At 44.2% G+C, this 103,223-nt stretch overlaps 3 protein-coding genes across 3 annotated transcripts; 1 reads left to right on the top strand and 2 right to left on the bottom strand.

The window, feature by feature from the left end:
* Positions 1–13,156: 13,156 nt before the first annotated feature.
* CDHR1 (cadherin related family member 1) lies at positions 13,157–62,622 on the top strand. The gene is made up of 17 exons (XM_075717995.1): positions 13,157–13,289; positions 14,053–14,148; positions 22,931–23,076; positions 23,932–23,982; positions 25,308–25,397; positions 25,889–25,975; positions 27,694–27,810; positions 29,484–29,627; positions 32,600–32,678; positions 35,567–35,667; positions 37,421–37,624; positions 40,527–40,679; positions 46,113–46,277; positions 48,411–48,478; positions 51,077–51,305; positions 52,244–52,498; positions 61,960–62,622. Exons 1-17 carry the CDS (start codon positions 13,229–13,231, stop codon positions 62,509–62,511), a joined length of 2,598 nt encoding a protein of 865 aa, XP_075574110.1. The 5' UTR covers positions 13,157–13,228; the 3' UTR covers positions 62,512–62,622.
* A 4,371-nt stretch (positions 62,623–66,993) lies between these two features.
* LRIT2 (leucine rich repeat, Ig-like and transmembrane domains 2) lies at positions 66,994–70,558 on the bottom strand. Its single transcript, XM_075717952.1, has 3 exons — positions 70,449–70,558; positions 69,275–70,056; positions 66,994–67,805 (listed from the first exon to the last, which is right to left on the bottom strand). Exons 1-3 carry the CDS (start codon positions 70,556–70,558, stop codon positions 66,994–66,996), a joined length of 1,704 nt encoding a protein of 567 aa, XP_075574067.1.
* Positions 70,559–78,761: 8,203 nt separating this feature from the next.
* LRIT1 (leucine rich repeat, Ig-like and transmembrane domains 1) lies at positions 78,762–89,294 on the bottom strand. The gene is made up of 4 exons (XM_009479439.2): positions 89,173–89,294; positions 86,131–86,597; positions 82,215–82,520; positions 78,762–79,747 (listed from the first exon to the last, which is right to left on the bottom strand). The coding sequence occupies exons 1-4, from the start codon at positions 89,292–89,294 to the stop codon at positions 78,762–78,764; spliced, it is 1,881 nt and encodes a 626-aa protein (XP_009477714.2).
* Positions 89,295–103,223: the final 13,929 nt, after the last annotated feature.

The following is a 103,223-nucleotide window of genomic DNA, read 5'->3' on the forward strand; positions in this document are numbered from 1 at the left end:
TGTTGCCTGATTCTGTTTTGTCCAACGTTGCTAACTGCCCCCTCATGAATAGCTTTCGCAAAGTATTGTCAGATGGTGAATGCAGATTGGGTTCGTATATACTTTTTTTTACTGAATTTTGTTCTGAGAAGAATTTGTCCAAAGCTTAGCAATGACTTTCTGCTCTTGTAGGTTGAAGGTGAGGAGAAAACCCCCTTACACATCAGTCTTTTTTTGCCTCAGATCAACCAGTTCTTACTAGATGCGAGCAGTTGTTTTCATCGCAGCTAACTTCTCTGCAGGACTCATCAAGTATTTTTTTTAATTGCTGCTGGGGAGCAAAGGGAGCTCCCTAGTCCTTCATTAAATGACATGAGCAAGGGAGTTGATTCCAACCTATGTATGTCTGTGGGTCCCAGTAGCCCTTCAGTATTATAAGACTTATGGCAGCCATTGGATGACCTACATTGTTTTTGAACGCATAACTGTCTCATCATGCTTTGTCTTTCAAATGTAGAGCAGGGCTATCAGCACAGAAGGAATTCCCCAAAGTTACTTGTTTTCAATGTCTCAATGATGGGAGTCTCTGCTAGGAAACTTCAGTGTCTGGATATGGATTTGTCCAAGTTGTCATTCAACCTTTGAGACAACATTTGTTTACATGTTTCAGATGCACTGACTGAATATCTTCAGGTGGGGGGGATTTAATGCCACATTTTCAGGTTGATGCTCCACAAGGGAGTGGCTAAGGCCAGAGATTTGCTGTAGCACCTTACGTTCACAATGCCATCTGGTCAGCCTCTGCATTATCAGAGAAATCGGGTCACTATGTGCCTATGAGAGATCCTAAATTGAACATGACTTTTCTGTCTTCTGCAGCCTGATACAATCACAAAAATCTCTGTAGTCACAAGAAGCTGTCATACCAAGACTAGTTTCTGTCAGAGACTCAAACTGCATCCAGGATGCTAGTTCAAGAACTGGTTAGTCCCAGCTGGCAGTACAGCAGAGGTGTTCACGGGTGATGATTTAAACCTTATATAGGAGGCGTGCAAGCCCAAGCATTCAAAAGTTCAGTGCACAACAGAAATGCCTGTTCAATGGATGGTTGTGATTAACTGCCCACTAGGCACTTGCACAATCTCTTAACTATATTAACGTGCACATGCATTTGTGATACGTGTAGTGCAGTCAAAGCAACTAATGTATCCTGGCTAATAGGATCTCCAAGTCCAAAATCTAAACAGCAGCAGGGTTTCCCTCACCTGACAGGCAAGATGGCATTTAGAACTCAGGTCAGTGAAGAACAGTGGTTTTCTGCTGGGTTCTGTGATGTTGTTTGGTCATCAGCACCGATCCCAACCTCGGGGGGGAAAAAAAAGACGTGTTCCTGAGGCACCATTCAGTTAGTCTGTAGCTAATGCAGCTTGCCTGGTCTCTGAAAATCAAATCTCTGTAGCAGGCTCTTAAAATCGGCTCCCAAAACCAAAGTGCACTGGAAAACGCTGTCTTTGCTAGGTGGGTTCTCAAGAGAAAACTTCCTGTTTGCATTGTTGCAGAGCCCTGTGTCACAGTCGGTGCCAGCTGTGCGGCGTGTTCACTGAGCAATGCTAAAACCTATTTGCATCCCAGAATTTTCCCCAAGAGATCGATATGCCTGGGAAGAAAGATGTTTTCATACAAAAAAAGTGTGAAGAAGTCCATCTGTTTAGATAGTACAAATGCTATCAGAGAAACAGTGAGATGGTTGAAAACAAGATTTTGAATGAGATGAGATAATGCAGCAGTGTCTGCAAGTCCCTCTTTAAAGCGTTCTTTTCGACTCACTGGCTTTCCGGTTGTTAACTTTTCATTACTTGGGGAAACAATAAATGATGGCAATTGTCACTGGGCTCTTATCTTGAAGTTGTTTGAATGTACCAAGGTTAAACAATTCAGCATTATCCTTTGATTTAGTTAAATATATACCAATACTGCTACTTTCTTCTGCAAAAATCTTCAGATGAGTGGTTGATGAAAAGAGATATTAAAAAAAAGTCTGAGCTGAAGTTATGTCTAGCAAAGCACTATGTGTGTGGTTGACCTTAACCTCAAAAACTCCACCTTTGATGATCTTTGAAAGGAACTCCCCTCGATTTCCACCAATTTAAGTGAAGACTCCACAGTTTCGAAAACAGATCCTTAAGTCTAGAAGTGAAGTCAACCTGCTCTTCTTCATTTTATTATAAAATATGTTTTGTACCTTTTCCTGTCTATTGAACAAAACTTCTCTCTGCTTCCTTCCCCAACTTTCTTCCATGCTTTTTTCTGTTCCTAGACATGATATTACAGTTTTTGATGCCAAGTCTAGAAAAGTCATCTTTTGTCTCTTGGCGTGATGGTTCCTCACCCATTCTTTGTCTGTGTGGGATCTTATCTCAAAGAAATTCTTCTGCTGTCTGAATTTTCTCAAATTTTTCTCCTTGTGCTGAACTACTTTACTTTAACCCCGTAAGTTTCTGTCCCTGAGACTGACTGGAGTGCACATGGTCAAAAAGATGGGGTATAAAATGGTGGTGCATCGCATTTGTTGTTTCCAGGCATTATTTTTGTACCAAAGACAGTTTCAGTTACAGGATTTGAGCATCTCTGTTTCAAGGCACCATATAATCATCTTAAAGCCACCATTTGAATAAGGATTTTTCTGTCACTTAATTTGTATTTCAGCCTTCACTACAATAAGTTTGGATCATGTAATCTCAGTTACTAGATGTGGAAGTCTGTTCCCAGATGTTTTATTGATTCGTCAAATTAACATCAATTGTTGAGATTCTTGCTATATAGTTCTATTGATTTATTTTTTTGACGGATTGTTGTAAAAAATTCAAACAAGCACAGTACTTTGAGATAAAGTACTTGAAGGCGTGGGAGGAGACGGTAAGAGTACAGTGCTCATAGGTAGAGCTAGTAGGCATGAAGAGCCAACTTCTGGGCTTTAGCCAGGTTAAACTACTTGTTTTGAGAACCAGCATACATACAGGACTATTGACTCTAGAAATCTCTCCAGGCAAAGGTTAGATAGCTGCTGGAAAGCATATATGGGAATAAAGTGATAGTCCCACATGTTTTTGAGGCCGTGCTGGTGTGGTCTAGAGCTGATCCCTAGCGAGGGCTTTAGTTCACCTGCAGTCTTCGCATTAATGCCATTCCTGTACTGAACAGCTGAGTTTGGTTATATGTGGCAGTGAAAGAAGCATGTTTAATTTTCATACATCCCCTGGTTCAACAAGTCATATTACTGCCTTGTAAGCAGGGCATCTATACAGTGATATCCACGGCATGCATGCCAGCCAGAAGATTTATGGGGAGAACACAAGCATTTCCTTGCTCTACCTTGACAAGTCTTGTTATTTTTCTCAGCCACACCGAGTAAACTATAAAAATCTTGATTCATTCGTTATTCACACCACAACTCTGAGTTATATGTACAATTTTTACAGGCAAAACAATGAACAATACTAGTTCTTCCATAAATAACTTGGACTGTCTGCTGCTAAATGGCATCCTTTGCACAGATCTGTGTCATGCTTCATGGCACCACATCCATCAGAGATCATGCTGCTGAAGTGAATGTAGGCTATCTAAATATACCTGGATATTCTAGGACTATTTGTTCTTTTTCTATCCCTGTCCAAAAAAAAAAAAACGAGGAGAGTGATATGTAGCTTTCAAAGTAGCAAGGTTACTGAATTATAAATGCATTTTGCAGGAGTCTTTAAAAGCCTCTAAGCTAGTAAAATGGCTTAGCCGGAACTTTAATTACTTAGCAGCTGTGGCAAGTGTTCTCCTTTCCCCAGTTACCTGCAGCGCCTTGTTTGCAAACACTATAAAACACTCTTTGGCAGACTACAACCAGAAGGACCCGTATCTGAGATGAAGCACTGGGAGAATTACTTCTTTTTCCCAGGAATTCCCCACACCTTCTCTGCTGCCACCCACAGTGAATGACAGTAACTCCTGATAAATCATGCAGGCAAGTGCTCTGAGATTTTTGTTTTGCACACTAGCATTTTTTCTGAGGGAAAGCAAGCACTGTCTCTTTACCTATCCGGAAAAAAATCCACCACAGTTTGTTGGGAAGCACTTTGACATCTGTTTGAAAGTCACTGTGGAAATGCTAAAATTGCTAGATGTTTGGTGTCTGCTCTCCCTCTTTTCCTCCCATTGTCATTTCTTAATTCCTTTCGAGATCAGGACGGCTGTAGTTCCCTCGTGACAGCGTTGTATAAAACTGTAGCGTGGCATTAAATGTATCATGGTATTGCAAAATTAACAGGGCTGTCTGGCAACACAGAATGGTGTTACTCAGTTTTTAAGACCACTTTGTCCTAAGGAGCCCTGGGTACTTCCTGTTCCTAGGCCATTACCTTGGCGTGTTTGCCCTGCTACCTGCGTAATTTTTGCTGGTTCCTGATGCAGTACAGTGAGACATTTCTCACAGTTTGTGCCTAGCAGAAATGCTATCAGAAGTCCAGTAAACAGGGGCCCACAGAGAATGAAAATTGGTTTTATTTAGATATATGTGTGATGTTTGGCATTTAAAATACTCCCCCAGCAAGAGAAGATTCTGGTCGCAGTCAACTATATCAGGCCATTTAAGGAGTTAGGGACAGGAAAATCTGACGTTATTTTGTGCCTTATGAAATACTGACCATACATACCTCCAAAACTTGGTCTTGGTCTGTGCATGCTTAAACAGTTAAGTGAGTATTTCCTCCTCCAAGGTGTGTCTTGTAACCTCAAGACAACACTTCACTAGCAGGTACTGGAACAAGACTTCTGACTTCCTTCTAGCTTTTCATAGCAGTGGGAGTAAACACGGGTAAATGTTTTTACTGCAGGTAGACTTCCAGCTTTGGTTAATTTTTTTTTTTAAAAAGCTCTCGCCCTCAGATTTGGTCATGATTATAAAGTGCGTTTTCACAGGTATGAGATAGCGTATCGACATGAGTGTGTACCTGCTCTCTTAGAAAGCCTTGCTATCCATTTGGAAAACATGAGAAGTTTCTTGCTATATTTATTGCTCTGTATGTCAAGTGTATATATGACACAAGAAAATAACCTGAAAGAAATTTAAAACCTAGCATGAGGATGTTACATATATCTAGAGATCTGAGTATGTATCCCATGTTCAGCAATGGGACTGCTCCAAAACAGCTGGGGGCAGAAGAATTATGATTATTCAGGGACGTATTTTCTTTCTGTTAATTTATTCAGTAATCCTTCATCAGTGTCTGACAGTATGAAGCTTTCTTGGCTTATGGAGAGCTGGGCACAGTGCTGATAAGAGAGCCATGGGTGCCTGGGCTGGGAGCAGCGTGGCTGTGGAAGGGAAGCTGGTGCGACACCTCTGCAGCTCCTCATGCGCTGCTGCCGTCACTGTCGGAGGTTTCTGCATAATCGTGCTTGACCAGGTGCATCCAGGCTGTGAATCAGAGGGGAAATGGGGGACGTGCTTGCCAAGAAAAGAAAGGTGCATCCCGAAGGATGACGGAGACTAGCTTTGCTCTGGCTCAAGTATGAGATCAAGCTGTGAAGTGGGAGGGTATGTGCAGAGTGAAACATGTGTGATACCAACAGGAGGCTACAGAGCTGGGAGAAGGTTTGTGATCTTGATTTCTCTGGCTTTCCTGCTTATTCCCAATGAAATTACCCCCTTCTCTCTTTCTTCCTCTGCTTCCATTGCAACAAAGAGCATACCCGCTCCTCACAAATGGCTGGAGTAGGGGGTTCTGCCAGTGAGAGTCAGTACAGCAGCATGGAAAACAGAGTTTTTCTCCCTGGAAAGGGCTGGAGGATATCCATGTTTGTGTTCCCTCTGAAATTTTCAGTTTCTCTGTGGAAAAATATTAAGCACAATATTTATGCAAAGAATGAAAATATTTCAAATCGGAATATGGTTTTACTGCAATATGAACATCTTCCAAAGAAAGAAGATGAAAATGTTTAAGGTCAAAAACTGATTTCTGTATTAGAAAAACTGATGATGAATGGAAATGTTTTACTGATCCTAATAATTAAGATACTTTGACAAAGCCCAAGACAAAAGTTGCTAATTTTAAGGTGTGAGTCTTAATTTATAAGCTCTCCAATTTATTTATAGGCACAAGGGAGCAAAAGCAGATCACATACAGTCTAAAAGTGTATGCAATTCTTAAAAACGACAAATAAGCTGAACCAAAAAAATTGCCTTCCAATACTGAGAAATAACCAAGTACCAGAAAACGTAGGTCTTGAAAGGAAACTAAGCCTTCTGGTTACATGGGTTTTGCCAAGATTTTCTGCATCAAGGAGGAAGATAATGTGCTACACCTTGCCTGAAGAAACTGCAGTTTGTGTGCAAGCAAGCTTTAATTATTTGTTTGCTGAAACTTTGTCCCAGAATTTCAAAAGCAGCCTGCCATGTTAGGTGCTTCCGTTCTTGTTAGCCAATTTAGGACACTCCAAGGAGGTTCAAGTTGACATAATGCTTGTGGTCACATGCTTGTAGTCACCGCTCTAAATCTTGGTTTCCCTTTCCATGAATGAGGAAAGTTTTTCTTCTTCTGTTTTGTGGGGAGTATCTTCCTGAATCAGTTGAGTTACCAGTTTTCTTCATGGTATGTGTTTTATCAGACTAGAGATAAGGAAGGAATTTTTTACGATGAGGGTGGTGAAGCACTGGCACAGGTTGCCCAGAGAGGCAGTGGAGGCCCCATCCCTGGCAACATTCAAGGTCAGGTTGGACGGGGCTCTGAGCACCCTGATCTGGTTAAAGCTGTCCCTGCTCCCTGCAGGGGGGTTGGGCTGGATGATCTCTAAAGGTCCCTTCCAACCCAAACCATTCTGTGATTCTATCCAGGGTTTTGCCATTCTCCTGCATACTGCTGAGGTTTAGCATAGATGCTCAGTGGAGTTGCAATATAAAAAAGGGTGTGTAGACAGCTGAGCTACAACTCATGTTCTTTAAACTCCTCAAACCAAACAGTACGGTATTTCTTTCAGCTTTCTATTACTGAGCTGAGAGAGATTTATAAATTTGACCAAGATCGTTAATGATCACATCACTATCTTTTGATGACTTTAATGTGAATTTAATGATCTTGGGCTGATTATTTATAGACTCTCTGTGGTAGAGATGAAAACTGAACTTAGACCCCTGTGAGTCAGAACTGTAACAATGAGATCATTTTCCTTTCAGATCTGAATGTGTGAAACTCATTCAATTAAAAACAAGAGAATAACACAGTGAGAGGGAGAAAGAGATGTTTATTGGCTTGCATTTGAATCTTGCAGGACTATAAAAAAATGCAAGTCATTTTAACAAATTTGCATATCCCAAGTGATGGGAGTGGGCTGTGGAAAGATGCATAAACTCTTATATAGGAGGTGGCATATTTGTTCTGGCAGTGGGGAGGATCAGAGTTTGGCGATCATGGCCAAGGGCTCAAGCATGCGTCTCTGATTAGATTTAACCACCAAAAACACAGGACTGTTTCTCTCTTGCTGTTCTTACTGTGCAATGGTATTGTGAGTCTGCTTCCCTCTTATAGCTGGTAGCTCAAAACACAGAGGGACTTGAGGCTCTTTGCTGCTGCCATCAGACTGGCTCAGGTTCACGTGGATCCCCCAGCACTTCCCATAGTTTCCCAGCAGCCAGACACAAGCTATGGTGCTGTGCTAGGAAAGTGCAAAGGATAGGTCATGTAAAATTCCTCGCTGCCAAAAACAGTCATCTGAAGTGGTCATCAACAGTTGTTCCTGGATTTTCACCACCATTTGTACTCTGTAGTAATGGAAGTTATTGGAGACTGATGATGTGCCCCAGTATAAATCATCTCTCAGTCCTTTGGGGGGAGGTTTTGAGGGGGAGGAATGATGTGGTTTAGGCAGGAGAGAGTGTTCTGCTTGTTTTGTTTTGTTTTCTTTGTGGTAGGAACTGCACATTTAACTTTGTCTCAACACTGCTTATACTGACTCAGCTCTGCTGAAACAAAGAGCGATATGACCCCCCAGGTCCCAGCCAGAGAGCAAACATCCAAGCAGCTAGGGCGTTTGTTACATTTACTTTACTTAAGCACATCCTGCTGCTGTTAAGATGTTTAGAGAACAGGTTGGACAACTATTGCTCGCCCCATGCTGTGGGACCTGCTACTGAACTGACCCTTTGGTGTGCAAGGAACAGCCCGGCTGTGGTTACAGCTGTGTCAAAGCAGTGGTGTTAGGGCGTCTCTCTTACCTGTGGAGTATATCGCAGGCCCACCCTGCTCCCCTTTCTTTGCTTTCAAAGCTAAATAAGAACTTCCCTATCATATTTGAAGATGTGAGAATAAGGAGAGTTTTGAGAAGGGTCTTGAAAACGGCTGAGGCTCCACTTCTCTCCCTCGTGGCTATTGCATCGAGCAATTTTGAGCGAATTGCTCTTTGCAGAATGCCTCCAGGTATTGATGGTAACTCCCACAGCCCCTCTTAGCATGTGATTTAGGGAAGGCCAGAGTGTAATTTGAGCTCTTTCTGTACATGCTGAGGTTTATATAAAGTGTGTAGCGCTTTTCATGTTGAATTTATTTACACACACAAATGCACACACAAAAAATGCTGAATATTCCTCTTCAAGGTAACGCTTAATGTCATATGCACCCAGAACTGGAGGACGAGCATAAGAAAAAGAGTAGCTTGAGCTGTTATTATATGAATGTGAACTTGATTACTTATCAATACTGTCCAGAGTCTAGAACAGAGGGGTTTTTAACTCAGGTGGAAGCAGGTATAAAATCTGAAGAATGTACATAGTTGATATAAAGCAAAGCAGGACAGTGGAAGATAATTTAATCTCTGTTATTTATTTAATTTTATTTTTCTCTCTGTTTTTAAATTGCAAATGCATGTAAGCATCTGAAAACTGATTGAAATGCAACTCATGAAAACCTCACATTTATATGCCAAGCAGGCATTTCCCCAGGTAGGCAGCTCTAATGTGATTGCCCTGAGGTGGAAAGGCCACCCACAACGTAGAAAGAGTAATTTATCTCGCTGCCAGCTCAGTCTTTGCCCTCTCTGCTCAGACCGCCAGCCCGGGTGGCGGTGAGTGCCGGCTGGGATGCTAGTGAGGGAACAGGGGCACTTGCTCATTGCCGGCCCCCTCCCACCCTCAGCAGAGGAGACCCCGAGCCCGCATTGGTATTGCTGTGTGGTGTGAGGGGCTGTGCTCTCGTGGCATTTCATGTGCTGTTTTAGCATTAGTCAGCATCTGTTGCCAGTTCTAGTCTGGCCTACGTTTTAGGTTGGGCTTTGGGACTGGGCTCAAGAACAGCTGTCTTGGTGGGGCCCGCGATTCCCATATTTGGGGGTGTGGAAACAGAAAAAGGGCAGCTCTCAGTACTGGTGGAAGCACATTTCTTGTCAGACGTACTTGGTTAAGGAAGACAGCTAGTCTCAGGCTTCAATTGGGGGCTAGGGCTAAGAAAAGTAAATATGTTGTAGCCCAGGTTTTTCCAAGATTCTCGAAGGCTCAGAGAGATAAGAGGGCAGGAGCTGGCAGGGGTTTGTGTGTGGTTATTTTTGTGTCTGGCCCCTGTGCCCTGGAAGGTTCTGGTTTCGGTTTGGGGTATGGCTTTGTGCGGGGGAAGAGGAGGCTCCATGGCTCAGGGCTTCCTGGGGGGCTGCACAGTGCACAAACTAGCAGTCACGGCCGTGCTGCACCGGGACCAGTACACCCAAGCTGCGGTCAGAAGGGGTGAAGTCTGCAAAAATATTCATTGCATTATTGTAGCATCCTTCAACATTTCAACTTTTATTTTATAAAAATTCAGGTTGCCTAACAAACTCTAGTAGATATTGCTAACCAGTGACCCAAACCCAGAATTTTTGTTCTGAAAATATTGGATCTTTCAAGATTTGTTTTCATACTGAACAGTAAACAAGCAGAACACCCTGGGAAACGCATTGGTTCAGATCAGATGGGTATATTTCATTATTCTTTTGTGTTTCTTGGTACTTGATATGCTAAAAATAGATGAAATAGGAAGTTTCTTCTACACAAAGAAAGGGATCCTTCCATTCCGTAAAACTGTTGGGACAGAATATATTGCGCTCCTGAAACCCCCTCCTGCCCCTTTTCTTCCTAAGGAGAAAATTCATCAAAATCAGCCTGGATCCATGAACTGTATTAGCTTTGATCAAGGCATATTTTCTGACAGAAAAAAATACTCTGTCAGAGTGTTGCTGTGTTAGGTATGTATCTGAGTGTGCATAGATGCATATTAGGTTTTCAAACTCTAAGGGGATTAAGGGCTCAAACTCATTGAAATTCAGGAGGAGTGAGACATTTTGCTTCCTTGGAGATGCAGGCCCTAGAGATTTAGATCCCCAGGGGATGCAACCAGGGGAACAGACAGCTATTAACTTTGACAAGAGCTCTCCATCACTTTTTCTAGGAAAATAGTCTGCAGAAAAAAAGTGTGGTGTTAGTTCCAGATTGAGGAGGCAGGTGAGGACATTTAGGTGCTATTTATGTTTCCTTTTGGGCACCATGCAGGTGCATTTCTGTGATTTTGTCAGTGGTTTAATATTACTGTTGACACTGGTGGCGTGGCTAAATCTGTAACAGGGATTACATCTATATCCATCTTCTATATGTGTATCCCCTCCCACACAATTTTCAGCTTCAGATCCTCATATTGTGAATTTAAATGCACTAAAAATACATTTGTTTTTCTTAGTTGCCTGCTGCAGGTTCCCCTGAGCTTTACAGGCCACTGCTGAAGTCACATGTTGGTTCGACACGGAGCCTTTGCAAACCCTGCTCTACAAGAAGAGTTATACGGAGTCACACCAAAGGTCTGGTCTTGTGGTTAGAAAAGATCAAGATGACAAAGAGCCTTCCTCTGGTTTAACTTCCGAGCTTCTGGCAGGTGGTAATTTAGTGCCTTACTGAGCCAGGCTTTGCACCAGTATCATCACATTTGCTAGTCACTAATGAACCTCATCTTCATTAGTTTGTTTAAACCATTTTGGAGCCTTTTCAGGCTTTTGCTCTCTGTAGCATTCTCTGGCAAGTTCCATGATGGATGGCGAGTTTTGTTAATATTGTGCACAAGAGTTTTACTTCTGCCCTTCTGGGAGCCTTGCAGTGGATTTGTTCTGCAGGCAGAGCTGTCCTCCCAGCAGCACCATGGCTCCAGGAGAATCTGAAGGTGCAGAAATGCCCTGTCTGCAGCACGGGAGCATCGCAGGGTTGTGTCTGCAGCACGGGAGCATCGCAGGGTTGTGTCTGCAGCACGGGAGCATCGCAGGGTTGTGTCTACAGCACGGGAGCATCGCAGGGTTGTGTCTGCAGCAGAGACTTCTCTCCCACGGCCGCCTCCGTCGTTCGTTCACCCTTCAGTTTCAGCAGCTGGTGGGTAACGGATGCTGTAAATATGCAGCAGGATCTAACTGCCAGCTCCCTCTGTAGGAAAAATACATAGCAACTGTATATACATAGCCTGGCCCTCCCCTATGCGTGTGATGAAAGCTAGCCCGGGAGCGCTGCCCACCTTGAGCTCTGCGCCCCGCAGGCAGGTGCCGCGAAGGGAGACTCTAGGGTTATTTCTAGGGAACACTTATCTCTTCCAAAACCTTAGCAAAGAATGATAAAGCACACGGATGAATTAAGGAGCCAAAAATCTCCACCATTGCCCAGTCTGACGCCGCTCCCTGGCCCTGCACTTGCTTTCTGCGTCTCGGGCCTGTTCTCGAGGGAGCAGCGCTTGCCTGCCCGCAGCCCAGCCGGGCGCCGCGGGACGCGCAGCATCCCAGCGCATTCCATGGGACCCAGGCACGCAGCGTGGCCAAGAGGCACTGCTGCAGCAGGAATGGCCTCCAGCCCTGAGAAGGCCCCGAGGGGTTGGCAGCACCATCGGGTCCTCCTGCAGCGAGCTCTGCAACAGCAGCAGCTCTGCTGGAGCCCCCATCATCATCTCACCTGCCCCCATCATCATCTCACCTGCCCCCATCATCATCTCACCTGCCCCCATCATCATCTCACCTGCCCCCATCATCATCTCACCTGCCCCATCTCACCTGCCCCCATCATCATCTCACCTGCCCCATCATCATCTCACCTGCACCCACCTCACCTGCACCCATGCGGCGTGCCACCAGCACCAGCGTTGAGGGGCTCCGCCAGGAAGAAAGAGTAGCTTCTGTCACATTTCAAAGCATTGCAGTGGAGAACTCTTCGACTGATTGATTTCTTAGACATGTCTTTAATGCAGGCTGTTAATTAAAAAACAGAAAACTCCATTAACACATCCTTAAAGGGCAAGTGCTTTGCCTCAGGTCAAGTTTAAACAGCTAAGACACTATGTAAACATCTCCTAGATTGGAAGCTAAGTATTACCACTGATGAACTTGAACAGCTTCCCAGAGTAGCTGGTTATTTAACCCTATAATTTATTGGATGATAAATATTTTAAATTAATGCAAACACCTTTTATGTGCAGAAAACCAAAACAAGCAATGAAAAAAAAGCTACTTTGTTAACTTTTTCCATGTGTTGGTGGTTGAATGCATTTTTTAGTACGTTGGTTAAAAACTACCTGCTGAATGTAAAAGATGCTTTCAGAAATTCATACAGTTGAAGAATTAAATGATCAGGCCAGGTCATGAAAAGAACATTTTGACTTCCGCATTTTTAGGATGCAATTTTGTGTACTTTTTGCTATCATAAATGTGATTGTTTCCTTTAAAACAGTAACAGTCATGTTTACTGTTTGTTGCTAATGTTAGATTTTCTTCCTTTGTAGTTTCTCAAGATTACCAAAGCTAAAATAAACTTCTTTTAGCTCTCAAAAATAGAGGACTGGCTTAGAGAATTAAAGATAGAATTCAGAAAGAAAACAGCTTTCTACTTTAGCTTCTTTCTGACGTGTGTGTTTGGACAGCACAAATACAGTACTAACAGCAGAGCCTATGGCAGTTACATTGATTCCTCCAAATCTTGTCTCAGAAATGAGTCCCACAGCTCCCTGCAAAGTAATTGGTCTAATTAGGTGGTAGGAAGGAGCTTCTTTAAATTCCTCAGAAATTAAGACGTGTCATCCGCTTAACATCTTAGCATCTGTTACTGCCTCTTGCTCATTTCTCCACTACGTCAGTCCGAAGGATACTTTCCTGGAACTTTCAGAGAGGAAAAAAAAAAAACCCAAGACCTTGAAACAGAGAAGAAATTGGCCCTTTCTTCAGTGGGATGAAGCATGTAAGGCATTTCACCCCCTCCTTATTTCTCAGTTTGGTGCACGTTTGCCTGGGTGAGTACAATAATCACTTTGTTAAGTAAAAATATAGGAGGATACAAGTATAACCTTAAATCCTGTAGTAATTGTTACAGATGTGGTAATGTTGTCCTGAAATATTTTCCTTGGCAACTGATCCCTGAGCAAATGTTACCCTCTGTGTTTATATATTTTGAGTTTTGTTTCAAATGGGCTATTTTGAATCTCTAACAGTCAGTCAGTAGAATGACAACTAATTTGCTGTTTCTTGTTTTTTTTTAACTTTGTTTGCTGTTGTCTGGCAGCAAGTAAGTAACTATTTAATTATGGCTTAATTGCTCATGCAGTAGGCATAATTTTAAGGCAGAATGTGCTTAGAATACTGGGTAAGGCACTGAGGCACTGGGAAAGTTTCAGATTTGCATGTGTAGGGTAGGGGAGAGGTGTACAGGCATTGCAAGCTGAAAAGGTTGATTTTGCAATGAAGCTGTCTGGAACTGATTGAGATTTTTTTAGAGAGATCCTGCTACTTGATTTGTTTTGTTGTTTGGGGGTTTTTTTCATATACTCTCTTTCTCCATTTGTTGCCTTGTGAATACTGGCACAGTGGCATGTAGAAGTAATTTTATTAAAAATATCTGTACAGATAAGTTCTGAAAGTCCACTGCAGCAACTGGGTGTGTTACGCACTCATAGTATTCCCAAAACAGCTCATGTTTACTGAGAGTCAGGTAACAAAGCCAAGTAACTGCCACCTACAAAATGCTTTTCTTTGGCTTCTGTTTTGTTTTAATTGCAGTTCAGGCAAATTATGCTCCCTATTTCTTTGATAATGGAGCCAGAAGCACAAACGGGAACATGGCACTTCTCAGCCTTTCGGAGGACACACCTGTTGGTCAGTATTAAAATTAGTACATTTAAATCGTGAAACTGGAGCTGCTTGCTGTTTTGATTAGCAACATATATTTTGTTGTAGGTTGTTGTTATATACTGTGGTCTTACATGGTTTTCTCTCAAGATTTTAATTGGCCTCGATTTAAAATGACATGTTTGAATTGTAGCTGTAATTAAGAACATGAATTTTAGCTACTCTTTTCTTGGTCCACCAATCTATTCACAGCATCAGAGCACAGACCTTCGGGTTCAGAAATAAATTCATGGTGCTGAGGGACTTCTTACCAATTCTGTAAATGCTTATGAGAAGAAAGCCTAGTTGCTAGTAATTTTATCAGCCTTGGTAAAAGCATGCTGTACATTGAAAAGTGACAGAGGCATGATTTTCTTTAAACAGTTATCACATTTTTCATGTTTACGGTACAAATGGTAGAAAATGTTTCTACTTGGAGTGAAAATTGCTTTGTCTAAATAACTGATGTTTTTTAAAAAGGTTTAGTTTTGGTTTACTGAAAATTCAAAAATTGATACATCTTTCAGCTTTCAGCATTTTGAGGTCTATTCATGCTTCTTTTAACTGTAGTTGCATTAAGAAAAAATAAATAAGAACAAAAAGGTGATTTATAATCAATAATTTCCATGGGGGAAGAATAATTTCCTAACATTTAAGAAAATTTATGTCAAATATATTACAGCAATGAACACTACCTTTTCTTCAAACGTTGCACTGAGGTTTTGTTTAGGATTTGCTCCTGTTTGTCTGCAGCTTTTACAGGCTAAATCAGAAAAGCATTTAGCTGTTGCATATTAAGCACCAGAGGAGCCATTTATTAGCTGCCTCGTGCATAGAGGAGAGAGATGGCTGTGTGGAGAGGTGCACCCAAAACCCTCCCCTCCCGGGGCTTAGGCAGCTGCGGGGGGCGAGGGTGAGGGAAGGATCCAGAGGGCACAGCCTCCTCTGGAAGACCGACGCTGCCACCTTTGCCTTCCTAAATGTGGCCAGGGTCACTCGCTGCTTTGGGAAGCAGCTGCCTGGGGTTTGCTCGAAGTCTCCATTTCTGGCCCAGCGGAGTTAGTGCCAGCCAAGATCCACGCCGGGCATGCTAGGGGGTGGGGAGAGGGTGATTGGGAAGCAGTGACTTCTCCCTTGCCTGCTCAACCAGAGAAGAGGAGGGGGAGAAGGCAGCACGTAGGGTAGAAGTGAGACATCCAGCCGATGAACCGCAAAAGAGCTTCCTTATGATGCAGCAGGGATTTGGTATAAGCTCAGTCAAGCTTAAGTGGAAACCTCAGCTGAAGGCCAACAGTAATGTACTGGCACTTGCAAAAGCCAGAGGCAGACCAAGGAGCTGCGATTTTTGCTGTACCGCTGCCCGGATTCACACAGAAACCACACTTGCTCATCCCTGGCAATCTGGACAGCTCTGCTGATTGCTGGAGTGAGATTAGCCAGTGGAATCGCTTGTCTAATAGTGTAGATAAGGCTTGTAATGCCAGATAACCACAAAACGGGACCCCGACTCGGTTTGTTTGGGGTGGCGTTTGCCAGCTCCGCCGCTCGAGCTGCAGGCTCTACAACTCACTGGCTTGCCGTCGGACTCCCGTCCCCGGGTGCGGTGCCAGCTCGCCGGCACTGACAGAGCATCGGCCTCTCCCTGCCGCCGCTGCCGGCCTCCAGCCACCTGCGTGGGGATGGGGAGCTAACGATGGCGCAGAGCCACAACGCGGTCAAAAACATCCTTCCTATCAGGACGGCAGCGCCTCACAGTCTCTCAGGTGACAGCACTCCCTGCAGCAGCAAAGTGCGGCAGCAATTTTCCAGCGCTGGGACCCAAAGCATCTGATCTGGGGCAATAAAGGAGAGCGTGCGTGCTGCGACAGCAAAACAGCAGTGTGGGGGACCGGAGCCTCAGTGTTCTCGTGACTAGCCTGAGTAAGAATAGTGACAAATATGTGATAGGCTTTTGCAAGTGCTTTTGTAACATTAGCAACCAGACTAGGTACGTAGAGGTCCCTGCAGAGTTTATGCTGTGGTTGCAGCAGTGACAAAGCTCAAGCTGCTCCGTCTTTAGTGCTGCTGGCCTCATCCAGAATGTGTTTACATGTGTTTACATTGGCTGGCTTGTGCTTCTAGTTTGCTGTATAAATGTACTTTAAAAGACAAGAGAAGCAGCTTCTGGCTTAAAGCTCCACAGGTGCCACAGAAAGCATTTCTCTGAGGTGAAAGGTTAGGAGGTGTTGATTTTAGGCTGTTGCAAAGGGTGTAGAGAAACCCTGGGGAAAGGGAGGTAAGAGCTGACTTTTGAGAAGTCCAAATGTGGTAGCTTTGCCACGCAGCTGCCGGTGCTTCTTTGGGCTAATTCCCAGAACACCTTGACTGGACTGCAGGGTCCTCTCTTCTGAAAGCACTTTGGGAAGTTCCCCTGGGACATGGCTGCTTGGGGTTTGCTCAATGCAAGCTGCTGCTGCTACCCACCACCCACAGCAGCACAGCCACTCCTCGGGGATGATTTGGCAGGGGGGCTCCCAGAGGAGGACACAAACAACACCGGCACTTCAGTGCTTCGGTGCCAGGCGTGTGTTCAGCTTTGCACAGGGCGAGAAGACCAGTGTTCGCATCAGACCACAGTCAGAGCTTCATGCCAGAGCTCAATGAGGGCTCACAGACTGCCCGTGCTAAATGGCTGCCAGGCTGGCCCTTTTCTGTGGCCCCAGGGAGGGCTCTCACACCTCAGAGGCGGCTATTACTCTTCATCCCTCTGCCCCGATCTCCTCCAGAAGAAGGAATCTGGTCTCCCATATCTGTGTGCAGTCCCGAGCGTCCACGCTCCAGCAGTCATCTTTCAGTTTGAGCAGGATGATCAGTGACAAAGCAGGGGAATTAAAACTTCCGTATGTTTTATTCTGGATGGCTTCACTCAGGCTTAGGTGCTGCAAAAATGGGCAGGTTGCCATTAGGTCTTCCCTCTGCTTACATAAAATTTGGAGTCATAGGCAGGATGCTTTTCTTGGCAGCAGCCAGTCTCTGATCAGAGCAGTGCCATGGACAGCAGCTTTAGTAAGCCTCCAGGAATTTTACAGCCTTTGGCCCCGCTGAGATTACAAGCAGTTGGCAAAGCGGCGTGTTAGCTATATTCCCAGGCGTCTATAGGCAAGGGACGTGCAACATTTTGGAGCGCCGAAAGGCGATGGATTCTCTATGTGATTGTAGAAAGAGAAATTGCAGTGCTGCAGCTGCGTGAACCCATCAGATTCAAGAAAATCGCATTATCATGCTCATATCATCCTTAACTTGACCTTCTTTTCCCTTGTGCAATTGGGCTTACTTACAGATAGTTGTGATCCACCAAGTTGCATACATTGTGCCATAAGCTACCATAAAAACAGCAAATGCTATTTCTGCGTGAAAGCTTGAAAGCGTCTGCAGATTCCCAGATCCCATTTATTGCTGCAGAGCATGAGACCCCACAAGGTAAGAAGGGCCAGAACAGCAGCCCCTTCCAGCGCCAGATTTAAGAAGAATGGGAAAAGTTATAAACTGAAAGAGCAGTTGCAGTTCGTGTGGCTGTGTGGCAGGGCAGGTGGGTGATTAGCTCTTTGCAGAGTTGCCAGTGTACATACAAAATGTATGTGTGATCCTAATCAAGGTCTTAAGGCATGTGTGGGATGCTATTTCAGGTTGTTTGTTTCATCTTACCTCATTAATCCCTGTAAGCCCTCACAGTGGGGACAGAGTGGGACTGAGAACAGCTGCAGAGCAAGGGATTGAAGCATACTCAGGAGGCCTGATTTCATTACTCTCTCAAAGCCTAAGCATCATCGGTGCTCTGGAGATCTTTGCATGCCTCTCATCCTTGCATGTTTCCTTTCTGTTTTTCCCCATGCCCCCAAGTATGCGCTCCCCCCCATTAAAAGCTATTTGCAGTGGCAGTTGTTCTCTGATCAAAGCTACAGCTGCCAGCTACCTGCTGCTGGCCACCTGACCACTGCAGGTCCCTCCATCCTCCAAGCTCCTCCCGGTGTTCCTGCATGCTCCTGGTCTCGTTTCTCCCCATCATTCACAGCTGGCTGTGGAAAGCCCTCTTGTCCTCTCTGCTATCCATTGTTCCTCTCTGTTTCTGTCACCCTGCTGCTCCCCAGACTGGTAATACTCCCTGCTAATGTGCTTTCCAGTCTGTCCTTCAGTGCTCAGCAATCCCACCCTGGCATTCTGCTGTCTCTCTGTCTGTGTTTCTGTATTTCCTTGCGGGTTCAGCTACTATGTCTGTGCTGGATGAATTTTTTCTGCCCATAATTTATTTCCATCCCTCCTTGTCACAAAAAAATACCCGAGTGAAAGAATTAATGTGCTTCTCTTTTGAATTATAATTTCTTTCTGACTAGAAAAGGCGCAGACATGGACAGTTTAGCCCAAGCTGTGTCTTGGAATCTAGAGACCCACCAAGACCTCACATTCAGACGACTCCAGAAAGGCTAAATCGGTTGAACGTGCAAAAATATGTAACCTTTTGCAGAAACTAAAATATCCCCCTCTAGGAAAGCTAGGAGCTACCAGAACAAAACTCTTAAACACAGCCTGCCTTCCACATCACTGCTGCAGCAGAGCTAACGCCGTGCAAAATGGAGCCCCCCCGCAAAGCAGAGCACTGCACTGGGATGCACTGAGGACTGCAGGTGTTACAGCCTTCGCTTTTGGTTTTATGCTTCTAGCAGAAACTGCAGATGCATCAGAAAATTGCCCTCGGATAGCTTCTGCTTGGAGCTGGTTGCTGTGGGTGCCGTGGGGATGCATTGCTGCTGTCCGTGGGGTGACGTTTCGGGCCCCATGCTGAGGGCTTGCCGACGAGCCCTGCTCTCCCCGCCGCAGGGGCTTGCAGCTGCAGGGGCCGTTTCAGCTGCTGCTGTAGCAGCCATGGCTTTTGGGCTGCCGATCCTAGCCGTGTCCCCGCTTTGCCAGCCGCCGCGGTGTGCCGGGGTGCAGCAAAGGAGCAGGGGTCGCCCGGGCGTCCTCAGGAGGGAGCAGTGGCTGGCAGTGAACAGGAAAGGAGCCATTTTTGAGGTAGTCTTGGCGTATGGTCCGTGCCCTTCAGGGCCCGAGCTCCCCTGCGCTTGCCGTGTAAAACAGCTGTCTGTAGGCTGCGTGTTGACTGTCCATCACCTTTCCTGGTGGGGAAACAGGCCTTTGGCTGAGACAGGTGGAGAGCCGGCTGCGTAACCCCGCGCGAGGCGGTGCTTGCTGTGACACTGGGAACGGAGGTGCCCTGTCCTGGGAGCGTGGCCATGGATGTCCCTCTCGGCATCGTGTTAACAGATGTCAGCTGTGGTGGCAAAGGACAGCGGCGGGACTGAACGCAAGTCCAAAATGCGCTTGGCTTGTTTAACTTGGCGGGGAGGGGATTTGGTCGCTGAGTGTCGTGCAGCAGAGAGGGAGAGCACATCTTCAGTGAGAGGGCAAAACCAGCCCCAGAGCACATGGACAGAGGCTGGCTGTGAATAAATTTAAGTCAGAAATGAAGTGAAATGGAGCAATGGCATCATGGGACGGCCATTCAGCCTGAGTGTCAGGAGCAAAGAGCAAATGACTTTTCAGATGGAATAGGACAAGGGCGTGAAAGCCTGGCGTGGCTCCTGGGAAGCAGCCGTAGCAGGGAGCAGCGTGCAGCTCCCCGGGACTTCCCCGTCCCAGCCTGCTGCGCCAACCCCTGGGGACTGGGAGCATCCAGCTCTTCCGACCGGCGCTCTTACACGGCATTTGCCATATCCCCAGGTAAAGACTCTTCTGTTCCCTTATCTTTCTGACAGGGAGAGGCTGTTTACCTGGTACTCACTGATAAGATTTTAGCTGTTTTTTTCATTTATTTCCTTTTTAGGTAGTGGAGGCAGCACACTGAGAGATTTTTAATTGGCATTGACACTGTGCTGAGAAGTGTTCCCAGGGTGTTAATGATATGGAGAGTATTGTACAGTGAAATTGCAATTCAGACAAAATTAGGAATTATAATGAGCTAGAAAAGAAATTTTGATCCACAATCCAATTTAAAAGGCACACAAGTGTCCCGTATTATGAAAAATGAAGCATCAGCTTTTGCTAGGAAGCAAACAGTCCAGTGTAAAGATCAATGATGTCCTTCATTATTTTCTCAGAAACCTCAGTAACCTCAGTCTGTACCAATGTCAATGTTTCTTGTCACATTTAGCCGCAAGAAAATTCCTGTTTTCCTTATAAGAAAGCTCCTAGAAAATGTAGGAGAGAAAATTGTGAGATTGGAAGAACAAGCCCAGGTTCAAACGTATTCACCTGAACTTTCACAGCCTATTCTTCTGCAGCACGTGCCCTGCGATCCCTGGGGAGTGGTTTGCCGTTCGTGTGCTACCAGCGTTGGTAGTTCAGGGCAGCCCCAGTCACGCACTAGACCGTGTGCCTGGTTGTTGCCCGCAGGCTCTGAGAGACCCCAGACGCGGGTTGTGGTGCCCATCCTGTTCCTCCACTGCACAGGCAGCGCTGCTCCGCAGCTGCTGCAGACGTCCACACCTGCTAGAAACAGGCAGGATAGCCAGTGGTATATGAAGTGGAAGGGACAGGAAAAGCAAAGAAGAAGGGCAGAAAAGCAACTAAGAAGTAAAAACTTCTAATGACCGAAAAAGGCTGAAGAAAAGCACTGTATTGATAATGATGCCAGTGAAGTGCTGACAACTGACACCTGAATTCTCCATTTGGCCCTAGCTGTGATATTAAGACAAAGCTTTTGAAAAACAAGAATATATGCAGTCAGTGCTGGTGCTGCAGAACCTTCAACAGTCTTGAAATTTCTGTCTCTTATGGAGACAGCTATAGCAGGAGGCAGATGTCCTTTCAAGGACACTGTTTTATATCAGCCCCAGTTTATTCCTCTCCTTGCAACTGTACTTATACATTTCAGTTGTTACAATCAGAGAAGTGTCTCATCATACCGCTCATTGTCTTTCCCTAATAATTTGGGGGATCTCACTTACAGATGTGGTGTTATTTTCCACTCTATTTTGCAGGAAAAGCCCAAGAAAAATGTGGAAAGTGTTTTGTAGTTTTGTGAACCTGTTTTGCAAATCTTGACTGACTGTTGGTCGGCCGAACCAGCTCGTAGCAGGGTCTGTTGTTTGTGCTCCTGTGGGCCTATTGGTTTTTGCAATGTGAACACTTTTCTGTACAAAGTTGCCCAAATATTGCTCTGGTAATTATCATAAGAGAGTACACTCATAAGTGAGCACAGATCCCACATGGCTTGGCATAATCTCTTGCTATGCAAAGAAGACAGCCGTGTTTTCTGAGTATCACCGCTGATGCCTCGACGTTGCATGTTCATTAAGCCCACTGGTCTGTTTGCTTCACATTTGGCATGCCAAGGAATAAGCAGATGAGGAGCGGAAGGTTGCACTGCAAAGCTGAGGAAACATTCAAGAAGCTGACCTGTCAGTGCTGTGAGCAGGACCTCAACCAAAGCTCTAAACAGAAGCTTATGGATCTGGTCAGTGAAAAACTCCACTGCCACTGCAGAGAGGATATGAGAAAAAGATTACAACTTTTGAGTACAGAATTAAAAATCTCTCAGACTCAGGGCCAGAGTAGTTTAAAACTGGAGTCTCCTGGGTTCCCTTTAACAGTGTTCTTCCTTAACTTCATGCTAACTTTCTTACCAGGGATTCTTCCATCATATCTTTGTGTCCCATGCACAAGCAAAACTCACTACTAACCAAAGGAGTCACTTGGCTACCATATTTCCAGTGCAGAGAACTTTGTTAGATGTAAAGCAGAGTTTTTGTTCCAAACCTCTTCAACTTGGATATCTCGGGTACAAACTTGGATATCTTGGGTACAAAACAACAACAGTGTTTTATATTTCAAGCTCAGTTAACTGATATTTGTAAAGTGCTTGAAGTTATTTGAAGATATTAATGCACAGCAGAATGACAGACGTGTAAGTTTAAAAAAATAATACTAATAAATCCTGACCATGTTTTGAAAACGTGGGTGTTATAACTCCCCCAGGAAGTATCACTTCTGATAAACAAAGTCAGTTTACTGGAAAAACTGGCACCAACTTCTCAAATGTTTAAAAATAGAAATAACAATCTCTTTCCCCAGCTTGTGAAAGAAATACATTGATGACTTTAGAGAATTTATTCATTGGTGTGAGTGTGAGTGGGTGTGTTAAGTAGAGAATTTAATGAGAGGGAGCTAATGAGGGGGAGTGAAGTAGGAAAGAAGACTTCTGCATCTATTAGTTCTGCAAGTGGAAAAGTCTGCAAATGTCCTTGCATCTCCTGAGCTCCAGGGCCTGGGTCCAGTCCTGTGGGAATGCTGCCTTCAGCTACCAGATCCTCTGCCTGCTAGTTAGCAATTTTGTTGTTCCCGTAGAGCAGAGGTGTGTGAGGGCCTTTTGGTACTGCTGAGATTGTCACCCAGTCGTAGAACAGCATCGCTTCTGACTCTTGGGCTGAGAGTTAGTCAAGAGCTCGTCATCTATGTAAACACTAGGATGTGAACAGTATTGATCTAGGTGTGGTTCCACAGGAAAGGGCCTGAAGCGAGAGAAACCAGCACTGATAAACTCAGTTTAACCAGGAGCCTAAAAAGTGGCAATCAGGGCTATTGAACGGTCTACTTATCCGTAGTTCCTAGTAAGTGGGTTTGATTCACAAAAGCTTTGCCTGCCGCATGGGAGCTAAGTTTCTAAAGGAGCAGACCAGTGAAATATTCACTGATTGAAGTAACCACAGGGAAATGCTGTTGAATGCCAATTTTTCAGGTACCCATGTGTACACTCTGAATGGAACTGATCCAGAAGGAGATCCCGTGACATACGGCCTGGCCTATGAAGCTGGATCAAGACGCTACTTTTCTGTTGACAAGAACCTTGGAAATGTTACGCTGATTGAGGAGCTTGACAGAGAGGTACAATGAAATGGCACCATTCCATGTGTTCATGGAATTTCCTTCAGTTTAATTAGATCTGTGGCTTTGAGGAACAATGACAACTTATTTGCCCCTGAAACATGTAATATACGTTGCTATTCTGAGACATTGTACTTCACCCATCATGTTGTTGTCCAGTTGACTTGTGCTACTGATGCTGCTATCAAATGTTTCGGCAGCTGCCTGTCCAGCTTTTGCCAAAAGAGAAGTTTACTCTTTATTCCTATCTTTCCCCACCTGCACCCCATCAAGAGCTTAGGGGCAGTTGCAGTCCTCTAATCCTCAGACAGGGGACTCTCCTGTCATTAGGAGGGAGCAGAGATTTGTGTAAGCAGTGTTCCAGGACACTCCTCTAGTTACATCATAGCCCTTTAGCACACGTGTAACCATATGGGTTAAAGATGATCCCAGCAACAGCGACCTAAAGGCAGCCTTATTCTGGGAACACAGGCATTGAACCCTTCAATTCTCCTTTGCAGGGAAGGGTACGCACTACTTAGTAAACCCTTCAAAATACTGTATACTGAGATGGAAGGATTTTGAACCAAATATGCCTTTTTAGGGAGTGTTTCTTGAAAAAGATGACGGATTTTCATGAGCGCTTTACAGGACAACAGGGATTCCCAGACCAACCATCTCTTGACAGTAGCCACACAAGGTCCAAGGAGCCCCGCAGCTGGAGCTTCTGAGGGGTCTTCCTAGCCTCTGCTGTAATTGCTTTGTGGTAGTGGTTGTTACTTTCATCTGCCTGCTGAGGCACATTTAAATCTGTGGTCCCTCTTCCAATCAGGGCAAGCACCATCTCGCTAACAAAGGAATTTTCTTGGTTTACAGAAGGAAGATGAGATTGAAGTTATTGTCAGTATTTCAGATGGCCTGAGTACAGTAAGTATTTAATTACGCTGTAGCTTGTCAAACTGTCTGTCCCCTCATACCTCCTCCTGTTAAATTACCTTACAGGGACTATCTCATTTTATCAGAAAACATAATCTCATTAGAATCTTACCTACTGTTTCAAGAGCCACTGAACTCCCAGTAACTCAAGTCTCACTCCAGCTCATTGCTCAGCTATTTGAGGATAATTACAGTGTAGTGTGAGCTGAAAGACTGCAGAATTACAGCAGCTTCCTGTGAAGTTTCACTGCCAGCTCAGTAGGATTCATACCTAAGAAAGGTCTGGAGGCTTTTTGGAGAAGTGTGTGACATTATAGGAACTAGTGTTGGACACCCAAGAGCTGACTGTCCCTCCACCCCCACAATGTTTCTCTAGCATGAGATTAAGAAGATTTGCTTAGGCTAAGGTGGTGGGGGTTTTCTTGTCTGCTGCTGAATAAAGCTTTGATCACATCTAATCATTAAGGACGTATCGGAGGCAGTGCACAAGCATCCAATGCTAGTTCAACAAATTTCCTTGGCATTTTCAGTTTACGGATGGATGCTGTCACAGCCAGGATATTAGTCTGCCAATAAGAGGACCCGGGCTTCTTCACGAGAGGTGCCACAAAAGTGGGACCCTCTTACTATCCACAGGACTGGGTAACTCCAGAGCTCTTCCTCCTCTCAAACAAATTAATTGAGATTACTACAGTGCATGTTTGGGAGGTGTCACCATCCTACAGGCACAGCTGCCCTGGCAACCTCTGTAAATAGGAAATAATAGGATCACATCCGCCTGTCCACTTGCAAACAACTGGGAGGTTTTGTTGGTCAAATATGTTTGCTTCTGTATTTTTAGAAAGAGAACACCCATTTTGTTCAAGATGGATTGTTACATATTAGCAGTGTGTATTTGTATATCCAAATTATGCATGCTATTAACCTACTATCATGATATCAAATGAGGCATTAATGAATGGTCTTGGTTGTCAGGTACCAATTTTTTACAGTCTTTCATGTATTCTCATAAAATACATAATGATATCTTGAATGCCATAAAGAAGAAGAAAGACTTTTGAAAATCGGCCCCATCTGTAATTTATAAAGTACTCTGAGACTCCTTACTTGGTTTGGAGATATCTGGGTGATGTCCACAAAGCAAATTCTTCTGGATTATGGGATTTTCTTTTGTGTGCTCGGTTTTGGTAGTGCAAAGATATTCTATTGCAACATACTTTTTCATTGTTCCTTTGACTACACCTCAGTAGGCAAATGAGTAGGTACATGTTGAAAATCAGCTTGAGTCATAATATTTTCTTCGTATTCTACTCCAGGTTTCTGAAAAAGTCAGGATCCTTGTAATGGATGCTAATGATGAGAGCCCGGAGTTCATCAACACACCTTATATAGTCCAAGTCCCAGAGGTTGGTGAAGTTTCTTTGCATATTGGAAGTATATTTCATTAGGATGTAAAGAGAAGCTAGTATGTTTTCAGTAAAATAACATGATGTGCAGGACTAACTTGCATTCTTTTGTTTTAGGGTTTGGGTAGATATTAAATATTCACTGCAAACTTAGGGAATAAGTCTGCAGGTACTTAAGGTGTGCTATTTTGTGGGTAAGCTCCAAGATGTGAGTCATTGGGGGTTTTTAGTGGGAATAGGATGCACTCTGTCTTAGCTGAGATTTCCTGTCATTTTTATTCCAAAAAGTTTTTCTTCATTCTTGTTCTTCTCCAGTTTCCTCCATTTTTAATCTCTTCCCTCTTCTTTCTGCTCTTTTGTTCCTTCAATGCATTTATATTCTTTCTACCATCACTCTCTTTTTCTGCCTCCTTGCATGCTCATTTTTCATTTCTTCTAACTCACCTGGTTTTCCACTTCCGTGTGACTCTAGTAACTCTTTCTGGTCACAGAACGCTCCCTCTGGCAGCAGTATCTTTAAGATTGAGGCAGTGGACAAAGACACGGGTTCTGGAGGAAGTATCACCTACTTCTTGCCGGTAAGTTATTACCTGTACATTCAAAAATCATCTTTCATTTACCGAGATCTCAGAAATCAGATTAAAAAATATTTTGAGGGTTGAGCCCACTACTAGTGTCCATAAGACCAATTTTGCACCATGCACAAGAAAACAGGCATTGACAAACCCGATACTGTCTGCTTGCGAGCAGCCAAGTGCAGTCCAGCAGGCAGAAGGAGGAGCTGAGTTGCCACTGTCACTCCTATGCTTGCCAGCAGGACTCCTCACGGCAGGGCTCTTACTGGCCCTTTCTTTGGAGTGACAGGGAGAGCAAGTCGTAACTTGTAATCTTGTATGCATACGGGATTTCTAAAGCATGAAATAGCTGTCTTTAGAAAGCAAAAGGCACTGGAAACCCAACTGTGGACTTTGGTGTAGCAGGCTGGTACATAATTGAGACCTGGATCACAGCGTGAAATATGAGGTACTGAGTCTTCTCACTGACAAAGCCATGCCTGCTTGAAACCAGCCTTTCAGGTATCGCCCACTGGTGAAAAACAGAAAGGGCTCCGTATTTAAAGCTGAATTTCTGTATTACAGTTCTTCTGCAGGCCAAAAGGACAACTTTTTGCATTATATCCTTCAAATTCCTTCTTCCTACAAGCGGCTTTGTCCAGATAATGAACTGCAGATAAACTGCAGTTTCTCTTACTCAAGAGGCAACAGAAAAAAAAAAAAGGAAACCAATTTGTTGTAGTATTTACTTTGGATATAAAAATATGAAAACAAGTTGGAAGATATTTACATAGCACTAAAGCTAATCCTGTTAAGAGCTTGGGCATACTGTGAAAGAACACCTTGAGTGCCTTGTTGAAATTTAGTTTTAATTTCACCAATTATGATCCATTTAAAATACAGTATGTGAAGGATTCAGTTTTGCACAGGGCTTTTTCCAGTAAGTGGATAGACTATGAAGCCAAGGAACAGCAATTTCAAACATCTATGTCTAGTTGATATACTTGTGTGGCGAAAAAGGTTACCAAATATGTGTATTTGTTGAAAAAATGTTGCCATGTCTTTTGGCACAATCTCTGGGAATTCTCAAGTTGCACAGAAAAAAACCTCTCCAAAAGTCTGCTGTGGGCAGGTAGTGACGTCTACTGAAAAGGATTATCCGACAGTGACCATTGTGTATGGATACCCAAATGGAAGTGTGTTTTTAGATATCTCCAGTCCAGAAGAATGAAGGGAGACAGTTTTTAGGCCTTTTTGGAAATCAGATGTCTTTTAGGTTTTATTCGTACATCGTAAAAATCACCAAAGCACCACTCTGTTGACAATAATCTATGCATGCAAACTTCCTGCATTTTTAAGCCAGTAGAACTTTGAAACACTAAGGGATAACACCTTTTTACTTCTTCCTTTTCCCCTCATCTTTTTTCTGTTAAGCCTCCCTACCTCTTTCCTTGCGATGAACTGTGTTAACCAAAGTTTAAGATTTCACAATGAAATGCTAAAAGATTAAAAAAATCCACATTGCAGGTAACTGATTTATTCTGAATAACGAGAGACTCATGGTTGGTTCATGAATTGTTCATAAACACACAGAGGTGAAATTCATCAAATACTTTACTCACCCAAACCGTATCATTATTCTAGTCTTTTCGCCTAGCAGATGAAATAAAAGATGAATCCCTACGGCAATCTCATTTCCATACCTGTAATCTCTCGCTGTTTCTTCTTTCCTTTTCTTCCAGAACATCCATGCTAATAAGTTTACAATAGACCGTCACAGTGGTGTCCTGCGCATCAAAACAGGGGTCACCCTGGACTATGAGAAATCAAGAACACATTTTGTCGTCGTTGTAGCCAAGGTATAAAGCTTTTATCTGAAACTAGAGGAGGTGGGGGGTTGCATTTGAGCAGGACTGATTAGTTCGAATACAAGTGCGACTTAAAGGGTTTCTGAAACATGAAGCATAACATTGAAGCAGCAGAGCTACTCCCTCGGTAACATCTGGAGGTGGAGGGGTGGGTAGCATGGAAAAGTGAGGGAGGAAAGGTGACGGGTGTCTGCTGCTGAACAACACCTGGAGGCGTTCGGCAGTGGGTTTCCCACATTTCACTCAGGTCCAGTGCCAGGAAAGTGAGCCCCACTGCAAAGTCAGCTGTGCATTTTGAGAGTCACCTAGAAGCGAAGGGTTGGTGTATGCAGCCCCGGCTTCCAGAAGCATCAGCCTTTGGGCAAATGCAGGTGCCCAGGGCTCCCTCGTGCTGCCCAGGGCATGGCCCTACCGCAACAAGGGCAAAGCCCTGGCAGGCAGGCTGTGCGAGTCGCTGTCGTTAGCCACAGTAAGATGCAGGGCACAGCCTGTGCAGCACAAGTGACAGACTTCTTTTCTGGAAATATCTGTGGATGTTTCTTTCTTTCACTTCTCTGCTGCCTTGTGGCAGGAGCTTATTCAAATCCTGCAAATATTGCTGCACAGCCCTTCTTGACACTGTCATTCTCAGCAGTGCTGCGCCTGTGGCACGGCTGAGGATTCATAACAGGCATTAAAAGTTTATGGATTCTGAAGTAAAGTCTCTCAGGGCCCTGTGGGGACTGTCACATAGACAGACTCACATGGGTGGAAAGAGGATGATTTTGCTGCTACTGACGGTGACTTTGAGTCTCTCATGTTTTATGAAAAACATATGGATCTTTTCATGTATTTATTTAGTCAGGGTTCGTTTGGGGAGAAGTAACAAAATTTGGCTTAAATGCTGTTTTGGGGGCAGTAAGGAGGAAAAAAATGAGCATATCTTTTCCAAAAAATTGAATGTTTAGAATTGGTACAGCAGACATGCTGAACAATTCACACTCTTATACACCAGCATGACTACTGACCTCCAGCTGGTGCTCTGAGACTGAGGGCGTTAAAAGCTTCTGAAATTGCAAGTCCTTTCTAATTGGCTCTGCTGTATCAGTAGGACAGAGTTGATTGTAGTCAAGTCCCCAGAGACTGTTTATACACTGTGGCTATTTAACAGTTTTTTGGCTGCGCAGCTCTTCCATGCTTTCACTTTATCACGTAAGAGTCCCTAGGAGACTTTGATCATGTGCACTGTTTAATTTCCCCCTAGAAATGCACTACCTTGCTACCGCGCATTGTCTTGTGTTTATGACAAGACTATACGTGGGATGAAAGTTTGTAGACCTTAGCCGCTAACTTTTTGCATCAGTTTCTAGCATTCTTTTTTCCTGAAAAAAACTTGAATTCCCTGTCCCCTGTGTTGTTGATAAAAGATTGTGTATGACTGCATATATTGGCACAACCACTTTTAATATAAGAAATACACACTGCCAGCTGTCTTCCTAATCAGAGAGGGAGCAAGACAAATGGAAAAGAGAAGGGAATAGGGCAGCAGAGATTAATCTGTGTGTTGGGAGAAAGAAGGCATTCCTGGGACTGTGCTTCTGAAGGCTTATGAGCTGCTTGCAATGCCATAAGTGGATTTGCAGACATGTTTCAGCAGAGGGATCTGATGATGACTTCTCTTCTAGGATGGTGGTGGGAAGCTCAGGGGAGACAACAAAGTGTTTTCAGCCACAACAACAGTTACTGTCAATGTGGAGGATGTTCAGGACACTCCTCCCATGTTCATCGGTACTCCCTACTATGGATATGTCTACGAGGATACACTCGCCGTAAGTGCTGGTTTTCACCTGTAGGAGAACAAGCCCGATCTTTCGCATCTCAGTTAAGATAGCCCTATGGTTTCTAGCACAGGCTTTATCGAAAACTAGGACCTAAACTCTGATTTGACTCTTAGGTGAAACGAGCTGACCAAATCTCAGACTTGATATTATTTACAAATTGGAAAATTGTTATTATTGCAAATTTGTCATGCAAGGCTTCCTGTTGCTGTTGTCAAAGTCAAAAAGGATTCTGCCCATTTATGTTGGTCTAAGCCCAGACAGTGACTGAGAGCTCTTCCATAGCTGAGACCTGCAGAGGCACTTGGCTGAAGGCTTAAGCTGGTTGCCAGTTACCTCACCTGAACACACCATGCCAGAAGCCTTTGTGTGTGTGTGCTGTGTGGTCTCAAAGTGCTTTTGTCTTCTGGCTGATCAGTCTGGTACCAGCAGCTGGTTGTGCAAGGTAGGAGAATTTATGCTGAAATGCTCTAGACTCTTGGTGCTGTCCCATGGACATCACCTGGGGTGAAGCAATCCTGACATCCCCAAAATGCAGGATACTTTCTGCTCAGTGATGGCTAGATAGGTAGAATGGGCCAGGAAGTCCTCCCAGGCCTAAAACCCATCAGATTATCAAGCAAGCAGGGACATACTTAGAAGAACCACTTACAAGTGGGGACACTGCATTTGTCTGCATGTTTCTGCTGCTGAAGATACCACTTCGTATCTATCACAGACACAGAATCCAAGGAGTACACTGAGCTCCTGGCTGTGCCATCATCTCAGAAATGCCTAATGGCAGATTTGCTTAAAAAGGAGTATACAGCTTAGCAAATTAGTTTATTATATTCACCATGATGCTTTCAGCCACATATTATTCTTGAAGCTGCAAACTAATGAATTTTCTCTATATCTAAGCAGTGGCATGATACTGTGTATGGATCAGCTTTCTCCCTGATACATAAGATGTAATTAAAATTTTCTTCATACATAGGACAATAAATGGTATCTACTCATGAAATTACCCAACATTAGACTATTGATCTCTTTGGCAGTGTGATTGCACACTGTTCACCTGATCTTCCCTTGACTTTCAGGAAAGATCGTGTCTTTACTTCTGTCCAGGACTCCAATGTACACTGCAGCCCTTGCCTGACTGTATATTGCAGTTATGTGCATAGGCTGTTACATTTCAGCAGGGCAGAGAAGTAATCCTTGTGTACTTTGCAGATGTTTGGAAAGAATGATATTATGCGTATTGATTTATTCTGCATAGTTACGTATAGATCTTGAAATAACTATCAGGTGCACACAGGAGTTAGTGCTTACCATGGAAATGAGCGTCAATAAATGTTAATTGCATCCAGCCTGAGCTCATAACTTACACCATTATGATATTATAATGATGGAAGCACTAATCGGTCCTTCCCAGTATGGGTTTTGCTATTAAAATGAACTCCACAGAAAGAGACGCACTAGCTGATTTTAGTGTTGTTTATAAGTTTGGTGTTAATTTTTTAAACTTGCTTCTTTTCTCCTTGGAGGAGTTGTCAGGATTTACAAGTACTCTGTCACCTTCAAAGGGACTGCACTGCTTTTTGCCCAGTAGGCAGATTTTATTGCAGCTTCCAGCACAAATGATAATAAATACAGTTCTGTATTTCTAGTTGCTCTAACAGAAACTTGCTCTTGTTTCAAAAAGTCACTCAAGGGTTGTCATGAAAATGTTCCTTGTTGCCATTTGTGATTAACTGACAGTTACTTCCATGTTCGCTGTTTTTGCAGCCCCAAACAGTAACACTTTAGTTCAGAGGCTTAAATTGCACAGCTTATTGCCACTTGGATGAGCATTTTAATGCTGACAGTCATCATCCCTCTGAGTTGATAGGAGTAGTCACATGAGCAAATGGTCTCCAGTACACAAATTCTGTACGTACGGCCCACAGCCATGTTACTTGTGCAAAAAGAGGCAGTGAAGGTTTAAGGACAGTTAAATCACCATAATTTTCAGCAAAATTTTACACCGTAAATGTTCTTTTGGCCAAGTTGTTTTGTGATCCCCTTTTTGCTTTTGCTGCCTGTCTGAACTTGATTAGGTAGGACCAAAATGACCTGATGACTCCTCAGCAGCTGCCTGTGTCTCAGCACGCTGTGTGGCCATGGGGCACGCGGCGTTACCGGGAGCCTACACAGCAGCTACCAGAGGGCATCTTGGTAGTGACCCAAACTAAAGCTCGCGTCTCAGATTGGTTACTCCAAATCCTCTGTCCCAGTCTGTGGCTCACGGTAGGTGTTCCTGGGCACAGCTTCCGATCGCTCCTGCGGCCGGCCAGCTGCTGGGCTGAGGGACCCGTGGCCACACAGGGTCTGCAGCTGTTTCACATCCGTGCTGTCGGCACTGCAGCCCCTGGGGAGCAGCGCAGTGCTCCTGCTGGTCCTCTGGTGCTCACCCAAAGCTGAGTTGGAAAAAAGGACAAGAGGGCAGGGCGCTGGGCAAACTGGCACTGGTCTCTTGGCAGGTGCATGGCATGCCCCGAGACTGAAGCAAGCCCTGAAGCCCATGCACCAAGGCAGGTTGCTCTGCCTTCAGTGCAGGCAGTGGCATGGTGCTGGCAGCAGAGGGAGTGTCCATAGGGACATAGGGAGCGAGCAGCAGAGGGGGTGTCCCCACTTTGCATGGAGGTACAGTGCACGGGCTGCAACATACCTGGGAACAACAACTTTTGATGTAGGAACAACATGGGGTTGGTCCAAGGAGTAGCATCCAGCTCCTGCTCTGCAAAGCCAAGCACTGATTTTTTTCTGGCTGGGAGTCACTGGCCGTTGCTGTGCTCCCCATACAGCAGAGGCAAAAGTACCCACCCTTCCCCCCACGCCTCACTGCAGCAAGACTTAGGGAAGTTCAGTTTATTAATACACAGTTGCAATTTCACTGCTTTTTGATCTGAGGACACAGACTGTGATTTCCCATTTCTCCCCAGGGCTCTGAGGTCCTTACTGTTGTTGCTCTTGATGGAGACAGAGGAAAGCCTAACAGTATTCATTACTGCATCGTGAACGGTGAGTAGATTTGTCTTGTATGAAATCTGAAGGGCGGTCGAAACTAGATCTGACATTAAATTAGAATGGGGTACGCTAGACTTTAATAAAGCTGAGACAAACTCTCATGAAATAATGTCAGGTACCTCGAACAACTCCAGGGCCCTCTCTACCAGAGAACAGCCAAGATACGATTCACTGAGTTTTAGTATCTGCTTCACAGAACTACACTCAGAGTTGTTAATGTTGCTGATTTGTTAGGCATCCGCAGCCTGCTTGTTATTTCAGAAAGCATAAAGGGAGATGCATTCATTGCTACTGAGCATGTCTGTCATTTAATCTGGGAGGCGAAAGAATGCATTGCAAGGCCCAGCTGGGATATTTTTATTAATATTACGATTAAAGTGGCTAAACGGTCAAACCTCTGGCGTCTTGGAAGAAATTATATTTACCAGTGAAGAGATACTGGCTGTACACTGCACTGGAAGAAAATAGATGTTATTAGAAGATTAATGCTTTTCATCAGCTATTCTGAGGGTGTCTGTCACACATCTTTTAATAGCATAAATCTGAGACTTAGCTGAATTGATGATTCATTAGCTGGTGAAGTCAATGACTTAGCTCAACTAAACTCCAAGCTACAAATTTAGTTTTGTTTGGTTCTCTCTTCCTTCAAAACAAGACTTCCATGACAACTGGGCACCCCAACTCCCAGGCGATCCCCAAATTTTGTAAGAGAAATCTGAGGTGTAGTTGTAGAGCTATGCAGTAAGTTCTTCATTGTGTTACGTGATCTAAACGGTAAGGTGTAGAGAGAACAGAGGGTTGCAATTGAGGTTTTGCTGTGATGTGGCATGGGACCCATGCTGAGGTTCCTTCTCCTCAATGCAAGGGAATAGATAGAAGAGGGTAAAAGGAAGGTAGAAACATCGAGAAAAAAAGGTTCCAGCAGGGAATAGAAAATGAGAAAAGGTAAAAAAGGTGGAGAATGAGGAGTAAAAACAAGTAAGTGGGATGAAAATATGCTAGACAAGGGAGAAGTTCGGTGAGGAGAATAAGCGAAGGCAGATGAACCAGGGAAAACACCAAAGGGAAACAGGATTAATGAGGAAAGATATTAGATTTCCAAAGAAAATAGAGGAGGACCAAAAAGGTGCTATGGGATAAAAACGGTAAATGATTAGGAAAGAGTGGAAAATGAGGATGGAAGGGGATGACAGGTAGGTAGCATAAAATATGACTTAATGGAAAGGCTTTCCTGATGCACATTAACACGGGATTTTGTTAGCATGAAATGGAAAAGAGAGAAAGGGAATATGCTTTTAGTACATAGAAAGTTTAAGAAATAGATAGAGAATGACAGATTACAGCAGGTTTCTGCCCCTGCACCTCAGACCCTGGCATTACTCGTGACAAGCCATTATTCCAATACCTGCAGGCTGAGTTGTCAAGGGGCAAGAAAATACTAACAGCAAATAGGAAATTATTTATTCTTTATAAGAATTTTTTATCCAGGGAGTGTGGGATAATTTTAGAAAATACTCCAATCCTCTGAACATGCTGTGCAAAGGAGTACACATAATGCTACGCAGTCTGAGTTGCCGATTTCCCTGTGATAACTAGAAAACAACATGAAGTATGGTGGCTTGAAACCACTATTGACTTAAGCTTCTTCTCAGCCAGGATGTACTTTCCAGGCCAATGTATCTTAATAATTGACCACTGTACGAGTCGATATCTGTTCAATGCTGTGCCTAGTGTGCTTTAATGAAGTTGCAGTTATTGCAGGTATTAGCAAAATGGGACACTATCAGATAGTTTGAAAATCAGCAGTGGAATTGAGTTAGAGAAAAAGAAAAATGTCTGGGCTTTCAGGTCATCATCCTTTATTTCTGAAGGCTTGATCTCCTTCATTGTAAGGGTTTTCCTCTCTTTTCCTTTCAATGGCAGGCTCTGCCGCAAAGCGTAGATTGTGGCCAATGCCGTACGTGAGGTAGCATGCAGGGGTGCCCATAGCCCCTTGGCAGAGTAGGGCAGGGCCCCCTGAGCCGCCGGCTGGTCCCCTACCCAGGCACCAGCCTGCTTTTGGGCGTGACGGCGAGATGTGATGAGATGCCACTGCCTCTCTGCAAGCTGGCATTTGCTTCAGCACAAATTCACCAGGTTCCAAGGGATCACAGCCCTGTAACTGATCTTCTGCTCAGATCAATAGAAGTTAGGCCAGGGGTGGCAAAGTCAACCTGCAGCCCTGTCCTGCCTTGTGTCAGACTCTGCCTCAATGGAAAAAGCCTGGGTTCTACCCCAGATCCTCCAAACTCCCTTTTTGTTCAGGACAGCCTTGCAAGAGGCTGAGAGTTTTTTAATGACTGAATGTCTAAGGCAAGAAGATGCTTCTCCAGAGGTGCTGTCTGCAGAAAGAGTGTATTTCTTTCAGGCAGATTGTCAGACTTCTCACCTCAGCTGATAGTAGCGAGAGAAATGTTCTTGTTTCTGAGACTTAATTATGCATTTGCTAATTAAAATAAGGAATGTCTATTTTTGTCTAAACCAGCATATAAAGTAGACAGCATAATAGAAATGAATACCAAATTTGCATGCCTGGTTGCTGAGGCTTGAAGGGAACCTGACCAGGGTGGGAAGAGGAAAGTGAGGGCAGCTGCCCACAGGGGCAGAGCTTCACTGAGCCATTCCTAGGGGAGGAAGCCCTTTCTGGCCCTCCTCTGTGTTTTCATCTCACTGTGACCAGGCATAGAAATGCTTCATTTTTGACAAGAGGCTTCAGATCTACTCATAGATATGGGTACACATATGGACAAAGATATGCTTAATGAAGTGTATTGTTGATTGCTCATGCTTGCTCAGAAAAAGGAAGTGTGGCATGTAACCAGAGCATCTTGGCTTTACTGCAGGAAGCGAAGGTTCATTCGAAATCAGCAACACAACTGGAGCCATTTCTGTTATAAAAAGCCCAAATCAGCTCAAGAAAGAAGTGTATGAACTAAAAGTTCAGGTATGTTCTGTGGCCACTTGAAGACTGTTGGTCTCAAATGGGCAGTGAGTAGGCATGACTGTGTAAAATAGCTCAATTTATAGCTGATTTACCTGTTTTAGAAACTACCTCCTATATTTGAGCAGTGACAGATAGTATAAAAGAGAAAAAACTGCTTTTGTTCCTTGGGATATTTAGTGTCTCAAATTACTTCTTTCAAATGAAGTCATCTTGTCCTGATTTCATCTCTGAGTCTAGAGAATCCTTTGCAATATGTAGATAAGTGTTCTCGGTGTTTTCAGATTTTATTGCTAAACTGGGAATTAATGTCTTGTAACCTTCATGTGATGAGATAGGTAACTGTCAAATCTATGATTAGTAATAGGACTGGGGTAGATCATGCAATGTCATATCAGTATCCACTCCTGAAGCATTGATCAGCCACATACAAATACATGCTAACACCTTGGTGAGCTAACACCTTGGTGAGCTAACATCAGTGTGACAGGCTGCATTATTTTAAGCAGTTTCTAAAGACCAGGAGTATAAAAATGTAGAGTTAAATTGTGAGGGCTAAATCAGTTCTCTTCAAACAAATGCATATTACAACCACGAGAGTTGGTCATGGCAAGAACAATATTGTCTAAAGGTGGCTTTGAGGCCTTGCACACTGCCAGAACCAGTGTAGCATCCCCAAGGGCCCTTGCTTGCTAGGGGGCTCAAGCAGCTTGCTGAACCTGGGAGGTCACAGAGTTCCCGTTGTCCGAGTTAAACTCAGGCACCATTTCTTCCTCCAGTCTCTCTGGTTTACTGCAGTTTGCTCATGTTTCCCAGATACAGGATTAGTTAAGCCCTTGCAAGCTTTTCTGATCTCCTAGTTGTACCTGTGGTGACCCAGAGCTCGTGCAGGCTACAAAATCTGCCTGAGCAACCGAAAGGGTGTTGTGCTACCCAGCGCAGGCAGTGACAGGCGCCTCAGTTAGCAGACTAGCATCTTCAGAGAAATTCAGCAGTCTAGTGCCTTTGGTTTTGAGCCCTTTGAGCAAAAAAGCATGTTAGAGATAGCTGGTTTGTTACAAAAACACCAGCCAGAGTTTGTGTCCAGACAGAAGAGACATCTTAGGTTCAATCCAGTGAATCAGGCTGCATGTTGGAATTGTTGAAACTCAGAGTTGATCTTTCAGTTCAGAAAAATTACAACTAGGTTTGCTTGTCTGTCCTACTTAAATTAAGCTCATCTAGACAGCAAAGCAGAATTGTAAATCAGAGACTAAATCTCAAAAAAAAACCCAAAAAGTGTCCTTTTTCTTGTTCAAATATTTGCCTAAATATCACAAGTAGCTTTTCTTGCACAGTTTTTGAGGCTGCAGTCCTTGCATGCAATATGAAAATCAACTACCTGTGGTACCACAGCAAATTTAAAGATTGTCTTCTTTTTCTCTTCTGTCAACACTTTACGCAGGCAATTATCTTGCCTCTCTTAGCTTATCTGTCTTTAGAAAACTGTTTTCACCTAGGGTAAGGTGCTAAGCTTACAAAATTAGGAGGAGAATTTTTTCACTGGGGCTTTATTGGGACTGGTTTCTTATCATAATTTTCTAATCACCATAAGCTTCAGTGTGAAATGGACTGAGATTTCTAGAGAAATATAAGGCTGAGAATCTTTGTACAAGTTAGTGTGTTAGGGTCATTTGTAGATGCAGAGCAATACCTGAACATGGAACTGAAGAAAGAGAGTATACCCTCATTCTTCTCTCTCTCCTGCCTGCTGCAGGCATCAGAAGTCAGTCAGGAAGGTGACATCTCAGTGTACGCTTTTGCCACGGTGACTATACGGGTGGTTGACCTCAACAACCATCCACCAACGTTCTATGGAGAAAATGGTCCCCAGAACAGATTTGAACTGACCATGTATGAGCATCCCCCAGAGGGCGAAATCTTGAGGGGACTGAAGATTACAGTCAATGATTCAGATCAGGTAAGTGGGAACTATGTGGACTTTCTGTTTTCCTGCCCTATTTTCCCAAAGACTAGAAAGAGCTGTCAGGCAGGGAAATGTCATTTTAGGAACTCAACTATTTCACCTGCATTCTGCAAAAGCCTAGGGCAGACAAAGTAGTTGTAAGGTCCGTTTGGACCCAGAAGTATACTTAGTCTGTCATATACTGTTATGTCGACGAGAAGGGTGGTCCTAAAGCTGCAGCCCATTTCTTGTAGCAACTAAAGTTGAACAGTCCTTATGAACTTCCCCTAACTGCTGGTTACATTCAGTTGTTGTCAGTGTAATGTCCGAGAATGTACTCCCTTTGGAGATTTACTTAAAGCTTCCAATCGCTTTAGTAACCTCAAGTGTAATTGCTGTCTGTATCTTCTCAGGCCCTGCTGGAAACAATATAGTCCATATCCTTACATTGATTTTATTACAATATATTGTCCTTCTGGCCCTCATGTTACAGCCAGAGTCTGCAGTGCATGCTTTGACAAATCATTCCCCCTGGAGTGATATTTTTAGGTAATCTTAAAAATTATGCCAGAGCCAAACTAACTGTAAACGGATAAAGGAAAAGGAAAGACGACTCCATCCATCTCAGCCTGCTATCTAACTGACCTGTGATGCCCGTAGATACTATGGTGATGGTTGCTATAGGGATCCCTAAGCTAAATACTGTATGAATGGCATCCATCTGAGTTAGCCTGAGGTTAGGTAGTGACAAGAGAAAAGCTTAATGCATCTGAGAACTGTATTACTATTGGAAAGAGTGCTCTTATATAACTGTGCTCAGTATTGTGCTGTTTTGACTGTATTGTACTCTATCAAACCCACTAGCCTCTTCCCCCTCCCTCCTGCTGCTCTGCAGCAAGCAGATAAATGACTGCTTTCAAAGCAGTGCTACGTCTATCCTGCTGTTGTCACAGGGGATGTTGCTGCAGAAGGAAAGAAACAAAACCCATCTCTTCTGTTTAGAGACAAAATACATACGTATCATATGTAGGCTGACAAAATATTCAGGCTGCAAGTTAGGTTATAAAATAAGCAGAAAACATTGCTAAATACACTGTAGAGATTTCTCAAGAAGCTTCCTAGTACAGTGTAAGACATCACTCTAGGGGGCTTGGGTGGCTTTTCTTTTAAGGCATAGAATGCAATGTCTTCCACACAAGAGGACTATGTAGAGAAGAAAATTAAACATATGTCTGTTTCTGTCACAGCTATTAGTGACTCTTCCTTTGGGGGAGAGGATGGTGCAGGTGAGGAGGAGGAAGCTGTGGGCAAGGTGTTTTTAGGCCTACAGTTTCATGGATATACCATCTTTACTTGCAGGAACATTATGCAGAACTTCTCCCCTGGCCCTCTTCATCTGACAGACACAGCTCAGGGCTCAGTGCTGCTGTTCCTTCCGTCATTCCTGTGTCCCATGGCTGTCTGCTTGGAGACGTGCAGCAGCATGGCTTGCTCTGAGCAGATCTGGGTTCAGTGGATGTCACTGTCAGAAATCACTCAGCCATTGGAGGCAGGCAGTTGACTCCCTATCAATGCCACCGTCCCTCCAGTCCTGTACAGTCCCAAGTGCAGAGGACTTTTTATGGTCAGACGGTCCACTTTCCCCATCAGCACTATTTTCCGTAGTCCAGCAGCTCTGGCTTTGTGTGTTTGGCTTTACTACCCAGCAAAAGACAGCCTCTTGTCATCGCTGTAGCTGTGGGGGTTTGTATGACCAAACAACGCAGACCACTGAGTTTGGATCCAAGATCATTCTAGTTCCCTTGGGGAACTACTGCTGAATACTTTTCCTCTTGACATGAGGTAGGGCTGCAGCAAGAACTGCTCATAACAAGTCCTCCAGGGATACAGCTGGAAGTAGAGTTATCCTGTATGAAACGTATTATTAGAAATTCTTCATCTCAAGATTCATGCCAGGGGGAGAGCATGGCACCAGCCAGGCAGTGAATCTGGCTGGTTGTCACAGTGTTTGTTTGGGAAACTGATCAACTCAGAGAGTTGGTTAAATGGGCTCAGCTCATTTTCACACCTCCCTGGTAAGGCAGAAATATGAGAATCCCCATTTCATCTTTTTTCTTCCATGCTCCAGTTTGATTTAAAAGAATTGGTCTGTCTATCTGGCTCACTCTTCCCAGCTTGCACATGTGGTGGTAATCTTCTAGAGATTGCTGCTTCCCATGTCCTCTCTGGCTAGAATTTTTATCTGTATTATGGGATTTGGCTTTTCACTTCACCTGGAGCTGTCAAATGTGTGTCGTATTTCATCCTGCACAAGTGGAGCTCCTCTCTCCTCCCAAGTGCATCAACTTCCAGAAGGTTTAGTGGCTGTAACTCTGGGCTAGTCTAACCCTGTCAGTGCAAACCATGGAGTACCACCTCTGTTTGGAAATGACATATCTCTGTGGCCCTGCATCAACATCCCAGGCTGTGAGCTCTTAGGACACAGGCTGGGTTTTTGAGGGGTCTGTTGTCCTGACTTGGGCAGTTCAGTTGTGTTTCCTTGGCAGGAACCAGAAGGAGGCAGGACTTGCCTGCCGATGTGCACGTGGTGTCATCTCTGTCACCTGCACTAGCTCACAGTGCGTGGCGCGAAGCCCAAGTCCCTCTCTTAGCCAATCCTCCTGCAGGGTTTTTCCATTGTGACTGAAAGAATAACCAAGCTTGTCAGTCTATTTTGAAGAAAAGCTGTGTCTGACCAGGGCTGGAGGGATTACATACTAAGCTTCTTAGCAGTCTCTTGCCCGGGGGATGGAGAGCAGAGGGCTCTAAGCAGTAAGACTCATTCTCATTTTATATAGTGTGAAGAAACAGAGCTAATCAAGGCTGTAAGAAATTCATCGCTCACTGAAAACAATGCTGTATCTGCTTTCATTCACAGGGAGCCAATGCTAAATTCAACCTCCGTCTTGTTGGACCTGGTGGTGTCTTCCGAGTGGTTCCCCAAACTGTCCTGAATGAGGCTCAGGTTACAATAATAGTGGAAAATTCTGCTGCTATTGACTATGAAAAATTCAAGGTGTTGACCTTCAAGGTACTTCTGCTTTCTGCCTGTGTATATGTTATGTGTACGATGGCTTATGTGTCTGATGGGATTTAGCTTCTTAATCCACCTGGAGCTGTCTGATGCGTTGTCAGTGACATTATATTCCATGTAAGGGAAACTTATTTCTGCCCCTGGTTCATCAATTTCCAAAGGTTTAATGGATGCATCTGTAGACTAATTTAGTCCAGTCAGTGCAAAATGTTGAGTATTATCTCTCGGTGGAAACTGCACATGTTGGTGGCTCAGAGTCATTCTAGACTGAACCCTAAAGGTGTTATTTCTGCTCTTACAATGATAAATTCACAGGATGAAATCGTAATTTCTCTGGAGTCAGAACTTTACCTTCTTAGTCCTAAGTAATTTGGTTCATGATCATGCTTTTGAATGTTGGCAGGCTGAAGACCCCAGCTGACTGGAAGATAACTTCCCAAAATTGCTTACTGCCTTTGTCAGAGTGTATCTGTCTGTATGGCCTTTTGCAGACTGATCTAAGGCTATCTCACCCGTGCTCCAAGCCAGCTATACAAGAACCAGCTTTCATCCAAAAGCTGGACCCTTGCATTATCACTTTCCCTGTTGGATGCACTGGCTCATCAATAAGATAATTAAGTAGTGTTGTTTTGTGTCAACTGCCTCTGAATATGAGTATAGGTGGTTCGGTTCTGACTGCAAAGAATGGTCAATCTGTCTATCAACAGATAGACAATCCCTGTAATCATTAAAAAAAAAATGCCAAAACTAGCTGATTATTAACATATGCTAGTTTTGATTTTGTACAGAAAGTGGCATTTTTAGCACAGTCCAGAAGCCAGCTTCCTGGATTTTATTCTCACCCTTGCTATATGGTTTGCTTTGTGTCCTTAGCAAGTCATTTCCCTGCAGCATGCTTCATGTCTCCTCTTGTAATGTTCCTTAGTCATTTTGAGCTTCATAGGTTATAGATGCTACAAAAATATGAGGCACCATTACTGTATTAAAATGGAAGATTCTGAAAGGGCTATAAAGTGCTACCGAAACTAATTATAATAAGCTCACATTTATTCAGGTTAAACTACCAAAAGACCAGTAAAGAAGTTACACATGGCCTCCTCATGAATACTAATAGAAATCAAAGTAGTTAATGTGATTGCCATGAACACTGAAAGAATTAATTACCAGGAAAAAGGATATATATTTTTTTTAGCTTAAGCATTTCTTCTTTTTTTTTTTTTTTTTTGATAAAATTATTTCTACTGGAGAAGGACCATAAGGCTTTGCTATAAATGCAGAGCTTTTGTCTAGATTCCAAGTGAAGAAGGTGCAGCTGTATGATATGGTAGTAATATATGGCAGCAAATACTTTATAAAGATGTCATTGCTGTCTCTGTTTCCCTGAAAAGTTCAAATTGCTTCCTACCCAGTTTTAGTTGCCAGTGTAGTCATTCTGGTTAGAATTTTGGATGAAATAAATTCTTTATTTCTATTAGCATGTATCCCACAGCAGCTTTGAGAAGCTATTTTCAAGGGGTTTTCTTTTTCTGTAAACAGTGATCCCTCTCCTCTGGTTTGTTACTGAACAGTAAAATGCCAGAGAGAAATTAAAACTAATTTGACTGCGAGGTGCACTGAAAAACTACCTGAAGAAAAGGCTACTAGAGACAATCTATCTTCCATTTAAGGCTTGCTCTTAAATGCAGTTGGTAGTCAGGACCTCCTTCATTTTCAGCCGTCCAAGAGCTAGAGCGGGTTTCCCAAGGTAGGGCAGCTGTGGTAATTCATACGTGACCAGCCTGGCCTCTTAGATCTCAAGTCCCTCTGCCACAAGGGCCAGATGTTGCTGTCCCACCTTGTCATGGGCTGACATGCTTCGGGGGCCAAACCTCCTGCCTCCACCTCCTTCAGCTTAGAGTACATCCCGCCTTGACAGGAGCCCGGACCTGCCCCTCGCATTCTGCAGACACTCACATCTCCTGCAGAATGGGACCGCATGAGGCTGCAATTACCTTCAGTTGCCAAAATCAAACTCTATTTTAAAAATTTACTTGCACTTTTAAGATTGTGTCTCAGTTTGCTCTTCTGGCACTTGTATTAATTGTTGATAGGTAGTCCTGTGAAGTAATAGTTTTTATGCTATTTTTTTTCTCTCTCTCTGCATAAAACAAACAATACAGCTCTGCATAAGACATTGCAGGAAAGTAAGCTGGCAAAAATCATTCCCTGAAGGAAGATGTTGTCAGCATGTTGACATAGCTGGACTACAGCTGCTAAAAGGAGAGGGAATAAAAAATTAATGTAGAAAACAAAGTAAAAATACTAAGCCCTCGTAAGGCATTCTAAGATGGGCTGATTCCAGCAGCAAAGATTATTTCACTGCAGATATTATAATTTAGTTATAGCTCCACATGCACGATAAGCAATAAGACTTTATCTCTGTGCTGCTTTAGGAGCTGAGATTGCTCATGAGCAGGTTTTTGCTGATGTTTGTATGACTGTCCCTTCAAAAATTTCTTTTGCTGTACCACCATCCAAGACTCCCAAAAGACAAAAGTTAGCACAGAGACACAGTGACCAAACTCCCCTTTCAGAGCAGATGTGTCCTATAGTAATTATAAGCAATCCTTCGAGATTCATTTCTTCAAGGACCCTTTCACTGTTTATTTCCAACCATGATACGTGTTCACACAGTAGGAACAGCTCCAGGAGATGCTACTGAGATAGCCTTTTCCCTGTCTACTTGAACTGCTCCCCCACCCTCCCCAAACCCTCTCACCTCTGGGTGACGCAAACTTCTCCGAACCTAGCAAAGCGGGGACTTGAACACAGCGTGTGCCCCGCAGCCGGTCAGCGGTGCCACCGCTGGTGTGCGTGCCGTGCCGTGCCGCGCCGCCTGCCCCACGGGGAGCTGGGGCACGGCGGGAGAGAGGCCGAGCGCCCGGCAAGCGGCACGGGGAGGACGAGCTCCCGCAGCCCCCGTTGCAGCGAGGCGCTGCACCAGCGGAGCAGGAGATGCTGTGGCAGCCCTGCTCCACCTTCCAAAGCTCAAAGCTCGCTTAGGCGTTCACCCTCTTTGAGGGAGCTCCTGGGACATATGTCTACTGGGCATTAAAACCCATGCAGCTAGATTTTTCAGCTGAGCCTCCCATATCTCAGTTAAATGTCTGCTCACTAGTCTACTAGTGGTGTGCTGCCCTCAGTAGGTTTCTAGAGCCCTCCTGCTTTGTGTTAACTAGGTCTCTGCCTAAGCATGAACACCAAATCGTTGACCATTGGTCATTGTGTTAGTCATTTGGGTCCAGCCCCTACAGAGCCCAGGACTGATGTCCTAGTGCAGATTCTGTGTGATGCAGCCACTCGTCAGGGACCGGACGCCTGGGCCGGAGGCTGGGAAGGGCTCGGTGTCTCTCAGTACCGGTTGCTGCGTCATGAATATGGTTTTTTTACACAGGTTTGGTTTAGCAGCAATTTATGGTTTAGCAGCAATTTAGGATTTATTAATATTTTTGAGACAGATCACAAAATTAGGTTATGTAATTCTTAACAGCACTTAAGCATCAGCCAATTTAACAGAGCGATTCAATGGAATTTGTTACAATCAAAACAGTGACTTAGTTAAAGGTTTGAGAATGGCGAGGGTCACCCGAAACTTACAGCAGGCTTGCACACAAAGACAGACAGACAGTTCTGAATCAAATTGCACACATACACACCTGGGATTAAAGTTTCCCTTTTCGTGAGTTTCATGAATTACTCGCTTTCATGTGTTGGCATTCATCAATGGACAGTCGGTGAACCTCATGAAATCAGGCCTTTGAGTCCTCATAAAATTGTCGACGGACGATCCTTCAATCCTCGCGAAATCTACCCTGAGGGGCGTCCCAGCTCACGGGGAGATCCTGGGTCACAGAGCCCGCTGCGGTCCCCGAGAGTTCGAAAGGTCTCCCTTTTGGATCGCTGTTTATAGGATCTGGAGATGATTGGCTTTGGTCAGTACTTACATTCTGGCCACAGTTCGTGCTGGGTCATTGTGGCATGCAGTTCAGGCAGCAGACGGCCCAGCTGTGGACACGAGTGCCTGACAGCCAAGTCACTGCGCTTATGACCAAGGTAACAGCACGGTGGGGCTGATGCTGAGATCTCAGAGTAGCCCGGGGCTGGGGGGGGCTGCACCCCTACATGCTGAAACTGCTCTTTCTTGCTCAGTCACGCACCACTGGAGCAACAGGCTTGCTGCTCTGCCAACTCAGGCTTCCTACTGACCTTCCCCTAATCTACTGAGGAGCAAACAGAGGCACAGTAGAAACACTGCTGCTATTTTGTATTAGAGTAAGAATAAGAGAGAAAACATTCAGTGCGAAGTAGCTGAAGTCCTGTGGAAGAGTGCTTGTGTGAGGCTTTGGAGGTGACTGACCAAATACGTGTTGAGGTCTGTTCCCAAGTGGTGGTCTGAGAGCTCCCTGCTGCCTACTGAGAACTGCCACGCGCCAGACACCTGGGTTGTCCTCTTCCTTCTCTGTGGTGGCTGCTCTTCCCCGCATCAATTAGCTGTGCATTGAGGGGCAACGTGAGAAACCAACTTGCTAACCCAGCAGTGCCGTCCCTCAGCTGAGGGATGAGGTAGGCAAGCACTAGTGTTGAGCTCTGCTGACAGCCAGCCAGAATATCCATGCTGCTGGCTTCTCCCCATCCCTGGTCTTGCTGCATGTGGTTGCCTGCCCTTTCAGCTGAGCAGAGTTACGAGAATGTGTTATGCCAGAGCTCTCTGTTCCTCCTCAGAGATGGTGAGGCAAATCAGAAGTCACGGTGGGTATATGATAAAGTCTTAATCAGCATGAGGCAGTGAGGGTAGAGTCCCAAGAAGCCTGGTGGTAGGAGTTCTCACAAACTTTGTGAAATCGGATTCTGCTGTACATGCCTGATCCCTGACCATCCTGCATTTGGGGTGGGGGTACTACTACTTCCAAACATCCTAGGGCATTGGTTCTCTTTTTACCCTGTTTGGTGCAGTTTATTGCCCTGACTTCGTTCCTGATGATGAATTTATGCTTCCTCTGCAAAGGATTATGATTCAATTTACATGATTATTCAAATTTTTTCAGTGCTTATGTTTCCCTAAGTTCTAGGAGCTGCCCAGGAATGGGTGTTTGCTTGCTTCTGTTACGGCTTTTCAAGCTGTGTTGGTTAGTTATGACCAATCACATCTGTCACATGAAGTCTGATATACATACACAGGTGAAAGTGCTCTTTCCACAGCTTGATTGCCCATTGCAAGCACGCACAAACAAGCCTAAGCTGCACACTGACCTAGCTCATCATCTCCCTGGTTTTGAGCTATGTGGTCCAACTAGGCTAAAATGCACCAATGTGCCATGGGTAGTGGAAGGAAGCTCCTTTAAAAAGTAGTTATAGTTGCTTTGCAGTAATTTCCTTGTTTTCTCTTCTTAGCTTCTTGCAATAGAGGTGGACACACCAGAGAAATTCAGCTCAACAGCTGATGTAGTGATACGCTTGCTGGATACCAATGACAATGTCCCAAAGTTCTCCTCCGACTACTACATTGCCAGGATCCCCGAGAACTCCCCGGGTGGCTCAAACGTAGTTGCTGTTACAGTAAGTTTCATTCTTTTCTTATGCTCTCTTTTTGAGGTGTCTGTGGAGACAGTTCAAGTACCTTAAAAATATTGGACAGAGGCAAGTAGCAAATCTTACTCTCCATTCAGCTTCTGGACTGAACTCCAGAATTGCTTTCCAGAATCAACAAAAAATACCCACCTCTGAAAAAATAAAGATTTAGGCAAACATTTTTCAGAACAACAGATTTACTTTGGTTTTTAATTAAAGGCCATCTACTTTTAAGACAAATCACATGGTCTGTGAGTACTATGAAAGTCCCAGTCAAATCAGTGTCCAGCAGGAAGATTCAGTTATGACTAAGTGGAATTGGATTTACTGGATTTACTTGCTTAAGTCTGAGTAAAAAGAAAACAAGATGGCTGCTTAGTAGGTATTTGTCTCCTCCTCCTGGGAGGAATATGGCTGCTAAATGCATAATTAGACAGTTAATGAAGCACAAAGATACATTAAAATGCTTAGAGCTGGGAAAGAAAGATCCCTATGTAAGTATCTTCTCACAGTGAGAAAAACATGCCTATAGATTTTCCAGTATCTCACATTTTCATAAAAGAAAGTCAGGGTATTACATGGGCCCTATGTGCTGGAGAAGCATTTCCAGCCGCTGGTGTGAGTTGTATCTCTTCAATGCAGCTTCTAGGACTGTAAACAGATCTCAGATCTCATGCCGCAAAGCCCAGAAAGCTCCTGGCCATGTGGGGCTCAGTGGGTGATGCAAGTCACCTTGCAGAGGCCTCACGGGTAAGGATGACGGTGGCAGGTTGCCAGAGATCTCCAGCACAGGCTGGCTGCAAGTAAGAAAGAAAATAATAAAGTGCTGAAGGCAAATTTTAGGGATGGAAGAATGGAAGAAGTGGAACATAAACAATACAGAAAAGTTTATTACAGGAAACTAATAGGAAAGCTGTAGAAAACAGAGACTCTCAAACATCACTATCTTTGCAGCAAGAGGAATAAAAAATTCTAGGAGGTGGACAGCAAAGAAAGAAATTTTTAAAAAGTTTGCAAAAGCAACAAAACTAACCATTCTGAGCCAAGGTGCACAGGACAGCGTAGCTGAAGAGTCCATGTAAAATTTACTGTCACATGCTGTCAACTCAGTACTTGACCCAGATTCACAAATATACTTGACAAGCTGAGATACTCCAAGTACTCAGGATGGCAATTCTGGCAGAAGTCCCAGGTGTGCCAATGTTTTAGGAAAAGTTAGGCAGTCCTAAAGTAGACTGCGGTCAAAATTATGGGGTGAGAGGATCTGACAAGCTCATGTCACAGAACGAAAAAACACCTATCAGTAGGGCTGCAGGTGTGTTATGGTAACCATGCAGGAATCAAAGACATTGTTCCAATTTTCAAATATTTAAACAGGAAGATGAATGAACCAGCCACTGCTGCCATGAATTTTGATGGCCAGATACAATGGTATAACACCTTCTCAGAGCTATCAGAGAAGCAGGAGCTTATGGAAATAGCTGTTACCAAATCAATAGCTTTCCTAATCCTGAGCTGAGAAAGGAAGCCAACAAAAGTCTGGAACAAAGATATCATCTGATGTAGTATCTGCATTACTAAAAGTCACACAGGCACAAGAGTGATTAAAATACAAACAAAGCTGAAACATTGTGTATAGATCGAAACATTTGTTATGCATTACTTTAAATTGAATCAATTAAACAAGCAGAGGCTTAAAAAATAAAGTAAATAATTTTTTCTAGGGAATATGCATTAATATTTAACTGATAATTAGGAAGGCTTGAGAGTGGGCAGTTTGTTGGTGTCATTGAGATTAGCTTCATCTCTGTTAAAGGAAGGATGCATTAAATGTCAATGGATGGAGCCATCTAGCGGCTTCCTCCCTGCAGAGCCTCTGGGCACCAGCCTGCCCAGGAGACGTGCTGCATCTCAGCAGCTTCCCTGGGACAGCCAGGGACATTTCCTTGTGCTAGATTTTGCAGTTTTCTAGGTGCGCATTTGTTTATGTGATTTCACCCTAAAAATGTGATGGCAAAAAGAGGGGAAGGCATTTGGGGTTTTGCATGGCCTGTTGTTAAAAGAAAAATGAAACATTTCTTTTTGCAATTTAGTAAAGGATGACTCTCTTATTTTCTTAAGGCTACAGATCCAGATTCAGGGCTTTGGGGAGAAGTCAAGTACTCTATCTATGGAACAGGAGCAGATCTGTAAGTAAAAAAAAAAAAGAAAACTACATAACCTCTACAGAGGTTTAAAAGAATTTAAAAAAAAAGAACATGCTCATGCTTGACCTGCTCATTTCCAAGGACATTTATGCCATGTTCTTTGTGAGTTCTGTGGAAACAACAACAGAAAAACTAGTGTGATCACTGAACATCTGCTTCATGAACCCATGGAATTTTACCCACAAGCCCCCAAAGAGACATAAGGCAGCTAAAGTACCAATACACAGGATCTGTTCAATCACCATTTGAAGAACACTTGTAAGAGAAAGAGGAGGTTTTGGTCTAGTTGTTGTGAAAAGTCAGTTCTGGAGGAAATTGCTCTTTCCCCTTCCTTTTCCATATAGCTGTACAAATGGTTCAGTTTCAACTCTTGTCAAAATAAATCAAAGACGACAGACCTTCAAGAATATAAACTTCAGCTGTGGCAGCCAGCTGCATTGGGTGTTCAAAGTATTTTATATATTTAAACCTAGTAGTCCTGTATCAGGAAAGAAGGGAATCTGATGCTTACTTGATTTTGTAATGATGCCTAGCTCCCTCTCCCTGTCTCTGGGGACAGTGCTGGGGTCCGAACATCCTGAAACACGGTTTTCTCCCATGCTGCTTCCATCCCAGCTGTTGCCCTGGCCTGCTGGTTGGGGCTCCCAGCCATGGCTAGCGTCACTGGCCATCACAGATATTGCTGCTGGAACCTGCAGCTCCTGCTGGACATGGTGGGGCTGAACGGCAGAATATTGGAAATGAATGAGCTTTTCAGGCACTCATCCTCAGAATCCGTTTTTCTCTGTACATTATCCACCCAGAGTTAAAGCTGAGCACTTCTTGTTAAGGTCAAAGCCATTTAGGAGGCACAATCAAAGTCCAAAATCCAAGATATTAAGAGTGAACCTCTTCTATAGCCAGAAGGATACACATATGGGAGCATTTCCAGGATGGATTATTTTGAGCTCTTCACTAAATCCTTAAGCTAGCTGCAAACTGCATAGAAGCAAGGAGGCAAAGGTCATGTCATGCAGGCAGACCTCTTAGGTTTAAAATGTAGCAGCTGGTGCAAAGAAGCTTGTGAAAGTTGTTGACAAAGGATTTAGAAAAAACTGTAAGTGCAACTTTATTCTGATTGGCGTTAAGGGGATGTTCAGACTCACTGTTCTTATGCTGTTGAATGAGGAAATTAAAATGTGCAGACTTTTTTTCTTTTTAAGTATGATTTTTTTTTTTTTTTTTTTTTCCTTGTGGCAGAATGGCATGGCTCCACAAGGCTGGATTGATTTCCTAGCTCTGGGACCTCCAGATCTGCTGGACACACAGTTTGAGGCAGATTTGAGAGTTTCAATTACAGGCATGATTTTTTCTGTCTCAGGGGTTACATCAGTGGATATGCAGTGGCATTGACAGAAAAATGAGTTGCACTGGAGTAAGAGGGCTACTGTTAACAGTTGAAGATAAAACCATTATGCTGGTAATTCTACATCCAAGCTGCCAGTGGGAGTGGGGTGCACTGCTGTAATCTCTTCACATCTCAATGCTTCTGTTCTTCCACTAAAATGGGGGTGATGAGTGTCCTCTCTGCATGGTTAGGCTGGGTTGGGTGCTAAAGAGACACTCGGCACAGGCACTGTCTCCTATCAAGAGTTTGCACAGCTCTTTCCACCTCCAGGTCTTGGCTTTCATCAAGACTTGTATTTGTATTTAACAGGGTAATGAAAACAATTGAAGATTCTGGATTATTAAGTGCCCCTTTTATAATCACTCTCAATTGCGCTCACAGTTGGAATACAGAAAATATTTTGTTATCCTGTATGTTAATTAAAGGGTATATAAAACCTTTCATATGTTAAAAAAACTACTGCTTGGAGCCTACACTGGCAGTCCATTTTAAACAGACACTGGGTGGTATCTTCTCTATAAATCCAAGCTTTTGGCTGACACTTTTGACAGTGTCTCAGTAATTACAAATGTGTAGAATTGAACTTGCTACAGATAAATCTGAACACCCACTCCATCCCAGTGCCAGTCTGTGGAAAAGTGATTATTTTTGGAGGAGATAATTTGCCCTACACTTCGAGGGATTTTGAGAGCAGCCATTTTTCTTACCCATTCTGAGAAGCGAAGAGCTTAAATATGATATGCAGCATGCTTCCCTTAGCTATTGAGGTGATATCAATCAATCTTAATTTATGCAGGACATGATCTAATACATTGTACTTATAAACTGGGGGGAAAAAAAAAAAAAAGTCAGTTCCTTAATGTTTCAACGCAAAGAAACCACTCTGGGAGAAGGCCATTACACTGAGCATTTATTGAGGACAAAGGCTTTAACAGAAAATGCAGCTAAAATGGCTAATGCACAATAGATAGAAAAACACCAGACACTGATAGTTCTCTAGTTTTCAAGCCTAAAGGAACTAGCCAAAAATAGGTAGAGTAAATGATTTGGAAACATCAGCCAGACAGGATTTAGGTGAAGAGTACCAATCTTTAGGCACAGCATTTCAGTGTTTAGAGCCCACCTTTGCCCAGGCTGTAAGCATGCATTAAGTGACCAAAAAACCCAAAAGTCTCTCCATGCTTCTTTTCCAGGTTCCTAATCCACCCATCAACAGGTATAATTTACACCCAGCCCTGGGCTGTACTAGATGCTGAAGTGAACTCAAAGTACAATTTTTATGTGAAGGCAGAGGATGCAGATGGGAAATACAGCTTGGCTGAAGTGTTCATCACTGTGCTAGATGTCAATGACCACTCTCCAGAGTTCAATGAAAACATCCAGGAAAAGACGATGATCATTGGGTCACCGGTGAAGATAGAGGTGAGAGACGACACAGTATGTCACAAAGCAGAGTGCTTTGGAAAAGCCCCTGCTCTACTGTTTATTGCTCAGGGATCATGATGAATGCTGGAAAGCTGGCTTTTCCTGGGGCTTTATTTTGCACATCCATTTGTATGTAACAAATGGATTAAAGCATGGAATGATAGTATTTACAGACTGCTGAAAAGAAGAAATAAATTCTATAGGCAAAAGATAAAGTTCTGTTACAGTATTTGAACCATCAGCTGGTGGAGGATCCTGGATTATACAGTGATCATAAAAAGACCAAATAAGATGAGTGAATGAAAGTACAGGGTTTTGAATACTTAACCTTCCTGCCACGCCTTTGTGCTCAACCACACAACTTCTTTCCCTTCGCTTTGCAGAATTGTATTCATTGATCCAGTGTGGAACAGGAGGTTAAAAAATGCAATAACAATTCACAGGCAAAGGAGCAGAACGTCCTATGTTACACATATCTGAATGCATATAGTAAAGCCTGATTACACAACACCTAATGTTAGTAGAATAAATACCACAGGACAAAAATTAAGGCAGCTATAGTTTATAGTATGGAGCTAATCCCATTGTTCTCTATTCAGTTCACATTTGTCCCTCATGCTGTGTGAGAAACTCCACAGCAGTGGACCATTTGCATTCTCCAGATAGGCTACAGTTCAGTTTTTCCTCTGATTTTATTTAATCTCAAATAGAAATCGCTTATACAAAAAGAAGTCTAGTCCTGCTGTTTTTCACTAGAAAATGTAGCATAGCTGATACCAGAAAAGGGGAAATTGTTTCCAAGATGAAACAAAAACAGCCCAGTCATCTCCCAGCGTGGATATTATCGAAAGTGAATGCTCAGAAACTTTCAGAGTTTTGTCTTCAGGCAAAGATACAAACAATAACATCTTCGTTCTTTACACTTCCCCTACCAGGCTATAGATCAAGATGCAGAAGAACCCAACAACATTGTAGATTATTCCATCATGCAAGCAGATCCAGCCAACGTGTTTGATATAGACCAAAGCACTGGGGAAATCAAGCTGAAATCCTATATCCGTTCCCTGGACATCATCCACAACATCACAAAGAACAAAGACTGCATATGGTCAGTGGTGGTGCAGGCCAAAGACCGAGGCTCCCCGTCCTTCAGTACCACGGCAGTTCTGAAGATTGATATTACAGAGGAGGTAAGCAAACATTTTAGAAAAATCCTTACATCAGATGATCCTTGAGAGGCACTAAAGAGTAGTCACTGCTTGCTCCATTTCTGAGACTTCTTTAAAGATGCTTCAGGAGTTGAAATCAACAGCCAAAAAGCTGCCAGCTATTGCTTCTCCTTTCTTGCTAGCTCTGTTTTGTAGAGTGTTTCTAGAGCCTTGTGGTGAAGCTGGATGCTACAGCCACAAAGGTAAAAGACATTTTGATCAGAGAAATTGCAAAGGTACAAAGGTAGGAGCATAATGTGGTTGGGAGATGAGCTTCTTGTATCTGATTGTTAAGAGATAGATACAAATTAAGGACTGTAGACTCCTGAGAGTAAAGGTAAATCCTGACTGCTAAATTTCTGACTTTTTGTTTTTATTCAGGAGAAGAAAATAATCTTTTTCCCCTACAAAAAGTGAGTGGAAAGTAGCTGGGACCACAATGAAATATATCAGACCAGTTTTGCAAGTCAACATAAGTGACATAGGAAAAGTGAGGGAAATTTTATAGAAATTCTTTAAAGTACATAGAATTTTGGATGTGAGTTTAACAATTGCAGTACTATTAGCAGACGAAACAAGAAAACTCTGAAAGATAACACATGTAGATTGAGAATTTCCTGTTAGTCCAACTTTTACATCAACCAAAGAACAAGCAGCGATTTATGGTGAACAGCACATGCTTGCGTGATTCTTATTTATTGTAACTGCCTTGCCATGCCTTTAAGTAGGTACCAGCAGGGAGGAAATGGGCTTTAAAGTAGATGAGAAACACATCATTAGCCTGACAGTCTCTGGACCACACACACTGGGCAAAGATGCAAACCTCTTCCTACAGACAGCAGCTGGCCTTCTCTTGGTTTGGTCAAAATGCACCCACTGCTCTTTTATCTATTACAGTCTGACTCCATTTTCTCTCTGTCGTGGTTTAGCCCCAGCCAGCACTAAGCACCACGCAGCCGCTCGCTCACTCCCCCTGCCCCGATGGGATGGGGGAGAGAATCGGAGGAGTAAGAGTGAGAAACACTCCTGGGTTGAGATAAGAACAGCTTAATAATTGAAATAAAGTGAAATAGTAATGATAATAGTAACAATAATAATAATAATAATAATAATAATAATAATAATAATAATAATATACAAAGCAAGTGATGCACAATGCAATTGCTCACCACCCGCCGACTGATGCCCAGCCAGTTCCCGAGCAGCGATCGCTGCTCCACGGCCAACCCCCCCCAGTTTCTATACTGAGCACGATGTCATATGGTATGGAATAGCCCTTTGGGCAGTTTGGGTCAGCTGGCCTGGCTGTGCCCCCTCCCAGCTTCTTGTGCACCTGGCAGAGCATGGGAAGCTGAAAAGTCCTTGACTAGCATAAGCAGTACTTAGCAACAACTAAAACATCAGCGTGTTATCAACATTCTTCTCCTACTAAATCCAAAACAGAGCACTATGCCAGCTACTAGGAAGAAAATTAACTCTATCCCAGCTGAAACCAGGACACTCTCTCTCCTCTTATTCCACTGATACTCCTTATCAGGTGCATTTATATGATACTTCTTGTATACAGTTCGGAGCCCGCTGGAAGTTGAAAGGCCTGCAGAGAGCACTTGTGCTCATCGGCCAGGTAAACTTGGCCACCAGCAGCCCAGGAGTAACTCCGGTCTCTGTTGTCAGCGCCTGCCCCACCGGGACGGCCGGAGGGCCCAGGTCTGCCCTAGCAGAGGGGGTGCCTGGCGTGGGGCCACGCGCTGGGGCTGGCCGGCCCCGCCGCAGGCTCCGTGAAGGCTGCGGGGCCGCGCCGGGGCTCGGCGTGGGCAGGGCGTGCTGCTTCCAGGCTCTGCCACGCTGGGGCCTGCGCCTGCTGGGCCGCTGCGGCAAGGCTACAGATTTAGCCATTCTTGCTGATATAAAGGAAATAAACTGCTTAACACTGTGATTTCCCATGGAAACCCTAAGTTTCGGTGGGTTTTATACAACAGATAAGAATCGCCACCCGCAGCCAACAGCGGGAGACCCGCCCTCCCTGCCTCGCTTCCCGGCTCCTCGCACCTCTCAGGAGTGCGTGGCACCCGCTGGCCTCAGGCGCTGTCCCCGCTGCCGGCCCCCAGCACAGAATCACAGAATGCTCTGGGTTGGAAGGGACCTTTAGAGCTCACCCAGCCCAACCCCCCTGCAGGGAGCAGGGACAGCTTTAACCAGATCAGGGTGCTCAGAGCCCCGTCCAACCTGACCTGGAATGTTGCCAGGGATGGGGCCTCCACTGCCTCTCTGGGCAACCTGTTCCAGTGCCTCACCACCCTCATTGTAAAAAATTTCTTCCTTATATCCAGTCTAAATCTGCCCTCCTTTAGTTTAAATCCGTTATTCCTTGTCCTGTCACAACAGGCCTTATTAAAAAGATTCTCCTCATCTTTCCTGTAGGCCCCCTTTAAGCACTGAAAGGCCGCACTAAGGTCTCCTCGCAGCCTTCTCTTCTCCAGGCTGAACAACCCCAGCTCTCTCAGCCTGGCCTCGCAGGAGAGGTGTTCCAGCCCTCGGATCATTTTGGTGGCCTCCTCTGGACCTGTTCCAACAGGTCTGTGTCCTTCTTGTGCTGAGGGCCCCAGAGCTGGACGCAGGGCTCCAGGTGGGGTCTCACCAGAGCGGAGCAGAGGGGCAGTATCACCTCCCTCGACCCGCTGGCCACGCTGCTTTTGGTGCAGCCCAGGATATGGTTGGCTTTCTGGGCTGCCAGCGCACATTGCCGGGTCACATCCAGCTTTTCACCCACCAGTACCCCCAAGTCCTTCTCCGCAGGGCTGCTCTCAGTCCCTTCATCCCCCAACCTGTACTGATATTGGGGGTTGCCCCGTCCCAGGTGCAGGACCTTGCACTTGGCCTTGTTGAACCTCATGAGGTTCACACAGGCCCACCTCTCCAGCTTGTCCAGGTCCCTCTGGACATCATCTAGCCTCCAGCTTGCCCTCCCCTCCCGGATGAGCTGGTAACCGCCCTGTTAGGGTGCAGGGCTAAGGTACAGGGCTGAGAGGTGTCGAGGGAAGGGAGGGTGCCCCACACCTCCTCTGCTGCGGGAGAAGATGTGTCCCTGAACGAACTGATGAAGGACATCTGGAAGGAAAGCAAGAGCAGCTGATGCTTTAGGATAAAGAATTTCCTGGATTTCCTTCTAGTGCTTGAAGCAACATCAGCACCTGATGAAAGAAGGCGTCTCATACAAAGTCCCCACTCTGCTTTCCTTTCTCCCCCTCCAGGGGTACAGACTTGGCACAAAGTGAGGGAGTGCCTCTCCCGATAAAATCTGAGGGGGGCCTGTGAAGACATTGATCCCTCTCAGACAAGTTTTATCTTCTTCCCATGCTCTTCTTGATGCCAAGTCCCAACACATAGCCTGAGATAGCAACAGCATTTTCTTTCTTCACTTGAGTAGGTCTCTTCAGCAGGATCTGCACTACTAATCTGATGTCGCATCCTCCATAAGCTTTTGTACATTTCTCCTTTACTTCTTCCATTGCTTGCAATGATTTGGGTTGGGGTTTTTTTAGCCAAGAGCATCACATCTCCTTGCAAAAACCCCTCTCAAATTTCAGCTTGCGTGTGAGTGAGATGCAGTGCCAGTGTGCAAAGCCCTTGGTCACTCCCTATGTCCCAGAGACAGCACAGTCACTGCTAACACTTTGTGAAGAAAACAGCCTCTTGGTGTAGGGACATTGCGTACACACACACTCACACACATGCACACACTCTCAGAGACTGTTAACAAATGTACATTTCAGCCCTCAGTGCTCCAGCTGTACAAAGTCTCTTTTAGTTAGCTGTTTGGTGGGCGTTTATGTATTACTGATTTTGGATAAGGAGGGTATTTTTGAATGCATCCTCTAGTGGTTTCCTGCAGTGTTAATCACACCAAGTAATTAAACAGGCATATTTTCTGATTAACATTTACCATTGCAATTAGCGCAAGGCTGTGCCCTTCAAGATAGATGCCTTGTGGCTAAGTTCAGCAGTATTGCACATCAAAAGGACCTTTAGCTCCTGGAATAATAGTGTTAAAAGATTCCACAGGCCTTTTAATTTAACTGAGTCTGGTTTTATGGAAATTGGTATTGAGTGGCATCTGTTAATCTCCTATCCTTTCTCAGCAGAATAAGAAACATATGCTGAAAAAAGCCACTCTTTTTTTCACCTTTATGTCTCACTCAAAAATCTATTCCTGCTGCCCGAGATTTTCACGGAAAGCTGATTCCCGCTCCTGATCCTGAAGGCTGGCCTCATAGGGGTGATCCCTCAGCCTCTTCATGACTCCACTGAGGTTCTGCAAATATGTGGCAGCGTTTATTTACACCTCTTCATGGACTGAGGCTTAAGTCCACATTTAGACAGGATAATCTGTGGTTCTTAATAGCTTTGGCCACTCATTTAGACTTTTAAATATAGCTGTTGAGTCTCAGGTTTAGATTCTCCTAACTGAAAGGTTCAACAAATACCTTCTGTGAATTAATGTGGATATCTCCTCCTCTCTCATACTAACTCTGCAATCATGGGAACTGTGGTTGCTGATGGCACTAAACATCCTTTGCCACATTTGCAGAGCAGTTAGCCTTTTCCTTCCACCGTTACATGGACCTTGAAAAAAATTGTTCAGAGAAGGTTGGTTTGATTTGAGAAGTCTTGTCCCATGCTCGTGTTTGTATTGCAAAGTGATGTAAATGCAGCCTTCATATACGGTGATAGTGCTGCTCTTTGGGATAAGCACTGGAGGGGGCAGCTTGTGTTCTACCTCGGATCAGGAGTTACTTCTGAAGCAAGTCTCCTGATCATCTCCACATACTGTGGGATGGCTCATGTCTCAGATAGCTCCAAGCACACAAAGTGGACTTCTTTCAGATGAAAATGTGTTTGGGGAGCACACCTAGTGTGCTTTGGCACTAGCAGGCAGTCCATCCCTGCAACCAGGCTAGAGCAATGTGAAGCAAAACCCCAGAAATGCTGAATATGTGGAAGTGGGCGCCTCAGAACCAGCTGGTTCATTGTACAGAACCACTTGCTCAAGTCAACACAGCCTGAGTTGTCTATAATCTGCAATATCTTGAGCTCTTAACAGCTTCACCTCCTTAGACTGCTAAATATAGCTGGTGAGCCTTAGCTGGTCTCGTGGTTGAACAGCTCAACCACACACTCCTGTTGGGTCCAACTTCTGGATACGCCGCCCACTTGTCCTGCTCACTGCAACCCATGCACTATGAAAGCCTCTTGAGAAGCTGCCAGGAGGTGTGGATGTCTGCACATTGCAAACTGTTGTGGCAGGAGAGAGAAAAACAAAGGAAATAAGTCACCATTTCAGTAGCAAAGAGAGACATGGGCATCCTCTTTGGAAAACTCAGGTTTTTGAGGAGGAAGCCACTGTGGAGGAAGGATAGCAAGAATAAGACCCACGGGCTGCAGAGGGGTGTCTTCCGCAGCCTGCCCTTCCGGTACGCAGCCTGAAAGCATTTATCGACACTGAAACTGCACAGTGCTGGGTCTTATGAAACTGGCTTCAAAGGCACGTGTCAATGTTAGAGCCTCTCAAGAGCTGGCGAGTCCCAGTGACTGCTGGACACCAGCACCCTGCGGGACTTGGGCTGAGGAGCTTCTCTGCCGGCGACAGTCAGTCACAAGGGTTCTGCAAGGGACTATTTGTGCCTATTAAATAAAAAAAATAGGTGATGACATCTTTTAATTCAAACAGTTGCTTTAATCTTTTTAATTGTATTCTTGTCCCAGGATTGGACTTCTCCTTTTTCGAAGCTGATACAAACAGCTTAGCTACTTCCAAGCTTCTGCCATGGTTCTGTAACCCTCTTAATTGTCCCCAACCCGTTGCTGGGCCAGTGCTCATTATAACTGTGAAGTCACAGCAAAAAAAACCAGCAGAGCATTATCTTTTGTGAGCAGTGGTATTTTAACTCCTTTAATGGCTATTAAGAAAGGGAGGTTTTCTTCCAGGTTTTGGCCCACAGAGATATGAGACTGCTTCTCATTCCAGCTTTCATTTCATTGTGTATCTTCTTTTTTTTAATGTGTACAAGAAAAATCAGTACTCTTCAAAATGCAGCGTGCCTCTTAGGAAAAAGCAACAGCTAAATAAATTACAAAGTGGAACTATTTGTTGACCCAGTTCTGAGGCACTGTTGGTAATCAATACAATGACTTGAAGGTGTTTTGAATGTGCAGGGTAGGGCTCAGAGCCAAAACGCTTAAACTTAGGTGTCCAAATGCTCCCAGACTTTCACTGCCAGAGGGTGCTTGTCACGAATGCAGGTTTGCGAGTCCTGCTGATTATGTCAATTTATTATGAATGAGTGACTTTACACAGTTTGATTTAGTAGCAGTTAGAATTTACTCGTAGCAAATCACCGAATTTGATTATAATGTTTTTGATAACTCGCTACACAAAAGTGGCGGCCTGGAATTCCTGAGATCGTAAAGCCGTTGAAGAGAAAGAGGAATGGCGGGGGGATGCACCACCACAGCGCTCTGACCTCTCTCAGACCTGGTCTGTGTGTTAACTGACTGGGCCACAGTGATGACAGACAAGATTGCAAAGCTTTTTTTGACAAATGCACTTACATAAGCCTCTCTACAGGCTGGCTAGGATGATGCTGTTCCAGGCTTGTTTTGCAAGTTATTCCTACTATTTATCCTGTGAGTGTCATGGCCATGACAAACAGAAATTCTCTCACTGTATGCTTCCAAAATGCCTAATGTTTTTACGCAGACGTGACAGAAGAGTTGTTATCCAAGGCTGATTCTAGGCAAAGCTTTGTATAGTACAGGCCCAGTAACTAGAATGTAGGCTGAACCAGCTAACTATTAACAGTGTTAGTTTTGGTATTATTCACCGCTTCGTAACTGGAAGCTCTGAACAGGTGCCAAACTTGGTGAGACAAGGGGCAGATGAACGAAACCAAATTCTGAAACTCCCCATACGATTTCCATCAGTTCTTACCCCTGCAACTGTTGTACACTGGCAACATAGACATGTACTTCTGTCTAATCCCATTTATTCAAGGTTTTCAAATAGCTAGTCAAATAATTATTACTGAGATATAGGATCTTCTTAAGTATGTGTCATCTTTCTCCTTATGTTAGTCCTATGTTATTTATCTGTCAGTGCCTCACTACAAAACAGGTCTTGACAACACTCATAATAAGTGGACTCATTTCAGGTCACGTACTACTTAGCAGGGTTTATCTGACACTTAATTCATCAGACTAGCACGTGAAGTTAAGTAAGCCAGGGTAGAATTTCTGTCATCTGATGGGATTTAAGTATGCAAAATCCATGTAATGCAGAACAGCAAAGCTGATGTGAATCCAAGCTCCATCCAAGTCATGGGCTGCTCTGTTTTTGGTTTCTAGCTTAGGTGCATTCCTAATTAAATAATGGAAAAACTCTTCGCGCAACAGAATGATGAAAATTGGTCGCTTCCTGTAAGGTAATGTGGTCCATGAGTTTCAATAGCATTTCTTCACGCATTTCTCCTTGGCAATAGGAAACATTCAGGGTAGGGGAAGATTGGTCTTGGATAATGTGTTTGAGGTAGGGTGTGAAAATACAGAAGTGAAGCGAAGACAGTGGGGTGTGTATTAATGAATTTATATTCCCTAAGTTTAGGGATGTGATTTAAAAATAGATAGTGTTCCCGTGTAATACATGACAAGAGGTACTCTGAAGCATCCTTTGGGGATACTCTTAGTCATCTCCCTCCACAGACTGGGGAGGGTAAAGAGATGAGCGTCCTAGTTTAGAGTCATACAGGGAAATCCATCTGATCTCACTTTAAATGGCCAGAAGTCAGAGGGTCAAGGCCAAGCTAGTCACAAGACTCTCCTTATACTCACTGTCTTTGATACCTTTTTTAGCATGTGGTAACTACTACTCTGGCGTTGTCCCTTCCCCCCCCATCGACTGAAAACTGGGAGCTTAGACTGTGGACTAAAATGCTGATAACCTGTTACTAGACAGGCAAAGTTTCTGTGATGATTCCCCCCTGGAGATGATGCCAGAGGAGTGGGGCACAGTAGGTACCCCTGTCTGTCTGCAGCTGCACGTAGCTTTATGACCAGCTCTTGGTAAACAAACCTGCTCATGAATGTGCCATTTGTGAAGGATCTCCTGGCCTTGCACAACACTACTATCTGCCCAGATACCCTTGCAGGAGCTTGTATTCATTATGAACCTCTCCTGGAAATGTAATCCAAGGGTGGACTACGTGCCATGCTGCTACCCTTTATTCCCTGATCAACCAGGTGTTTATACATGCTTCCTAACTTCTTTCAGTATTTCTCAATTCAGTTCAATGTCATTGCAGCTGTAACCTCTCCTGTGCCTAGTTCAACACTTAGCTCTCTTTATTTTACATGCTCTCTATCCTGTACACATTTTAACTTAGTTCCCTAGTTGTATTTATAATAGATACTGGCCTCTTTCAAATATAACTATGTGAGGGTTGACCATTTCTCTTATTTTTGATATTTCCAGATCAAGTCCAGGGTAAAATCCTATATTTTAGGTCTCAAGAAGCGTCCGTGGACAATATTTGGAATTTGCATGAGTGGCGTCCTTTCCACCATTTCTGTAACAATGGTGATCTCCACCATCATGTACTGGAAAAGTGTGAAAAGATCCAGGCTCCACCCGCAGGGCAAAATCCGCAAAATTATACGGGGACCTCCGAGACGCACAGTGTGCTGAGCTGCAAAGTGAACTGGCCATTCATTTGTCCTTAATATGCCATATGTAGCTTATGTTACTGCTTATTTCTTTTATTTCTAAAAACAAAGCTCTTTAGTTCTACTCATTCCCCTACCTCAAAGAGTTTTGTTATGTCTGTAAAAGAGTACTTGAAAACAATGCAGCACATACCTGCTAACTACTCATTTGTACACTGTAATTTTATAAAGTGAACTTTTCTCATAGTCTTTTTAATGCCATGCTCAGTAATAGTCCTATAAACTGTATCACCTGCAACTGTTTTTGAAAGATCACTTTCTACTCATAAACTTCTGTTTGGGTTCAACACTATTATTCCTAGGAAATGAACTCTGAAATGTGGTACAACAATACAGCTGCAGATCCTGGAGCCAATTATTTTCTCGCTCAGTTCTTGCAAGTTAAACAAACACTATGGTGACACGCAGGAATCCGTCCTAATTTGGCAGTAATACTCCTGTCAGCTTTTGTGTTTGACAGTCATCCATCTCACAATATTGTAATGCTTGCCCAGTCTCCTGCTCCATCTAAATTCTCCAAACCTGGACTGGCTCTTTGACTCTCATTTTTTTTAGAGACAACTTCCATTAGTCAGCCCTGCCTGTTACATATTTTGGACAAATGAAATTTCTGGGTCGCTGTCTGTCCCACAGAGTAAGTCATGTGTTTTCTTTGTACTCTTTTACAGACTCTCCACAAAGGGCCTATGGCCGCCTTTTTGATGCAAACTAAAGATAACCCCATGAAAGCCTTAGGAGTGCTAGCTGGTGTCATGGGCATAATGGTGCTGATAACTATCATGATCTCTACTGCCATGTTCTGGCGCAATAAGCGGTCCAACAAAATCATGCCGGTAAGAAGGATCATAAAAAAGAGACAGACCCCACAGTCCCGGACAGTCAGGATGGAGTGGCTGAAGTTGAAGAGGCCCAGCAATGCTGCAGAGAAGTTTGTTGTTGAAGATGACGCCAAGAGCCTACAGAATGAGAACAGCAACAACAACATCCAGGTTGCACCTGTGCCGCCGACCGCCCCCTCGCCCCCGCCGCCTCCCGCCCTGGCTCCCGGAGGGGACACGCTGGGGTGGCGAGTGCCAACCGTGTCCGGCTCCCTCACTCCCAAGTTTATAAACAAGCAGCTGAAGAAGAAAGGTCATAGTAGCGCCCACAACGCCCTCGTGTCAGAGCTCAAAATGAAGTTTGAGAAGAGGAATGCAGCTATCGGTGAGCCCCACATCTAGGGTCTCTTGGCAGCCACCAGAAACTGCAGACTGTGGCTGTGCGTGGATGTATTTATGTGCTGTGGTCTTCCCCGTGTCTGTCAGCACCCTGTGAACTGAGAGCAGCTTCTCACTGTGATAGCCACCCCTCACCTTCTGCAAGTATTACGTGCTACAGAGTCACCCCACCCATAGCAAACGCTGCCGTCCGTGTCCAGTTGCGACTGCAGTTCCTTCAGCTTGCGTCCCAGTGCTGGTCCCTCCCTGCAGCTGTCTGGCCAGGGTGCTGAGCAACCTTGCACCAGCCACGGTCTCCCCAAGTAAACGGGGATTCAGGTTGCCCCCATTTTGGAGGTCCCTACCCAGAGCCCTGGTTTTCAAACAAGACGCTCTGCAGCCAAAGCACTGGAGGATGCCACTTCTGACCCGGTCTGGCAGGTGGGGTTGAGGTGTCCAAAAACCCATCATTTCAAATCTCAGACCCACTTCTAAAGATGCTGGCTGGGCTGTGGCACCAGCGCTGAGTCCGTGTGCAGGTCTCGTACAGCAGCGACGCTGCGCGCTGCAAGAGGGCAGCGCGTAGCTGGTACCTGCTGTCCTAGGTGGTACCTCCTGTCCTCAGGGCACGACGCGCTTTGCAACAGCTGGCAGAGCAATGTGCTCATGGCCTGAGTACCTTCATTCCCAAAAGGTAAGCGGGCAGGCTTGGAGAAATTCTTCATTTTCCTGCAGCTTATGCTGGGTTCTGCCAGAGTACATTGACATGATGCTGTGCTTCGCTTCTGCCCTCGACTTGCCAGCTAATCCGGGGACAGGAGGGCCACCTCAGCCTTCCCTAGACCAGCTGGGGCAAGATTCAAGCGCAGAAGTTCAGTAGCAGCGCTCGATACTGCCTCCTCCTGACACCGCATCCCCTAATGAGGGGCAGGCCAGCAGGAGAAAGCCATCATTAAAGCAGCAGGGAAGACAAGGTAAAACCGAGAGAAAAATGATAAGTGAAGAATATAGACAAGTGCTGGGGAGTCACGTATGTCGGTCAGGGAAGCGTCTAGAAAGATCATTTGGTTTTGTACACTGCTAGCAGGAGGTGTCGGGGAATGTATTTCCTCACCTCTCCTGGCTTGCTCCAGGGACTGGTGAGTGCAAAAGGAGGTTTCCATAAAATATTCTGGTTTGTCCTATCAGTATTTTTGAGTAAATTATGCACCAGTTAACAGGGCGGCGGGGGGAGAGGAGGGTTGGGGGGCAGCTGACACTACTGAAGGCAGAGCACTTTTTTCACTGGATCTACCCTACGGTTTCTCCCTCATGTTTGTTTCCGAGGAGATGTTTTTCAGCTGGGCCTGGCTGTTTCCCATCCCTTGGGGAGAAGGCCGTGTGCGCCAGGCTGGCCGGGGAGCAGCACCCTGCACCCTCTCCTGAGCCCTGGCCCCGCAGGGCAGCTGTGCTGTCATGGATCGGCACCGTGAACATCAAGATGGGGAGCAAGCCCTACAGGACAGGACACTGTGTTAATTCAGGGGGGTCATGAGGCTCCTCCAGCTGTCATTTCAGCTGGACCAGCAGGCCTGGCCCTCGGGGGCTCTTCCCTCACCCCACTAGCTGGTCTGATCCCCTTTGTTTGCAGCAGGACTTCATCAGCTTAGGGGATAGTTGGGTGAATGAGAAGTTACCCACTTAAGGGAAGAATCTTGTGGTTTTTAACTTCAGTTCAATCCACCTAGAAGCTGGGTGGTGACCATGGCTCATGTCACCTGCGGGCTGAGCCAGGAGCCGTAGCCGAGAGGTTGCAGCAGGGTCGAGGTGCAGCAGGGTGCTGCTCCCAGAGCCTCTCCTGCCGCGTCTCGTTTCCTCCACTGGTTTCTTGCTTACCCTCCTCCCAGGGCTGTGTGGCCTGAGGCCCAGGCGCTCGCCTTCTCCTCCTCCTCGTCCTCCGGCCGCGAGCCGGTTGGGGGGGAGGGGAAGCGCAGCCCCCAGCTCCACTCCCAGTTCCCGGCGCGAGCACGCGCCTTCTGCTCGTTGTGTCTCCACCAGGTTCTGCAACGTGTCCTGCGGTACCAAAAGTTTGTGATTTATTCCCTGTACTACTGTTTTCCCAATGTTGTGTTGAAGCCAGTATTCAGTGTTCATTCTCCAATGAGGAAAGCCTATAAAGACCATTCAATTAAGCAAGATTTAACAGGAATTATAGGCTTATAGTCTTAAAGATTATATTTAAGAGGGAATAAAGATGTTTTGTTACTTTGTTGTGAGACTTTTTTCCAGTTACTCTGTATTTCAACTTCAGGATTTTTTTTTTTAATAAATAAAAACCTGTGAAAGGTGCTTCTGTGCATGGTGTGCTTCTGCTGGCAACGATGCCTTGTCATTGCTTGTTACGAGACCGCACGGGCACGAGCAGGCAGGCATTTTTCCAGGATGACCGAATGGCCCCTTTTGCGGGCTGCGAGTCAGGAGAGGGGCCGTGTGGTTTTTGGGCCACGGCAGCCTGGAAGGAGAGGAGGCGAGAAGCGGGATGCCGTGGGGCGTGGGGGTCGGGCAGGGGCACGGACGAGCGCCTGGCCGAGCACCCGTTGTGCTCTGCAGCCCACTGCGGCACGGCCCCGGGGACAGGCAGGCTCTTCGTGAGGCGGATGGTTTAGTTTGATGCCAACGCTCGCTGGGTACACGATTTATTATGGACTTTCTACGCATGGTGATGGGATGTTTCTTTGCAATTTGTAACTGTAAAAGCATAGAAATGAAGCGGAAGACATCTGCGTATTCTGAAAATCCGTCGTGTTTATTACTCTGATGCTAAAAGACTGACAAGACGAGGAAGTCCCTTGACGTGTAACACCCAGAGTCAGCACTGACCAAACGGGTCTCTGTCCGAAAGCCGTGCAGTAAGATACAGCAGGAGGTGCTGGGGGAGGAAATGTGGGGCCTGAGGAGAAACAGCGCGGAAAACACACAGCAAAAAACAAAATACAACTAGAAAGCCAAACTGTCACATAGTGAAGCTCACATTAGGCTTTATCGCTGCTTGCAGCTGAGGTTTCTACTCTAGTTTTTTTTCTTTTTGAGGCAGTCTGTAACAACACATATGACAAGGGCTGCAAGTCTATTGGCCACGTGCTTTGGTTGTGCTGGAAAGCACGAGGCCAAAAAAAGAAAAAAAATAAGTCACATGTCCTCAGACCCACCAAGAAACAAAGCGTGAGCTGCTGCAGGAGTGGGGGCCTTTTACATGCATATTTGGGGGGGGGGTTGCCTCTAGAAAGGGGGGGGGTTGCCTCTAGAAAGGAGGCGAGCTTTGGTTTCAAAGCAGCAGGATGGGCAGGAGGCCTCTCTGCCCCCAGCCGCTTGTCCCGCTGGCCGCATTCCGGCCAAGCGTCCCCATTGCCACCCCGCAGCCGCAGCGCCGTCCGGGACAAAGGGGACAAGCGGCGGGGAGGGCAGAAGGGGAACCAGCGGCTGAGTGGTGGCCTGCAGAAGACAAACTGTTCATTTTTCACCAGCTCTTGTTCCTAACTTTAAAAAGAGTATTTTAATGCTACACTTGTGTAGCAACAGGTGTTGGGGGGGGGGGGGTGTTAGTATGTTTGTGTTAGAGAGTGCGTGCACGCACATATGTGTGTTAGCTGGTGTTACTGTGAAACTAAAATGGTCCTCTAAGATATGTCTGGACACAAGTAAAAGGCCCTCCCCTTCTCCCTAGTACAAAAAAAACCCCTTCAAACCAAAACAACTCAAAAACTCCAGCACCCCATGCTGCAGCTACGTTACGCTGGTGTCAGTAAGCACTCACACTCTTCATGTTCGTGGTACAACCCAGGCTGGGAACCTCTTAGGGCTGTGTAAACCTGAAGGAGTAGTAAGAAAAGAACAAACCAACCAACCAAATAACACCCCACCCCCCCCCAAAAAAAGCCTGCACCCAACATTTCCGATCCAAAAAAAAAAAAAAAAAAAACAAAACCCCAAACATCTTTTTCTCCAAGTGAAACAAAACAGCTGCCGGGTTGACCCAGTCTTCCCCCCCACTTTTTGTTGCTGGCTCTGACCACAGCGCTGCCCTGTCCTGTTTCCATGAGGCAGCACACAGGAGAAGCCCGCACCCCGCCCAGGGCCGGGTAAAAGAGATAAAGAGATAAAGACACGGCTGTGCAAGTGAGCAGGTGGAGACCTTTGGCCTTTTGCCACATGTATTGCTATTGGGTTTGGGGTTTTTTTTTAATTAATGCTTGTTTTCTTCTGTGTTTTTGTGCGTTGCTCTGTGACAGTGCTGCGGAGGCAGCCCGGGGGAGTGCGGGGGTGCAGCCACATGCCCCAGGCACCCCCATTCCCAGGGCTTCCCAAGCCTGCTGTGAATCCCAGTCGTGTGCCCCACTGTGCCCCGAGTCCTTGCAGCACGGAGCCTTCCCTGCATGGTCCTTGAAGAAAACCGGCGCGTGCCGTGGCGCAAGGTCCCCTGCACAAGATGCCGCCGTGGCCGCGTTGGCGGGGTGGGCGGGGAACGGGCTAGTAGAGGTCGGCGCTGTTCCTGTGGGGCGGCCGACTCTTGCCAGGCTCCTCGCGGGCCGGGGGCCGCCGAGAGCCGTGGCCGCCCTCGGGGCGGCAGAGCCCGTCCTCGCTGCCGGCGGGCAGGCTGTCCAGCGTGCTCTCCTTGCTGCCGGCGGCCTCTGCCTGGCCCCCGCGGCGGCGGCGGGGCCAGGCACCGGGGCAGCGGGCCAGGCAGCCGGGGCGAGCCTCGGCGGTGCAGGCATACATGCCGGCGGGCACGGCCAGCACCATGGCGCAGACGATGACGATGATGTGGATGAGCTTCTCGCGCTGCTCCAGCTGGCTGATGTCGCTGCCTGTGACGAAGACGACGCACTGGCCCTTGCGGGGCGCCTGGTTGCGCACGGCCACGCAGACCTCGTACTTGGTGGCCGGCAGCAGGTCGGTCACCGAGTAGGTGTTGATGCCGGGGCCGATGTAGATGGCATCTTTCTGGGCGGCGTCGTAGCGGCCCACCAGGAGGGTGTACCAGGTCTCGCCCGGCTCCGCCGCCGCCGCCGTCGCCGCAAACCACTCCAGGGTGATGCCGTAGACTGTCTGCTTGGCGATGCGCACTTCTACATGGGCGCCGGGCTCAGCATGGGCAACGGGGGCCCAGCCCGGGGGGGTGGTGGATGCCCACGGGGCGCCCACGCGGAGGGTGATGGCCACCGAGTTGTTGCCCAAGAAGTTGGCGGCCGTGCAGGTGTAGTTGCCGGCGTCCGCTGGCCGTGCGGCCGGGATCAGCAGCTCTGAGCGGACGGTCTCCTCGCTGATGGGCTCGGTGGACACTGCGGGCAGAGGGGGGGTTGTGTCAGCAGGCGGGGCCCCCGTGCCCGTGCAGGGAGCCACCATGCCCTTGGGGCAGCCCAAGGTGTGGGACTGGGGCCAGGCAGGACCTGCCCTGCCCAGGGAAAGAGGAAGAGGGGCACGGGAATGCGCTGAGCCCCACAGAGCTCGTCAGCGAAGCGTTATCCAGGCCGAAAGGCAATAAACACAGCGGGACACCCGTGCACAGGAGACAGGGCCTGTGTCCGCCCGGCATCAGCGGCTGGGGAGGTGGCTGCAGGCAGCAGCCAAGCCACCGTGTGCCAGCTGCCATCGGCGTGCTCAGGCCAGGGAGAGCCACTGAGGGGCAGGAGGCACAGCTGCACTTTGGACACACGCTCCGTCCTGTGTTAGCATTGAATACAGAAAAATGTCCATCGCAAAGTGCTCGGCGCAAAAAGAGCTGTGTGGAGCCAGGAAGTGTTGGGCTGGAAGTGAGATGCAGCTTTAAGAACAGTGTGAAATACCCTGTTGTCACCCAAATAAGGGTGCGAGGCTGAGTTTGGGAAAAGCCTGTATGTAATTAATGCAGCATGTGCTTGTGGAAAGATGCACAAGTGCTGCTACAATGCTGGAATTGGCAAAGAGCAGTCCAGGATTAAGGGCTAATGCTATCTTATTTAGCTAGCTGGCTTATTAGGAACACACATAACCTGTGTGGTGTCCATATGCATTACTAGCTTACCTGATGAAAATAGCAACTCGTCCTATTGAAGGCTCTTAGCAAAAAATAAATGTGAGGGCGGGCATGTAAGACCTGTGCTGGAAGAGGAAAAGACCTCATATTACAAGGCCTTCAATAAAGAATATAAATAAGCAAGGGTTATGGAGAACGACAGCCTCTGTTTTGATTGTAGAACATGAATGGATGCAGACAGGCAACAGGGCTGCAGGGTTTTGTGGTTTGTGTGGGTATTTCTTGAGAAAACATATGGGAATAGTATGGAAACATACAAGTGTGTGTGCATGCACCTACAAACACACACGCGTGCACATACAAATATAATTATATAAAACATGCATATATGTACATGTAGTATATAATATATAGTGTAAACATATATGCATGTCTAGGTAACTATGTATTTACTACGTATTTATGAGTGATGTATTATTAATAGTTCTTACATCATGTGTCATGATGGAAGAGCTACTACTAAAAATCCACACATAAAATAATTGTGTAAAAATGAGGCTGTGCTCTTTCATCTTTGGCTGATACCCTGCACAAAGCAGCTCTTCTCATGATGGTCAGATGTGCTTAGACACGTAGGATGATTAAGATTATTTGGATTATTGCCACCACAATAACTGTGATGCTCTAAAGGGCCTGAGAGCTGGTGTGGTGACTCTGATGGCCTGAAGAGCTACATAAGTAGAATAGCAGAACATAAATTTTTAATGGAGAAAAAAAAAAAAAAAAAGAACTTACCATTAAATGCCCTTAAAAGCTTGAGTGAATAGGTCCACCAGACAGCTGGGGAAGGGCTGGCTTGCACAAAGCAGGTCAGGGTGACGTTCAGCCCCACTGGGACCGTCAGGTTCGTGTCAAGGGCTGAGGTCAGGGGCTTCATGCAGCTGTTGAGCTCCACTTCATGAAAAAACTTCCCTGCCCTGAATTTCGGGCTTGAGCAAGTTAAATAGGAATTCATCAGAATAATAGGTGGGCCGACTGACTTGATAAACTGGACAAATCCCCGCAGGCGACAGTCGCAAATCCAGGGATTGTCATGAAGGGCCAGGACAGCGTTGGCAATAGCTTCTATCTGCCCCTCCGCCCTCTGGCTTCTCTGGTAGACAGGCCAGCTGTAGAAGACATCCCTGGATATGACAGTAAGCTGATTTGAGGATAGATCTAAATAGGTCAGGTTGGGCAGATAGCGGAGCGCGTGTTCTGGAAGGACATCCAGCCGGTTGTGCTTCAGGTCCAGGATTTTCAGAGCTGGGGTGTCTTGAAATGCTGTCCATGGCACCGAACTTAATTTGTTTCCTTGCAAGCGCAGTTCCTTCAGAGCCGGCAGGTATTCCAGGCTCTTGATGTGCATCACTGTGATGTTGTTAAAATTGAGCCAGAGATACTCCAAGGCACTAACATTCTCAAAAGACCCACGAGGCAATTCTGTTAGGTGAGAATTTTCTATTCTAATTTTCCGGATGTCCTGCGGGATGTTTGCAGGAATCTGCCTCAGCAGTGCAGACATGCAGAGCAAACTCCTAAGGAGGAAACCAGAAAATTCTCCAGGTCATGCACCACGTTCATGGCTAACAAACCACTTCCCTATACAGGTGTACAAGTACTTGAATAATTATAAGGTACTGTACACATGGCATGCATAAGCCATACATCCATCCTTCAGTTTGGTTTTACACCCATTTTCCCACAAAGACTACAAATAAGTCATAAAAAGTGCTACATACGCAACTACATATCTTGGGGAAATAAGAGAAATCTGATTCTATGCTCAAGCTAGTACTGTTCAAGAATTAAAGGAGTTATATCATGCGGTCAGCTGCTTGGTTTTGGTGCTCACAACATCAGCAAATATATATTGGGAATCTCCAAGCTGCTTTGCTGGTGCTACAACTAGGGTAAGTAGCGTTCTTACCTTCCAAAGCTGTCTTGAGAACAAGAGCATCCTGTGACACAAGACAAAACAGATGGGTTTATCTTGTGGAAGGCCAGAAGAAGAAGAAAAATATGACAAATAGGGTCCATATTCTCCTTTAAGAAAGCACTGTGCAGGGTTTGCACCAAACATGCCAACAGCCTCCAGGAAGCAAATCCTATTATTAGCTGTAATCTTCCTTGACGCAGAGATAAATCCTGCTGGGGACCCGACCCTAAAGAAGACATGTAGTGTAGTTCATAGCCTGCGCCGAAGTGCTAAAAATCACCCCTGGGACCACTCCTGGCATTTATTATTTAGCTGCGGGGATTCTTACAGCCAAAACCACTTGTGTTCCCAAGCCCTTAGAAGTACTTAACCAGGCCTGTTTACTTTTTTTTTAATTTTAATTTCAAGGGGGTCTGTCTCAGTCTCTTAGATTTTAATGGCATTTACTAAGGCAGAAAACCACAGTAAGGGCCAGACTTCACAGCTGTAATGTGTCGGTGCATAGTGCCATACGGCACAGTCCATCAGGCCCCAAAACCTGCCCACAGCTCTGTGCAGGGTATACTCTTGCACATGGTGAGCATGAAACCTGCTCCCCAAACTTAGTTGTTCTGTCACAGAAATTGAAGTATGGTGCTATTTTTCCTCTGCAACAACTTTTCCACGCACTATCTCCAGTCTTACACATTGGTAATGAAAACAGCAGTAGCCGGTCTTTGGGCTTCTCTGAGAAAAGAGTATCTTGGAAGTTAATCTGTATTGTATAAAATGTCAGTGCTATTCGCTGGCTTCCCCATAAGACACATGCCAATTGCATTTCAGTCACCTTGAAAAATTCAGTTTAAATAATTCTATGAGAAGGGATTTGAAGTAACTGAATTTATTTATCTTTTTAAAATCCGAAATAGCAGGTTTTGGTTATAATTTCCAAGCAGCGCTGCGTTCTCCTGGGGCCATCTAGTGTGTATGGGCTTCATTACAGCCCGTGGAAGCCGCCGGAGAAGGGCTTAGCCTCACTGCCAGTACGTGTGTGAAGCTGGGTCACAAATCAAGATTAGCCTGAACCTACTTAACCTCTAACCTACGGGACCGGGATAGAAAAATATTTATAGTGTGACGGCTTAGACCTATATGTGGCTGTCAGGGTGTGTGCAATAGCGTAGCCGCAGTAAGCCTACAGAAGACGTAGGCTTGATTCTGCAGCTTTTAAATCAACAGGTGCTTTGATTTCAAGGTGAAGCAGCAAAATGAACTGGTGGGGAAACCCCTGGGGACTGTTGCAGCACTTTGTGATTGCCTCCTGTGTACAAGCAGCGGGCCACCAAGTAGTGGGCCTGTTGGGCTGCTGTTGCTCACTATGCCCAGTATCTGACCACGAGCATAGGGGATTTTTTTTTTTTAAAAAAAAAAACTGAAATGTTTCATATTTGCCCATGGTGCAGTACTTGATATTTCAACAGCTGCCCTACATTTTAACATGTCAGTAAGCCATGAGTGAAGGAGAAAGGCTGCTGGTCTGTAGCACAGCAGATGCAGCAGCTGTAAATTCCCCACCTGACTGTGGTGGCTGCTGGGGACGTTTCTTGGTGAAGCTGTTGCTGTTGCAATGAGGGTGGGACCAGCACAACCCTGCGAGCTGAGGCAGACACTCCTTATGCCCTTTCAGTGAAGCTTAAGCAGCACAGGGGACACCGGTCAGCGGGGCTGGCTGCCTAAAGAGGGAGTGCTGCAGGAGCAACCCTGGCAGCTGCAATGGGAGGCTGTGTCCTTCCCTGTCACCCCTCAGCTGCTGAAGCAGAGGGCCTCAGGGACCCCGTGCCCACCCTGCATTGGCCTTGGAGAGACAAATGCCACACTCACCAGTGCCTTTGGGCCTCTTCTGTAGTCTGCCATGGAAAGATTCCCTAATAAAACAATATTATTATAGTAATTATTATTTTATAATAATAATTTTACACTTTATTATAATGCTTGCTATTATTGCTTGGTAATAACAGTAGTAAACAACATACAACACAGTTAGAAAATAGCTGGGAGTCAGGAGCAAACCTGGGGTTTGCCCATGTGTGAGCTGCAGGGTCTGGGAGAGACAAGCTTTCAGCAGAGGCAGAAGGGAATGTCTTGATGGTGTTCAGCATTAGAGGTGATGGGAGAAATGGCTGAAGTCCACCCAGGTCATTGGCTTGTCTGCAATAAAGAATTGCAGTTGTTTTCTTTCTCCCACATGAGCTCTGCCCCCAGTCCCACCTGTCTTCTGCAAGGCTGCAAAGTGGCCTTTCAAAGAGTGGTGTCAGTACCATGGGCCAATGCTCCAGCTGTTTTTAGGCTGATATTTATTTGCTGCTTGAGAGGCCATTTCTCTAAAAATTCCCAAACCCCAAGTGTAGTCAGAAGGTTCAGTATTAACCTGAGAAACTAGTGGTGAATTACTTATCAAAATCAGATTAATTAGTGGGTAGAGAATCTACCCACTCTCTAGGGTGGAGAGAGGCAGGGAAAGAAAAGAAACGGGGAAAAAAGTAAAGGGTTTTTTTTTTTTAAAAAAAAAGGTCCCCTAAACAGGGTTAGCCACAGCACAGCCATTATGTTTATGTTCCCTACTGGAGTGGGATTTTGTTGCCTTTTTAATTCAGCCCAGTTTATGCCTGCCTGTAAATTTAATGGCCACTTTTTGTGACAGCAGATGTCCACTCAGTTCAGCTGCTCTTTAATGTCATGTGGCATCCTGGCCAAAGCCAAAATGCAGAACAAGCTGTCTAAAACCCAAGCTGTCAAAATAAATCTCCATAGAGACATTGTCTGCTAATCTATGGGAAGTGGAGTTTAAGAGACTGCGCTGATTGCCAAAGCAAACGCCAAAATGACGCCCATTGCGTGCGCCCAGCAATGGCAAGGGAGTCAAACTCCATCTTGAAATGACGGGCACACACAGATCTGTAGGAAATCAAGTCCAGGCTGATGCTTTACAATGACAGTCCCTCTGCCAGGGCTATCAGCGTTAGAAATCCCTGCTGGGGAGGACATACGAGGTGAAGGCTGCAGTTGGGTATTTTGGATGCGATGCATGTAACGCCAAATGGTACAGGCTTGAAAAAGCAGCTTTGAAAAAGAGGCGGGTGACATGAAAAGAGGTAAATAAGACTTTTCCTTCACAAGCCTTCAGCCAGAACAGCAGCTGTACAAACTTGCCAGCAGCTGTACAAACTTGCCAGTCTTTCCCCAATTTGTTTGAGTAACCCAACACCCCTGGCAGGGTCCCCTGGGGCACGGCAGCTCCAGCTCCACCGCAGCAAGTCCCACAGAGAGCTGGCAAAGGGGCACCACCCGCCCCCTTACACCCTCCAGAGGAAAGGGAAGGCTTCATCTCTTGCTCAGGGCACCTCAGGGCAGGAGCAGAGTCCATCTCCAATACCGAAACAGGAGCCAAGGGCCAACACGCTCCTGTGGGGTGCAACTACAGTCGCAGCAGCCCCACATCACCGCCAGCAGCCCCCGGCCCTTGGGAAGCGTGGGCACTGCTCCAAGGCTCGCTGCCACCTCGGAGAAGGTCCTGCTCCTGCTCTCTGGGGTGTACACACTTCTTCCTCATCAGTTTGAACCTTTGCTGGCAATTGCTAAATGCTTTCTTTTTAATTTTGATTAACAGGAAAGTAAAATGGGGGGCAATTCTTTTGCTCTTTTTTGGGCAACAATTTGCATCTCCTGTTCGTGGACTTGAAAGCTGGTGAAGCGCCACTAAGCCACAGTACTGTAGCACTGACTATTGAGTAAATACATCCCAAACCTTTTCAGACAGTCCCAGAACACTCTGACATTGGGGGACTTTGATGTCACCTTTGTCAGGAGCTTTTTAACCTTCAGATTTTATTTTACCATTGGAATGCTTTCAAAGTCATTCTTCAATGTCCATTCATTTTTTAAAATATATTGAAAAATGTTTTACTGTCTTTCTTGACATTTTTGGGTTCTTCATTTTTTTTTTTTCACATATTTATATATGTGCACATGAGCATTTTTGTGTCCTGCATTTTTTAATCATTTAAAGACCTTTTAGTGTATTCTTTCTGGGCACACAGAAATAAATGCAAAAGTGACCACACAACTCAATTATAGCCTTCCAACATGTTTAAATCACATTGTAGAAATAAAGTGCTTGTCAGCCTAAACATTATTTTGCATTTGTGGAATTTTTATACATATGTGCCATTAAAAATATTTGCAGATACTTTATAATTCAGAGCCAATATTAGCCATTGTCTGGATCTACTCACCAGACAATCTGGACACTTTTTAAGATGTCTGGAAAAACATATTTCAAAGCCTCAACGTGTTTTTTTACATTTCTTCTTGCACTTCAGCTACTTGCAGTACTCCTTTTTAATCACTTTGAGCACTTTATTTCATTTATATTCTGCTCAGTTCCTCCATTTTGATAGCTGCTTTTCTACAGATCCTTTTAAGAAAAAGAAGTAATAACAAATTTTCAGTACAGTACAGAGCTATTTGGATTAATTTTTAAAACACAATTACCTTCTTTTTTAAAACCTTATCCTTAATTTTTCAATTTTACACTAATCCGATTTCCAAAATAAGTATAAAAAGTTGCTGTGGAAGGAGGAGCTTGTCTTTTTTGCATATCCCATGAAGTGTCCATTGAGGAGTAGCTCGTACTGCTCTCCAAAGCGTTCAGCCCAGGTGCAAGTGTCCTGCCTAATGCAGGTGGACAGTTACTTAATTCCTAACTATTATTGAAGTGGTCCAACACTCATCTGAGAAGAAATTTTGAAATGGTTTAATAGTAAAAGTAGGGAACATTGTACTCCAAAAGATTCCAAAATATATTGCTTGACAGTGCCAACATATTTGAAATGAACCCCAAAAGGCAACAAATTGGTCAAAACCTGACACAAAGAGATTATTGACAGAGGAAACATTTTCCAAGGAAAAAGAAAACTGAACAAAGTGTCACAAAAAAAAAAAAAACCCCTACTAATACAGTAATTCCAAAAGATATTCAGGTGTTCATTTTGGTTCTTCCAGCACATCACTCCAAGGATTGACTTTAACCCAGTAAGAAATTGTTTCCAGGGATGAACAGTCTCCTTGCCTGAACTCTGAGCCAGCTCCATTCACATGTCTTATGACCAGGGAGGGAAGCTTGCCTGAGCTAACCCTGCTGAAACTCGGTGCCTAATATCCCTTTGGTTAAAACAGCAACAGAAAATCCAGTGAGGTATTTACCTGCCTCTTTACATGCCTCATACGGCTAAAAATCTGACCCAGAGTCTTGAAAGTCACATTCAGCAGAAAATAAGTTTACTTAATAGTTTAAAATTTCACCCACAGTTCAGCAAGTATAGGGCTTCTCTTCTGCCCGACACCAGACGACACAGAGCTTATACAACTTTCTATCTATTGCCTGTCTTGCTTGTGTGAATCACCAGCGCGGCACAGAGAGGCTTGTTTTGGAGCAGCAGCAGTTGAGACGCTGAACTGTGATGCCTGACCTATGAGACAGTGAGAATAGCCATAGGCAATAGAAAAGAAAAATCATGTTTGTTCTACTTGGGATCACTATTTATTCAAAGTGCAAAAAATATTCATAGAATCATAGAATCATAGAATCATAGAATCATCTAGGTTGGAAAAGACCTTTAAGATCATCCAGTCCAACCATTAACCTACACTACCAAGCCCACTCTAGACTAATCAAGGGTAGACCAGACTAAACCATATCCCGAAGTGCCACATCTACCCGTTTTTTAAACGCCTCCAGGGATGGTGACTCCACCACCTCTCTGGGCAGCCTGTTCCAATGCCTGACCACCCTTTCCGTAAAGAAATTTTTCCTAATTTCCAGTCTAAACCTCCCCTGGCGCAGCTTAAGCCCATTTCCTCTTGTCCTAAATAGCGTCTGTAAAATTACTTAACACATCCACAGTGAATGTCACAGGATGACCCCTCCATCCTCCCCTCCCCGCAAGAAAAGAGCAACAGCGCTGGCCCAGCTGGTGCCTTTTCCATTCCCAACTCAGAGACCATGTGCCGGAGCACGCACCGACAGAGCGGGCGAGAGCTGCTCCTCGCCAGGGCTCGATGTGGCAAATTACCCAGGCAGCCGAAAGGTAAATACCTCTCGTTCCCAGCCAGCTCCTGCAAACCTGACTTACCGGAAAGTCTTTGGGCAGTAGGTCCACTTCGTTCACCGCAGGAGAGCTTTAGGACAGCCCTGATCCCTCAGGGCTAGCCTATCCATCCAGGGCCATGTCAGGCTGATTTCTGCACAGCCCAGTGATACTGCTGCAGATGTGGGCAGGAATCAGGCTCAATAATACAGCAATCCTTGCAATTCATCCCAAAAACTGCTACTGGAAGAATATTTTTGTTCTACCTTGGAGAGAGAGACTCTAGAAATCATCCTGGGAAATGCAACTGTATAAATAATAGATCTATTACATAATACATATTTCATCAATTAATTTGTTGTATTAAAAGACATAATTTTGCAAAATGTTAGTTGTAAACCTAAAAATCTACGCAGTCCAGTGATAGAAGTAGCATGCATTATTTTATACAGGGATTGACAAATTCTTCCAATACAAGAGAAGTTCTTTATTGTTAATGTAAGGAATACAGAGAGTCCTATCAGAAACTATTGTAATATATCCCCTGTTGCTAGTATTTATGTTGGGATCAAATGACTTGCTTTTTCCATCAGACCAAGTAATCTGACATAACTGAAACCCTTCTGTACAAGGAGGACTTGCAAAATCCATACAGGGCTCCATTCCAACCAGTGAATTTTGTTAACCCACGCTCTACATATACATCCAGAGTGTGAGTGGAGATCCTTCCAATAAATTTACAAATACACATTTCAAAACAATTCAGCAAGCTTTATCAGTTACCATTTCAACTTGGCTAGATTCTTCCCATTCAACATTTGGCAGAACATATATAATTTTCTTCATGCAGAATATTTATTACAAAGAGAAAAACATTATACACAGTATTACTACAATGAGGGACTGGAGTGGAAAATTATACAGCTGGGAAGTGCTTTGTGATAAGCACTTAGATCCAAATTCCAGTGGAGCTGCAGGACTTAAGTAACTGATTAGCTCACCCTGGCTCTGACAGTACATTTAGATGAATATTAGACAGTTTTTTTCAGCATTCTTGAACTTGTAAAATGTTTGAAACCCAGAAATCTGCACTGAGCCTCTGCCACCACTGATGCCATGGTGGAAGTATGGCTGATGTGTGCCTGGCCAGCAGTCTACCACCGCATCACATACCCCTGCTCTGCACAGAGCAAGATATTTTCATGACCAAACCACAAGTGCCTGGCTGAGTCCTCTGGTCTTCACCACCAGTTTTGTCAGGAGAGCTGACAGCAATGACAGGGCAGGTCTGGCAGATTTTTGCAGAATTGTCTAATGTAGGGTTTTCACTATGAAAAAAGCACAAAGCATTACAATGCCACACACAATTTGCAGAGTAGGAGATTGTATGATTTTTAACTATCACAGCTGGTATAAAACATACCCTGCTAATTACAATACAGCTAGAAAATGCCAGCTAGGCCTGATACTGAAAGACCTGTCCGGTACTGTTGTTCAAGAAAATTTTAAGAACAGTGTTTAGGGCCAAAATGCAATCACAAAATGCTCTCTATTATGTATTTTTAGGAGCGGATTTGGTTTCATCTCTTGATTTCTATCTCCCTTGCACATTTCTCTGAATTCAGAGCATAGAGCTATTATTATTTTGTTGGACATACTAGAAAGGGTTGCTGTACATCTGCATTTAGTAATCTGTTAAGCATCAAGCTGCATGTTTCATGCAAACATGGGGGATGTAAAAGGTGACACTCTCAATCTTCACCTTCACAGATATTTATATTAAAATTACTAAACACACCCCTGTTTGTCAACCAAAAGAACACCAAAAGAGCTTAGAATAAAATACTTAGCATATTGCAGAGCAGGTACGAAACACCACCAAGCAGAGTGCACTCAGAAATGTTGCTTGGTGTCCTCACACTCAGTGTGCACACTTCATTTTACGAAAGTAAAAGTGGTCCAGGAGAACGAGGCCATTATCACAGAAGCTTTTGACTGGGTACAAACCAGCAAACCCCAAGCGGGATGAGCAACATGCTTCTGTAAAGCTTGGGCACTGTCTAGCCTCTTGCATCCTCCTCCAGAACATGTCAGAGACAGAAGCATTGACAGGATGGCCTGCAGTGCTGGAGCAGAGTCATATATACAGCCACATGCTTTCCACCTAGCAAGCCGACAATCAGCAAAAGTATTCGTTAGGTTGCCCCTCTACCTTTGGTATTGCTTCTGAGTCCACGCTGGATCGGGCTGACAGCAGCCTGTTTGACTCATCGGGGGTATGTCTAGTCAAGTATTCTCCTTCCACGCCTTTCACCTTGGCCCCAGGAGACAGGCTTTCAAAGGTGACATAGGACTCCTGAATTTCCTTGGGTTTCCGCACAAAGCATTTTTTGCAGCGCCTTTTCAGTGCTCCGCAGCAGACCACCAGCGTCAGAGGAACAGCAATGACACAGGCCACGCTGATGACAACCACATTGATGAGCTTCTGGGTCCCTCCTGCACTGGCAACTTCGTCTGTGGAAAATATGATGCATTGCTCTTTCCTGGGGATCAGCCCTTTCACGCAGACGCACATGATGTATTTGGTCTTTGGCAGCAGCCCATAAATGGTGACCTTGGTCTTCCCCGGCTCCACGTTGATCCGCCGCATGTCTCTCTCTCCAAAGACAGCATAGAGGACACTGAACACTGTCGTGTTCTTTGCCAGAGGCGCCTTCCAGGCCAGGGTGATACTCTGGTCAGTGTCTCCTATCACCCTGACGGACCTCACGATTCGCTCTGGCTCCTGCTGACTGGTAGGTGGGCTCACCAGCAGGTTTCTGGGGTTGCTGTCTTGCGCCACATCTGGGAGGAGGACGCCCTCTCCGGTGCCCGCTCCAGCCCGCAGGGTCGGCACGGTGGAGGTGGTGATAACGTACCTTGCCACTAGCTTGTCATTGTAGGCAGCTGCTTCCATCCCACTTGCCTTCCCGCTCCATGCGCCTTTGGTGTTGGAGTTGGGGTCATCCGTGCTTTCTGAGTCCGTGATGATGAGAGATATGAATGCCTCTGTTGCCCCCAGAAAATTCTTTGCTTTACAGATGTACTCTCCAGAGTCGAGGTAAGAAACTACAGGCAGGCCCAGAATAGACCAGCTCATCCCGTCACTGGAAATCTCTTGGTGAACTGTGAAGAAGGAAAAATGTAAAATAAATAGGCAATAATCAATAGAATTAATAATATGTTTTGTAAAATATTAAGATTCAATCAGCCAAATGTCTGCTCAATACAGTAGAATCATCATCTTTTTTGCCACCAAGAACATTACAAAATCAAAGTAAATCCAAGAAAAGGATATTAACACTAAAATTAGGTTATGCTGGGATTTACACTGCTTCAGACTGAATATATGTGAAGCATTTGATGCTATTTCCTCCCAATTGACATCCAGTTTGAGAACAAAACAGGAAAGGTTCTTCTATTAAAAAAAAAAGAAGAAAGCTTAAAAGCCCTTCTATAGGTACAATACTTAAAAGAGTGGAAGGAGTAGGTGGTAACACAACCCAGTTGAACATTAGATGCAGTACTCTGAGTCACAGATAATACAAACAGTGGAGATTTTCTTCTAAAAACCATATGTGGACTAGTCTAGAGTATATGGAGAAAAATAGCTGAAAAATAATATCCCTTTTACTGCCAAATTAGTGCAGGCTTTTATATTGAGCCAAACACAGGGAAGTCTGATCACTTACCACTGAACAATATGTACACAGCTGAGCGTTGATTTTCTCACTTGGTTTACCAGGAGCCTAAAACTAGCTTTTTTTGCCTTTTTCTGTTTGTGCAGAAAAAAGGAGCTGGGATCATGCAGAAGGGTAAAGCATTATTTCATTATTTAACCAGCCTCCTGAGGATGAGCACATACTATCTCCACCCTTTCTTGTTGAAAGGTAAACCAGGGAGATGTTGTGAGAGGCAAAGGTAAGACAGGATGCAAACTTCTGGCAACCAGGGCATGTTCCAATGGCAGTGAAATACAATGGCAGCAGAAGTTACTTTTTCAGTTTAATTATTTACTGAATGGGTATATTAAAAAACATAAAGCTACCGGTCTTCCTAAGGCACTTCGCCATACATACAGTCTGTGGGCTGTTTCTCACTCCCTTCTATTCAGAACACTAGCATTTCAAACAGTCATATTATAGCACTGGCACAGAAGCTGCCATTGCTGAGAAATAACGTATATTTTCAGCCAACTTTTTATTGAAAGGTGCTAAAGGCTGATTTAATGGGGCAAAAAATACATCATTCTCAGTTGTAGCTCAAAGTAAACTCAACATACGCTTTCAGGAAAGCATTCTCTGTTTTATTTTTTGTTGTGGTTCTCTTTCAAGTATAGGAGGGATGTTCACAGCAGGATGGGTAGACATTATCATTATGAGGAGCAGCTCTGCTATATCCTGCACATCATGTACAATAGAGCAATGACTTGTGCAGATCCCAAAAAATGATATTTATTATAAGTGGTTCTACTGCTGTGAAAGGAAAATGCTCTCTCCCCTGTTTCTGTGCACTAAGGAGCCCAGTAACCCTTTGAAGATCAGACCCTATACTTAGCAAGCTATCTGCTGAGTTTAGACCCTCTATGAAAGTCAGGGCCAGGCCTCGGAGGCAGTAGCATTCTGGGGAGGTTGGAGGGATGAAGGTTCAGGTCCTGATCTAAAACCTCTGGGGCAAAAAGCTAAGGGCAACTGCCTTGAGTGCAGCAAAGGTTTCTTCCCTAAATTCCCCACACATTAAAGGACTAATATTGCAATTTGGAGTCCAATCACCCTTGTGAATGGAAATGAAAACATGATTGGTCACAAAAGCAGTGGTTGTTTGAAGGCTTCCCCCACAAGATGGGGAGCACAGAAGAGGAACCTGGTCAGTGTTTGTCCCACAGAGCATTTTCCCAAGAGACCTTGTCAATCCACCAGAAATGAGCCATTTCTTGAAAGCACTGTCACTGAAGTATTGTATCCTTCAGCAGTTTAGTGGCTCTTTTCTCTTTTAATATATCAGTTATGTTGCATGTTTGCAATCTTTTCTTTCTTTACCACAGCAGATTTGAATCCCAGTTGAATTCATGTCAGACATCTCTCTGCCAGAGATGTTTAGTAACTGATAAATAGTAGCTCATCGTTACTCTCAAAGATCCATAAAATAATTCAGTGGGAAGCCTTTTCAGTGACTGAGTAACTAAATAACTAACCTAAAAAAGCCTCTTGCTACAGCTGGACATATTTCATTTCTTCAGCTCCAACAGGTTTGCTGAAAACCCCTCAATGCATCTCACCACCACCACAATTGTTATGAAACAAAGCAAAACCAACTTTTTACACATGATAGTATACATTTATCTGATATTTATATCAACATGCAAGTAATTTTATAATCTATAGAAAATCACAATGCTATAGTAAATTACACACGATATTATTGTGAATTACAGTGAATCTTAATTTTGCACCACTTCCTTTTTTGGGGTCTTTTATCAGTAGGAAGGATCTATTGTCATAGAAGCTTCCATTTGCTGTACAGTCCATAGAAAATAAAGGTGCAGGTCTCCCTCACAGTCCATGTGTACGAGAAAAGCTTAAACCAAACCCACCTGTGCCGTTTAGTTGAGCACCATCAGCCCTTCTCCAGCTGAGCTCAGGAATGGGCACCCCGGTTGTCCCACATCGCAGTAGCACGGTGCTGCCCAGGATGGTCTTTACTTTGGCTACAGACGTGTGTACAACAGGGCTTTGACACTTCCTTAGCTCGACTTGGCTGAAGAAGACTCCTGCAAGGCTCCGGGGGGTGAAGCATTTCAGCCTGGGCTCAATGAATGCTATGTTAGGAGACTGGAAATTTAGGAAATGGACCATTTCATACAGACTGCAGTCACATACCCAAGGATTGTCTTGCAAGCCTGTCAAAATAAACCAGAGCGCTAAGTCATTCCAACAGCACCTTTTGTTTCTTCCACTTTTGTTTCTATTTTTCAGCAGGACAAACTGTGATAGGCTCTAATCTGCCCCGGTAAGGACTGTCCGTACATATGCAGGTTATGCAGGGGTGGGTGTGTCCCGACAGCCCCCCACTGCTGTTGGCTACGGCTGATTGATCCCATAGTTGTCAGTTAGTAGAAGGGAAAATATCTGGCTTGCTCAGTTATCTCAAAATCTGGAGATGAAATCATATTATTTGAGTTCAAAGCAAGATTATTCATATCATGAAAATATCTGTATTCATGCATGTAAAGAAGCAAAACAACAAGTTATTATAAACACATTTGGTTCCAGGATGGAAAAAACAAGTAGCTGTGGGGGAGGGATGGTTTGTTTTGGGGGTGTGCACTTTTTTGGTATGAAGAGACTATGGAGTCTCCTCCTTAGACAGGCTAGGAAATTCTTCTCACTGGACATTATTAAAATATTAGCCAGATTATCAGGCCAACTGTCAGGCCTGCAACAGGTGTAGGTGATCCTACTTGACTGTAAGAGTTCTCTTCCAGCCCTGTTATTCTACGGTTTTTTTCATTATTTTAGTAATCAGTTGTTTTTCCTGAAATGCTAATTTATGCTTGATAAGATGAAAGAACTATTTTAAGGAGTAAATTGAAGACTATACATGCTATGGTATATAAAAGGATATAAATAGACAATAACTATATTAAGAATATACACATAGAAAGGGGTATATTGAAGAATACACTCCTGTTTCAGAGTCCCAGAATGTTTCTCTTTTTCTTTTTTCTGCTCAGTGTGCACTTATTGAACTCAAATTCTGCAAAAATGAGGCATTGCTCTACTAAAATTAGACCTGTGAAGATGGTAGTGAAAAAGCAAAATTGGAACTACTGCAACGCAGGAACAGTAGTTGCCGCATTCTGATTAAATATATGTCATCCTACTTACAAATATTCACATTCACCTGTCCTACGGACAGTTTATGGTCTCTAACAACTTTAGCTAGCAGAATTGGCACTGGAGATATTTATACCATCTAACCCCAGGCACGCATTTGAAGCCTAAGCCAGGAGTACCTAAGACTGGTGTACCAGTCCTCCTCCCTGCCATGGGAGTGAGCTCTGCTCCCTCCAAGGGGGCTTCACCTCCTCTTTTCCGCAGGCAGCCCAAGGACATGGCTTGGGGCTGGCAACTGCCTGCAAGTACAGAGTACTAATACTCCTGCGATTCCCAGTGGGAGGAAACAACAGCTGCCCACCCTGTGGTGCCCACTCTTGCTGGCCCCTGGCACGCTGCAGCAGTAGTCATGCAAGCAGCGGCTTTCCAGCAAGAACCAAGTTCTGACACGAGCACAGAGGGTGCACCACAAGACTCCATGAGCATCAAGGGGCTGCCTGAACTTGCTAGAGTCAGCAGAAACACAGGGTCGGTCAAAAGCCCCTGGGGCCTCAAATAAACTGTTTTAAAGATTCTGCTGAAAAATCTCTTGCTGAGACCATTGCATACCAGCTTCCCTGGGCTTGGAAGGGGGTCTGAAAGTGGTGCGCCTTGGCAGGAGGGCACTTCTTATAAATTAATATATTGACGTTAAGGGGACTAAATAAAGAATGAAAGTTCAGCTTGGCTTTGTTGTTCTGTGGCATTTTTGCTAGCAGCTTACTTCTGACTTCATGCACTAGATAACAATTTATTCCAGATTCCCTGGCAGGTGCCCCAGCCCCAGTTGATGCTGCGGCACCCCCAAAGCCCCAGTGAGCCCTTTGCTGCCCTGCACAGCGCAGTCCTATGGGCTTACGTGGCCAATCCTCATGTGCAAAATCTTGCAGTCTTGGCACAGACTATCAGCCAGCAAGCTACTGCTGGAAGTACTTCTTGAAGTAGTCTACAAGCAAGGGCTCTGAAGAGGAGTCACAATGATGCACTGTAGACAAAGGAAGGGACTGGGCTGACTTTTTATTATTCATGGATTGTTTTATGCCTCCATGAGAAACACTCATGGGCGGAGTGAAATGGAAACATGCAGCTGTGTTCTCCCATTCTGCTCCTGCAAGGGACATGTGTTTCATACATGTGGTCCCTATGGGTGTCAGCAGGATAGGACCTAGGAACTGGAGTGTCTATACATTACCATATTAATCTTAGCGTTATACTCATTTGCCTACATGAATTTTTTAGGATCCTGGCACAAGCAACCTGTGCACAGCTGGCTACGTAAACACTCAGGATGGCCACAAGCATCAAGGCATGATCTGTTCTTCTCGACAAAATACTCTCCTAATCTGTATTGAATGGAATAACATTTTTACAAGTAATTTGACTTTAAAACATAAAGAAAGAAAAGAGTATGATCTAGGCAGTGTCTTGTCAAGCCACAAATGAAACGGGCAATTGCAAACAGCCAGCTTTGGCTTAAAGAACTTGATACAGCATCTGGCAAAAGAGCATGAAATACCGGCTCCTCTCCTGATGCTAATGAAACCTTGAACATCATCTGCTAAGGGTACTAAAAGCTTTGTAGGTGGCAATTTGAATCTTTTTAAAGTCTTGTGTCTCTTTCCACTGCAACCTGGTTTTAAAAACTTTACCCCCAAAATTTATCCAGAGAACAAAGAGCAGCGGATACTTCCCAGAGTGAGAGAAAACTTGCAATGTCTCTGCTGAGATTACCAGCAAGTGCCTGAACTCCCAGCCGTGGCTGTAGAGGCAGTACATGCAGATGCACACACCCCACAGATCAAACACAGTCAGTGGAGCAGGGTCAGCTCACAGCAAGCAAAGACAGCACATGGCAACAACTCTGAACCGTTGTCAACCTGCCGTGGATTTGAACCAGTGCATGATGGCTAAAAGGCTGAGTAGTAATCCCCTGAACTAGTAAATGTGCTCAAAACCTCATCTGGGGATACTGCAACTGGGAGGATTCAAGACAGTCATCTGTAATATGCCCTCTGACGCAAAACCAGACAATTGCCCCAAAGCCATACTTCTGAGGAGCCCAGAATTGTCACCAAAAATGTGGATTCTTTTAACTTTATAACTGCTCTTGAAGGCAGCACTATCCTGGTGGCTTTGGGGAGACTGGAGTTTAATTCTGTGTGAACAGATAAACAAGGCTCTGGAAAGAGACAAACTGGCAGTCCTGACCCAGATTTTATGCTCAGTGATGGCTTTATTCCTCTTTAATTTGGACATCATAAATATACATCTTTTTATTTAATGCTGCTTAAAATAGATTGATTCCATAGTAACTGTTATTAGAAAAGAGCACATGAATGATGCTCATATTTGTATTTGCATCAAAAATGGCAGTGTCAATAAATAAAAAGGGCTTGAGCAAGAGTCACCAGTTTTGTGTTACTTCAAGCAAGTGATGAAGTTTATGGTGTAATAAGCTGGGTGTGGGGAGCCTGGGGTGAATTTGTTAATATGTAAATGAAGTTGCATACTTTATATGGGGTATTAAATTAGCAGAGTACTTGCTGTGGTAACCACAGTGGGTGAAAATGCTGCAATAAGATGCAGAGCTCTTGACATTTGTGCCCCCTACAAAATGACAGGCACTTCTCTTACCTAGGATGATCTTGGAGTTATCGTTGGGGAAGTAAGGAACGGCCTGAAGGCTGGCCCAGGTGGCAATAAGAGCCTGAGGAAGAGTCATCAGCTTATTGCTAGACAGGTCCAGGTATGTGATATTCTTGATATAACGAGCAGCATCTGGAGGGATTGAGGTAAGTTCGTTGTTGTGTAAATCTAGAAGCCTTAGCTGTGGCATGTCAGCCAGAGTTTCCCAGGGGAATGATATTAAGTCGTTCCCATCCAGCCTCAGCTCCTGCAAGCGACGGAGGCCCTTGAAGGTGATCCCGCTGAGGCTGGCCAGGGAGTTATAGGGCATCCAGAGGTACTCCAGGTTGTGGAGCGCATGGAAAGCCTCTCCTGGCACCCTGCGGATGGCTGTCTTTTCTATCCGAAGCTTGGACGTATCTACAGGGATGTTGACGGGGGTGAGGGTCATCTCCGGGTCATTACACAGCACTGTCCTGGTGGGCAAACACACACACAGATGTGACTTTCTTGTGTTTTGAAAAGGTTTTGAAACTTTATTTTAATGCAGGGTTCATATTTGCCTTTCTTCTTTTACAAGTTTTCTTCTTGACATTTCTTACTTGTTGCTGATCTCTACATCATAGAAACAGAATCATAGAATCGTTTCACCAGAAGTACATCAGCTTGCAGTAATTCATATGTACCTTTTGACTGCAGAGATTGCAGTGTTGTGCCTCTCCTGGAGTGGTGCGAGTCTGAGTCTGGCCCATATAGTGTTCCCGCTTTTTTTTTTTCCTTTCCATTTTTTTAAAGTACTTATGGTAGACATCAGTGACAATATTCACGCACAAGAGAGGATGCTAGTGCATGTTAAAACGATCCACAAATTGAACAATAAAAGACTTAAGAAAAGAAGCCTTACTGACGTGTGGGATGGCAGGAAGTAATACAGATTAAATGTGGCACAGGATCTTTTGTTCATGAAATGAGGATAAGAAAGTGAGCTAACTCACTGGAATGCACTACAGCAAGCTCTGCTTTACTATGAAATAGTCTAGAAGGTGTGTACAGATGGTAGCAGTCACTGCACCGCAGGCATGTACAGTTATGAAAATGCAGAAAATTAACTCTTTGGAAAATGCTAGGCATTTGGAAAATGCAAGGCAGATTTATGTGTCTTAATTGTTCCTTCCCATTTCTAACCTCTAGAGGTCAATGAAAACCCTATGCTGCATTTTTGTAGCCTTCGTACAAAAATTATGATTTTGACTTTGCCAGGATGTGGGATTGTAGATAGCCATGAGGAATGAAGGGAGACAAAACAGGTCTCAGACTGCACTTTAATTTACCTATCAGCAAGGAAAGAAAGGCAAGTCCTTAACAAAATACAAAGCCACCTTGCGGAAGGTAATGGGTTAGATAGGCATGTCCCACTCCACATGCTAAACAAGATACCGCAAGAAATGTAGTGTGATCAGTCAAGTAACATTTTCTTATCACACTGCCTGGCTGATAAACAGAATATTACAAAGCTGCCAAAACCAGATTGGTTTTGGCTGAAAGCAATTATTCCTCTACTACCAACAGAAACAAGTAACATCACTGAACTGCTCACGCAAGGTTCCCAGAGTTAAATGTTATTTGAGCCTACAGTTAAATTGTTACTTTATAATTAATGCATAGTACATTACTCTCATCCAGCACTTCAACTGTGGCATTAAATCCTGCCCACCCTCACCTGAATGTTGAGGTTTTGAGGAAGAGAAAAATCTATCAAATAAGAAAAACCCAGCAATTCTCTTTCAGTAAAACTTTTTTTTTTTTTGGTAGGCATGGCATAAAATGTTTGATAACAGAGAGACTATGGCAGTAAAACAGTGTGCTTCTCCTAGTGTTCCTAAACTATGTCAGTGAGCACTAAACATTTAATCTATGGGATAATCTCCTCCTACTAGTAAGAAATATGAATCATAATGCAGAACAAACAGTGCCGTTATGCTCCTTAAGGGACTAATGGATATTTGCTTTATTATGTATCTTACCAAAACACACTACAGCTTTTTCCAGTCACTGAGAAGAAATTCCCCTGGGAACCGTGACATTTATGGAGCCATAATTGGATCTCCCGCTATTGCACTCCCTTTTAACAACTGCAGACTACTTGTGTTTCTACCACCCTTCTTACTGGGAAAGTTTCTGGTATTAAATCTATAACACCATAAAAGAGATAAGAAAGTAGCTCTCTTTCATGGGAATCCAAAGCATAGGGGACAGCCTTTCATTTCAGTACTGTGGTCTTGTCTAGAAAAAATTTCTTCCAAAGTATTTTGCAAATACTGTATCTCTGTCACAAAACCTCCTCTACTGTGAATCACACCTTATAAAAATGTGGCCTGTATTTCATTAAGTCAGATCATTACTTTGTGGTTACCCTTCAGAAAGGCTTTTTTATTACAGTCTTCCAAAGAAACGTCTGTACAATGGCGTTGCATTCAAAAATGGATGCCTGGTCTTGTCTTCTTTTTTAACTGAAAGTTTCCAGTCTGAAAATTTTCTTATTTTATTTTATTATTATTATTATCTCTTTCTTTTTGGTTCATTCTCATCTAGAGTCTATTGCTTTCCCTAAAATCTCCAACTGAAGGATTTTTTAGGTAAATGGAATTGCAGTTTTTGGTACCACAACATAAACCAAATCTAGTTACGCTTTAGAAACAAACCAGCAGAGCAGAATAAAGCCTTTTAAAACTAGCATTTTCAGCATAAAGATAAAAAAAAGAAAATGTTGTTTAAATTTTACTCCCTTTTTGCCATTGCACCAGCGGTAATTATGTCACTTCTGTTCTCACAGAGGAGATACCCAAACGCTTTCTCTGAAATCAGCTTACTGTGTTTTCAGAAGCTAATCCTCTGCAAATAAAGCTAGAGCGCAAAGCGACTGGAAAAATAATGGACACAAAGTCTGGACGCAATATTTTCTCCTCCAAGCATCCTTACAGAGGAGAAGACGTAAAATCCCCGACACCCAGAGAAAGAGCGGCAACCCCCCTGGGGAGAGCATCGGCATACCTGGCTTTCGTCCCTTCGCTGAGGCTGTGGAAGGCGCAGCTGCACTGCGATGGGCACGAGCCGCCCGCCCGTTGCAGCCCTCCGAGCGTCAAGCAGCAGAGCAAACTCACCATGATCCGCATGGCTACCTGTGCAGGGGAAGGACACCTGGGCACTAGACAACGCGGAGGGTTTAGCCTATTGTTTTATCCATTGACTGGTCACATCTTGTTAACTCCCTTTCGTTTTCAGCCGCACTGTGATCTTCCAGCCCTTGCTGAGTCCATCAGATGAAAAAGGATAGACAGGGATTAAGGATGGGGACTTGAGTTATTTTCATGAAGGTGCTTATTGCTTCCTGGAACCGTACTGACAGCATTTCTTCTCTCAGGGAGCCCCATCAAAATACCCTCCTCGGGCAATCTGTGGCTCTTGTGCAAGAAAAAAGCAAACATACTTTTTGGGGACCTGCATCACAGGCAAGATAACTGTTGTGTGACCAGGAATTAGCAATAATTTACTTCCTCACAGGGAATTTGGAATATTTAAAACCAGTTTCTTGTGCTAATGGAACATAAGTGTCCTATATAAGAATACTAGAAATGTACAGGGATACTACTAAAAGGCTTTATTTTCTTTTAAAACCTCCTAGTTTGATCAAGCAATTATTGAACTGTTGGTAACATGCCTGATATTAATAATCAATTAATAACCCAGTAAATATGCACATATTTCAGTTTATGTCAGGGCTAGCACATGCCTGCAGGACTGAGCGCTGTGCTCTGACGTGCAGATACAGCAAAGCCCAGATGAGGGACCATTTTTGAGAGCACCGCCTGATGCAGGGCCATGGGACAGCTTCAAGAATGCTAAGAAATGCTCATCTCTGTCTTAAGGACAGCCCAGGACTGAGTGTCAAATTATTTTTGTCCACTCCCCTTCAAGACAGTTGTTTCCCATCTATTAGCAAAGGTAGCCATAATTGCACAAAGCTGATGGACACCACCTATGTTTTCAGCAGTCTTCATCTGACTCCAAAGGACACAACACATGTGAGATAAGTAGAGCCCAAATATGCACAAACATAAAGCTTAAGAAGTTGCTACTTGAGACAGGAGCAGAATTATATTCATACTAGCAAGGACATCTCAAGTTTATAAAGACTATTATTTTCTTTTGGGTGTGAAAGTATATAAATCACTCACACCGCAAATGTGCAACACTCCCTTAAAAGTAAAAAGCTTTGGAGAAACTAATAGATGATTACTTTCAACCTGATCAGATTGCTACTCCCCCACTTCCCAGGCATACTGCATTATAGCTTTGGCAGAAAAATAGACCCGTGTGTCAGACACAAAACAGAAAACACAAGTTAAAAGTTAACAGAAATGAGGAGTAACTGAATGGAGCTGAACAGCTAGCAATAAAGCAATTAACCAGACACTGCTCTTTCAGAGACGCTTTAGGAAAAATTTCTTTTCCAGTTCTGGAGCTCAGGAAAGCTTCAGTGCCCAGCAGTGTTACAGGGGAGAGTCCTCACTCCAGCGTAAAACATAAGCAATTCTACTAAAATCCTGGACCCTGTTAACTCAATAGGAACCCTGCCATCTGCTTCACCCGAAGAAATGGGAGTGCAGGATCACATGTGGCTGACTGAGGCAGAAACCACCCAGCATCCCGTTGGCCTTTTAGTACTGGTCACTTCCCAGCTTCCCTTTTCTTTACCTAAGGTCAGAGAAGAAGGGAAAGGAATTACAAACACAAAGACTTCTCTAAAAATCAGGTTTTCTTGGATCTTAATTATAGTCATATTGATCAGAAAAAGTGCCCATCACAGTCTCTTCTGTCAGTGTTTGAAGATGCCACGGCTCTTCTGTCCTCCTCTCGTAGAAAACCATCTAAATTCAGATTTCACTAGGAGGGAACGACAGCTCCACACCTTTTTAAAAGCCTGGTTGTATCTACAGCTGCCTTTCTGCAGAGTTGCGTAGAAGAATCAAATCATATGATCTGCCATAAAGCCAAGGAAGAAATATGAACGATCTAGCCCAAAAGACATTTGGGATGTTAGAAGAAAAGATTTTTAAAAACAAACAAACAAAAACCACCACAGAGCATTCAATGTGCAAAGCTTCCACCTGAGAGTGCTATGAGAGACAGACGTGTTTTGAAGAGCTGCTGTGGATGTTACTCCTCAAAACTCAAATCTCTTCCATGCTTGTGCAGCCATCTCAAATCCCTAACAAAAGACTAGCCCAAGGTAGCTGTCAAGATGAACAGGATGTTCCAAAATAAGCGTAACATGGGCAACCTGAGTTGCCTGTTGCTGAAGCTGGTCTCTTTTCCTGTTGGCAACAGAGGGAATGAAGACAGCCCAGTTCCCCAGCTAAGCTGGATGCAGGAGGCTAGATGGTGTAACTACCCTCACATCTCCACTGCTTCCCTACTGCCTCCTGCTCTCCTGCCCAGGCTGAGGATCCGCCTGTGCAAGTTGGATCCCTATGGGATAAACTGGCTGAAGTAGCTCGAGCTCCAGAGTTCACCTCCCACCTCTCCTCCAACATTCTTCCCTGTTGTGGACCCGTTGATTTTGCGTTTCCTTTCAAATATTTAATCAGAAGTAACCAGTCAAAAGTGCAGCAATGACATACCTATTCCTATGTACAAACTATGTGAAGGTTAATGAGTATGTTACAGCAACAGTATAAAGCATTGTTTCTAACAAAGATGGCTTACCAGGATTTCTGGTGTATAGCTGTTTTCATGCAGAATTCATCCTGCGTTCTTCAGCAGAATGAAATTACACTGACAATTTTTCAATAATTCTGGGTAATGAACTCCCAGAGTTTCAAGGTAATCTAGATGTGGTTTGGGGCTAACTATTAAACAGACATTTTATGGTGCCATAGTTTCGCATAAGCTTGTTTCACAAGAAACTCCGATAATTAATTAAGGCTTGTAGAAATCACTGACTGAGAGGATGGCCCAAAGGATTGTTTTTCCCCATGCTCTTTTCACATCCTACATTTATTGTTGTTCAAAGAGAAATTCAAGTATCTCATTATTTATTTCTGAAAAGATGAGAACATGATGCAGTGCTGCTCATTAAATATCCATAGTTGTTCTCTCATCGACTTCCATTAGGTCCCATTTCTAGTTTTAATGATTTATCATTTCCCTTAATGATCTCCAAGCTAAGACCAAGTTCACTAGTTTTTTTTAGTGCGCTTATTGGTCAACTTGCTTTGCTGCCCAGACTCTGCCTCAGCTCAGTACTCGCAACATTGACTGAAACATCTCTCTCCCCACTGAAGTTAAATCTACTTGAAAAAGCAATTCAACATAATTAACCTCTTGCCTCTGTTTTTTTTCAATGCATCTGACAAAGTGGTTTCCCTCCATTGGAGCTCTGGAATAATAAACTTGTAGAAAGTAGCCAGTAACTGTATGGTTATATTTGCTTTTGTGAACCTCAACTTTGCCTCACAAATGAAATGTCTAAGTTACAACTAAATGCCGGGAGCCGTAGAAGTAAACTTAATTTATAAAAACCAACGGCAATCAATAAAGCATGCCTTGGCAGCTGCTAATGCTATGCACTTTGTCAAGAAAGCTGCTATTTAGTCAACATGACAGACTCATTTCTGAACAAGGAAGAGAAAGACCTGGTGGTAGGCTGAGAGATTAATAAAACAAGATAAATACAAGTGGTAACATTAACATGTTTCTCACCTTGCAGTGTATCTGCAAGTGAGTCAGAGACATGTGGAAAAGGGAGGGAAAAGAACCAGTCAAATAATAACCCAGTTCTGTTTTATCAGCACTTACATGTTTAAGGTTTTCCTTCCCATTTGCTATAATCTGTTACAATCCTTCATTGGTACATCACCACCAAATGATGCAAATGATGGGTTAAGCATCAAGCCACAGATACACCCATGTTAGGCTTGATCTGAATGGCCAAGAGAGTGGGACTGGCCTCGCCATAAGGAAACTCGACAGGAGTTTATCAGGAGGTGAGGAAACCAGCTCAGGTAGGCATTGGACATAAGGAGCTGGAGGAGGAGGAGGAAAAGGAGAAGGAGGAAGGCCTTGGTGCACAGGGAGCAGATGTGTTCCCCTGGTGCACAGTCTTCATAGATGTAACAGAAAGGAGCAGGCAGAAGAGAAGAGAGAGGACGGGTAGAACAACGGCAATGAAACAAGATGCCTAAAACCGTAAGGGTAGATGCCAGTACTTACACTTGGGATTGCATGACAGAAACTGCAAGCACGCGCAAGGCAGCATGGGTGAGCACGCAAGAAGATCTCCTCCCGACTACCATAAAGTTACTCACACATTATGCTACTTAATTTAAAATGAACACTCATTAGCTAACTTCCTTGTAAATGCAGGTGATATTTAGATGAGATTTTAAAAATCAGTATCACCTTTTGCAAGTGCCAGAGGTACCAGTGCAGAGTAAAAACATTTTTTTCATGACAGCCAACTCCTTTCCATAATCAAACTAGTGGGAGTTAGGCCCTTCACTTCAATGGGCACAATTCTGCACTCTAAATCATAAAAATAGTGCTCCTTGCTGCTTATTTAGGAAGTAAAGAGTTTCTTCTCTGCATCAAGCTAAAAATACCAGCTGGAGAAAAAAACATACAAAGAAGCAGCCAGCAAGTGTCATTCAGCAGAAGTGTAAGAATTTGTTTTGCATTCTCTGAGAATAGCCAGATCCCCTATTTATATTTTTGGTGTAAGTAAATGCAAAGCAAATGGGGTCAAAGTCTAATGTCAGCAAAGTTCAGCACATGGCAATCTTTCCTATCCTTCCTAAATGGGGTATAATTTAGAGAAATTTTTTTTGTTTGTTCTTAATAAGATTAACTTAATTACTTGACATTATAGTTTCTATTTTTTCCCATATAGACTTTTTGAACCCAGAAATGTTTTATCAGCAGATTCTACTCACAAGGTGGAAAGCAAAACTTGAGTGACAAACTCAGCATGCTCCACTAAGTCACTTATTTTTACTATGGCCATTGGACAGAATTTATTTTTACTTCTTTTCCCCCTATACTTAGAGATATATGGCATAAAGCAAATAAAACAGCATATTTTATCATAAATGAAAGCCATAAAATACCTTATTATCATGATTTTGTCTGAAAGGTTTTATTAGCAGGGAACAAAAGCTGGACACTAAATCAATTTCATTAGGTAAATGCATCTCCAAGAAGCTTCTGGCAGGACACATCTTGTAAAGTGGAAAATCCTTCCTACTGATGCAAGTCGAGAGCACGTTAATGCATTACGTCATTCTAAATTGGATCTTGCACTTAATGCTGATGAAGGCAGCTCCTCCAGACCTATAGGAATGAAGGCATTAATAGACCTCTAGGCATGCTGAAGAAATAAAAGACACCCAAACAGTTTTTGGCATGGAGCGTTAAAAATCTATCAGTGGTATTCCTTTTGTGCTTACATTTACCTCGGTTGTTATAGCCAGTACAGAACAGCAGAAGTGCGTAGAGAGCTCTAACCCAAGGGGGAGATAAATGCATAGGCCTCCCTTATGAATGCAGCATTTGACCAATTCCAGCCACGCAGCAGAAGCCACTTCACAAGGGCACGTTGCAAACAGCAATGCTCAGTGAGGCAAAGTCTAGCAGAAGATGGAGGTGTACACCAGTCCACCTTGTCTCTCCCTCCCTCCGTCCCCCCTCTGGGCTTGTGCACCTAGGCAGGTCTCGTCATGACTGACACAAATTTAAAGTGCTGGGTGTCCATGACACTATTGTACCCAGGGCCTCCAGGTCCAAAGGGAGAATGATCCCTTCAGTAACCAGTAAGGCAAGTTTGGCCCCGGACTGAAGGAGATGACACTAACTCTTGCCTCAACTTAAGGGAGGAGTGGACCAGCCACCATGGCCGTGGCTCTTCTCTTCTCCGAAGGCCCCACAGGGAGAGGCAAAAGCCACTGGGGTTGGATGTACAAGACCCCAAAGCAAAATTCTCTGGGGCAAACTCTCTGTAAATTCCTCTGTAGAGGGAAAACAGCAGATGAATGACCTATCTCTTTCTTGAAAGCTCTCTGCAAACCTGTCTTTGAGGCTATTAATCTTGAGCACTAATGAGAGAGTGAACTTGTGTTGCCCGCTAGAAGGAAGCTGGAAGATGCTTCCACCCACAAACAATAAATGCACAGAAAATATGTACAATTCCATGTCAGTAAATGCTTTAACTACCATAAAACCACCCACCAAGGTAATGTCAAAAAAATAACACAAACGTGAAAGCCACAACTGAGTTGCACAGAGTGAATCTTTTTGAGGATACTGATGTTTCTGACTAGTTTTGTTACACACAAAAAAAAGACATTTAAAGCTCAAAACAAGATCACTCATACATGCTACAATCATCTATCAGCTTTCTGCTATGCCAACTCTCTTAACATTACAGCTGGTAGGGGGAGGGGGGAGAAAAGGATGATAAGAGAAGCATTGCAGCAAATTCTCACTGCTGGAATGTATGGTTTACAAAGTACTTACTAGTTCACATTTATACTGAAACAATGCCCAGGAGCTCTAGTAAGGCATAGGCACTCTACAAGTTTTTATCAAAGACCGACGCCTGTATCTCTAATGGAGCACAGCCGAAGAAGATATGACACAAAGATCAGGGAAAGAAACATATAAACGAATCAAGTGTATCATGGACTTGTACATATATATATGTAAAAAAAAATACTTATATATATATAAAACCACCTAGATTTAAATCTTACGTTATCATGAATAGAAAAAACAATACATATGCTCTGCTAGCCATAATCTCTTGACTGATTTCCGATCAGAATAGTAGCTAAAGGGGACTTTTACAAGTCTTCTAAAGAAGGAAACCAAATACACAGTGAGTAAGACTGGAGAAGTATTTATGTGTCTGTACACACATGCACACATCCATAGAGCTACCAAAACACACACCTGGAACAGCATAAATGTAATGTCCAGCAGCATCATTCTCACAGAAAAAAACACTATTCTTCTCTGAGATGCCACAGCCACATACCAGTCCACTGTAGTCCATTTTCATGACTGGACATACCATAATCATATCTGATGTATGTATTTTAAATGGGTAACTTTTTTTTAGGTTTATATTCCTGGCCCCTCTTCTCTATTGTACCTTCATTCCCTAAAATCCAGTAAGGTTCCTACAGTTTAACAAAATCAGCTACCTTTGGGCTTAGTATCCTTAGCTGCATCACAGAGGGGGTCATGCAGTAATATTGCTGACTGCAACAACCTTTTCTGATTTGGACTGTAATAGTATTAGTCTAAGCCCTGCAGAGTCACCTCTGCTTAGGAAACAGTGCCTGTTTTATTTTGCTTCCTCAGGCATGCAAGAAGAATTAAACTTCTGGTACTGTTTATCTGGCTCCTGAATGCAGATGGAGCATAATGTTTCACACAGCAACGCTCTGCCCTCTTTCCAGTCTAATAATCACCAGCTTTCCTATTCTGATTTACCTGCCTACAGCCTCAAGATTTTGCAGGCCAAGTATATGCCCTTGTGGCAGTTCTAGTAAACGTCTTGGAAGCTACAAGTCAAGTCTTACACACAGGGACCAAGAAAAATAGAAAAAAAAGAAGAAAATAGAAGAAGGGAGAAAAGGTAGGAAGAAAGGGAAAAGGAAAGCTTTTGCCCTGGTGTATTCTATTTTCTTAATGTTATTTTTCTCAGAGCAATAAGCTCCTCTCAATCTATTACCTTCAGTGATGCAATGTATGCATATATATGCATATGGTGGGGTCATAACAGGAGAATTACATTGCCTGTGTAATTGTTATTTTTATTCTGATTATTTGTGAAATAAGGGGAGTTTGGGGAGGTAATAGTAGAAAATCAGGGCATGCCTCAGGTAGCTTCTCACCCCCACATCTGTCCTACTGACCCACAGAAGGGCAAAAAGGAAAAGAGCCACGCTCTGGCCCTGATTTGTTTTATGGCCCATCTTTCATTTGTTCAGCCCTTGAAGATATATAACTGGCCTACTTTGATGACCTATTCTTACCAAGATAAGAGTGAGAAACAAATCTGGGAAGATGAGGGAAGCCTGTGATGATCAGGAGCTTCCTCTAAGCACTGACTTCCCTGTCCCATCCACCTGCAGACACAGTAATATTAAATCCATGCCGACCCATCTTCAGAGAAACTCAGTTTACCTCAGAGGATCTTTGCTAGGGCAAAAGCAGTCCTACAGTCCCACTCAGACCAGAAGAAACATGGGGAAGGCTGATGGTCCAAGGGCAACAGCAGGGGGTAGCACTTGTGCTGCAGCCTGCAAGAAATGTATAACGAGATGAAGTTTTGGTGAGGGCTTTCCCTAAGGAATTCCCACAGAAGCAAAGGGGTGTGCAAGGTCCTTGGGAGGCCCTGTCATCTGGGAAGAGTTTAATCATCTGTCATAATGGACATTAAGCTTTTTTACCAATATACTGAAAAAAAATACCAAGCTTCTCTTGTTTTCTTGACAGTTTACTCCTCAGTGCCTGTATTTTAACCTCAACAATTCTAGGCATTTCTACCTCATTAAGTAAATGCATCCATTAAAGTTTTAAAATCACCATTTATATTTGCTTCAATGTCTCTTGTAAAGTGTTTGGCAGGTTACTTCATTTCAGTGGAGGAACATAAGCAAAACAATTTGTTTCTGGGCATTCTCTCTTATTCCAACCTGCTAGATTACCTGTGAGATACCTATGTAACATATGGTTCATATATTTTGTCTGTCTGAAAAGCAATTTCCTAATCAAGACTTCCACTTTATGGTGAGATTCTGCCTACCAAAGATTCTGTTCAGGAACTGATCGGGTTTTTTTCTGTAAAAAGAAAAATATTACCAGGACTAAAGTAACTGAAAGCTGAATAAGAGAGCCTGGAACTATCATTTTGAAATGGCACATCATGGAAACTCCTCTCCTCCTTCATTAGCTAGCTACAAAACAAACAGTAATTCAGCAACATTCTCACATTAGAGATGACAACAAAACCACAAGTGAAGGCTTTGCCTTCATCATGATTAATTTAGTTTTGTGAGATAACATAATGCAGTTTTTACAAGTCTCGTTCCACTCTATTATAAAAAGCAACTCAGCTTGAAGAAATTGCTTATTATACTGAGCTCAAAGGACTGGGTAACAGAAGCTAAATCAATTAGGCAATCTTTAAAAAAACAGTAACATTTATTTTATGGAAATGTGGGGGAAAGCCCTGGTTAATTCACAGGTGTGGTTTATAAATAGTTCTGTTGATTGTCCCTAATGTGCACTAAAAAGCGCACTTGGATAACACCAGAGGCCACGATGCATCTGTTGTAAACAATGTATATTTGGTCACGTTTCCATAGGAGCCTTCAGGAGAAGAAAGAAGCTTAAAGAAGAGAGGAGCAGGCAATGACTGTAGTTAACCTCAAGCTTCAAAAGAAGTGGAAAGCCCCAAATCCTTTACGTTCTGGTACAAATGATTGGACTGCTCCCTAATATAGCCACCTGAAAGGTAGGCATCAATCTGAAGTAGCCCCTGGGCTCTCTCAACAGTCAGTGAAGAGGAGGAGGTGTCTCTAGAGCACAGTTTGTCCTGCCGTAAGACAGGTGATGCTTGGGAGCTGCCCATTCCCTCTGATAACAGTACAGAAAGCCTAGCTTAGGCTAGATAATTAGCACATTTGGGTTTTATATGGAAAAAATTACACATGATGAATCCCTCTCAATGTGAACACAGATCTTACACTGAAGTCAAGGAAAGCTATGCAGAATTCAGGCTTAAGTAATGTTTGTGAGGGAAGTATCAGCAGAAAGTCTGGGGAAACCCCTACAGAGAGACATTGGTAGAAGACTACTAAGACAAGCAAGATATACAATATCACAGTGACAGGAAAAATGAGGTGCTTTTGTCATACATGGCCTAGAAGTTCATTTACATACATGGGCAGTAGCATAGACTCATTGAGGAATCGTTCAGAGGGAGTCCTGTTGCTTCCTTACAAGAGCAATAATAAACAGGAGAGCTGGTGTGCAAATCCTCTCTTAATACAACTAAAGCCCCTCTTGAAAGTAGAGTTTCCTTTGAGAACCGGGTACTGGTCTTTGAACTGTAATTCCTGAAAGTGTTATTATTCTGCATGCTGTGGGAAGGCCTGAACCCCGGCGAACCCCGCAAGGCAAACTAAACAGTGTCAGGTCTATCCTATATTCTGTAGGACTGCCTTCTCTTCTGAAGTCCTGAAATATGCTGCTGCTCAGCAGAGAGAGACAGCGTATTTCATTATATTGTGAACATGTATATGACCCTAAAATTAGTAGGCTAACTGAAAGCAAAACATATTATTTATAGGTGTCTAAAATCCATTTTGAGAGACAGGTAACAGATCAAGGCAACAATTATACATGTTTGATAACGACCATGACTGGTGTATCCAGCAAAGACTAAGAAGTCTAGGATGCAATTAACGTTCTAGTAACTTTATTAATTTTCTAGCCTGAGTGGATATACATATGTTTATCAAATATGTATTAAATTTACTATGAATTAAGCTACCTGTCTCTAGAGGGGCAACTCAAAAGGAAGGAAAGGCAATGCTTCTCAACTCTACAGCAAGTTTCATCTCTCTAATGCCTAAAGTGCAGCTGTACGCAGGAAAGCCAGCCTCAGTGCAGCCTGGTCCCAGGTGGCCACGCAGTGCAGAGACCAGGCCACGGCACGGCTGTGAATGGCTGTCTGGACCCAGGCAGCATTGCATCCTTCTGTAGACAAGCACAGGGTTAATGCATGACATCTGGGGAGGAGATGAGGGAGTTGCATCCTTTTTTGACGGGATTTTCACACAGCACTGCTCTGGCTCTGACTTTGAAGATGCCCTCCTACTTTTTTACTTCCCACTGAATTTACAGCTCCATAAGTTTGGCTCAGCATGGCCGAGGAGCCTTCCTTGGATATTATCCCTGATCTTGGCTCTCTGGACTTGCAAGCAAGCCCCTTCCTCTACCTTCTTCTGCACAGGCAGCACCTCCCACCCCCCGGCCCCCATCCTGTCTGCAGAGATCACACACCCCGCTCTAGAGACCCTCGCCTCCTCCCCCCACTGGCCCCGGGGCTGCCATGCTCACCCCTCAAAAGTAGGGCCACTGGCTCCTGCCTCCCCCAAGCCTCCTTGGCCATCCACAGGCCTTCACCACTACTTCTTCCTCCAAACAGCTCTGGAGGCAGCTGCAGAGAACATCAGGTTGAGGAGCATGTTAGACTGCCAGACTGTTGAGGAGAATGGTTACGACGTGGCTGCAGACTTGTCCAAAGGGCTGACGCCTGCCCACACGCTGCTCTGCAGGCTTGTCCCTTGCATCGTCCCTCCCGTGGCCAATGCCAGGTGCCTATTTACAGTCTGGGGCATATTCCCAATCACTACTTCCAAATCAAAACAAATTTACACAACTGCAACTAAAAGATCTCCAGACAATATGCTTTCTGGTTTCCTTTCCTTGATGAGAAGCATTTCCCATGGGGACCAAGATTACCACTCATCTCTGTGATATCAAACTGAAGTCCTGTGTGGCTGCATTCCCAGCCCGCTTCTGCCGAAATGATGCCATTTGTCATTTAAAGCTGTTTCTGAATATAAAAAGTCAAAGACAATTTGGCTAAACCTGAATCAGAAAACAGGATTAGGAAGGCAAAGGAATAATAATACATCAATTTAGCAAAGTTCTTTCTGTCAATATAAAAAAGTATGTCAGTAATCTGGATTGATGGCTTGGAGAAAATTCAGAGTGCATGAGTGCTCTGTTATCTTTGCACTGCACCTTTTTTGTTGTGCTTGTACCAATGCATATTTTACAAAGATTAATATGTTCCCATCAAGTCTTATGAAATCCATGGGGACACCTGGCAAGAACCTATCAGACCTTTTTTCTTCATGTTCCTTCCAAACAGATTAGTAACCAGTGAAGTATTCTTAAGTGAGAGGGTAAAATGAAATGGATTTTTTATTGATGCAGAGAGGAGATCAGTGGGAACTCAAAATATGAAGTTGCAAGATAACATCAGGTTGAACGAAAGACCTTTTCCCCTGAATTTGGAAACAGCAAGTAGCTATCGAAAGAGTGCATAAATTAGAAAGGGATCACTAAAAACTTCATCATTTAAGGAGTTAATAATGTCTTTGGCAAACTTGTTATCTTTTGCATTTTTTCACTGACTTCACAGGAATACATGATGTGAGGTTATGTCTTACATAAAAAGGAAAGGAAATGAATGCAGCTTTGTTTTACCAACTGGAAAAAGAACTACCATTAGTAGATTCTATCAAAGACAATAATTTATTCCCCATTTACACCTCCTCTTGCCTTGAAGAAAACCCTTTATAACTGAATTTAGCAGCCATATTAGACCATACATCATCCCAATGAACTATTAGAAAGTCATCTTAACACAACATCAAAAGTAGATATTGAGAGCCTGATGCATAAAATTTCTATTGATACCAACTGCATTTGAGTCAGACACTGAACCACCACTGAAAAGTTTGCCTGTAGCTGACTTATGTTATTAGACTCAGCACTGATAAAGTAAATAAGGTTTAGACAGGGAAATTTTTTTAAGACACTTGAAGAAAAGTAGCCAACAAGTTCACAATATTCATTCTAACAAAGTTCTTCTAAATCCAAAGGGGTTGGGGTAGTAGTCTACTTTCATGGAAAAAATAGTTTTGGAATGAGCAAAGTCTGCACCACAGACGACACCACAAACACACCACAAAAAATACCAGCAGTGTAACACACTTGGGAGGTTTGCTTGGGAGTGAGGGAGAAGTACAGTGGCAGGCAACCAAAAGCACCTGACAGCCCTCATGAGGGCAGTTCACACAATATCCATGTCCTTTATCCCTAGTCTAGAAGAGCTGTGCAGCTTTATGTTGACAAGCATTACAATAAGCCATCTATTTTCAAAACAATCACACTAAAAAGATTTACAGCACATTTACAAGATCTAGCACTAATTTTTTGCAAGAACAGACAATGGATCACTATTAAAACATAGGCTTAGATCAGTCATTTGCCCTGCTAGGAGGCAGGGCTGTCACCTTCTTTGTCATCAAGAGATGTAGGTGAGTGAAAGGCAAACATAACGATGGATTTATGTGGTGCAATGTAATTTTGCTCTGCTTAAACCAAACATCTGTATAGCCTAACAAATATCATGCCCTCCTGAATCCTACTTCAAAATCCAAGAGCATATCCATCAAGGCAATTACCTACATCAAAACCAACTGTAAATTGAATGCCAGAAATCACAAAACACAGCAAGATGGTTTCACAACAGCCTTGAAGCTCCGATCAGTTCTCCCGGGCATCACAGCCCGTAAGCACAGATTTCAGGAAAACGGCAAAAAAAAATCCACCACTGTCTTCAACCGAGAGCCCTGACTGTGAATGCACCTCTACTGTGTAGTCAGGAGAACCATGAACAAGCTCTGGCCACATCTGGAGCAAATTCACTCTGCCTGACATCTCAATCAACCAAGAGCCAGGTCAGCACAGCATGTGGCCTGAGCTGAGGGAAGCCAATATCCCTTTTTGCTCCCATTTCACAGTAGGATTATGAGGATGAAGAAAGTTATGTGTCAAAGAAGCAACTATCGTGCTAGTGCCATCTTGTTGTTAGGGCAGTGAGTGGAATGAGGTCTGTGGAAAAGTAGTAAGGAACAAAAAGTGAAGAAAAAGGAAACAAATGCACTAAAAAGGGTGGAATAAAGTACCATTAAAAGAAAACAACCCTATCTAGTAGTTATCATAGCTATTGCTACTCTAAATGTTGGTTAAAAATTGAGAACTGTGGCCAAGTTTCTCACTTTTAATGGGCAGGCATTGAAAATTACATAAATAATAGTTGTATAGCTAAAAAAGTACCATTTGTTTCACTTGCACTCTGAAAGCTGCTGTCTTCCATTTTGCAGGATTCAGGCATTCATATTCCCAAAGAATTAGTTAATCAATCAGTAGTACAAAAAATGAAAGGAAAATGG

The sequence above is a fragment of the Pelecanus crispus genome, chromosome 10, assembly GCF_030463565.1.
Source record: "Pelecanus crispus isolate bPelCri1 chromosome 10, bPelCri1.pri, whole genome shotgun sequence".
NCBI classification, from domain to species: Eukaryota; Metazoa; Chordata; class Aves; order Pelecaniformes; family Pelecanidae; genus Pelecanus; species Pelecanus crispus.

What these genes read in the sequence shown, in the direction of transcription:
- LRIT2 (XM_075717952.1), bottom strand. Translation starts at nt 70,558, where the DNA reads ATGGACCCTATTTGTCATATTTTTCTTCTTCTTCTGGCCTTCCACAAG. An exon ending in TCTCAAGACAGCTTTGGAAG is followed by an intron (nt 70,057 to 70,448) that starts GTAAGAACGCTA and finishes TTTCCTCCTTAG; the next exon opens with GAGTTTGCTCTGCATGTCTG. An exon ending in GCTTTTAAGGGCATTTAATG is followed by an intron (nt 67,806 to 69,274) that starts GTAAGTTCTTTT and finishes CTCTGCCCGCAG; the next exon opens with TGTCCACCGAGCCCATCAGC.
- CDHR1 (XM_075717995.1), top strand. Translation starts at nt 13,229, where the DNA reads ATGAAGCATGTAAGGCATTTCACCCCCTCCTTATTTCTCAGTTTGGTG. An exon ending in CAGTCAATGATTCAGATCAG is followed by an intron (nt 37,625 to 40,526) that starts GTAAGTGGGAAC and finishes TTTCATTCACAG; the next exon opens with GGAGCCAATGCTAAATTCAA. An exon ending in GGTCACCGGTGAAGATAGAG is followed by an intron (nt 51,306 to 52,243) that starts GTGAGAGACGAC and finishes TTCCCCTACCAG; the next exon opens with GCTATAGATCAAGATGCAGA.
- LRIT1 (XM_009479439.2), bottom strand. Translation starts at nt 89,294, where the DNA reads ATGCGGATCATGGTGAGTTTGCTCTGCTGCTTGACGCTCGGAGGGCTG. An exon ending in AGCGAAGGGACGAAAGCCAG is followed by an intron (nt 86,598 to 89,172) that starts GTATGCCGATGC and finishes TTTGCCCACCAG; the next exon opens with GACAGTGCTGTGTAATGACC. An exon ending in TGCTCAACTAAACGGCACAG is followed by an intron (nt 79,748 to 82,214) that starts GTGGGTTTGGTT and finishes CCTTCTTCACAG; the next exon opens with TTCACCAAGAGATTTCCAGT.